General features: G+C 42.3%; 2 protein-coding genes and 1 long non-coding RNA gene across 21 annotated transcripts; 1 reads left to right on the top strand and 2 right to left on the bottom strand.

The window, feature by feature from the left end:
- Window positions 1-17,744: 17,744 nt before the first annotated feature.
- On the bottom strand, window positions 17,745-98,084 carry C11H2orf76 (chromosome 11 C2orf76 homolog). 16 transcript variants are annotated; one of them, XM_071072623.1, is made up of 8 exons: window positions 97,745-97,856; window positions 83,983-84,088; window positions 78,058-78,201; window positions 58,648-58,698; window positions 54,929-54,966; window positions 49,376-49,457; window positions 18,997-19,153; window positions 17,745-18,130 (listed from the first exon to the last, which is right to left on the bottom strand). In XM_071072623.1, the coding sequence occupies exons 3-8, from the start codon at window positions 78,188-78,190 to the stop codon at window positions 17,917-17,919; spliced, it is 675 nt and encodes a 224-aa protein (XP_070928724.1). In that variant the 5' UTR covers window positions 78,191-78,201; window positions 83,983-84,088; window positions 97,745-97,856; the 3' UTR covers window positions 17,745-17,916. The 16 variants fall into 16 exon arrangements, 15 of the variants coding, with proteins under 15 accessions (XP_070928724.1, XP_070928723.1, XP_070928725.1 ...); XM_071072622.1 differs by having other exon boundaries at window positions 97,687-97,834; XM_071072624.1 differs by lacking the exon at window positions 97,745-97,856 and adding an exon at window positions 84,190-85,756.
- Window positions 39,944-47,671, bottom strand: LOC139357070 (uncharacterized). Its single transcript, XR_011609682.1, has 3 exons — window positions 47,550-47,671; window positions 45,292-45,508; window positions 39,944-44,220 (listed from the first exon to the last, which is right to left on the bottom strand). It is a non-coding gene; the product is annotated as an uncharacterized lncRNA (long non-coding RNA).
- Window positions 98,083-103,715, top strand: LOC105492485 (diazepam binding inhibitor, acyl-CoA binding protein). 4 transcript variants are annotated; one of them, XM_071072631.1, is made up of 5 exons: window positions 98,264-98,392; window positions 98,736-98,821; window positions 99,374-99,491; window positions 101,905-101,967; window positions 103,415-103,715. In XM_071072631.1, exons 2-5 carry the CDS (start codon window positions 98,762-98,764, stop codon window positions 103,486-103,488), a joined length of 315 nt encoding a protein of 104 aa, XP_070928732.1. In that variant the 5' UTR covers window positions 98,264-98,392; window positions 98,736-98,761; the 3' UTR covers window positions 103,489-103,715. The 4 variants fall into 4 exon arrangements, with proteins under 4 accessions (XP_011757978.1, XP_011757979.1, XP_011757976.1 ...); XM_011759676.2 differs by lacking the exons at window positions 98,264-98,392; window positions 98,736-98,821 and adding an exon at window positions 98,083-98,238; XM_011759677.2 differs by lacking the exon at window positions 98,736-98,821 and having other exon boundaries at window positions 98,146-98,392.
- The last annotated feature ends 12,162 nt before the right edge of the window (window positions 103,716-115,877 follow it).

Genomic DNA, 115,877 nt, shown 5'->3' with positions numbered 1-115,877 from the left:
AGCTAAAAAGTTGGGTCTCTGAGATTTCAACTTGTAGATTTAAAAGCAAGTGCCGTATGTTAAGAGAAGAGCAGATCATGCTATTGTGACATTTGCAGAGATATACACACTTTTCGTATAGAAGAGGCTTGTGCTGTGGTGGGTTCGATGTATCCCTGCCCATCCCACCCCCACAACTCCCCTTTTGCTACTCCCCCAAGGCTCTTGCAGAGCTGGAGCTCTAAGGAGGAAGGAAAGCAACAGCTCTGCCCAGAGTCACCCCTGATGCCTGTGAGCAGGGGCCACATCTCTTCCCTCCACCTGGGGCAGCAGCAGGAGGACTGGGGAGGAGCAAAATCAGGCAGTCGGCCTGGAGTCTGTGCCTGGTCCTTTGCGGGGTGGTAGGAGGATGGGGGGATTGGGCTGAAGCTGCTGCACCTCATCCTGGCTGAGTGGGGGAGACATTTTCCCTAAAAGTCAGAAGTCACCACGGAGCCTGCAAATGGATCCTCCTGTGAGAGCGAAGTCGCCTCCTTGCCAGAGCCATTAGTGAACCTGGCTTGAGAACAAAGCGTCATTTCCTTCCCTCCTTTAAGCTGGTGATGAGCATCCTTTAAACCACTGTGCCTTCTCACCCGTTCCATCTGTAAATTTGAACATCTCCCAGGAAGGCCTAGAGTAGACCCTTTAGAAATCAGCCCAAGGGGCAGAGCGAGAGGACACACTAGGGACTGAAGCTCCCCGGGCGCCAGCGTTGAGCCCTTTCAGGGACCCTGCCTGGGCTGAAGGATTGTCTTCATTAAGTCGCTCCTGGGGAAACATATTGGGGACTCCAGATGTCCTCTGGCAGAGGACCCAGAAAACCACACTGGCTCCAACTTCCTCCTCATGGAGCATTACACTTCCAAACAGTGGGGAGCGACGTTTCCACCAAAGCTACACACCTAAAATGCTGCTGCCCCAAAGCACAAGAGGAGAGAGCACCGCCGGGGCCACAGGACGTCTGTCGTCCAGTCACACGCCATCCTCGCTGCTTCCTCCTGACTCTAGCTTACTTCCCCTGTGGAGAAACAGGTGTTCTTGGCTGAGCCCCCAACCCCCTGCAGAACCAGGGTGATCTGCCACCAAAAAAAGCATCTTTGAAGACAAAGGGGATGAGGTCTTGATGAGTCTCCTGGGCCTGAAGGCATCTTCTGATAGAAGGAAGACAGTAGGGCCGGTGAAGCTGCCCAGAGAGAGTGTCACAGATGAGGCTGCCCCTGCCCCCCAGGAAGGCTTCATGAGCTCATGTCTATGGAGCATATGAGGGTTCTTCAGTGAAAAGCAGGAGAAAAGCCCACCGCAAGGATAGCTCATTAGGCACATGACCGACGCAGGGAAGGCCATGCCTGGGAAGCTCTTCCTGCTGATGTTTTCCATCTGCCGTGCCAAGGCTGAGCGGCAGAAACTTGTCTCATAAACTGGCACTGATGGAGCATCAGCTGTGGCCCACAGAGAGCCTCGCTGAGAAGGGGGCAGGTAAAGCAGAGATTTTAGCATTGCCTTGGCATAACAAGGGCCCATCGATTCCCTACTACTGAGAGGCAGAGAGAGCATGGGCAATGGAGACCCACAATGATCCCCAACCCTGGTGGGTACTGGCTGCCTGCCCTGGGCCAGGGAATGGCTCCTTATACCAAAGATACTGGCACAGAGCAGAGCCCAGTGCACGTCCTCCCCTTCCCACCCACCTCTGGCTGAAGGTGCTCATCAAGAGGGAAGCGATTCTAAGGTGGGTGGCAGGAGGGAACAGGTGCCACCTGCTGGACAATCAGCACATGAAAGGCAGGCGGGCTGTGTACTGGGTCCTGACCGTGCGTCCACTGCTGTCTTCCCCACCTCACCAGGCTACTGGCAGCAGCAGCCCCTGAGAGCACATCGCTCCCTACAGCCTGGTAAATTCCATGTGCCTCTGGGTACAAAAGTGCCTCCACAACATGCTCTGGAAATCCCAAATGCCACAGTCGGAGGTTGGTATCTAAAATCTATGCCTTCAAAAGAGTCTGTGTAATTTTTTTTTAACCTGGTAGACGGTCTAAAAAGCAGTGCAGGCCGGGCGCTGTGGCTCATGCCTGTAATCCCAGCACTTTGGGAGGCCGAGGTGGGAGGATCATGAGGTCAGGAGATCGAGACCATCCTGGTCAACACGGTGAAACCCCGTCTCTACTAAAAATACAAAAATTAGCCGGGCGCGGTGGCGGGCGCCTGTAGTCCCAGCTACTCCGGAGGCTGAGGCAGGAGAATGGCGTGAACCCGGGAGGCGGAGCTTGCAGTGAGCCGAGATTGCGCCACTGCACTCCAGCCCGGGAGACAGAGCGAGACTCCGTCTCAGAAAAAAAATAAAATAAAATAAATAAATAAATAAATAAAAAGCAGTGCAAATAAACACCTAACCTTCTGCGAGCTTCAGGCTTTTATTTCTGCCATGTAGATCACATATCCGTTCATCCACTGACTCCAGAGGCCTTCGGCTTGGAGCCTGCTCTCAGGCAGGCAGTATGCAAGGACTTGGGACTGCCAAGGTGAACACAGTGATCTGTGCTAGAGCTGGCCAATGAGGAAGGGCAGATGTGCAGACCTAAGGGACTAAGGGACATGCCAGGGAGGAAATGGGCAAGATCCAGGTGACAGAGTGTTGGGTGGGGGCGTCGGGATGTGAAAGGAAGGCTTCCTGGAGTGGTCTGAAGTCTGAGGCCTTGAGTGCAGGTAAAAGCAGCAGAGCTTCTCGAATTAGAATGTGCCTGGGAGTCACCTAGGAATGTGGTTCAAATGCAGGTTCTGATTCATGGTCTGGGGTGAGGTCTGAGACTGTGCATTTCTAATAAGCTCCTGGGTGACCTGGATGGTGATGATCCTCGGACACTCCGAGCAACAAGAGCTTAGATGGCATTCTTTGCCTCTGCTGTGCTGTAGTCTGTGGCACACTAATCAGTGCACACACATCTCTGTCCCCTCAACCCTCCCCAGGAGCCTGCATTCCCCTGGCAGCCCTGGCAAGGTACACATCTGCACACTGCTATGACCCCTGCGTTCTCTTAAAGGCAAAGGGAGAAACACTCCATCCAGGAGCCACAGCCTCGTACTCTGTGCTTCGCAGGGGCTGCGGCACATTGGCCCTGGACCCATCAGGAAAACAAGAGGAGCTCTCTTCAGAGACCACCCGCCTATCATGCCGCCGAGCCTTCCTGCTGAAGCAACCAGACTGCCTTATGGTACTGTAGGGTGAGGAGACAAGAAACCCAGTGCAGAAACTGGTCTAGTGGCTAAAAATCATTGATCGGGAACAAGAACCAAAAGACGGCCCCGCCATTTTGAGTTCATGATAAGGATTTTCCAAAGAAAGAACCACGGCCAGGAAATACATTCAGGACCAACAGTTTTCAAGGTGAAAAGCATCTTGTGCTTGGAGGTTTACTTTTCTCCTCTGTGTCCTCCCATGCATAAAGCTGGGAGAGTTAACTTTACAAAGAAGTAATCAAATAGTTGAAAAATACCCACTACTAAGGTAGCCCATGTAAGATCTAAGGAACCACCAAAATCACTCATATCAGTTCAGGAGAGAAAGTTATCATTCAGCTGTTTGACACACTGAATCTTTCCCAAAAGCCATGAAGCTGGCTCTTGGAGTACAGAAGCTTTCTTGTGCTGGGCCACTTCCCTGGTCTCAACCAAGAGACAGTTGGCTACACTAGAGCAGAAATTCTCAGTCCCATCAAAGATCACTGACTTCCTCTAAGAAATACTTTGAAAATCTCTTTACTAATTGCTGAAATTAAATTCAGAAATAATATAACCTACCTAGGCATACAATTTTTAAAATCAATGTAAGGTCTAAACTGAAACATAAAGTAGAAGTAATTTATACTAAAACATACATATGTAACAGTAATCATGAATAATTATTATATTACTAGTCTTACAATAAATAAATTGCTTTTCAAATGCAGTGATACTCAACTAAACATTATTGACTTTCTTGTAGCTGACATTTTAAGATAAAGACTAAAGGTGTGTGTGTGTGTGTGTGTGTGTGTGTGTATTGTGTCCACTGTGAGTGTTTGAAATTGTGTTGAATGCTACGAAGAAATCACATAGGGTGAAGACCAACAAATGTCAACTAGATTTGGAAACATGGAAACCTAACGGTGAGAATTTCAGTGGAACGTTGAGGGTAAAAGCCCAATTGAGTATGAATAAGAAGGAAATGGAGACAGTAATTCTGGACAACTCTTCTGAGATTTGGCTGTAAAGCAGGGGAAAGAGAAAGGATTGGTAACGGGAGGGGTATAGGGGGTTGAAGGAGGACTGGTTATTTTTTTCCATGGTTCTGACCTGAACATGTTTTAAATGCTTCTGGGGAATAAACAAGGTGAAAAGGAATGATGGAAGATGAGAGAGAGAATGATAGAGAATCACAAAGTCCTGGAGGACATTGGGAAGAGATGGAGTGCAGAGTACAGGTGGCTTTGGAGGAGGAGGAGCTTGTCCTTTGCCACTAGGAGAGAAGGGGAAAAGAAATGGCTGAGTATTAAGGGGAGGGGCTAGTTGTGATGACACAGCCTGTGACAGTTCCCTTCTGATGTTGTCTGTTCTTTTTAAAAAAACAGTCTCTCCCTTCTGCTGAGAACAACAGGGGAGGAAGAAGGTTTAACTCTGAAGGTTGAAGATGGACAAAACCGTTGAAAATAATTGTTGGAGAAAATGAAAAGGGAGCGGACCAGAAAAACTGATAGGGTTTAAAAAACAAAAACAAAATTTGATTATAACCATTTTTTATCCAGAGTGAAATATACCAAATTGTGTTTCCTGGGAAGTGTGCAAAGTAGATTTTTGTTTAGTTAAATTCTGTTTTCCCTCACCAGTTTCTTTAATAATTCTAGGTAGTTTGTCTTAGTTGAGTGTCATCTCTAATAGTTACTCAAAAATGCCTTGGCTTCATTTTTGTTTTCTCTGTTCAGAAATGAACAGTCACAAATGGAACTTTGATGCACTAGGCAACCAAAAACCTCCACTGCCAATCCTCCCGTAAAGTGAATAATCAACACTCTTGCTTATTGAGTGTTGATTTCATTTATTGGGCCAGAAACCTAGCTTATTTGTATAATTCTCATATATGTAGAGTCTATTCTTAAAAATCTAATTTTAGCCAACATTTAAAAGTTCCGCAACTAGAGAAATCATTCAGACTTTTAACTTCCTGAAGGGTCTTTCTGCTTAAAATACAATTAGTTCCTAAACAAAAGACATACTTTTTAAGGCAATACTAAATTTGCAGGAAGTAGGGGAAATCATCAGGACAGAAAATAAATGGGAACACACACAAAAATCAAAAACAAACAAACAAAAAATAGCTCTCCTTGGCTCCTGGCAGAAGCAAATGCAAGTCCTTTCTGAAGAAAAGCAACCTCAGTTCAGATCAACCACATAAGAAGCTTAATATTTACATTAATAAACCATAGGTGAGAATCAGTGGAAACAAAACCTGAAGGACTTAGAAGAACAGAATTGTCAAATATAGGATAATGATATATTAAATATCTAAAGAATTAAAAAATAGAGTTGCAAAAAATAAATAAGCAATATTATACTACAAAGGCACAGGCATGGTGAAAAATGGAATTTTCAGAAATAAAAAATGATCAGAAAGAAACAATTTGGTGAGTTTAACAGCAGATTGGAGAAAATTATTGAATTTTAAAAGCTAAAACAATTACCCAGAATGCAAAAGAGAGACAAATGGATAGAAAATGTAAAAGAGTCATTAACAGAGATAAAGGTTAAAGTGAACAACTCTAACATACAAATAATTGGAGTTCCAAAAGGAAAGAATGGTGAAGAGGCAAATTTTAAAGAGATAAAGACCAAGGATTTTCTGAAACTAGTGAAATACTGGAATCCAAAAACGCTGAAAGTGTAATGTATACCACCAGGCAGGAAAGCAAATTTAAAAGTAAAGCTACGGTTAGCCACACTAAGCAGCTCTTAAAAGCAATCAGAGAAAAATTATAGATGACCTACAATTGTGGAATTAGACTTCTTAACAATATCAATGGAGATTAGAAAATAGTAGTCTAATATATTGAAAGTCCAGGGGGAAATGATTGCCAACTTAGAATTTTAAATCAAGCAAAACTGATTTTCAAGATTGAGTGCAAAATAAGAAAGTTTCAGATTACAGAAATTGAGAGCTTACCAACAGTTCTTTCCTGAAGAACTTCTAAAAATATACTTCAGATAGAAAGAAAATGATCCCAGAGGGGAATCTGAAAACAAGAAAAAAACAGTGAGCGAATAAGTGGTGACCCTCAAGGTAAATCTAAGCAAACCTTTTCTCTATAAAAGAATAATATCTATTTATGTGTTTTTTTAAAAGGACATACTAGGCCAGGCACAAAGGCTCATGCCTGTAATCCCAACACTTTGGGAGGCTGAGGCAGGTGGGATCACCTGAGGTCGGGAGTTTGAGACCAGCCTGACCAACATGGAGAAACCCGATCTCTACTAAAAATACAAAATTAGCTGGGCGTAGTGGCGCACACCTGTAATCCCAGCTATTCAGGAGGCTGAGGCAGGAGAATTGCTTCAACCTGGGAGGCGGAGGTTGTGGTGAGCCGAGATAGTGCCATTTCACTCCAGCCTGGGAAACAAGAGCAAAACTCCATCTCAGCAACAACAAAAGGGACATACTAACTGGCTAAAAACGATGATATGTAAATAAGGGATTGAGTTAAAATGTTCTGAGGCTCATATTTGTTTAGAGGTTGGGGCTGGGAAAGATATGGGCTAATTTAGATCTTGTTAAGTACATCAGGAAAAATGTCAAGGGTAACCACTAAAAAGCTAAAAGTATAATGCCAAAATCCTTAAGAAGGGAAAAAAAATTTAATTGGATTTTTGAAAAACAAGAAACAAGAAAAAGAGCATAAAGCAAGACACAGAAAACAAAAAGTAGATATTAGAAAAAATCCACATATATTCATAATTGTGAAACAGAATACCATGCACTGGTATCAATCTTTATGAGGGATACACCATACGCTGGTTACCAGGAGAGGACTCTAAACACCTTGCCAATTTTTGTAAAGATTCCTATATCTGGTGGGTGCCCAGGTCTGGCAGGAGTCTTTACACAAACTCAGCTTCTAAAGGTTTTGCACAAACCCAGCTGCCAGAGTCTCAGTCTGGTATGACAAAACACCTGCACAAGTCAGGCAAAGCCAACTTATTACTCACAGATCGGTAGCAAAGATAGACAGAAGCATAGAATCCATGGTGAGCTGGTCCCCCAGAACTCAAGCAAGCTGCCCAGGGCAGACAGACTCTCATCTGCACATGCCCAACTTCACACTACTGCTGAGGGACCCTGAAAGCAGTCCACTCTGGGTTTTATATCCTACAGGTACTTAAATCACTGAGCTTAAGCACTGCAGAGCATCTTGTTCTGAGAAGAACAAAGACAAAGCCCAGGCTGTTCTACATGGTTCTTCCTTCTCTCAGGATGTTACATTCTCGTACATTCTGCCCAAGAATTGTAAGAAGGAGCAGGGAGAGCTGAATCAGCCAAGGTCATTCAAGGACTTGTCCTCCTGCAATAATCACAATAAATACAAATGGATTAAACACTTCAGTTGAAAGATAGAGATGGTCAGAATGGATTTTAGTTATATTTGTAAGTGGCATACCTAAAGACTCAAGGTAAAGATATGGAAAAAAGTATGTTAGGCAAAAACAAACTAAATTAAAGTTGGAGTGGCTAGATTATTATCAAATAAAGCATGCTTTATGAGAAAAGACATTATTAGGAACAGAGAGAATTACTACATAATAATAAAGATTTACATGTTTTAGAATAATGTTCTTTAATAATATAGCCTCAAAATATGTAAAGCAAAAAAATAAAAAAGAAAGAAATGTGAATAAATCCCTCATTATACTAGATTATAACAAACAGAAAATTATATGCATGTGTGCACATGCATGTATGTGTATAACAACACAAGTTGGATATAATAAGAAATAGAAAAATTATATTTTTCTCAAGAAAACAAATTGAAGACATATTATACCATAAAGCAAATTTCAATAAATTTCAAATAATATCGGCATTCTCTCAGGTGAATACGAGAAAGTTAGAAATCAAGAACAAAATGCTATATATATGTGTGTATACACACATATATATCATATATATTTATATTTTAATAAAATATTTTTTATATTTTGTCACCGGGTCACTTTGTCACTCAGGCTGGAGTACAGTCACACGATGATCACTGCTCATTGCAGCCTCAAACTCCTGGGCTTAAGCAATCCTCCCACCCCAGCCTCCTGAGTAGCTGGGACTACAGGCACCACCGCTGTGCTCAGCTAATTTTTAATACTTATTTTTTAGAGATGAGATCTTGCTATGTTGCCCAGGCTAGTCTCAAACTCCTGACCTCAAGCAATCCTCCTGCCTTGGCCTTCCAAAATGCTGGGATTACAGGCATGAGCCATCATGCCTGGCCTAAAATGCTATATTTTAAATGTCTATACGTTTTAAAACTTTAAATATACATTTCTAAATAAGTCATTAATCAAAGAGGAAATTATACTGAAAATTCTTCAAAACTTTTAAATGTGAATGATTATTAAATATCTTCATATCAAATATTTAGAGATGCAGCAAAAATATTGCTTAGAAGGAAATCAATAACCTGGACAAAAATTAGTACAAAAAGAATCCAACCCACAGAAAGTAAAAGATAGATACACACAGAGAGATATACTGAAAGTAAGAGCAGAAATTAGTGAACTAGGAAACAAAAATATAATGGAGAGGATTGACAAAGCGAAAGGTTGGTTTTTGGATAAAACTCATCAAACAAATGAATCTCTGATAAAACTGATCCTGAAAAACGATAAGATGCTCAAATAATTTTAGGGATAAAAAGGAGAGAAAACTGCAGATGAAACAGAAATGTAAAAGATAATAAGAGAATATTATATGTGAGATTATGCAAATAAATCTGAAACTTGGAATGAAAAATACAACTTACCAAAACTGATTCAAGAAAACAAAAAGTGAGCATATAGGCCAGGTGCAGTGGCTGACGCCTGTAATCCCCAGCACTTTGGGAGGCCGAGGCAGGAGGATCACTTGAGCCAGGAATTTGAGACCAGCCTGGGCAACATAGCAAGACCCCATCTTTACAAAAAATAGAAAAAAAAAATTAGCCACGTGCTAATTTTTAAAAATTAGCACATGCCTGTAGTCTCAGCTACCCAGGAGGTTGAGGTGGGAGGATCACTTGAGCCCGGAAGGTGGAGGCTGCAGTGAGCCGTGACTCTACCACTGCACTCAGCCTGGATGACAGAGTGAGATCCTGTCACTCAAAAAAAGAAAAAAAAAAAGAAAGAAAAAAAGAAGTAGCTATGTATCTGTGGTGATGGGCATACAGTGTATAATGATGTAATACAGTCTAACTTAGCAGTAATTACATTAAATGTAAAAGGATTTAACTCTCCAAGAAAAGGCAGAGATTGGCAGAACAAAAAATTCTTTTAAATGACCCATCCAGGCACAGCGGCTTGTGCTTGTAGTCCCAGTTACTCAGGAGGCTGAAGTAGGAGGATTACTTGAGCCCATGAAGTTCAAGTCCAGCCTGGGCAACACAGTAAAACCTCACCTCTAGACAAAACTAAACAAAAACAAAAAACCCAAAGATTTGAAAGTAAGAGGATGAGCCAGGCGCAGTGGCTCACGCCCGCAATCCCAGCGCTTTGGGAGGCTGAGGTGGGAGGATCATGACGTCAGGAGATGGAGACCATCCTGGCTAACAGGGTGAAACCCCATCTCTACTAAAAATACAAAAAATTAGCCAGGCGTGGTGGCACACACCTGTAGTCCCAGCTACTCGGGAGGTTGAGGCAGAAGAATTGCTTGAACCAGGTAGGTGGAGGTTGCAGTGAGCCAAGATCATGCCATTGCACTCCAGCCTGGGCAACAAGAGCAAAACGCCATTTCAAAAAGAAAAAGAAAGTAAAAGGATGGAAAAAAGATAGGCAAACAGTAACCAAAAGAGAACTGGATGACTACATAATAAAGAACATTTTATAATAGTAAAAGTGTCAATCCATTAAGAGTTTATAAATTATAAACATATATGCAACTAACAATACAGCCTCAAAATATATGAAGTTAAAGCTGTCAGAATTGAAGGGAAAATAAACTATTCAACAATGATAGTTGGAGACTTCAATACTTCATTTTCAGTAATGGGCAGAACAACTAGACAAAAGATTACCAAAGAAATAGAAGATGTGAACAACACTGTACACAACTATACTTAACACACATCTATAGAACCCTCTACTCAACAACAGCAGAATATGCACTTTTATTTTTATTTTTTGAGATAGAGTCTTGCCCTGCTGCCCAGGCTGGCATCCAGTGGCACAATCATGGCTCACTGCAGCTTCTACCTCCTGGGCTTAAGTTATTCTCCCACCTCAGTCTCCCGAGTAGCTGGGACCACAGGTGTGCACCACCACACTCAGCTAATTATTAATTTTTGTAGAGACAGGGTCTTGTTATATTGCCCAGGGTCTTGCTAAGTTGCTAATTTTGTAGAGACAGGATCTTGCTATTTTGCCCAGGTTGGTCTTGAACTCCTGACTTCAAGTGATCCTCCTGCCTCGGCCTCCCAAAGTGCTAGATTACAGGCATGAGCCACCATACCTAGCAAAGAATATACATTCTTTTTTTTTTTTTTTAATACTTTTAAGTTCTAGGGTACATGTGCACAATGTGCAGGTTTGATACATAGGTATACATGTGCCATGTTGGTTTGTTGTACCCATCAACTTGTCATTTGCATTAGGTATTTCTCCTAATGCTATCCCTCCCCAAGCACCCTACCCCCAACAGGCCCCAGTGTGTGACATTCCCCGCCTTGTGGCCAAGTGATCTCATTGTTCAATTCCCACCTATGAGTGAGAACATGCGGTGTTTGGTTTTCTGTCCTTGTGATAGTTTGCTGAGAATGATGGTTTCCAGCTTCATCCATGTCCCTACAAAGGACATGAACTCATCCCTTTTTATGGCTGCATAGTATTCCATGGTGTATATGTGTCACATTTTCTTAATCCAGTCTATCATTGATGGACATGTGGGTTGGTTCCAAGTCTTTGCTATTGTGAACAGTGCTGCAATAAACATATGTGTGCATGTGTCTTTATGGTAGAATAATTTACAATCCTTTGGACATATACCCAGTAATGGGATTGCTGGGTCAAATGGTATTTCTAGTTCTAGATCCTTGAGGAAGAATACACATTCTTAAGTACATATGGAACATTCTCCAGGATAGACCATCTATTAGACCACAAAATAAGTCCCAATAAATTTTTAAAGATTAGAATTATAAAAAGTATGTTCTCCATAGAATAAAATTAGAAAACAATAACAAAAATTAATTTGAGAAATTCACAAATATGTGGAAATTAAAAAACACTCTTCTTAACCAAGAAGTCAAAGAACAAATAAGAGAAATTAGAAAAAAGTTTTGAGATGAAGGAAAAAAATAGCATACCAAAGTTTCTGGGGTACAGCTAAAGTGGTAGGTACTTGGAGGGAAATTTATAGCTGTAAATACCTTAAAAAGAAGAAAAATCTCCAATCAATTACTTAAACTTTCATCTTAAGAAACTAGAAAAGCAAGAGAAAACCAAACCTAAAGAAACCAGAAGGAAGGTAGCAACATAAATTGATACAGAAACTTGAGAAAACAATTCAGCATTATAATGTTGAACCTTTACATACCCTAACAGCCTGTAATTTCTCCCCAAAGTATATTTAGAAAAATTCTTATAGGTGGCAACAGTGGATGTATAAAAAACATTCAATATAGGCTGGGTACAGTGGCTCACGCCTATAATCCCAGCACTTTGGGAGGCCGAGGCTAGATCACCTGACGTCAGGAGTTCAAGACCAGCCTGACCAACATGGTGAAACCCCGTGTCTACCAAAAATACAAAAATTAGCCAGGCATCGTGGCGCACACTGGTGATCCCAGCTACTCGGGAGGCTGAGGCAGGTGAATCACTTGAACCCGGGAGGCAGAGGTTGCAGTGAGCCAAGATTGTGCCATTGCACTCCAGCCTGGGTGACAGAGCACGATTCCACCTCAAAAAGAAAAAATTCAATGTATATGAAAACAACATGAAGATTCTGAGAAGGTGGTAGCCTTGATGGTATAATTATTTAACATCTCCAAATCCCCCATAAAGATACACAAAGCAGCCAGGATTGCAAAACTAAAAACCCATGGACAATCCCTGTAACAAACAAACTAACACCAAATCCCTACAAACCCTAAAACACAAATGGGTGGAGACACAGCTACAAGATCTGCATGGTATTAGCAGCTTTGTTGGAGGACACAGAAGGAAGCAACAGAGCACCTGGTAGGCCTCAAAACTGTGGGGTCCTCATGAGGGGAAACAAGTCAGGTTGGCAGGAGCAGAGGAAGCAAAAAACAGAAAACAGATAAGCTGTAAGGGTTTTTATAAGGTCCAAAACACATTACCCTCCCGCACAAATAACTCACCACCTTCCTGTGCTCAACTGTGCCTTCCTGTGGCACAACTGTTGGCCAACTGTGCCAACCCTCAACTAATAAAATAACGCGATTTAGTTCACTGCAACCTTGGCGTCATCAGTACTGCACAAAACCCTCTTCAGCACATAGCACAAGCACCATCCTATAAAATCCCCAGGAAGCCTTCGTTTCCTTGCAATCAGTTCCTTTTCTAACCTGCCTGTTGCATCCTTGCAACATATTTGCCTACTTTCTCTAATAAATCTGCCTTTTTTTAACCTACAACTAACCATCTTGGCAAATTCTTCTCACAGCCCATGCTACTGGCCCAGATAGTCACTGATCACCTGCAACAAGAACTTTAAAATAATCAAGAAACAACTAGTGTAAAGCCCGCAGGCAGCTGGAGGACAGCACCTGACCCAGGGAGGTATTTGTATCTTTCAGTAAAAGCATGTGAGTTCCAAAGGTGAAGTCAGAAGAGGCTAGGGAAGACTGGGCCTAATAAACACTCCAAACTAACCAGCCCAAGCCTACATCCAGAACAGAAGCCCAGCTGGGAACAGACTCCAAATTGAGCACTTCAGGAAAATAGAGAAAAGCAAAAAAGAGAACCCAGACTACAGTAGGAGAGAATGGAATGGAAGTTCTCAGAAAGTGAGGGGCCCTATTTTTAAAATACTCAACAAAAACAACAGAAGAGAGTGCTCTACCATTGTGAAATGAGAAAAACCCTTAAAATTATGCCTCCTTTCAAAAAGTTCAGGAAATCTAATATTATGTAAACATAAGTAGCAGAAAAGGATTGAAGTCAAATCCCACACGGTTATTCAAAGAAAAAAAGAAAAAGTAGAATAACATCCCTGCAGACGATAAAAGCATGCCAGAGAAACACACAGGTGAAAACTACAGCCTAATATTTTGACATAAAAGCAAAGCAAAGGGAGGGGAAGGGAGGGGAGGGGAGGAAGGCACAGCTCATCTGTAGTATTCAGGAACGGGGAGCACAACTGCAAAGAAAAGAGGCGATTAGCACAAAAGCCAGGCTGGCGTTTACTCTTGGAGGAGGGGTGGGGCTTTGCATTTGGGAAAGTGAACCTGGCAGGCTTATGGGGTCAGAGTCAATTTCCTTTACATGGGGATGTTTAAAGGTGTTTATCTTGTAATTTCGTTAACCTCTCACTTTGTCTTATGCTATATATACATGTATGTGTATAATGGTGTTTTTTGTTTTTCATTTTGGTTTTGGTTTGTTTTTTGTATTTGTTTTTTTGTTTTTTTGTTTTTTTGTTTTTTGAGACGGAGTCTCGCTCTATCTCCCAGGCTAGAGTGCAATGGCGGGATCTCGGCTCACTGAACCTCCTAGGTTCAAGCGATTCTCCTGCCTCAGCCTTCCAAGTACCTGGGATTACAGGCACCCTCCACCATACCCGGATGATTTTTGTATTTTTAGTAGAGATGGGGTTTCACCATGTCAGCCAGACTGGTCTCAAACTCCTGACCTCAAGTGATCAGTCTGCCTTGGCCTCCCAGAATGGTAGGATTACAGGCGTGAGTCACCGTGCCTGGCCATAATGGTTTCTTTTTTAGCAACTAAATTTGTTTAAAAGAGTGTTCATCTCAGTATTGTTCATAATTGCCCCAAACTCCATTGACAGGAGTGCATGAATAAATTGTGCTATTCAGAGGATGATCTGTTATTCAGTAATCAAATAAATGACCTATTCCTCCAGTGAAACTTAGAAACATGATTATGGAGAGGGAAAAAAACAAGTATCAAAAACCTACAAGCTATATAATGCCATTTTTATAAGCCTAGAAACCAAGCAAAAATGAAACAGTATATTATTTAGGAATACATATGTATGTGATTTTTAAAACTATGTTTTAAGGAAGCAAGGCTGGCAAACATAAAATTTAGGATAGACTGTATACCACATAACATTTTTATAATGCTCAGAAATCGGCAAAAATTAAACAATATTGTTTAGGAATAAGTAGACATGTGATTTTTAAAACTATTCTTTTAAAAAGCAGGGGAATGATAAACCCAAAATTCAAGCTGGTTTTATTTCTAGGGAAGCAAGGAGGATGGAATAGGGGAGCTAGACCCAAGTTTTCTTCTTAGGTCATGTGGTGGGTTCACAGTATACTTTTGATTATCATGTTTCATGATTCACAAATGTGTTTTATATGAAGACTTCATCAGATCTGCACACTAAAAATACAAATTAAAAATTGAATTATCTCCTTCATCAGTCATTCGTTTGTTTATTCATTCAGTCATGCAACAAATAGGCATTGTGTACCCGCCCTATGCCAGGCCCTGTGCTAGGTCCTAGGATAGGGCAGTGACAGACCACAGCTGTCCTCTCAAAGTTCCAGCCACCCAGGACATTCTACGCCATTGGTGATGGGGCCGAGTGGGAAATGGGTTTTTAAAAATCTGCACTGCAGAGAGCACTATTTACAATAGCAAAGACTTGGAATCAACCCAAATGCCAATCAATGACAGACTGGATAAAGAAAATGTGGCACATATACACCATGGGATACTATGCAGCCATAAAAAAGAATGAGTCTATGTCCTTTGCAGGAACATGGACGAAGCTGGAAGCCATCATCCTCAGCAAACTAACACAGGAACAGAAAACCAAACATCACATGTTCCCACTCATAAGTGGGAGCTGAACAATGAGAATACGTAGACACAGGGAGGGGAGCATCACACACTGGGGCCTGTTGGGGGTTGGGAGCAAGGGGAGGGAGAGTATTAGGATGAATACCTAACGAGTGTGGGGCTTAAAACCTAGATGACGGGTTGATAGATGCGGCAAACCACCATGGCACATGTATATGTATAAACCTGCACATTCTACACACGTATCCCAGAACTTAAAGTAACAACAACAATAACAACAAAAAATCTGCAGAGAGTAAGTAAGAGCCAGGACGATCCATAATCAGGACCTTCCATTCCAGGATAACTAGGAAATACCTTGTTGGTATGACTTGAGGGAGGTAATTTTTAAATTAAGTTACTTAAGGCAGCCAACAGGAGACAGCAAAAACATCAGACAGGCACTCCAGGTCGGTGGTTCCCAATACTGCCAATGTTGTTCCCCAAAGACGTTATCTTTGTCTTAAACAATGTGATATGCACATGCATGCAAACATGCGCACACACACACGGGTTATTCGAAGTTTATTTCCTCCCTATGTTTCTGTGCTAGGATCTCCCTTCACTTATGTATTGATAGTGATGATAGACAGTGGTCGGACTTCGTTACTGTTTAGGGAAGTGTGGTTTGGTTTTTAATGTCCGTACTTAGTAAACTAAAGAGCTGCCAAATCCAAATCGATCTCTAAGATTTAGATTCTTCATTATGTAAACCCTGAAGTCTGAGAATCACGGTCCAGAGTCATGTTTGAACCTAGCACTTTCCTTTTTGAGTAGGATGACTGAGGTCACTTTTCTTTTTTTTTTTTTTTTTTTTTTTTTTGAGACGGAGTCTCACTGTTGTCACCCAGGCTGGAATGCAGTGGCACAATCTCGGCTCACTGCAACCTCCACTTCCCAGGTTCAAGCGATTCTCCTGCCACAGCCTCCTGAGTAGCTGGGATTATAGGTGCCCACCACCACGCCTGGCTGATTTTTGTATTTTTAGTAGAGACAGGGTTTCTCCATGTTGGCCAGGCTAGTCTCAAATTCCTGACCTCAGGTGATCTGCCTGCCTCGGCCTCCCAAAGTGCTAGGATTATAGGCTTGAGCCACTGCACCTGGCCTGAGGTCACTTTTCAATACTTGGTTAAGACCTTGCTTGGCCTCAGGAGTAGCCTTGCCTTGACTACCTGCCCAGCACCACCCCCATCCATAGGGCCTGGAGGAGTTCCTCAGCTAATCTCTGAGCAGAGTGGAAAACCCCCTATGGCTGTCACCAAGGTGAAAGGAAAGGATTGGTAGTTAATAGCAAAAGCAGCAGTATATGCATATGCATGTGTGTATTATTACAAATACATCTGTTCCGGCAAGATAGCTCTACTACAGAGTCAACCCACAGGAATGTTTAGCTGAGGCTCCAGAGGCCCTGTTGAGGAGTGTGCCGTGTCTGAGGTCAAGTAAGTGCTTAATCCACTGGCTCCTTCTTCCTCGTATCTGCCAGTGTGGCCAGCCGCTGCACCCATTTCCGTTCACCTCCACCATATCTGCCATTTCCACCCAGGCTTGGACCTCATTTCTTTATATCAATGTTTCCTTCAAATCTACTCACTTATTCTCCCTGAAAATGTTTGTTTGTTTGTTTGTTTGGAGACAGAGTCTTGCTCTGTCTTCCAAGCTGGAGTGCAGTGGTGTGATCTCAGCTCACTGCAACCTCCGCCTCCCGGGTTCAAGCGATTCTCCTGCCTCAGCCTCTGGAGTAGCTGGAATTACAGGCACCCACCACCACGCCCAGCTAACTTTTGTATTTTTAGTAGAGACAGGGTTTTGCCATGTTGGCCAGATTGATCTTGAACTCCTGGCCTCAGGTGATCCGCCCGCTTTGGCCTCCCAAAGTGCTAGGATTACAGGCGTGAGCCACGGCGCCCGGCCTGAACACATTACTTTTTAATATTCCCTATGGAGAGGCAGCATAGCACAGAGGTTGTAAACACAAAGTCCAGGCCCGTCATGGGGACTTAGGCCTGTAATCACAGGGATCTGGGAGGCAGGAGGATCGCTGGAGGCCGGGGGTTCAAGACCAGCTTGGGCAACATAGTGAGACCCCATCTCTACAAAAAAATCTTTTTAAATATTACTCAAGCTGGTAGTACACACCTGTAGTTCCAGCTTCTCAGGAGGCTGCGGTGAGAGGATCACTTGAGTCCAGGAGGTCAAGGCTGTCGTGAGCCATGACTGTACCATAGCACTCTGGCCTGGCTGACAGCAGGCCACTATCTCTAAAAAAAAAAAAAAAAACGGTTAAAAAAAGAACACAAAATCTGGAACCACACTGCCAGGGTTTCAGCACCACTTCTACTACTTCCTAACCTGATTTAACCTCCTCTTGCCTCAGTTTCCCCAGCTATAAAATGAAGGTGATTATAGTTCTTACCACATAGGTTTGTTACTAGGTTATGAGAAAAACAAGAGTTACCCTTTTAACATAATTTTATTTTTAACTTTAATTTTAGGTTCAGTGGTACATGTGAAAGTTTGTTACACAGGAAAGCTACTGTCATGGGGGTTTGTCGTACAGATTATTTCATCACCCAGGTATTAAGCCCAGTACCCAATAGTTATCTTTTCTGCTTCTCTCCCTCCTCCCAACTTCCACCCTCAGGTAGGCCTCGGTGTCCGTTGTTCCCCTCTTTGTGTCCATGTGTTCTTATCATTTAGCTCCCACTTATAACTGAGAATATGTGGTATTTGGTTTTCTGTTCCAAGAGTTTCTCTTAGCTGAGATGCGAGGATCACTTGAGCCAGGGTGGTCGAGGCTGCAGTGAACCGCAATCCTGCCACTGCACTCCAGCCTGGGGTGATAGAGGAGATCCTACCACAAAATAAAAAGAAGAGAGAGAGACAGAATGAGAGAGAAAAAACAGTTTCTCTTTTTAAGGTATTTAAAACAGATCTTCCACAGAGTAAGTGCTATATAAGCGTTTGCTAAATAAATATCTCTAACATGAATAGAAACACGTTATTACTGGCTGTAAGACCTTAAAGCAATTACAACCTCAAAATAAATAAAAACAAGACAATATAATTAAATTCTAGCTAGATTTTTTACCTGTTAAAATGCTTGGTGGAGACCCGCTCTCAAAAGAACAGAGAGAGGCAAGCAAGTGAAGACTTAAGGACCTGCCATCACCAAACTAAAACCTCTTCTTCTCTCAACCAGACCTGAAAGAAAACTGAAGTAACAGTAACTGTCTTCCTGCGCTACCCACCCTCAACCATCTCCAGGTCCACTAGGAGCATGTTGTACATGTTCTGGAAAGTTCTGGAAAGGCATTAAGATATAAAAAGTTAGTAGCCAGGTGTGGTGGTAGACACCTGCAATCCCAGCAACTTGGGAGGCTGAGGCAGGAGAATTGCTCGAACCCGGGAGGCGGAGGTTGCAGGGAGCTGAGATCATGCCATTGCACTCCAGCCTGGGAGACAGAGCCAGACTCCATCTCAAAGAAAAAAAATTTAAAAAGATACAAAAAGTTGGGAAAGTGAGAGGTGTCCCGAGTAGCCCATATACATGAAAAATGAAACCAGGCGATCCTGTGTGGATCTATATATCATAAATGCCCCTGGGCTGGAAGTGAAATATCTTATACCAACAGGTCGGCTCTGATGCAGGGAATCTGTTTTCACTTTGAATTGAAGCTCTGCTGTTCATGGCACTGCCAGGGTGGGACTGTTGCTCACCAAGCCTCCTTCCTGTCCTTGGTCTGGGGTGATTCCGCACTTCCCAGCAGGTGACTCCAGGTGACAGCCAACAGCCAGCTTGCTCCTGTTCTCTTTCGCAGGCAGAGCTGGCTCTTAATTTTCATGCATTTATTCTTTAGCCACTTGAGATGCCTGGCTGGAGGGACGGGGAAGAGATTTAGCATCTTGGTGCCTCCAGGCCTCCCATCCAGCATGGTCCAGGTTAACAAACACCTGTACAGCATCCGTCTCCGCTGGTCCTGACAGACAGGGTGAGCACCCCCGTGCATCCTCCCTCCTAAGAGGATTAAGAGGGGGTGTTTGGAAAACAGAGCTGCATCCCTGGAGGGAAGATGCCACACAGACATCAACACACAGTTCTGCATAATCAGTTCAACAGCAGAACAACAAAAAGGGGAAGAGAAGATTAAAAAATAATCCAAATGTCATAGTACTGAGGAGTGTGATGAAATGGGGAATCAGGTGGAAGCATTAAACCTAGAATCACCAACCACCCCCGCTTCACTCTTCAAAACTCAAGGCTTCGGCGGGAAACAACATGCTCATCCTTGGGAGGGCTCCTCTAAGTCCCGCCTGAAAGACGGATGTCCACTTCTGAGGCTCTGTCTCTGAGGATGGGTACGGGGAAGCTGTGGCAGTCCAGCCATCCTGCGGGGGTGTCATGAATAATTAGCTGGGCTCTTCACAGTGGAGCGCAGCCCTAGTCTCTCTCCCTCTTCCTTGGTGGGAAGGAAGCCCAGGTCCCTGAGAGACACTGGTGGCCATCTCCCTGGAGGCTTCGGGCTGGCCGTTGACAGTGGCACCAAGGTGTAGCTCGGGGCAGGGGTGCAGGCACTTAGCACTCGGCAAGCTCTGTGGGCCTCCTCCCTGCCTCCCATTCATTGTCATGAGCTTGGCAGGAGAAGCTTCCAGTCCGCCTCTCAGTGCTGCACCCCCTCTGCCCACACTCCTGGGCATCCAGCCCAGGGCCTGCCTTGGTGCCAGTTCTGCCCTTCCTGCCTCCTCCTTCCTGCTCTGCCTTCTCCCCCTCTCTCTTCCCCACATCCATTTCTATTTTACAATGGTTTTGGGGTTTTTTGTTTTTTGTTTTCTTGAGAGGGAATCTGGCCCTGTTGCCCAGGCTGGAGTGCAGTGGCATCATCTTGGCTCACTGCAACCTCCACCTCCTGAATTCAAGCAATTCTCCTGCCCCAGCCCCCCGAGTAGCTGAGATTACAGGCACGCGCCACCACACTCAGCTAATTTTTGTATTTTTAGTAGAGACGGGGTTCCACCATGTTGGCCAGCCTGGTCTTGAACTCCTGAGCTCAAATGATCCAACCGCCTCAGCCTCCCAAAGTGCTTGGATTGCAGGTGTGAGCCACTGTGCCTGGCCCTATTTTACAATGTTTAATGACCCAAACTTGAGGATTTTTCCACTTCTCTACACCATATAATCAAATCAAAAAATCAGATATTAGGCTGTGACAATGGGACTGAATCTTGGAAACTGGAAGGTCCAGTCTCAGGACATCCTGGAAAGTTCAGCACACAAGCAAGCCCCATGCAACTGTGTGATGAAACGGCCCCACACATCCAGGTGCACAGCCAAGGCGTCCCGTGCCACCTTCCTGGTAGAAACTGGCTTTTCAACTTTCTCACCCATGAAAGGAAAGCGGTTTCAGACATCAGGTTCACCCCTCTCCTAAGCCACATCCTTTTCTCATTTCCAGCTGAGGAGCTGAGCTTGAGACACTGAGGTTCCCAGCTGCCTCCATGATTCGCCAGCACTCAGCTTGTTTCACATCCTCCCAATCGTCACAGCCAGGAGAGCATGCCTCACTGACCACGAGGGAATGTCACATCCCGCCTGGCTGAGCCATGTCGCAGACAGGCTCCTGGCGAAGCACTTGGCCGACACCCCAGTATTCAATGCTGACACCCCACAAAGGCATAAGTAGCCTCATCTTGCAGATGATGAAAATAGGACTCAAACTAAATTGTGTACAGTTGTAGGGTTTATCGAGGGCAGAAAACTTCTCCATAGCAGGTCTCTGGCAACCCAGAGCCCCTCCCTGCACTCCTGTGTCCCTGTCGCTGCACCCATAGAACTCCCAAGAGGCCTCCATGGATCACTGGGCTGGTATAATTTTTATCTGGGTATATATATTACCAAATTACCTCCACCCCAAAAATACTGTTCCAGGTTTCCTGTTACTATATGGAAACACTGATGTACATCAGCCTGTGTTCATTTTGTATACTATCCGTATAGCGGGTGGGTTGTTTTGGGGGATTTTTTTGCAACCTAAAAGCTAAAATATTTTTCTTTTTTTTTTTTTTTTTTTTTGAGACGGAGTCTCGCTCTGCCGCCCAGGCTGGAGTGCAGTGGCCGGATCTCAGCTCACTGCAAGCTCCGCCTCCCGGGTTCACGCCATTCTCCTGCCTCAGCCTCCCGAGTAGTTGGGACTACAGGCGCCCGCCACCGCGCCCGGCTAGTTTTTTTTTTGTATTTTTTAGTAGAGACGGGGTTTCACCGTGTTAGCCAGGATGGTCTCGATCTCCTGACCTCGTGATCCGCCCGTCTCGGCCTCCCAAAGTGCTGGGATTACAGGCTTGAGCCACCGCGCCCGGCCAATATTTTTCATGTTTAAAACTGAAATCCATGTGCATGGACGGGACATTTTTAAAAATAAGTATTTCATGGGTATTTGCCAACAGAATCTTATGGTTGGTCATTTTGTAAATGATTTAACCCATCATTTCATGGGAATTAATTTAGATTTGAATATCCATAGGTAGCATAAGGTGAAAAACCTCTAAAATTTGAACCCATACTCTGGGATGGGAGACCTTAGGCAAATTAACCCCTCTGAGCTTCAGTTTTCTCATTTGTAAGAAGGGGATGTACTATCTGTGTTCCAGGATCGTGGAGATCAGAGGAGGTCATCTACCAAAAGGCCCCCACCATCCTCACAAAATATCATTACTCTCATCCTTTCATTCTTAGGTTGACTTAAATAGGGAATACAAATGTATTTACATATTCTTATTAAATTCTTCAAAACTGATAATTTATTCAAATCCAAATCATACAGAGATAATAAAAATATCTACTGTGCATAAAACCGTTAGAAAAGAATGACTCAATAACTATCACCTGACATTTTATTTCACATGATATAGTGCGATTGTCTCGGCACAAAGTGACCTTAACTGCTTCCAAATTCCTTCCTCATTTTTCCCGTAACAAATCATATGGTGAAGGAAGACCTTCATCAGGGTCATGCAACTTGGAGGAGCTTCTTGGGGGAAGGGCACAGGCATCTCTGGGCTGTGGAGGAAAGGCTCCGGAACTGGCTTTAATGGAGCTTTTTCTCAACAGGCTCTGTCCCGTCTCCCTTTGCATGTGTCAGGTCCTCAGTAGCTGGGACCCCATTTTCTCTGTCTATCGTATCCCACCCCCAACACCTGACCAACTCAAATCATCACATACATTTTTAAACAGGTAGTGGATATCCAACACTGTGTCAGGGCATGGAGAAAATGGAAAAGAAACCGAAATTGTGGTCCTGGTGCTGAGACACAGGTAATCTCATCAAGCAATTTGGGCAGAGGCTGAGTTACCTGGATATTATTGCTGGTATCTGGATTTCTTAATATAAGTTCCAGAAAGCCTGGTAACTTTTAGAAGAGTATATGGTATAGCAAGGAAAGTGAATCCGTTCATTCATACATAAATAACAGATGCATGCATTTATTAACTCCCAGTGTGTGCAGGCCGTGGAAATGTAACAGTAAGCCTGATCTTCAACCTCAGGGAGAGCCACATCTTTTGGGTAAGGTCAGTATATAAAAATGCAAGGCCGGCCAGGCGCGGTGGCTCACGCCTGTAATCCCAGCACTTTGGGAGGCCGAGGCAGGTGGATCACAAGGTCAAGAGATCAAGACCATCCTGGCCAACATGGTGAAACCCCATCTTTTCTAAAAATACAAAAATTAGCTGGGCATGTTGGTGGGCGCCTTTAGTTCCAGCTACTTGGGAGGCTGAGGCAGGAAAATAGCTGGAACCCGGGAGGCAGAGGTTGCAGTGAGCCGAGATCGCGCCACTGCACTCCAGCCTGGTGGCACAGCAGGACTCCATCTCAAAAAAAAAAAAAAAAAAGCAAGGCCACAGTGTGTGATCAGTGCCACAGAGGACTAGCCAGGACACAGCAGGATGAAAAGGAGAGCAGGGTCGAGTCTCCTGGCTGTGAAGTGCTGGGAAGGTGGGACGGAAAGGACCTTAGGGACAAGATGGTCCTTGGCTGTGCCTCCCAGGATGAATGCTAGTCTGGTGGAACATTCAGAGACCAGAGTGGGAAGTCTGAGGAAGGGGCAGCACGGTGTGCCCAGAGAGAACAGGGCAAGGGGATAGGGGAGAGCTGGGGGAGACAGGAGGGGGTGCCAAATTCCATAGCTGGAGGAGAAGCTGGAGATGTAGCCAGAGATCAAACCCAGGAAGCCCCGGTACACCATGCCAGAGTGTGCCCGCGATTCAGAAGGAAACAAGGACCCATCCGATGGTTCTGAACAGGGAGGGATACAGCAGTCAGACTTGCATTTTTAAAAGATCACTCTGGCAGCGGCATGAAGGATGGACTCTGTGGATGAGAGTCCGCAGGAAAGGACACCAGACGGGAGAGTGTCTCTGCGGTCAGGATGAGAAATGATGAGGCCCAGAGCAGGGCAGTGGCGGTGGGAAGGGAAGGGGAGGCCGTTCACATGAGATGCTCATTCCGGCAATTCTGAGCTGACTCCTGTTGAGGAGGTATCAGCAAGTAGTGAAAGGCAAAGAAGGGTATCACTTGCTCCAGCTAGGACTAGGAATTTCTTCCTAGTACCCCCAGTGAGCGTAAGGACCCTCCTTCACCTGTGAAGTCCCTCCTGATGGTTGGTTCTGGTAGGCTCCATCACTTAGGAGCTGGGAAACCTCGGGCAGGTCACTTTACCTCCAAGTGCCCCTTCCCCATTTGTAAGATGCAGATAACTAGTGCCTACCTCACAGGGGTCGCGAGCAATAGTGAGTAAATACCTGCAAAGTGCTTTAGTGAGGCCTAGCAGGGCAAGCACTTGAGAAATGTTGGCTGTTTTATGCCTGGCTCAGTCTCACTTCTGATGGCTTGTCCTGCAGAGCTTGCTAGACCTTGCTGGAAAAATACTTGAAATTCTGAAATACGGCTTTTGTCACATATGCAACATCTACACAATGGAAGTGACCACCAGCCAGAAACCAAGCAACTATCACACCTCAGTCCCCACCAGCTCACCCTCACATGTTCCCATGTACACACATGCACACCACCCAAGACGCTCTCCCACAATCCCATCACAACGGCCTCTGCCCTCAAGTGTACAACTCTGGAGGGTTATTTGAAAGGAGAGCTAATAACATGCTTTTTTAAATAAGACATCACATGTACATTTGTAAGATGGGAAGTCTCTGTTTCTGTTGAGAACAGCAAAGGAGAATATGGCTGGGAAGATCTGTGAAGGAGACGCGATGTTTGTTCAAAGACATCGAGGCTCTTTCTTGATCTCTTGAGTTTTTTTTTTTTTTTTCATGGAAGAAGTTTTTATCTGACACGAAGTTCTGGTTATGAAGGAAATCCCAGAAGACAACACACCTTCTCTCCTCACTCCTGAAGGAAGAGGTTAGATTTGGACACAACTGTGTGTGTTTTAAATAAAGTGGCGTTGTTCTTACTTAAATTCCAATTTCTTATAATATTAGAGTTGGTCTTCAGTTAGTTGTGTTGGGAGAGTGATTTGGACCATATACATTACCCTCATATATTCAAAAACGAAGGCCCAAATTCACCTATGGTGACAGACATCACAGCGGTGGTGGTGGTGACAGAGGGGCAGAGAGGGAACTGTAATGGCACAAAGGAGGTTTCGGGGGCGGTGGGCATGCTCTGCATCTTGACTTAGATGTGGGTCGTGCACTTGTCAAAACCGAAAGAGCTGCATGTCTAAGATCTTTGCATTTCGCCATCTGTAAATTATCGTTCAATTTTAAAAAAGAAAGGGAGAGAGCAAGCAAGCAGATTTCCAAAGTTAAACATGAGAGGTTGATCTATTCACTTACATCATCTCCTCTGAAAACCCCAATAAGATGGGAGTAAGGAGATAATACAAACATAAACCCATGAAGACAAAGAGACCCAGAGAGTAGACATTGAGGACGAGAGAGTTGATCCAAGTTTGGAAGGTGAGAAGTGGACGGAGGGGTGGAACTGTCAGAGCAGAGAAAGTTCCAACCCCAACACTGGCAGAAAGCACCATCCACCAGAAGCTGGACGCTCACCCTCAGAACCTGGGAGCTGCAGGCCTTGCTCGGGCCAGAGACTGGAGAGGAGGCACTCACCTGCTTAGGGTCAGCTCTTACCCTCTGAGGACAAGTCACCTCCCCAGAACCAGACACCTGGCAACGGTGAAACCCACAAGCTCCGTCCCCTCAGCCTTGGTGAGTCACTCCAGCCCCCCACCTCCTCTCCCTCCCTTATACCTCAAGCCTTCTAGCAAAATTTCCCTGACTCTCGAAGGCTTTCAGGGAAGACTGAAATAATCCATCTTCAAGCTGTTCTGCTTTCAAGTGTACAGGCAACCCTGGGCCAAGACACTGAAAAACCCAACACATTGGAAAGAGAGGAAGAGGGAATACAGAGAGAATTGCTGGCTCTAGAAACTACTCTGTCCCTTTGACCTGGAGCCCAAGGAAGGCCAGTTACCAGGACCTTTGCAGGCAAGTCCCAATGCACTTCTAGCCAATACAGGGGCCTTGACGCTGCAGAATGTGCACTAGGTCAGGGGGTCTCACACAGTCAGGTGTGGACGTACTGCACTCCGCCTCAAATCAGCCTTCTTAGAATTCTACTCTCCTGTGGTTTAGCTTTTGTGTTCCATCTTGCACTTAACCAAGTTTCCTTGACATCTTACTCTGGAAGCGTCTACCAGCTGTGGTGTCTGCATTAAAGCACAGGGCGGCCAGGTGCAGTGGCTCACGCCTGTAATCCCAGTACTTCGGGAGGCCGACACGGGCAGATCACGAGGTCAAGTGATTGAGACCCATCCTGGCTAACGTGGTGAAAACCCATCTCTACTAAAAATACAAAAATTATCCGGGCATGGTGGCATGCGCCTATAGTCCCAGCTACTCAGGAGGCTGAGGCAGGAGAATCGCTTGAACCCAGGAGGCGGAGGTTGCAGTGAGCCGAGATCGTGCCACTGCACTCCAGCCTGGCAACAGAGTGAGACTCCGTCTCAAAAAAAAAAAAAAAAAGTGCAGGGTGGCTTTGACAGGACTGGGGACTGGAATTAGACACCAAGGGGGTTCACAGAGCTATAAGGAGACCCTGCCACTTCAGACCTGGTCTCAGGCCCCACTCATAGCCTCAACTCAGCCCTCTGCCGGGAATAGTTCTCTGCTGTCAGCCACACCCAGCTAAGCCAGGAAGAGAGCCCACACAGGCACAGTTCTGCACCAGGGCAGACTGGCTTTTATTGTGTCTGCTGCCTTAAAGTGAGATTTCTTAATTTTTAAAATAACCTAGAAACAAATGGAGGGTTTTGTACACTACCCAAAGAGTTACTGGCATGGCCTAATCATGTGTGAGAACATTCAGTCTTCGGAAGGGAAGCGGGACATCCCTCTGCAAAGTAATTCCTGTGTCCCTGCCCCTGCCTGGGAGTCACTGTTTGACCCCAAAGCTCTGGGCACTGCTTCCAGGCTCACATAGCTAAAGGACAGCTTCCAAGCCCCTCCACCAAGCAGAAGAGAGTCTCCCTGCAATTGGTTTGGGAAGGAGTTTTTTAAGCACCTCACCTGGGCCAAACGGAGGAGGTTGCCTATCAATTGTTGTGCTAGGAAGCTTTTAACAAAGGAGCTATAGAAACCAGCTCAGCACCTTTCAACTTTCAACCCTCAGCTTTAAGGAATCCTCAACAAATAAACAGAGACATTTTCCAAAGCATTGACACATTATTGGTCTTCTTTTTAGAAATGGCCCATCATCAAATAGAGTGGTATAAAAGAAAAAGAAAGAAATAAGACTATAGAGGTAAAACTGACTAAAGTTAGGTATTGGCTTTGAAATAATTAAGCATTTACTTTTAAAATAAAATTGTAGGCTCGGAGAAGTGGCTCACGCCTGTAATCCCAGCACTTTGGGAGGCCAAGGCAGGTGGATCACCTGAGGTAAGGAGTTCGAGACCAACCTGGTCAACATGGTGAAACCCCGTCTCTACTAAAAACACAAAAATTAGCCGGGCATGGTGGCGGATGCCTGTAATCCCAGCTACTTGGGAGGTTGAGACAGGAGAATCGCTTGAACCTGGGAGGCGGAGGTTGTGGTGAGCTGAGATCGCGCCACTGCACTCCAGCCTGGGCGACAGAGTGAGACTCTGCCTCAAAAAAATAATAAAAATAAAAATAAACAAAATTTTAGGCGGTAGCAATTGCATGATTGCTTTTGAGCACTAGTACAACATGCCACCCCATGTACAAGCTGATGGTTTTGACTTTCAGCTATCAGACGCCAAGGCTGACTTACAGGGGAATAAACCTACTGCACACAGTCCTTAATAAATGACTGACACTGGCTCGGCTTCATCAGTTCCCAGGCCCAGACAGACTCTGCTGCCACCTGGTGGCTGAGGGTAGGCAAAGGCGGACAAGTGCAGGGCCACTCCACCTGACCTGCAGCCTGGACTTCTCTGGGTAAGGAGGATGTGCTAAAATGGCGGGAAAGGTGTCATATCAGAGGAGGAGCTGCTAGGCAAGACGTAAAGATAAACAGCTGCGCATTAATCGGCTGGTGCCTGGCAGGTATCTAGAATATTCAAACTACAAAACCGGCCTTTGCAAGATTTTTCTTCCCAGAGATTATATTTCCTTGGACAACCTGTGTATCCATTCATTCTACCAACCCACTCCACCCCATCCCACTTGAAGCAAGTCACAGCCAGAGAATACTGAAAGGGACGGCTTTATTCTTACAGAAAGGACGTTTAAATTGCCAGCTGTTGTTAATGAGCCCATTTGTCCTAATTGGGGAAAATTCCAACCGGAAGAAAGGGGACATGTCAAGGAAACATGTGACAGGTAATGTGCTCAGGGCTAGATGAATCCAAGGCCAAGACACCTCGGGAAATAAAATGGGAAGAGAAGGGTTCTTGGGAAATGAAAAATGGGTCCTTCCCTGGGTCCAAGAACACTGCTGGGCAGTGTGGCTGGAGCTGGCAGGTGGAGGGGGAGAACTGGCGGCAACCAGACACCCCTGCCTTGTAGGAAGAGGCCTGGCTCCACTGCCCAGTGCTCATAGGGGACAGCCTCCTATTCAGTGTCTAAATGTTCTCCCTGTGCGATGGGATTAATAGTATTTCTTTGTAAAATAGCAGTGTAACAGAACTTATTCCCCAAAACAGAATATGTTTAGGCAGCACCAAGCTAGCTCACCTTAACAAAGCCACAGAGAAATTCTGGAAGGTCAGTGTTATCATCCCCACTTAAGAGAGCCGGAAACTGAGATCTGGAGAGGCCGAGCAGCTCACCTAAGGTCACACCTCCAAGCTAGCGACAATGCCTTTGTTCTTCCAACCCCGGGCTGCCTATGTCAGAGCTGAGCTCTCTCTCTCCTCCCACTCATGCTTGCCTAAAGCAAACAGAAAGACCAATAATTCCAATATATGCAAAAGTGCACCATTTGCCTTTTCCAATTTGTATAATTTTAAATGTCACCACAAGTTCACTTCTAGGTCACTTTTAAAACAAGCAACTTTGCTTTAAGGCAAGTGGGGAAAAAAAATTCTGCCTTCATTTGTACAGTTGTACAATCCACTGTTCAGTTTTCTACTCAGTTTTCCAGGGAACAGTTCAAACAGAAACAAATGACAATCTAGGACACTTATCTTGCCTATTGTGACTAACCACCACAGCATTTGAGGTTTTTTGTCTTTTATTTCCAGCTGGTAAAAAAGCCCTCACAGGAGGCTCAGGACCGCCTCCGGGCATACGCGGAGCCACGCAGCAGCAAAGAACTGTCAGCCGCATGCAAATGCCAGTGCAGCAGTGACCGGAGTCAGATCCACAAAAACAAACTAACTTTCAACACAGGTTTTCATCTCATTTCCTCAACTGCATTTGAAACACATATGCACTCAGGACTGCTGACCAATTATTCCAGATCTCAGTCTATACCACTTTACACATCTAAATGACTAATTTCAACTAAAGAAACTCCTAGAGAGTGTATTCAATCTACACAGATCTATTAAAACATTGCTATGAGATGAGCTTCAACAATCTGTAAAGTTTTTCTTTAACATTCAAATACAATCTTAGGCCAGGCGCTGTGGCTCATGCCTGTAATCCCAGCACTTTGGGAGGTCAAGGCAGGCGGATCACCTGAACACAGGAGTTTGAGACCAGCCTGGCCAACATAGTGAAACTCCGCCTCTACTAAAAATACAAAAATTAGCTGGTCATGGTTGCACGCACCTGTAGTCCCAGGGCTGAGGCAGAAGAATCGCTTGAACCTGGGAGGCGGAGGTTACAGTGAGCCAAGATTGTGCCACTGAACTCCAGCCTGGACGACATAGTGAGAATCTGTCTCAAAACAAAACAAACAAAACAAAAAACAAATACAATTTTAAAGTCCTTCACTCATCCCAGAAACATCCATGCTGGCCTATGAAGTGCCAGCCACTGTTCTATACCCTGGAGACATTCTAATAGCAGAAGGCAGAACAGAAAAGGATTTTTTTTAAAGTAAAACAGTTAGACAAATGAGTTTTGCAAAGGCAAGCATTTGCTATTTTGTATAGGATAAGCAGAGAAGGCCTCTTTGATGGCATTTGAGCAGACATCTGACAGAAAGGGAGAAAACCATGCAAATAAATGTAGAAAAGTCATTGCAAGCAGAGGGAAGAGCAAGAGCAAAGGCCCTGGGGCATGTGTATGTTTACCAGCTGGCCCTGGGGCATGCATGTATTTGGTGTGCACCATGAAGAGGACCAAGGCCAAGGTTCTTTCTCTGAGTAAGGGTTTTGAGCTGAGGCATGACAGGATCTGACTCACGTTCTAGAAGAATCGCTGTGATGGCTAGGTAGAGCATTGCAGTGGGGCACAAATGAGAACAGGAAGAACTGTAGTGGGGTAGGAGTGACAGCAAGAAGGCCAGTTAGAAGGAAGGTGACTGCAATAGTCCAGGTAAGAATGGTGGTGCCTTGGACCCAGTGGTAGTAGTGAAAAAGGTGAGAGAAGCCTGGGCCCTGGATATACTCTGAACGTGGAGCAGACAGAACTGGCTGATGGCCTGGTTGTGGGGGTTAAAGAAAAAAGAGATATATCTCCAAGGTTTCTGGCCTGAACAAATGGAGGACTGGAGGTCATGTCCTTCAGTGGAGAAGACTGAGCATGGTCCAGCCTCAGGGAGAAGGCACACAGGGGCTCAGCTGGGGTGTGTTAGCATCTGAGGCATCTATCAGAGGACACCTATCAGCCACCTCACCAGGGATGGGGAGCACCCAGCGGGGACTCCGGCAGGGAGCTGCGCTGTGGACTGAGATCCAGAGTCTGCAACATTTAGTTGTTATTTAAAGCTGGGAGCACGCATGAGGTCATCTAGGGAGAAGATATAATTAGAGAAGTCAGAGGACTGAGCCCTGGGGCCTTCCACATTGTAAAGGTTAAGGGATGAGGCAGAACCGGCAAACGAGATGGGGAGGAGTGACCAGTGAAGCTAAGTGAAGCAAGTGTGGGCAAGACGGGTGTCGGTTGATTCTGTGTGTCCAAAGATGCTGAGAGGTGAAGCAATTCCAAGACAGAGAATCCTATTCCTGTGGCAACAGGAACCTTTGGTGACCCTGCAAGAGCTGTCTCAGCAGAGAGCTGGACGGAAGCCCTCATGGAGGAAAGAGGGTGTGGAGAACTCGGTTCAGGAATTTGGCTGTGAAGGGAAGATGGGGTGACTCTTGTGGTAGGGTTCGATGGGAGAGCTGTCCCTATGCTGGTGGGGTGCAGAACTTGATGGTGTTCCAGAGGGAGGACAACGCTGAAGTGTGCTCATTGGTGTTCCAGAGGAGGGGAGCTTGGGCACAAGGGAGGACAGACAGCACTACTCGCTCGCCTACCCACACAGGAAGGCAAGTGGGGGACATGGCCGGGGGCAGGAGCATGTTGTCTAGGATGGCCCGAAGTGAGGACAGCAGCTGGGAGTGAGAGGAGGGGTCTCAGGGTTGAGGGCCTAAAGGAACCCGGAGAGCGAGGGGAACTGCAGGGTAGCGTGAGGACCTGACTGCGGCTTAGCAGCCATGACCGACAGCGTTGCCAGTCAGCACTCACCCTCCACCCCACCACGTGCAGTGCAGCGGTTCGGGTGCGGGTGGAGAAGGTGGAGCATGGCAGGGTTAGGCCTGGGGCCTGAGGGGTCAGGGCAGCAAGGGTCTAGGCAGAGATTGATGAGAAGGTGCAGAGGATCTCAAGTCGGGGGTGGGACGGTGAGAAGACAGCAGGATCAATGAAGTGTAGTTCAGGTGGGATTGAAGAGCCTTGGAGGGGGCACCAGAGGCAGAGAAATGGAAAGACAGGAGAGAACGGTCAGAGAATGGGAGGTGGACATTGAGATAGCGTTGTGGACTAGGGTGCAGTTATTAATGACTACAGCAAAGGTGTGCCTCTAGGAGTAGGTGGCTGAGACAGAGACGACAAGAAGGTTGCAGTGAGTTATTCAATGACCTAAGAGGCCCTAGGGTACAGGAAGGCTAGTCTACATCTATCCTGAATTACGAGAGACAGCAGCGGTGAGCCAGGAACTATAATCATCAGGTAATAAGGGAGAGTGGCACAGGGCCTGCAGGTGTCTGCAACAAGGTTGGGGGATGGCAATAATGTGTAGTCCGATGGCATAAGGCTCAAGGTCACAGGACAGAGGGAGGGGGAAGGGGCACTGATCAGGAAATTAAATGAGGTTGTTGTGCTTTGCTAAACAGAATTAACACTGAGTGGATTGAAGATGACCGCTCCCGATCTTACCGCTCTCATTCCCCACCAAGTCACAGATGGAGGGGAAGAAGCCCTTGCCACCCTCCATCCTGGGGACTTGCCTTAGTCCTGTGAAGGAGTCACAGCCTTAAGAGTGCTCTGGTGACTGCTTTGATTGACCAGATTTGATAGATCACAAGAATACCATTATGGACGACAGTTTTTTCCCTATATATTGGATGTAATAGAAACGAAGTTAAAACCAAAAGCTTGAGTCTCTAAGGCCGCATCCCGAAAACAGTCTGCCCTTACTTATTTTGAAAGAGTCACGTGACTTCATCTGGGACCTGAAATGGATTTTCTCCATCTTAAAATCTCGCGGCCTACGAATGACGTTATTTACTGAACACTAAGCCGAAGTGGCAGCAGCACGGAATGGAGGAGGGTCACTGCTCCCTAAGAAACCACATCGTCGAGCAGCACAACACACATCCTGCATGTTTAAGTCATGACAACTATATGACCCTCTCGCTGACTAATGATCAAAAAATGAGCCTCCAAAGGCCATTATCAAAACTCTTATGCTCATATTCTAGCCCAAAATGCACATTTGGGGATGGGGAAAGTGGTCTCAGGTCTGATTCTTTGAATAAATATGTCTCCTTTGATGGAAAGAAATGACGAATACCGTGCCTTCCTCTTCCACTCCTATAAATGCTAGAAGTGCAGAGTGAAAGGTACAGAGTGGCCATGAGATACGTGCTGTGGATCCACGTGAGATATGGGTTCTTTCCAGGCCTGCAGACAGCAAGGCCCACTGTCTTGATGGTGCAGTTCAAAATATTAACCTCAGACCAATTAAGTCAATATTCCACTTCAATTACCTTTGCTACTCTGAGCAATCATGAGAGTTTCTGAAAGTAAAATACGGAGAAACTGCCCAGCACCAATAATCAGAGCCCTTCTCCCAACGCACATGCATGCATACATGTACACATGTGTACATGCACAGTAAGAAAAAGATGACAAGATTGCTGGACAACTTCTGTAGTGGGCAGAGGGGTCCAAGTACAGATCCTTGGACATTCAGGCCTTGGACACTTCAGACCTGGTCTCAGGCCCCACTCACAGCCCCAACTCAGCCCTCTGCTGGGAATAGTTCTCTGCTGTCAGCCACACCCAGCTAAGCCAGGAAGAGAGCCCACACAGGCACAGTTCTGCACCAGGGCAGACTGGTTTTTATTCTGTCTGCTGCCTTAAAGTGAGATTTCTTAATTTTTAAAATAACCTAGAAACAAATGGAGGGTTTTGTACACTACCCAAAGAGTTACCGGCATTGCCTCATCATGTGTGAGAACATTCAGTCTTCGGAAGAGAAGCGGGACATCCCCTCTGCAAAGTAACTCCTGTGTCCCTGCCCCTGCCTGGGAGTCACCCTTACAGGCTCACATATGCACAAGCTAAAGGACATGCATGCCCCAACATGCATTAGCAGAAATGGGGAAGCTCCTGCTCTTCACTCTTGTCCCCAGCAATCAGCAGCAGGTTTCCAAAGGGGCTCAGGCCAGGCCAGTTCTCTGGGTGTCCAAATAGGTAGGAACATCACCATCTCTCCTGCCTGTGTCTGGGACAAGCAGAAAAAGAAGGAAAAGAAAACCCATTGGCTATGGCAAAGAAGTTCCTCAAAGTCACATGAAACCTGGCCCAACCTGTGGGACCAGGGCCCATGTGTTCCTTTGGCAAAGGCAAGTTCTCTTCACCTGAGAAACAGAAAAATGCATGTTAAGGGGCATCAACAACGCAGATGGGGAACTGTCTCTTGGCCGTGGTTGACCACCTTTCTACCATGTTTCTCCAAGTGCCCAACTCCCTTTGTTTTCAAAGAGTGGCAGAAAGTAGGATTTGAAGCCAGAAGAGACCTGCTCTTTGACTTATCAGATTGTAGGCCTTGGGCAAGTGGCTTAATCTCTGAGGGTGAGGGTTCCTTGCTCTAAAATAAAGTTGTTGCTGCTGCACTCACTCTCACAATAAGCACCCGAAGACACGTAATGAGCGCTCACTTCCTGCTAGGCTCTGTCCGTAAGTGCCTTGTAGGCAATGTCCCGCTTGATCACAAAACTCTACAAAGTGGCCCTTATTATCTCCTCCATCTCACAGATGGGGAAACCAGGACTCCTCGGAGCTCTATCACAGTGTACTGTGTGGATTAAATGAGATAATATAAAATACATACAGTGTCTGGCACATAGCGGTGATTAAAAAAAAAAAGACTTCTCAACCGTATTTAAGAGAGTGATCACGCTTTGAAATGCACAAAATGACAAAGCTTTAAAATGCATACCTATATGTTTAAATAACATATGTGCAAAAAGAAAAAAATAAAGGTCTGAAGGTATGCTCACCAAGCTACGCAAAGGAGTGACTTTGCAAGAACAGGATTTTTACTTTAACCTTCAGAATTTTGTTGTTGTTGTTTGTTTTGAGACAAGGTCTGGCTCTATAGCCCAGGCTGGAGTGCAGTGGTGTGATCTCGGCTCACTGTAACCTCTGCCTCCTGGGTTAAAGTCTTCCTCCCTCCTCAGCCTCCTAGGTAGCTAGGGCTACAGGCATGCACTACCATGCCCAGCTAATTTTTGTCGAGATGGGGTTTCACCATGTTGCCCAGGCTGGACTCCAACTCATGAGCTCAAGTGATCACTGGCCTCAGCCTCCCAAAGTGCTGGGATTACAGGTGTAAGCCACCATGCTCAGACCAGAATTGGTTGTTTTAAAAAGCAAATGTGACTTAAAACACATGAAAAATATCAGAAACACTAAAAAAATATACATAGGACAAATAACCTAGATGGAAATATGTCAAAATGTTCATGGCAATTGCCTGATGAATTTTTTCGGCTTCTTTTGATTTCTATACAGGTTTTGGTTTGGTTTTTACTAATTCATTTTTTTTAATGAGACAGGGTCTCACTATGTTGCCCAGGCTGGTGTCAAACTCCTAGGCTCAAGCAATCCCCCCACCTCAGCCTACTGAGTAGCTGAGACTATAGGCGGACATCACACCTGGCTTGCTTTTAGTCATTCTTAATACAAACACACTCTCCTTATGAAATTGTGGCATACGCCTTTTGTAAGAAGGCCTTCTCTACCCCAAGGTCACAAATATAATCCATTTTTCCTTCTAATAAACTCATCATCTTGTTTTTCATGTTTGTTATTTAATCCATCTGAAATTTTTGTGAATGGTATGAAGTAGGGCCCTTGTTTTTTTAAATACCTGGCCATGTATAAATAATCTTTCTTTTCCTCATAATTACAAATACTACCTTTATTAGCTATTGTTTCCATGTAAATTTTATGTTTCTATATTCTATTGCATTCATCATTTTATCTAGTTCTGTATCATTACCAACTTGTTTTGATCACTGAATATATTTTGACATTTGGTAGGCAACCACCCATTCTTCTAGCCTACCTTTTGTTTTTCCAAGTTGATCTTGGCTATTCTTGCATATTTTTCTTCCAAATGAATTTAAAATCAATTTGTCAAGTTCCATGATAAATCCTTTGGGATTTTGATAGAGATTGCATTTACTTATGGATTAGGTAGGTATCTTCTATCTATAAACATGTAATCTATCTCTATTTAGGTCTTTTATACTCATCTAATAACACTATTTTATAGCTTTTATGGACAATACATTTTAGGTTCAGCACTGAAGTCTCTTACTTCAAAAAACTTAATTCTCTTGCAATCATATTGTCTACAAATGAATGTTTTGCCTACTACTTTCCAATATCTGAGAATCATTACTTTTCCCACAGTACTGGCTACAGTAAGACTTGCAGGAATATACTGAATAGTACTGGCAATAGTGTTCATTCTTGTCTAATTCATATTTTTTGTGCTGGAATGCAGTGGTGCAATCACAGCTCACTGTAGCCTTGACCTCCTGACCCAAGGGATCCTCCGACCTCCACCTCCCTAGTAACTGGAACTACAGGCGCAAGTTACCACACCTGGCTAATTTTTCGTTTTTGTTCTTTTGTAGAGATGGGGTTTCATCCTCTTGCCCAGGCTGGTCTCGAACTCCTGAGCTCAAGCAATCTGCCCGCCTCAGCCTCCCAAAGTGCTGAGATTACAGGCCTGAGCCACCGCACCCACCCGCAGCCTCTTATTCATATCTAACAGATTTGCTGAAACACTTCTGCATTAAGTAGGTTTCCTACGAGCAACCTTCATCAAGTTAAGGGTATTTCTTTCCCTTGCTAACTTGTATATATGCATGAGCAAGAATATCATCAAATGCCTTTTGGCACCTATTGAGATAAACATAATTTTTTTCTCCTTTATAGATTTTGAAAACTATATATTGAACCAATCTTCCATTCCTGGTAAAAGTCCTTTTTAGTCACAATGTATTTGTATTTATTGTAAATACAACAGAAATGTCTTTTCTCACATAGTTCTGGAGGCTACAAGTCTGAAATCCAGATGTCAGCAGGGCCCTGCTCGCTCTGCAGGCTTTAGGAAACAATCCGTCTTTGCCTCTTTCTGGTGGTTGCTGTCTATAGGTATATTTCTGATTTTTATTCCTTGTTTATAAGTGAAAATAGCCTATATGTACCTTTTATAAGAAAAACACACACCCAAAAAGGTACTATACATACATATTTTTACATTATCTACTTACAAATGCACAGGTAAAGATATGCTTAATTTTATATTTTAAAAAAGCCTGGTATGCAAATTGAATGTGTGCAAAGCAAACAAACGGAATATGTTTTAACCTCTACTTATTGAATTCCCTATTTGGGTTACTGCTACCATCATTAATCCAGCCACTCAACTCCAGCAAGAATCACTGAAGTCTCCATTCCTCCCTCCCCACACTATCCCCGTCCAGGCATTCACCAGGTCCCAAACATTCTAAGGTCATTCTACCTCAGGTCTCCACTGGGAGGCTGCAGTATGGAATGGGGGAAGTCAGAATTTTAAGACAGACTTGGTTCTAATTCCATTGCACATTACTGCATTCTCTCGAGCAAATAACTTTACCTCTCTGGGCCCCAGTGTCTTCATCTATAAATATACATGCTACCATTGAAGAACTGTGGTAAATGTCAAATGAGATAACATATGTAAATTAACTACCACATCACATTTGCCACGGAATGCATGATCAAATGGTAACACCAAGAACCTCCCCACTCCTCTTCTTCCCCTCTGTCCCTGCCCTGAGCCAGGCCTTCCAAACGTCACCTGCTCAATGATGTCTTCTAAGTCTTTCTGCCATCTGGACATTGCTGACAAAGCTCACTTGCTAAAATACAAATGGAATCAAACACCTGTTTAAATCATGCTACTGGCTCCCATCTACCTACTAGATACAGTTCCTACTCCTTAGCATGACTTGTAAGGCCTACCTCAACCTACCTTTCTGGCCTTATCTTCCTCTACTCTGTTCCATGTACTTTGCCCTCCTGTACAGATGCTCCTCAACTTACAATGGGGTTAGTCCCAATAAACTCATTGTTGGTTGAAAATATAAGTGAAAAATGCATTTAATACACCTAACCTACCAAACACTGCAGCTTAGCTTAATCTACCTTACATATGCTCAGAACATTTACATTAGACTACAGTTGGGCAAAATCATCTATCACAAAACCTATTTTATTGTAAAGTATTAAATATTTCATGTAATTTATTGAATACTGCACTGAAAGTGGAAAACATAATGGTTCTATGGGTACTCAGTGTACAGTTTCTACTGAATGCCTATTGCTTTTGTACCACTGTTAGGTCTAAACATCATTAAGTTGCACCACCTATAAAAGTCGGGGACACTAAAATTTGTGCTTTCTCCTGAAACCTCAAGCTCTTTCTTTGCCTTTGTGTATGCTACTCCCTCCTCCAGTAAGCCCTTCCCTTCTTTTCTTCTAAGCAAAAATTCCTATTCAATCTTCTAAGACACAGCTCAACTGGTACTTCTAAAAACAAAGAAACAAACAAACAAAACAAACCAACAAAAACCCCAGAACTAATTTCTGTCAACAACGCTCTGATGGCAGCTTTTTCTGCTATTCTTAAAATCGTTTGATTGTACTATGTCTTTCTCCATTTACTAAGGCAAAAACTGGGTCTTATTTTCTTCTTTATTAACTCCCCCAAAAGCTATGTCATCTGTGTATTCAACACTTTGCTCCTGAATGAAATAATGAGTAAAATAAATAGAATTTCTGTTTTAAAGAAGACCCTATTAACTTTTTCAATAAAGCAAAGCATCTTCTAATCATGTTAATCAGACTTTCAAAGTTTATTTTTAAAAAATAATAGGTTTTCTTAAGTTAGACGTGGTCATAATGAAACCAATTTGTCCTCCTGGCAACTCTGAGGACTCAGGGAGCAATGGCAGAGCTGGCTAAGTTCTCTAGGACTCAAGGAGCAATGGCAGAGCCAGCTAAGCTCTCCAGGACTCAGGGAGCAATGGCAGAGCCAGCTAAGTTCTCTAGGACTCAGGGAGCAATGGCAGAGCTAGCTAAGCTCTCCGAACTCAGGGAGCAATGGCAAGGCTGTCTAAGCCCTCCAGCACTCAGGGAGCAATGGCAGGGCCAGCTAAGCCCTCCAGGACTCAGGGAGCAATGGCAGAGCTAGCTAAGCTCTCCAGGAGTTCTGATTAAACGCAGGCTGACTGAAAGGCCTCTGAAATAGTAACTCCTCACGTGCTGGTGGTCAGCCATGATCAGCAACCACAAGTATTATATTATTTAGAAGGAATGTATCTTCCAGGACATAGACTTGTTCTCAATGAACAATTTTCTTCCAGAAGTGCAAGCATCCTGCTACTTCCTCTCTCTAAATAAATGAGTTTGGTTCTATGACAGTTTGCTCCTGAAGATGGAAAACACAGCTCAAGAAAGAAAAGAAAAAAAAAAATCAGCAACATTACTTGTATAGGCTGCGATACTTTAAAAAAAAAAAAAAGTAACCTTCCTACATCATAAAACCTCCCTAAAATATACACAATTCAGTTGCACATATGGTGGTATGTATCACACACCCTGAGCTAAAAGGTAGCCATGAGGGTCAAGAAATTCAGAATTTCTGGTAGCCACAGACAGTAACAGTTGCTCTAATTAGAAACTACAGAAAAAATATAAAATAAACAGTATGATCTTAGTCTTACAATCTTTTTAAGGAACTCAACATGCAAGTCACCAAAATAATTCCTAATTTTAGAAAATAAATGATAATTTAAGAATCAATATTCCACGATAATTTTTAGTAACAATTTATTTCCCTTTAAAAAAATCAAATGTTTTTCTCGTAATATATTATTTTACGACAACAAAGAAAAAGAAAGAGGGAAGGGCCGGGCGCGGTGGCTCAAGCCTGTAATCCCAGCACTTTGGGAGGCCGAGACGGGCGGATCACGAGGTCAGGAGATCGAGACCATCCTGGCTAACACGGTGAAACCCCGTCTCTACTAAAATACAAAAAAAATTAGCCGGGCGAGGTGGCGGGCGCCTGTACTCCCAGCTACTCGGGAGGCTGAGGCAGGAGAATGGCGTGAACCCGGGAGGCGGGGCTTGCAGTGAGCTGAGATCCGGCCACTGCACTCCAGCCTGGGCAACAGAGCTAGACTCCGTCTCAAAAAAAAAAAAAAAAAAAAAAAGAGGGAAGGAAAGAAAGACCTAAAGAGAAAGAAATCACCAGATTTTAGCTCAAAGAGTAGAGCCTGGGATTAATTTTTTAAGATTTGTTTGTCAATTTCACAAACTCAGCAGTGGAATAAAAAGCTTAATACAGGTATGCAAAAAGGAAGCCCTCGCGATGTTTTCACCAGGATGAAATGGGATTAGCTTTGTAGTTCTTATAATCTTCTTCACAGAAGAATGCAATTTCAGTTTCACTGGCTGAAAAAAAACACAAAATAGAAAACAAGATTTCAATGTAAATCTCAATTTTAAACAAGTATGGAAATCCATATGACTTTGATGCGGTATTTTAGAATAGCTTCAGATGCCTAAAGTGAAAAAGATGAGTTATTTGTTGGGTTGCACAATGAATTTTACCAAATCAACAGGAAGTTTCAGGTGAAGTTTTAAGAATTGAAAGCTCAAATGATTTAAAAGTAAAAAAAAAAAAAAAAAACCCAAAAATTAAAATCAAGAGTTAACGCAAGAATCTGGTTTTCAGGAAATCATAAAATTGCTCATTTGTAGTACTCTTTACAGTGCTAGGAAATAAAAAACCTTGATTTTTTTTTTTCTCAAATATGCTACTCAGGTACTGAAGGAAGGGGAGGGAAAACTCTTTTTCCCCCCTGAAATTAGCCTGTAGGTATAATAATTTAATACTTAGAGGATCAGTAGAATATTTTACAGATCACTTTACATTCTCCCTCATGACCCATCAAAATATGTGTCTGAAGAAGTTAATTTTTTGCCCTGCTTATGATTAATTCATGCGGCTTCAACAATATGCAAAGTGAAAGACACAAATTGGCTGCTACCTCAATACCTTCAAATACCTCTAATTATTCACAGGGGAGATGGCACCGCTAAAGGACCCATGAAGGTTCAGAGCAGTCACAATTCTTTCAACCTAGCAGGTCAAGGACTGCGTCTTCTAAAACAGTAAGTCAGCAACATTATTAATTCAGGCTAGAGACAAATCTGATGGAAAGCCTTCCAATTATTAAACATGCAATTCTTTAAGGTGTTGTGCCAACAAGTTCCACATTCGTTTTTTAAATTAAACCAGAAGTTAATACAGTCTGCTTGGCTTTTACAGAAAGAGCAAAAGGGCCTTCAGAATCTCCACAAGAAAACAGTCAAGATTATTCGTAATGAATACTGAGTACTCAATTAACATACTCTCTAAAAACAGACAAGTAAAACTCTCCAAGTCAAATAAATAGGATAATAAGAAAGGGTGCCAAGGATTACTACTGGTCTCTTAGTTTACAGCTCTCATCTCATCATTAGACTTTATCACAAAACAATGAAATTAATGAGATTAGCATGCCATTTCATTAAAAATGTTTTTGCTGTTTTCAAGAATATCAAATTTAACGTTTGTTAATCATAAGCTACCCGTGCTCATTACAGAAAATAAACAAGTGTCAAAAGAAGAAAATAAAGCCAGCCATAGTCACAGATCCTCATTCCAGTCCTTACTATATCTTCAAGATTAAATTTAATCTGAGGAGATGAAAATCAGATTGCAGCCTCGCGTGACAAGGAGCCTGTGGGGAATACAGCAGAGAGAAACTGGAGATCAATAAGGAGGGGCTGTGAAAAGACGCACCCTGTGCCAACAGTAAGTTAAGGTACAGTTAAATTTTACAAGAAAGTGGCATCTAAAAGAAGAGGTAAAAAGACTCCACACTTGGAATCAGTGGGAAAAAGAAAATCAAGAAAGGGAGCTTCAAAAACTTCAATATTCAAAGATATTTGGAAATCTATCCTTTATACAAAAAGCTCCTGGGGTTTCCTTTTTTGAAGGGAAGCATGCCCAGAGGTAGACTTATATAATTTGCAAGTGATTCTAATCAACCTTCTAATGGAAAATGAGCAAAAGACACCCTGTTCTTAATAATCACAGAGCAAGGTTTTATCTGTGATGTGCTGTTTACATACAGAACTTTACACAGTGCTTTGCCCACACAGCACTTTGCTCAATCCACACTAACTGTAATTACAGTTTTCACTTACTGCAGTTGACATTTATCTGAACCCCTTCTGAGAAACTAATATGTTGTGTGGCTCTTCAGCAATAGTAGGTTCAGAGAAGCTGATGGGAAGCAAGGACTAAGCAGTTCTGTTTTGACACATAGGTTCTCCTGGGTCCAGTTAACTTCAACATCAATCCATTATTTACATAGGGCATTTATGCTAGCTCTCATAATGTAGACTCCGAATGAGAATCTGCAGTGTAAAGATTTTATTTTCAGATGACTGTACTTTTTTTTCAGGAAATCTAGGTAAACAAATGGGTTAAACTATAATACTTCAGGTTCACTTAAAAATTTCTTCACCTGTAACAAACTGGAAAACACACAAATTAAAATTTACTCTGAACATTCAAAAGTAAAACATTAAATGGGTTTTAAATTTTAGTAATGTGGTCCTTAAGCAGAAGTAGAATATAATGTTTTCTTACATCTGTAAAACTCTGTGGAAAATGTTTGAGAGAATGATTTCAGGGACTTATACTGCAAATTCATTTGCCAATTTACGTGAAAACCAATTATAAATGATTTTTAAGGCCTCTACATAATTACTCTTTCCACCATTATCCCTTAAATTCCTGCTTCCCAAATACTATTTAAAATGGCTCCTTTAAAACTGGCTGGGGATGAACCCTCTGGAAGTCTACCTTGTGCTGGTCCCCCAGGGCACCTGATTTTAAATTAAATGTGCTGCAGGCGGCAGTGCAGTCAGGTGCAGAGTGCCTTGGCATGGGAATCTGAAATGAATGTGCAATCTAAAATCCAATAAATACACTGCCACTTCATCCCTTCGTCTTACTATCAAATGAAACAGAGAACCCTCCAAATACATTTGTAGGATCATTTTAATACTGATGTTCAAGTTTAATGAAATAAACACAAGCCAGGGCTTTCAAACTTTGGATATAAAATTAATAATTTTATAATGCTTCCAGACAGACATACACAACTTTAAAAGGAACATAATGATAATGACTTTAAATGAAAGAATATTAGATCAATTTTAAGTGTAAAATCCCAAGAAAAATTAAATGCAATGTATTTAAACTCTTCAACTAATTTATCTCAATAAACTCATCATCAACAAGGATTTATCCATATGTTCTGAGTCCCTAGCCTTGTGCTAGTCAGCACCAATGTAATATGAGGTGCAGCCCCTATTGTCTGGAAAAAGGAGCCTGAGACACACACACTGACTTTGTGGTACAGAAAATCCACGATCAGGAAGGCTGCCTTGTGACAATAACCACAGACTGGTGACCAAAAAAATACATGAAGGGTGAGGTGTGGCTTCTGTGGCAATCTGAGACCAAAAGGACGAAGTTTCCCCCTCTCTCCCACTTTAGGAGTATCACCTATCCTCCCAAATGTCACAAAATCCTCATCTACAAATCATTCAAAGCTGTGTTCGCAGCTGAGTTATATTTCTAAGTTTTCACCACCAACAGAGGTCCCAAGTGCTGTGCCTTTTATTTCGCGGCTTGCTTCAAATATTGTTTTGGATCTGCTGGTAGAGAAGATTTCAAACTACAGTTTGAAGAAAACAACTAGCCAAAAAAAAAAAAAAAATCTCAGTCTTTGCTAGACTGGGTACATGCCTGTAATTTCCACCATGGTGTGGGGAGGTAAAAAGGAAAGCACTCTACAGAGGTTCACTCTAAGTCTTGCTTCTGGAATCCCCCAGTTTCCCAAGTCCAACACCCACATTACCGAGTAACCAGACTATCACTGTTTCTATGTAAGAGTGAAAAACAGCCACCATAACATACTGTTGAAGGAAGAAAACACGCATGACCTAAAATATTGCTACCCAGAAGAAGAAAGGGAAGGGGACCCACACCTTAAGGACACACAAATCAAACATGATCCTGAAAGAAAAGGGGGAGCCATAGAATCCCACAATATTAGCTGTACAGACAAGATCACCCAAAGGGGCGAGGCGTGAACAACAGGGATCTGGTTGGGGGCAGATGACAGAAGTGACACGCAAAACGAAAACAAACCAGGAGGGAGTTTTGGAATTATTACAGGACCTGGCTTGCCGAGAATGCTTCCCTCAGATAAACACTTACGGTTTGGCCACTGTATCTTGTTTTAAAATGTTTCCAATGAAACACAACTGGCTTTGGAAGAGTTACCCAGTCACAATTTCTCTCTTAAACCAGACCAGATTCCAAAGACAACAGTAGTAGAATGTAGCAAAATGAAAAGAAAATAACACTTCCAAAAAAAAAAAAAAAAACCCTTACACGTAAATTTATTACTTAGGGGAATTAGTCCATAAAACTACAACTGCTGACAACAAGGTAAAAACAATCTTTAAATTATAAGTAACATTTCTAGGTAAAAGTCTCTTCTTGCTTCTACTGAGCAAATCTCTTTTAAGTACGTGTTTTCCGTACTGAGTCCACAAGCAAAAACTTCCACTGACGTCAGGTGTAGAATGTTCCATTGGGATCTGCACTGCAGAGAAAAAGCCAAAGGATGAACTAGAGAATTTCTCCGTGAGAAAAGAAATCTTCAAACATTTTTTTTCCCTAATTTCCCCACCTGCAGCCTTTCTTTTCTTTTCATGACTACTGCAGAAAAGTCCTAATGATAAATTTGTTACCCTGGCATTATTCCATGGCAACGGGCTGTGGCCGCAGAGTGACAGCTCTACAGCAAGATCAGGTGGTGAAAAGGGGGAGGCAGAGATGACTTCGAATTTTTCTCTTAAACCTCTTAAAAATCTCATCAAACATGGCACTGAGAGAGGGAAAATTCCCTAGAAAAATCACATATTTCAGGCCGGGCGCAGTGACTCACGCCTGTAATCCCAGCACTTTGGGAGGCCGAGGCGGGCAGATCACTTGAGGTCAGGAGTTCAAGACCAGCCTGGCCAACATGGCGAAACCCCATCCCTACTAAAAATGCAAAAATTAGACAGGCGTGGTGCATGCCTATAATCCCAGCTACTCAGAGGCTGAGGCAGAAGAATCACTTGAACCTGGGAGGCGGAGGTTGCAGTAAGCCGAGATCGCACCACTGCACTCTAGCCTGGGCGACAGAGTGAGGTCTGTCTTAAAAAAAAAAAAAAAAAAAAATCACATTTCAAGTATCATTTTCACAACTCAGTTCTCACTTAGAATTTTTTGTTGCTTTCCAGGTACCCTCATCTCCTTCCCCAGGTACAACCTCAGCTTGTCCCCAAGAGCACAGCAACACCACTCTAGATAACAAAGAGAAAATCGCTCCCTGCAGGGACCCAAATCGCCCTGAGGCAGGGTTGCCGGCTTGCTGGAGTTAGGAGGGACGTTTGGAGTCCTCATACCACCCTGAGCCCAGGGTTGCTGGCTTGCTGGAGTTAGGAGGGGGGTTTGGAGTCCTCATACCACCCTGAGCCCAGGGTTGCTGGCTTGCTGGAGTTAGGAGGGACCTTTGGAGTCCTCATACCACCCTGAAATGAGTGGAGAATCTGGGAAAAGAATCTGACTCTGATCCAGGACCAATAGCCTTAAAGTAAGAGGACAAAAAGAGGGATTTGCTTCTCACCTTTACAGATGGTTCATTACATAAGTCAGTTTGAAATTAATCACAAGACCAACAACTCAATATTGTAGTAAAGTCAAAACATTTGCCAATTGCCTCCTCCAGGACAGTTTCCAGACAAAGCAGTTGTTCTTGAGGGCCTTTTACACACATCACTCCCGATGCCTTCATTGTTTTACACAACCCTTATGACAACCTTCTAGAATAGGTTTCATTCTTCCTATTTTTACAGAAAACAAAATAGAGTTTCAGAGACGATAAGTGGCTTACAGAAGGCCAGAAAGCAAGCAAAATGCACAGCCTTCATTCTAACTGACTTTCCCCAACTTCATGGGTTTATACTTAAAAAAAAAAAAAGGTCCTTTAATTACAAAGGAGAATATCAATTACCGGCAATGCCACCACCTCAAGAAACCATTTCTATAATTTTGGCATATGATCTTTTCTCCATATACACATAAACAATAATCTTACATGTATATTTTAAACATTTTAAAACAATAATGGGGTCGGGCACAGTGGCTCACACCTGTAATCCCAGCACTCTGGGAGGCCAAGGCAGGTGGATCACCTGAGGTCAGGAGTTCGAGACCAGCCTGGCCAATATGGCGAAACCCTGTCTCTACTAAAAAAATACAAAAATTAGCTGGGCGTGGTGGTACACACCTGTAATCCCAGCTACTCAGGAAGCTGAGGCAGAAGAATTGCTCGAACCCAGGAGGTGGAGGCTGCAGTGAGTCAAGATTGTGCCACTGTACTCCAGCCTGGGTGACAGAGTGAGACTCTGATCTCAAAACAAAAACAAAAACAAAAACCCAAACCATAATGGTATCACACAGCATGTTCTATTTCTATTCAATAAATCAAGCTCTACATCAGTGCTTCACATACAAGGGAAGGTCAGGGCTAACCCCACCACCCCCTTGAAGACCTATCACAACGTCACAACTTGTCCCTGTTGGCTTAGAAACAAGTATCACTGAAATTCAAACTTGGGAAAGTCTTATTGGTCAAACTGACCCACAGAAAATTCAAGGTCATATTCATTCCTGACGGTGGTATAAGACTATCCATTTTTCCTACACCTTGAACTCCCTTGGACAATGCCACTTTTTTCATGTCTGCTAATCTTATAATAATTGCTGCTGTCCAAGGTCACCTAGACAGTAAAAGACAGAATCAGGATTTGGACCCAAGCACTCTGGCTCTAGACTCTAATTTTTATTTTTATAGAGATGAGGTCTCACTATGTTGTGCAGGCTAATCTAGAGCTCCTGGCCTCAAGCGATCCACTAGCCTGGCATCCCAAACTGCTAGGATTACAGGCATGAGCCATGGCACCCAGCCCCAGACTAGAGTCTTAACACGAGACTCTACTACATAAAACAGTATCTATGTACTCATTTCTAGTAAGTCCTCATTCTCTCCTAATGAGAAGGAGCTATTTTTTATATGTGAGTTATTTCTTCTATCAGTAGAATTTCTCTTTTTCATAGTAATTACAAGGGTTCTTTATAAAGTCAGGCTAATAACGTCTTCTTTTTTTCTTTTTTTCTTTTTTCTTTTTTATTTTTTTGAAACAGAGTCTCACTCTGTTGCCCAGACTAGAGTGCTGTGCTGGAGTGCAGTGGCATAATCTCAGCTCACTGCACCCTCTACCTTCCAGGTGCAAACCATTCTCCCGCCTCAGCCTCCCAAGTGGCTACGATTACAGGCGTGTGCCACCATGCCTGACTAATTTTTGTATTTTTAGTGAAGATGGGGTTTCACCACGTTGGCCAAGCTGGTCTCGAATTCCTGACCTCAAGTGATCCTCCCGCATTAGCCTCCCAAAATGCTGGGATTACAGGCATGAGTCACCATACCCGACCCCAGGCTAACAACTTTTTTATCTGTTGTATATGCTGCAAATATTTTTCAAAGTTTCTCCTTTAACTCTGTTTACGGTTTTTAGTTTTTACGTAGTCAAATCTATCACTTATCCCCCTTTATGACTTCTGTCTTTGAGCTCATGCTTGGAAAGCTCTTCTCCTTCCCAAGATTATGAAATTATTGAACTACACTTTCTTTTTTAAAAATTTTTTTACATTATAACATTTAACCCATCTAGAATTTATTTTATAATAAAAACAGAGATGAGATAAGAGTTTGAATTTTATTTTCCTGAATGCTTTGGCAATGGGCTTCACATAATTTTCTGGCTAAATCATTATTTCCTCACTTCTTTGAAATGTCAACTTTATCATCCTGTGAAATATTACCTTTTTTTTAGTTTTTGGATTTTCCAGTGTTTTCCATGGAGCTCTCTGTCAATACCCCCATCAATATCAGTCTGTAATATTCATTATGCTTCATGCTTTAACAACAAACAGGGCTACCTTCTAGGTGCTACATGCCCCAATCACAAAGGTGCCACCTGCTATGATAATATAATAGCATTTAAAGAAACAAATGCCAAATTTAAAATCATTCTTCAAAATAACAACCTTACATATTCATAACATGGAAAGACAACAATATTCTAGCAAATATTGTAGATGACAACACAGAAATCAAGTCTAAGGGCCGGGCGCGGTGGCTCAAGCCTGTAATCCCAGCACTTTGGGAGGCCGAGATGGGCGGATCACGAGGTCAGGAGATCGAGACCATCCTGGCTAACCCGGTGAAACCCCATCTCTACTAAAAAATACAAAAAACTAGCCGGGCGAGGTGGCAGGCGCCTGTAGTCCCAGCTACTCCGGAGGCTGAGGCAGGAGAATAGAGTAAACCCGGGAGGTGGAGCTTGCAGTGAGCCAAGATCCGGCCACTGCACTCCAGCCTGGGCGACAGTGCCAGACTCCCTCTCAAAAAAAAAAAAAAAAAAAAAAGAAATCAAGTCTAAGATTTCACAACATGCTATTTAAGATCCTGTTTAACTCAGATCTATGTCGGGAATTCATGCTAGTCACATGAATCAATCAGAAGTAAATTCCTGATATACGTGATTAAAGTAACTCAAATAATATTCATCCAAAAAAAAAAAAAAAATCCAGGCTCCCAATGTGCACCTTACTAACCGTGTTCCTTAACAAGTGCATATAAATAATTATGAACAATGTGAGGCTGAGGCAGGCGGATCGCCTGAGGTTAGAAATTCATGACCAGTCTGGCCAATATAGTGAAACCGTGTCTCTACTAAAAAAATACAAAAATTAGCCAAGCATGGTGGTGCGCACCTGTGGTACCAGCTACTCAGGAAGCTGAGGCAGGAGAATCGCTTGAACCCGGGAAATGGAGGTTGCAGTGAGCCGAGATCGCACCACTGCGCTCCAGCCTGGGCGACAGAGTGAGACTCTGTCTCAAAAAATAAATTAATTAATAAATAATTAAGAAGCATGGCTTGTGACACTGCATCAGTCACCAACCGCAGAGGTGTATCAGGGCCACACTGCCTTTAACCACTCAGACCTCCCTGACAATCTCCACTTCCCCTCCTGCCAGATCAGCTTTAGGTGTACATATACGTAGAATAACAGTGACATCTAATGGTCACAAAATATGTCACATAACATTTATTTAGAATAAAACCACATGCACATTCTAGGCTGGAAGGCCCAATCAGGTACTTTTCAGCTGCACACACCAGGCTCCTATTTTAAATTCCATGCCTCAGTGGGCCCTGAGTGATTCGGAAGACCATCAGAAACCACACTGCATGTGATACCAACAACAACGCATTGCATTACTCCTCATTAGTTCTTACTATGCCCATTTCTCTCCAACCATCGGCTCAAGTGACAATGATAAGAGTAAGGAGACATGGTACTGACAACTCGTCCCTTAAACGGCCCCTCAGGAGAATTCTGAGCATACCTTCTGAAAAGAGCCATTTGCATTCTGCATATTTAGAGAGCGGACACCTACTGCCCTCAGTCAAATCAGAATGCACATCATTCTCATCCTCCTCCTCTCAGCAGTTACCGGGCAGTGTCAGGGGGGCCAACGGCAGCATTTACTTTCCAGTGAGTTATCCAAATACCATCAGCCAGGCCTCAGCATAGGCCAGGAGAGGGTTCCCCCTCCAGCAACACAAGGCCCCCTTCCTCACCGATTCCAGCTGCTTTCAGAGTGCTGTCTTCTTTCAGCAGGAGTCTGTCGTCATCTTCCAAACTCAACACAAGTTCATTTGTCTAAAAAAAAAAAAAGAAAAAGAAAATCTGCATTTTATCAGTACTTACATGGGTGTGTTCCATGAGACTTCTCAAAGACACAGAGTTGTAACTTTGAGCACAGCAATAATCTAAGTAGATTCCACTCCCCTGGCCATAATGAAGGCAGTGAACAGAGGCACAGTGAGGTCCTGCCAAGTGCAGGCACCACGTAAAGCACTGGGGAGAGTCCTGTGGCGTGGCAATGAAGTCAGATCAGGATGCAAATCCAGACTCCACCAGCACTCAGCTGTGTGTGTGTTCTCAACAAGCTACACGACCTCTCTAGGACTCGATTTCCTCGTCGGTCGAAAAGGGGAGGAGAGGGCTCCTTCCCCATCACCTGTGGTAAGGGTGACAGGATGGAGCATATAAATCCTCAGCAGTGCCGGCCACAGGGTGAGCACTCTCTCTTAGCTGTCACTGTTCTGTTGCTGCATCATCATCATCTTCTCCTGCCATCCTAACCTGGTCAGCGACAGAGCAGAGCTTCCAGCTCTGGCCAGTCTGACTTCTGAGAGAAGCAAGTATACTTCCTTCTTTTGTTTTGTTTTTTGAGACAGGGTCTCACTCTGTCACCTAGGCTGGAGTGCAGTGGCATGATTATGGCTCACTACAGCCTCAGTCTCCAAGGCTCAAGCAATCCTCCCATCTCCAGCCTCCTGAGTAGCTGGGACTGCATACATGTGCCACCAAGCCTAATTTTTTTTTGTTTTTAGTAGAGACGGGGTCTCACTATATTGCCCAGGCTCATCTCGAACTCCTGAAGTCAAGTGATCCTCCCACCTTGGCCTCCCAAAATTCTGGGATTACAGGCATGAGCCACCACACCTGGCCACAAGTATACTTCAAATGGCCATAAGTCCACATATCTAAAAACCTTGCCCAAGCTAAAAAACATTTGGTTCCATGTCAGATTAATTGGAATATTTCTCTATGTGATTTGGGGTGGGGGTAAACAAGAGTGCTCTCCAGTGATATTTACAAATCCAGCGAGACTCCACAAATACAAGTGAAAAATTTAAAGTTGCTATCTGCCCCTAAATAGCACAAAGAGACGACCACTAGTGTCACACAGCACCACTTGTCAACCAGAACACACCTGTTTAGCAACATATTCTATTTCTAGAATACAGCTGAGACAGAGAGTCAACAGAAAGGCCTCTCAGCAGCCAAATCCGAAGCCCAAGCCACGCAGGGTTCATGGACCTCATTCACTGCAGAGCACAGGGGCTTAAACTCCAGAGCACACACATTAAAAGAAAAAATACTTTACTCAAAAAATCATTTTAGAATAGGTAATACAGTCTGTAATCCCAGCACTTTGGGAGGCCAAGGCAGGAGGACTGTTTGAGCCCAGGAGTTTGAGACCAGCCTGAGCAGGATGGCATAGACCCCATCTCTACAAAAAAAAAGTTTTACTTAATTAGCTGGGTGTGGTGGCACACATCTATAGTCCCAGATACTCAGGAGGCTGAAGATGGGAAGATATCTTGATCCTGGGAGGTAGAGGTTGCAGTGAGCTGTGTTCATGCCACTGCACTCCAGCCTGAGCAACAAAGTAAGACTCTGTTTCAAAAAAAAAAAAAAAAGGAATAATTTTTTTTTTTTATTCTTTGTATAATAACTCATTATACAAAGTTCTCCAAGCACATATGAATAGGAAGTGAAAAGTCAGTCTCCTCCCAATCCCCATCCACCAGCTATCTAGTTCTCCAGAGAGGACTGGGACCACTGAGAGGCCCTATTTCCCATACTCTCCCAACAGTGTGTTAGCAAACCCTTCTGATCCTTGCCAATCTGACAGGTGTGGATTAAGTATAGTCTTAATTTGTATTTTATTATGCTCAAAGTTCTGAATATTTTCTATGTTTTGATGGAGTTGTAGGCTAATTTATCCAATAGAGTTGTAGAGTCTAGAGTATCTTCATATGCTAAGGAAATTCAGCCTTTTCTGTAAGTTAGAAAAATTTCCCCCACTTTTTATTTGTTCCTTGCTTTTTCTCAGTGTTTTTGTTTGTTTGTTTTGTTTTTTTTACATAGAAGGTGTTAAATTAATTTTCTTGGAATAAATAAGTTAGTGAACGAAGTAAAATATATCAGTCTCATATTGTTTCTCAGTTTTCTGTCATATTTAGAAAGACCTTCTTCACTCCAAGATTTTTAAAATTCCACGTTCTCTTCAAATATTTTCATGAATTTCATTTTTTGACTTTTCATCATGGAGAATTTCAAATATACAATAAATACAGAATAGTGTAATAAACCCCCTGCCCTGTACCCAGGACCCAACTTGAACAAATTATCAAGTCATGTTCCATCTGTTTCATCTCTATCCTCATCTATGGGTTTAATTTTTTAATCCAAGGGGTATTTATTTTGGCATAAAGAAAAATACACAGATTCAACTTAGCTGCTTTTTAGATGTTTATGCAGTTATTCAAGTACTATTTATTGAATCCGCCATCTTTTCTTTACAAATCTGAAATGCCATATTTACCATACATTCAATTTCCACATTGCGGTCTATTTTTGAACTTTTAATTCTGTGCCCTTAAACTACCAGTTCATGTGATAGTGCCATACTGTTCTAATTACTACAGTTTTATAACATGTCTTATATGTTAGAGCTAATTACTCTCATTTCTCTTTTTCAGAGTTCTCCTGATTATTCGTATTTTTTACATACTAATTTTCAAATCAGCTTATTTAGTTTACATATAAACACAAGTATTGTGTGTTATTGGGGCAGCATTAAATATGTAAATTGAGAGAATTGATTTTGTGCTGTTGTATCTTCCTATCCAAAATATCCTAAGCATTTCTGTTTAAGTCTTATTTTGGAACTCTCATAGCAGGTTTTGTTTTGTTGTTAAGTTGAAGTACAATTTCACACTATAAAATGCACAGATCTTGAGAGGAGTTCACTTTAATGGGTCTGAAAAATTAATCCCAGAGCTTAGATTCATATTTTCAAGTGTGTGTGTGGTGAGGGGTGAGGAAGGACAGCAGCATTTTAAGTTTTCTTTTTAAAGACCCTGCACATTTCTTATAAAGTTTATTCCAGGATATGACTTCCACACATAAAATGGAAATTCAAGTTATTGCAATCTCTTTAATAGAAATTATTCTAACTTTATAAACAGACCACTGATTACATCCATAATACACACATACACACACATACGCACACACACACACACACACGAGGCTATGGTGGGAAGGTATCCGGTCAGTCTTTTTATTGTTGGAATGGGAAGAAATTTCTGAGGATATGTAGTAACTGCAATTAGGAAAGTCTCTAAGTCCAGAAAACTAGGGAAATGGGAAAAATGCCTTTTATGAATGAGTTCATTAAGACAACAGAATTATTTAGAAGTCTCTCCTTTTGGCTGATGAAGGAAATTAAAATTATAGCTGAGTTGGAACACTGACAGGCCAAGCCAGCAATGCCACAGGTCCCGCAGATGGGGAATAGAAAATGAAAGGACAACAATAACTTGGAAATGAGAAAAATGACTGTGAGCTGGATAAGGCACAAATGAGGACATGTGGATGAAGTTTCTTTGAAGTTTTAAAACTGTATCTGTGAAAATATATTGACCTCTTCCCTTAGAAAAGTTGAAGTAGAAACTTGCAGAACCATCCCCAGGGCATCTTAACTAGCATTGTTATGATTTGGATGAAAGTTTATAAAGCTAGATTCCAGAAGCACTCTAAGTGACTTAATTGTTTTGGAAATCCTCCCTTAAACAAATACATTGTTCAACTGTAAAGACAAGCCCTAATTTTATAACTAGAACCTGCCAGTGTGAAACGTATGTCTTAAATATAAGTAACAATTCTAAGATTGTTTTGTCTTCCAATGACAGGATAATTTCCAGATTTCTAAAAATGTTATAATACTGATAATTTGAACACGATGAACTATGTCTTCACTAAGATAAAGGAATAATTTACTACTTACTCCTTTTTGGAAACATGAGCATATGAAAAGCCAAACGATGTAAAACATGCAGCAATGAATGGAGAATGGGGACCCACTTTGCTTTACAACCTTTTCAAAGAGCATATTGTTTTAACTTTATTTTATATTTATATTTGTATTTTAAATATATTGTATATAATATATAAAAATATAAAATAGGACATTTCCTATTCTCTACATTTTAGGAATGAGCTTGAAAACATTTCTGTCCCCAAGGAGAGAAATTGGACGAAGTCCAAATACGGTGGCCCTATATTCTAGTACCAATCAAAGGGGCAGATTCCATATCACAGCCCCAGACACATGTGAGCATGACATTTTGAGGCATTTCACAATGGATATTGTAAAACTGGCATATACAATCATTGGTATGAAAAATAAAGTAACTAGAAGGAACCAACCCTACTAAACCCTTAACTTTTGCTCAGTGAAACTGATTTTGGACTTCTGACCTCCAGAATTGTGGGAGAATAAACGTGTGTTGTTTTAAGCCACAAAAAAATTTTTAAATAAATTTTAAAGCAGTTATCAATCAATGGTCAACAGACATACCCTCATGCCATTTTCTTGTGATCTGTGATACCCATTTATCTGAAAGGTGATTGAGTGTATGAAGTACAATTACGACAACAGAAGACAATGAAATAAAATGAATTCATAAGTACTTCATTCAAAAATTGTTACGGAAAAACTACTATGAGCCAGGCATTGTGCCAGGTATTGGGATATGACAAATAATATCTTGTTCTTGAGTAGTTTATATAATATAGTAAGATTACTGCTTTAAAGAGGACTCTATAGAAGGCCACTGAGATTAAAGGGGAAAAAAATCACTCTGTCTGTCTGATAATTCTTTGATTGTGGCTTCATAAAAATGTTACTCCAAAAAGGTAAAAAAACAGAAATATAAACACGCATCAAACCCATACATAAACAGCTCTCTTTGGGAAAGGCAAGACAACTTCAGTATTGCAGGCCGTGGCCTTGGTGGAGCTAAAAGGTGTGCTCCCAGAGCCACGGTTCTGTGCCTTCTCTTATACCCAGCAAGAATCAAATCAGAACAAGTGAATTATTTGTGTTTGCTTCTGGCCCTTTTGTTCTGGTACAGAATTAAGAAAATAAAAGACACTGGATTGCCAGATAATAAGCAGTTTCTTTTATCTGTAAACTGAATTTACTTTTCCAAGTTTTATGCTTATTTTATGCTAAATATGTGCCTGATAAACAAAATATGGTATACTTTTTTTTTAATTAACACTTTTTTAAAAAGGACCTACTACTAACAGGGAAATAGCTTATTTTTCTTCAATGAAAAAGCCAAGGCAGTAGAAAGGGTACCTATAAAATAAAAAGCGCTATTATAATGGGAAATATTTTAGATGTACAGGTATTCATTCACTTATTCACAAATTCAACCAACATTGATTACTTGCTATGTGCCAGATACTGTACCTGTGGAACATACCTTTGATTTATGCGCTTGATGAATAATCTTTAGTGTATCTGAAAGAAAAAAGCAAGTTATCTTTTTACACAGTTTATTCTAAACTTCTTTTCAAATTATTAAAATGATTGGAGGGTGGCTATGAAATTGAGAAATGTAAGTCCTTGTTTTATAACCAGACTCACTTAGAAATATACTATATAGTAAAAGAAAAATTACTTTTGTAGATCATTAAAATTTTATCTTTTAAAGCCTTGGTCTTTAGACACACAGCAGTGTGTGTCAGAACTTTATGTCAACTCAGCACATTTTCTCTTAGAATGGAAGACAAGCAAATCACATTACTGTATCTTGTTTTTTGGAGTCACTACAGACCAGGATTAGCAAATAATGTTGAAAAAAAAAAAAAAAGTCTTAAAATACACATTAGCAAAAGCAGTTCAAAAAAATCTACTCAGACGACATACAATGACAAGAGAGCAAATGATGACACAGGTGTTGCCACTCTCAGAATTCAAACACTGTATCTAGGACCACAGGTATTTGGAACAAAGGCTGCTAATGCCCCAAGAATATCAATATCTGCCTCTTGGTTTGCAAATACTGCACAGGCTCACACCATTTAATCTGCTCTATTCAAACCCAGCTTCACTCCTTAATTTGTTTATCTTGAAGTCAGGCTACACTGTGCATTTCCAGTAAGTAACTTCTCCACACTTGGGTAAAATTCTAATTCAGCAACAATCAGCCCTTAATTACATAATCTACGCAGCCATTCAACAGGTTGAAATTCAGAAAGTTTCCAATTCTTCACTCATTTTTATTTAACCATTTAATGAATGCATTATGATGACAATGTATTACTGAATAAACTCCCAACCTTACACTAAAACTCATTTGTATCAATCACGTTGTAACAAGGAATTCCAACAGTGGCAGGAAATGAAAGGATCTATTTTTAAAACAGATCTTATTTAACTATGTTCTAATAATACAGAATAAGGTGGCTATCGAGATAAGAACTAGCACTGTGAATTTGCCAATTATTTTAAATAGTCAACTTTCAGTTATCCATTGCAATTTTTTTTTTTTTTTTTGAGACAGAGTCTTGCTCTGTCACCCTGGCTAGAGTACAGCAGCACTACCTTGGCTCACTACAAGCTCCACCTCCCAAGTTCAAGCAACTCTCCCGCCTCAGCCTCCCAAGTAGCTGGGATTACAGGCACCCGCCACCACACCCGGCTAATTTTGTATTTTTAGTAAAGACAGGGTTTCACCATGTTGGCCAGGTCTCGAACTCCTGACCTCAGGTGATCCGCCCTCCTTGGCTTCCAAAGTGCTGGGATTACAGGCATGAGTCACTGCACCCGGCCTTGTAACTTTTTATACAAGGTCAACATAATCCTCAGACTATAACTCTGTATTCCTAAGAAATAAAAATAAATCTAACCTAAGTAAAATGTGCATATTAGGGATGTAAACAAACCGTAATTGCTAAAAATAAGCTTAAAATGTGTGTAAGAAAATAAACAAAGCTGACTTTCAGCTTATCTAGTATTCTGAATTACCTATCATGCTCTTTTTCTTACTGTAGGTATGTTCATTATTTGAGACAAGTGAGAGAAGCCAATAGTAATTTTTTAAATAACAGGAGCTCAAAGTCTGTTGCAATCAACCTGCAAAACTATAGTCTGACCTTACTAAATATTAATCCTGTTCTATATATTTTGCTAATGAGCCTTTCAACTAGAAATCCTGCTGCTCTAATAGGTTTGGCAAACACACAACTAAATGGCTACATATTTTAGCAGAAAAAGAAATGTTTTGAAGAGAAGTTTTTGCCAGATTTTTCTCTCCAACAGAAAGGGGTGTGACCTGAGGAGTGGGTAAGAAAGGAGAAATGACAAAGCAGCAAAGAGATATACTACTGTCCCTTTCTGTGTTGAATAAGTTACTTCCCTTGTTCTTGCTTCTTTCAAATCATCCTCATAATGATCACAAACACCACCTATGGGCATTGTTTTCTAAATACAAATTCCTTGAGGAAAGCAACCTCACAAAAATATCATCTTGTATTTGTGCAGCATCTCACTCAGCTTTACGAAACAGAGAGGGATGAGCAGCCCACACTGTATAACTACATTTTTGTGTGCCCTCATGCGTCATGTCTAGGCGATAGGGATTTAAGATAAGTAGCATGCGTGGTAAATCAATAATAGATGTGGATGCCAATTAAATGGGAGGAAGGCTCTAAGAAATCTCAGGCTCTTGGTGGCAGAGAGAACCAGCCCTTTGCCAAAGGGCAGGGAGACAGTAACAGGCAAAACTGAAATTTGACTCCACACTCTTTCCACTCCCTAATAACCAACAAAGTGCTCTGTCCCGCAGACTGTGAGGTGGCAATCTCAGACTGTGAGGTGGCAATCTCGGATGACAATGACAGGCGAAAATAACACTGCAGCCTTCCTTGTTCAACAGAAAGCAGAAGATTGTTAAAGAGCCAAGTTCAGACAAAGCCACTTGAAGTCTACGAAAACTCGAGTGGTTCTAGAATTTCTTCACAGATAAATGTATTCATTTTTTCTGCCAATTCATCTGAACAGTATAGAAATACTAGGACAGAAGGATATTAATAAGATAGAATAGCCTAAAAGGTACATTATCTACCACAATAATGCTTATTAGCAACTTGGATATTCTAACGCTTTCATTATCTAAAATTTCTTTCAAAAGAACTTCCATGGAACACAGCTTTGCACATAGACATATAGACACACACACACACACGCACACACACACCCACACACCATGAAAAAGGAAGCCATATGTAACTATTCTAATTTAAAATGGCATCTGTAAGTTGATTCAAGTTTAAGGCTATATTTCAAGACATTGTATTTTGAAAGCCTTGAAAGCCACAATTGAGAAGTTTCATATTTAATCATCCTTTTTATTCCTTTCTCTTATTCAATATTGAGTATGTAAATTCTTTAAGCCCAATAAATCAAAGTACTTTCCACTCAGTGCCTTCAACTTCTGCTTCACTACCCCTTATAACCTTACAATTAGTTTCTGGATATTAAAATGCATACACACGGTGAAGATTGTGATTTCAAAGGATTTTAGGTCATAAGTTGTTCTATCAAATGAGAACAGAATGAAAAGCCACTCCAAAAAAATAATCTAAGGTAATAAAAAATTTATACTTTAAAATGTCTGCACCAATTAACAGAAATATGTATTAGGTGCATGATATCTTTCAAGTGAAGTCTCAAATTCAAAGATTGGTGAGTGTCCCTCTGCTGAAGGTTAATAACTGTGCCATCTTTATAACAAATAATGAATGACATCTAGCTTCTTGCCTTATTACTCCATTTTTAAATCATCAATTGTAACATATAAAACTACGATATAACATGCTCAAATTACTGGCATTTAAAATGTTAAATCCCTTATTTTAATTCTTAGTCTTCAATCATTTTCCTTTTCTAATTATCTGGCAGAGAAACTCATTTTAAACATAGTTTTGCCAAACATGCTATTCTTTGCAAATATGTCACTTCCTTACTATTACAATTCATTTGCGCAACATACCAGCATTCCTATATTTCTAAATAAACTTCCAAATTGGTTTTTATTTACAGATAGTCAATTCATTTTTGAAAACAAAATATAAGTTTGTAACAAACTAATGCAAAATTGTATTAATATATAGTTTAAAAGAATAAAAAAATGGTTACCATATTTATAATTTCTGAATGGTGGTGGCAGGCTGGTCCTTAAAGGGACATCTACAAGAGAAAGATTATTTGTATTACACAATAAGCAAATAGACACTCATGGAATATGTACAGTCTTTTGGTTCTACTCTTCTCTATCTACAGACTAAGTTACTTTGAAAAAACTGATAGAACACAGAACGAACACATCACCGAAATCCAAGGGCCATCTATATTAGTTCATTTTCATACGGCTATAAAGAAATACCCAAGACTATGTAATCTATTTAAAAAAACGTTTAATGGACTGGGGAGGCCTCACAATCATGGCAGAAAGTGAAAGAGGAGCAAAGGCACATCTAACATGGCCAGGCAAGAGGGTCTGTGCATGGGAGCTGCCCTTTATAAAACCATCAATCTCATGACACTTATTCACTATCATAAGAACAGCGCGGGAAAAACCCACCCCCATGATTCAATTACCTCCCACCAGGTCCCTCCCCTGACAGGTGGGGATTATGGGAGCTACAATGCAAGACAAGATTTGGGTAGGGATACGGACAAAGCATATCACCATCTAAAATATTAGAGCTATTGACAAGATGTTGAGTTGTTACTATTTGAACTAAGACTTCAGTAACACTATTAAAAGAATTTTTAATTTCATTAAAGACAACAGTATCTATGTCTAGTTAAAATATATACTAATACACTTGTGTGAGACATATATATATAGCTGATGTTTGTTTAGCATATGAATCTGAGAACCCCTTATGGGTCTCTGACCATTAGTGGAAACCAATGACCTGGAACAATCTTACTACTCTTACCAAAATTCATATAACCAATAAATAACTCCTCTAACTCTGAAAAGACAACAAAACAAAACACAGTAAATATTCTTTTAAAAACATATTCCAAATGCCAGTACTAATTTTAATTAATAAGATCTGCTGGTACAACACCTAACAGAGAAATGTGTGTGTGTGTGTGTGTGTGTGTATAAAAATTATATATGCATATACTCCTTGACCTAGTCATTCCACTTCAGAATGAATGAGTGAATGAATGAATTTATTAATTGATTGAGACAGGGTCTCATTTTGTTGCCCAGACTGGAATGCAGTGGTGCAAACATGGCTCACTGCAGCCTTGACCTCCCAGATTCAAGTGATCCCCCTGCGTCAACCCCCCAGGTAGCTGGGATTACAAGTGCATGCCATCACGCCCAGCTATTTTTTGAATTTTTTTGTAGAGACGGGGTTTTGTCATGTTGTCCAGGCTGGTCTCAAACTCCTGAACCTAAGCAATCTGCCTGCCTTGGCCTCCCAAAGTGCTGGGATTACAGGCGTGAGCTACTGTGCCCTGCCAGAAATTTATTATCATAGAATTATAGTATGCACATGTGTGCGTGTAAAATGACATTCATAGAAGGGTATTAACTGCAGCATCGCTCACAGCAGAAAATGTTAGGAAAAGTCCAAATGTCCTTCAATTAGGTACTTGTTAAGTAAATCATAATATGCCCAAACAATGAAAAGTACTTTTCAACTGTTAAAAGAAAAAGAAGGAAGCTCTCTACTAACATGATAACATCTTCAAGTTATGTCAAGGCTAAAGAGATATGACAGAACGTTATTTTTAGGATGCTACCTTTTGAGTAAAAAGGGGATGAAATGAGAATTTATGGTTGGATTTGCTTGTACTTGCTGACTGGGGGTAGGGAGGGCAGGGGGTGGTGCACTGGTCAGACAGGGACCAGAAGGGGAAAGGAGACTTTTCACTATATTCCTTTTTACATTTTGATCTTAAAACCACATGAATGTGCTATCTACTAAAGAAAACTAAAAACAAACCAAAAAATCCACATATCTAAATGAGGAAATGTGAAGGTTTTTTGAGACAGGGTCTTGCTCTGTTGCCCAGGCTGGAGTGCAGGGGCGTGATTATGCTCACAGTAGCCTTGACCTTCTGGGCTCAAGCGATCCTCCCACCTCAGCCTCCCAAGTAGCTGGGACCACAGGCACTCAGCACCATGCCCATAGTCCCGGCATTTTTTTTTTTAAATAGAGATGGGTTTCACTAGGTTGTCCAGGCTGATCTAAAATTCCTGGGCTCAAGCAATCCTCCCACCTCACCCCCAAAGTGCTGGGATTACAGGCATGAGCACCTGGTCAGGAAATGTGGGGTTTTTAAAAATGCTTTTTCAAGGTCAAATACATATCAAATTAAAATAGAATTTATTCATTTATGTTACAAGCATTTAAAGCACCTACTACCAGGTATTCCAGGAACAGAGTGAAAGAGGAGCTGCCCACTCATGACAGCGTGTGCTCCAGTGGTGAATGCTGTTAACAAAAGTACATTTCCAGCCAGTGCTACGGTCCTAGGAGTGTGGTCCTCACCCAGCTACACGTCAGAATCACCCAGCCTGGCACGAGTGGATCCAACTCACAGTAGGCTGGTCCCAGGCAGAGATAGTTAAACACAAAACAAAACAAAACAAAAAAACCCTGAGATGATTCATAGTCAAATAAATTTACCCGGGGGCCAGACAGGTGACAACAGGTGAGTGAAGCAGGTCAAACAAGGAAGGGCAGTGGGATCTGAGAGCACGCGCCCATCAAAGGGGGCTCTGCCAGTCAGTGCTGACTGATCAGTGCGGTAGGAACATGAGCCTGGAGTGGCCACACTGAAAGATTTAAATGGCAGTGCTACAAGTCTAGGGTTTAGGTGAAATTTCTTGACTTTTAAAACACTATGGGCCAAAAGAAACCTCTCTGGAGGCGGGATTTGCCCTGCCAGACACCAATTTGAAACCCCTGGCTTAGGCTTACAAGAGTATACGCACTTCATTTTATTCTTCTTCTGTCTCAATCATTTGTGAATTATGGGCCAAAGAAGTATTCATTAAACATCAGAAAGGAGAATTAATTCCATTTAATGTATTGCCATTTTTATTTCCTGAATCAGACAATGAAACTCCCTGAAGAAAGCCGTGAGGTGAAGAACAGATGGCCCCATGAAGCTATTATCATTTAGAGATGTCTACGACTGAAGAAATCAAATCAGTCTTATGTTCAGTCCAGACTTCTGAGAGCAGAGACAACGACCAGGACACAGCATGCACCTATTCTCTTCCTGCCTTTAAATCTTAACTGAAGTGCCGCCTCCTCTGACAGCCTGCCTCAAGTGGGGGTCTTCTCTGATACTGTTACCTTCATAACAGGTTTTACACTTATAGTTTTGTCTTTTAACTTATTTTTGTCTCTATTTCCTATGAATTTATAAATTCCTCGAGATGACAACATGGGCTGTTCTCTCAAAACCTAAGACCATGTCCAGCCCATAGCAAATTAACACAAACTGGCTTCATGAGGGCAGGGACCACGGCCCGTTTTCTCCATTGTGTGGTCAGAACCTAAACTAGTGCCTGGTACACAGCATGTGCTCAAAAACATTCATGAAAGAACACATATAATTTAATGCCTACAATTGCCAGTGGAGAACACTGAGGTCTCAAGAAGTGCCTGGTCAGCCCAAGGTGTCAAGAGCTGAGACCAGAACCCAGCCCTCTCAACTCCCCTCCTGCAGCACTTAGAAGGGTGGGAACTAAAGCGGTTACCTTCCACAGTGGCAGAAAGACAGATTAGACATTAGACACACTCCGGTGAGGTAAGAGCTTCAGCAAAAATACACATAAAGATGCCTACAAAGGAACTAGAATAAAACAAACATGTTCCTTAAGGTAAAGGTCATTTTTAATCTTGCACTATTACAAATAAAGCTGGGAGCATTCACATGGAGGAAATTACTTTCATTCCTCACAGGCACATACTGTCATTCCACCTAGAAGTGGAATGGCTGGATCATACGCTAGGTGTATGTTTAGCTTTCTAAGAAACTACTGGCAGAGTGCAGGGGCTCACACCTGGAATCCCAGCACTTTGGAGGGCCAAGGTAGGAGGATCGCTTAAGCCCGGGAGTTCAAGACCAGCCTGGACAACACAGCGAGACCCTGTCTCTACAAAAATAAAAATTAAAAAAAGACACACCTGTAATCCAGCACTTTGGGAGGCTAAGGTGGGTGGGTCACCTGAGGTCAAGAGTTTGAGACCAGCCTGACCAACATGGTGAAACCCCATCTCTACTAGAAATACAAAAATTAGCCAGGCATGGTGGCACACGCCTGTAGTCCCAGATACTCAGGAGGCTGAGGCAGGAGAATCGCTTGAACCCAGGAGGCGGAGGTTGCAGTGAGCCGAGATCGCGCCATTGTTCTCCAGCCTGGGCAACAGAGCAAGACTCCGTCTCAAAAAAAAAAAAAGACATGGTAGTGTCTGTAGTCCCAGCTACTCTACTCAGGAGGCTGAAGCAGGAGAATCACTTGAACCCAGGAGTTAAGGCTGCAGTGAGCTATGATTGTACCACTGCACTCCAGCTTAGGGGAGACAAAGCAAGACTGTCTCCAAAAGAAAGGAAAGAAATGATAAATCATGTTCCAAAGTGGTAGTTCCTTTTAATATTGCCACTAGTGGTATATGAGAATTTCAGTTCTTCCACATCCTAGTCAAAACTTGCTACAGTTACTCCTTTAAATTTCAGTCATTCTTATGGATGTGTTGTGTAATCTCATTGTGGTTTTAATTTCCGTTTCACTAAAGACTAATGATGAGTATTAATGAATGTGCTTATCTGCCATATATATGTCTTCTTTAGTGAAGTGTCCGTTCAAATCTTTTGCCCACTTTTAATTGTGTTGTGTGTCTTATTATTGAGTTATAAGAGGTTTTGGTTTTAATTGTTATTATTCTAGATAATAGTTCCTTGTTGGATGTATGTTTTACAAATATTTTCTCCACATCTGTGGTTTGGTTTTTCATTTTTTTAGTATATTTTGAAAAGGAAAAGTTTTTAATTGTGCTAAAGCCCAACTGATTTTTTTCTTTTATAGTTTGTGCTTATTGTGCTGTATTTAAGAAACTTTTACCAAAATTAAAGTCTCTAAGGTTTGTTGCTGTTTTCTTCTAGACGTTTTATAGTTTTACCTTTTACATTTAGTTCTTGGCCAATTTTGAGTTATTTTTGTATACGGTAGGAGGTAAGCATTGAGGTTCATTTATCTGCATATGCCTATCAAATTGTCCTAATACCTTGTTTAGGAAAATTACATTCTCCTCAAAAATACCTTGAGCAAAAATCAATTTAACACATCTGTGTGTCTGTCTCTGGACTCCGCTTCCCATTAACGTACATGTTTATCTACACACCAATATCACATATGCAGTACTGATTACTAGAGTTTTATAGCAGTAAGTCATGAAATCAGTTAGTGCAATTTCTTCAACTTTTTTTCTTCTTTTTGTGAGTTAAGACCATTTGAGGTCTTCTGCCTTTCCTTATACATTTTAGAATAAGCTTGGTATTATCTGAAAGGAAGAAAAAAAAGCCTGCAGAAATTTTGATTGGAACTGGAATCAATACCACAGTTTGAGGACACATGGCATCTTAACAGTTTTGAGTTTTCTGAACCATGAACACAGTATACCTCTCCATTTACTTAGGGCTCTTTAAATTTCTCTCAGTGATAGTTAAAGTTTTTAGAGTAAAAGTCTTACACTTCTACCAAATGTATCCTAAGTTTTTCATTTTTTTGATGTTTTATCATTTTTTTCAGTTTCCCACTGTACATTGCTTATAACTATAAATACAATTAATTCTTGTATACTGATCTTATATCTTAGTATCTTATAACCTTGCTAAGCTCAGTTTGTAACATTTGTATAGATTTCACAGGATTTTCTGCATAGATAATCATATTGCCTGTGAATAATGACAGTCTCACATCCTCCTTTCAAACAGGGTCGCCTTTTACTTCATTTTCTTGCCTTAATGAACTGGCTAGAACTTCACTACAATGTTGAATAGCAGTGATGATGAACAGATGTCCCTGCTTCCTTATCTTAGAAGGAAAGCACTCGGTCTTTTACCGTTAAGTATAATGTTAGGCAACAGTTTTTCATAAATACCCTTCATCGGGTAGAGGAAGTTCCTTTTTATTCCTAGCTTGAAATAGTTTTTTAGCAGGAATGGATTTTGGATTCTGTCTTCAATTAAAACAATCTTATAGTTTTCTTTTCTTCACTATTAATATGACAAATTACACAGATTCTTTTTTTTTTTTTTTTTTTTTTTTTGGTGGAACCAGCATTGCATTCTTAGGATAAACCCTACATGGTCATTGATACAATCTGGATGTTTTGTCCCCTCCAAATCTCATGTTGACATGTAACCTCCAATGTTGGCGATGGGCCTAGTGAGAGGTGTTTTGGTCACAGGGGTAGATCCTTCACAAATGGGTTGGTGCTCTCCATGCTGTAATGGGTAAGTTCCTCCTCTATTCGTTCACATGAGATCCGGTTGTTAAAAAGAGCCTGACATCTTCTCCCTCTCTCTCTCTCTTGCTTCCTCTCTCATGTGACATGCTATGTGGCATGTTGACTTCCCTTTGCCTTCCCCCACGGTAGTAAGCTTCCTGAGGCCTTCACCAGAAGCACATGCCAGCACTAGGCTTTGTGTGTGGCTTGCAGAACCGAGAGTCATAATGTATTATCCTTTTTAATATTTTTGGATTTGATTTACTAAAGTTTGGGCAAGAATTTTTACATCTCCATTCATGACGGATATTGGCTGGTAGCTTTATTTTCTTCCAACAACTTTCTCTGGTTTGGTATCAGGGTAAGGATGACCTCAGAGAATGAGTTGAAAAATATTCCCCCCCTCCTTTTCTTTTTTCTTAAGAGACGGCATCTCACTATGTTGCTCAGGTTGTTCTCAAACTTCTGGCCTCAAGAGAACCTCCTGCCTCAGCCTCCTAAACAGCTGGGATTATAGGGAAGAACTATTGTGCCTGGCTCCCATCCTTCTTCTGGAAGAATCTCTGCAGAACTGAGATTATTTCTTCCTTAAAAATATGGTAGAATGTACCAGTGAAACCATCTGGGCCTGGAGTTTTCTTTGTGGAAGTGTTTTTTAACCATAATTCCTTTTAAAATACAGAGTTGTTCTGGCTGTTTCTTTTTTAGTCAGCTTTGATAGTTTGGGTCTTTCAAGCAATTTGTCTACTTTATCTAGGATAACGTATTTATTAGCATTAAATTGTTAAGAATATTCCCTTATTCTTTTCATATCTGTAGAAAGTCTGTAGTGATATGACAACTCTCACTCCTGATACTGGTAACTTGTATCTTCTCTATTTCCTGATCAGTCTGGCTAGAGCTTCCTCAATTTCATTGATCTCAAAGAACCAACTTTGACGACTGTTATTGATTTTCTCTATGGTTTTTCTATTTTCTGCTGCAATCATTATTATTTCTTTTATTCTGATTATTTTAGGTTTCATTTGCTTTTCTGTTTCTAGTTTCTTAACATAGAGACTGAAATCATTGATTTGAAACCTTTTTTAATATTTAGGTGTTTTAGTACTATAGACTTTCTTTTAAATACTATTTTTACACGCATCCCACAAAATTTGAAAAGTTGTATATTCATTTCCACTCAGTTCAAAATACCTTCCCTTTTGACCTCTGCTTTGACCCTTAGGCTGTTTAGAAGTGTGTTATTTGGTTTCCAAATATTTGGAGATTTTTCCAGAGATCTTTCTGTTACTGATTTTCTAATCTAATTTCATTATGGACAGAAAACAGACACTGTCTAATTTGAATCCTTTAAAATCTATTAAGATTTGTTTTATAGCATGAAGTCTGGACTATTCATAAACACTCCATGTGCATTTGAAAGAAATGTGTAAATTCCATTATTGCTGAAAGCAAGATTCTATAAACGTCAATTCAGTTAACTGGGTTGCTAGTGTTTTTCAGTTCTCCGGATCCTTACTGATTTTCTATTTGTTCCATTCATCTATTTCTTCCTGCAGTTCTATGAGTTTTTACTTCATTTATTTTGAAATTCAGTTGTTAGGTGCATTGTTACGTCCTCTCAATTGATGCGTTTATCATTATGAAGTGACAGTTTTATCCCTAGTAATATTTTGCTCTAAAATCTACTTCATCTGATACTAATATAATCCCTCCACCTTTCTTTGGATTCATATTAGCATGGTATAACTTTCTCATCCTTCTATTCTAACTTGAGTTTTATCTTTAAAATACATTGCTTGTAGGCAACATATAATTGGGACTTCCTATTACATGTCTGTCTTTTAACTGGGGTATTTAGACCACTTACTTTCAATGTGATTATTGATATGGTTAAAGTCTTGCTATTCCTTTAAATTTGTCCATTTGTTCTCTATTTCCTCTTTTACTCTCTTTTTTTGGATTGTCTATTTGACAATCTTTTACGATTCCATTTTATCTCTTTTGTTAGCTCATTAGCTGTAACCCTTAGATTGTGGGGTTGGGAGGCAGGAGGTGCTTTGAGGTTTACAGTAAACATCTTTATCAGTCAACCTCCAAATGATACTAGAGCACTTCGTAACAGCAAAAGATTTTTCCATTTCTCCTCTGCTGGCCTTCGTGCTACTGCTGTCATAAATTTCCCACAAAACCCACAATACGTTGTGGTTGTGTTTCTATAAATGGTCAAATATATTTTTTAAATTTTTTTAAAATAAGAAAAAATATTTTATATTTATTGTATTTACCATTTCCAGTACTATTTCTCTGTGTGCATCCAGATTTACGTCTGGTATCATTTTCCTTATGTCTGAAGAAGGCCTTCTAACATTTCTTACAGTGCAGATCTCCAGGTGATGAACTCTTTCAGCTTTGGTATGTCTGAAAACATCTTCATGTTGGCTTCATTCCTTAACTGCTTTAAAGAAGTTACTCCAGGCCGGGCGCGGTGGCTTACATCTGTAATCTCAGCACTTTGGGAGGCTGAGGCAGGTGGATCACTTGAGGTCAGGAGTTCGAGACCAGCCTGGCCAGCATGATGAAACCCCATCTCTACTAAAAATACGAAAAGAATTAGCTGGGCCTGGTGGCACATGCCTCTACTCAACTTGGGCAGCTGAGGCAGGAGAATCGCTTGAACCTGGGAGGCAGAGGTTGCAGTGAGTCGAGATCGTGCCACTGCACTTCAGCCTGGGCGACAGAGCAAGACTCCATCTCAAACAAAAAAAAAAGTTAATCCAGTATCTTCTTTCTGGCACGCATTGATTCTGATGAGAAGTCAGCTGTCAATTTCATCTTTGCTCCTTTTTATGTAATGTGTTCTTTTTTCTCTTGCTGCTTTTAAGATTTTTTTTCTTTATCACCAGTTAAGCAGTTAGACTATGGTATACATTGGTGTGGCTTTCTTCATGTTTCTTTTGGTTGGGATTTGTTGAACTGCTTGGAATTGTGAGTCTCTAGTTTTTATCATATTTGTAAAATTTTCAACCATTATTTCTTCAAATATATCGTCTGTCCCCCATCCCCCTCTCCTTCACCATCTCCAATTACACGTATATTTGGCTACCAGAAGTTGTCCCATGCCTCCCCACTTCTTTATTTTTTTCAGTCTTTTTCTGTGTTTCATCTTAGATTGTTTTATTGCTAAGTTTTCAAGTTGACTAACCTTTTCTCCTGCAGCATCTAATCTGCAGGCTAATCCTGTCCAGTGTATACCCATCTCAGACACTATTTTCAATTCAGGTATTTTTAAATATCTTCCATTGCTAACATGCTCAATCTTTCCTCTAGCTTCTTGAACAGTTGCAATATGGTTATAATTATCTCTGTCATCTTTGTTGACTAATTTTATCACCGGCAATATTTCTGGGTTGGTTTCCACTGATTTTTTTTTTTTCCTGCTCATTATGGATCATATATTTTGCTTCTTTGCATGCCTGGTAAGTTCTGATTTGATGCTAGACACTGTAAATTTTATCTTGTTGGGTGCTGGATATTCCTGTATTCCTGTAAGCTTTCTTGAGCTTTCTTCTGGGACACAGTTAAATTACTTGGAAACAATGTGATCCTTTCACGTTGTGCTTCTGAACTTTGTTAGGTGGGACCAGGGCAGAATTCAGTCTACAGCTAATTTTGCTCTACTACTGCAGCAACACCCTTCTGGATACTCTGCCCGACAGCCTGTGAATAACAAGGTTTCCGCTCCAGGTGGAATCAAATCTATTCCCAGCCCTGTAGGAGCTCCAAGCATTTCTCATTCTACTACTTTTAGGTGGTTCTTTCCCAGGCTTCCGGTGGTTTCTTTACTTGCTTGCACTGATCCATACACAACTGAAGACTCACACTCTGCATACCTTCAAAGTTCCTCTGCAAATCTTCAGAGCTCCCCATCTCTCTGTACAGCTCTCCATGTTCCTGTACTCTGCCCTGTGAACGCTCCAGGCTCCACTCCAGACTGCCAGCTCTGACTACAGCTCTCCATGTTCCTGTACTCTGCCCTGTGAACGCTCCAGGCTCCACTCCAGACTGCCAGCTCTGACTACAGCTCTCCATGTTCCTGTACTCTGCCCTGTGAACGCTCCAGGCTCCACTCCAGACTGCCAGCTCTGACTACAGCTCTCCATGTTCCTGTACTCTGCCCTGTGAACGCTCCAGGCTCCACTCCAGACTGCCAGCTCTGACTACAGCTCTCCATGTTCCTGTACTCTGCCCTGTGAACGCTCCAGGCTCCACTCCAGACTGCCAGCTCTGACTACAGCTCTCCATGTTCCTGTACTCTGCCCTGTGAACGCTCCAGGCTCCACTCCAGACTGCCAGCTCTGACTACAGCTCTCCATGTTCCTGTACTCTGCCCTGTGAACGCTCCAGGCTCCACTCCAGACTGCCAGCTCTGACTCCGAAACTCATGGAACCCACCAGCTTTGGCTGAATGCCCTCTCCCCGCCCTGTGGCCTGGAAAGTGGCACAATCATAGGGGTCACCTTGCCTGTTTCCCCGATCCCAGGGAAATTATTGTTTTATATATTATATACCGTTTTTTTAGTTGTTTAATATAGAAGAGCAAGCCTGGTCCCCTGGTCCCACTCCATCCTGGCTGAAAGCAAAAGTCTATGACATATCTATTATATTCTGAAAATTATTTCCCACTTTGCACTGAGTTATTCTTTCATTTTATGTTTTCCCACCTTTGAACTTAAGACTTCAGAATGTTGCAAAAACTAATTTAATATTTCATTAATAGAAAGGAAGGTCACGAGAAGGTAACCACTAACTTTTCTCACACAATTAAGTCTCCATAAAAAAAAAATCAGTGGAAAAATTTAGACAACTTAACAAATATACTACTGAAAATTAGGATGCCCCAGGGGAGTCTGAAATGTTAAAACACACATTTCAATACAAAAATCAATAAAGTCTGGAAAACCATTGAAATATCAATAGGCAATAAAATAATTCTTTGCCTCACAGTAAAGGCTCCAAAAATAGAAGTGGTATAATCTGTAACTTATTGGATGCTGGATCTACATTAGAAGACCTTTGAGAAAGCATAAACACCTAAAGGAAAAAAAAAAACTAAACCAATGACTAATCTATATGGACAAAGAATACCAAACACCTAATAATCAAAACTATGCACCAACATTCAAACCTGATAAGGTATCTTTATCAGACATGATGGTAAGATTCCAAGGTAAAGCTATATTAAGATGCTTTTTAATTATAAAATAATCTAAATTATAGAAAAGCACAGAGTAGAACAAAAAAATTCATTTAACCCACCAACCCGATTTTACAAATGTTAACATGTAGTCATATTACTATAGATCCTTTACTTTTTTTTAACTAAGTAGAACAATCTGGAAACAGTTGAAACCTCTCTATCTTTCCCCAGTCCCGCTGTTACTCACTTCCTAGAAGAAGCCACCTGCCATCCCTAGGTTAGCACACCCGCTCTGTTGTTATACTCTCATTCCAAAGATTAATAGCCGGAGATGATAAAAATAGTTTTGTTTTGTTTTGTCTGAGCAGGGTCTTTCTCTGTTGCCCAGGCTGGAGTGCAGTGGCACAATCATGGCTCACTGCAGCCTCAACCTCCCAGGCTGAAGCAATCCTCCCATCTCAGCCTCCCAAATAGCTCGGCTACAGGAAGGTACCACCAGGCCAGGCCAACATTTTTAAATTTTTAGTACAGATGAGGGTCTTGCTATGTTACTTAGACTGGTCTCAAACTCCTGCACTCAAGCCATCCTCCTGCTTTGGCCCCTCAAAGTGCTGGGATTATGGTGTGAGCCACCACGCCAGGCCATGTATTATTTTGTATATTAAAATTACAGAGTTAAGTACTTAAAGAATCTGTAGTACATCCTGTAGTAGAGTAGTAAAAACAAGAAAGCATTGCCTTAACAATATGTTGAAGGAACTGCCTCATGTGATAAGGCAATAATACGTTACGACTGTGCTGCAAATTATTGTATTCCTTTTGAAAAAAGAGAGGCTTCAAGGGAGTGTTTCTTTACAGAAGTGTGCCAGATAATACATGGAGAGAGAATCATAGAATTGGAAAAATCACAGTTTTTCAACCACCAATGATTCAGATAAGGATCATCAATAAATGCTAAAACCATTAGAAACAAGATACGTAAACGGTCTCAACGTTTATCACTCCGTAGACTACTTATAAATCTGAAAGACACTTTCACACCAGGAAAATCTGGTGGATGGCACCTTTAGCCAAAGGATTTAAATCTGTATCACCAATGAAGGGATAAACTGACATTCAGTGCTTCCTGATGTGATACAAGGAAGAATCACCTACATCAAGGCCAGCAAACTATTTTGGTAAAGGCCAGCGAGTCAGCATTTCAGGCTTTGTGGGCGAGTCTCCATCTCTGTGACAGTGTCTGTCCCAACTATTCAACTCTACCACTAAAGCACAAAAGTGGTACATATATGGTCCACAGATTGTAGTTTGTTAACCCCTGACCTACCTGGTAATCTTGCCAAAACTGCTTAACCTGAATCTAATAATGAGAAAACAATCTAGACAAATGCAAATTATGTAACATTCTATAAGACACTGGCCTAAGTTTTTCTTTAAAAATTAATATAATCAAAAACAAAAGAAGGTGGGGGACTGTTCCAGATTAATGGAGATTAGAAAGACATGACTTGTCACAAAAAGACATGAAGGACCCTTCAATGCATGTTCAATGCATGTTTCTTTTTTTTTTTTTTTTAATACAGATGGGGTCATACTGTGTTGTCTAGTCTGGTCTCAAACTCCCAGGCTCAAGTGATCCTCCTACCTCCACCTTCCAAAGTGTTGGGATTACAGGCATGAGCCACTGTGCCTGACCCCTTCAGTGTATATTTCTAAGTAAAAGAAGCCATTCTGAAAAGTCTACATACTGTATGATTCCAATTCAGTGACATTCTGGAAAATATACAGAGATAAGAAAAAAATCAGTAGTTGCCAAGGGTGCAGCATGGGGAGGGAGAGGATAAAGAAGTGAAGCACAGCGGATATTTTAGGCAGTGAAACTATTCTGTACGGCACTGTAACGGTGCTGTACGACATTACCCGTTTGTGAAAAACCCAAAGAACTTTGTAGCACAAAGAGTGAACCTCAATGTATGCAAAGTTAAAAAAAAAAAAAAAAAAAAAAAAGGTCGGGCGCAGCAACTCATACCTATAATCCTAGCACTTTGGGAGGCTGAGGCGGGCAGACTGCCTGAGTCCAGGAGTTTTGAGACCAGCCTGGGCTACATGGTAAAACCCCGTCTCTAGTAAAAATAAAACATAAAATAAAATAAATAAATAAAAATAAAAATTGGCCAGGCATGGCGGCATGCATCTGTAGTCCCAGTTGCTAGGAGGCTATGGTGGGAGAATCACCTGAGCCCAAGAGGTTGAGGCTGCAGCGAGCCGAGATGATGCCACTGCACTCCAGCCTGGGCAACTGGAGTGAGACCCTTTCTCAAAAAAAATTTTTTTTTAAATTATTTAAGAAGTCAGCGGATCCCAGGAAAGAATGCAGGTGGTGACAAGAGAATCTAATCTATCTGTACTACAAAAGCTACAACAACCTTACTGAAGGGAGTAGAAAAAAAAGTGCTGATCTAAATAACTCTGGCAATGAACAGATTTTGTAAGACTGCAGTGCTTATGGCGAAAGGACACAAAAGGACTGTATCTAACTGACATCAAGTGCTTCCCATGGGGATACACTGCTATACCTGTATGCTAGAATTAAACAATTAAATAAATGGATAGCAGATGGTGGGACCACGTTTCTCACTGTTGGTGTGGGAATTAACAGATAAGCAAGGAGAGGAAGCTAGAATGAACCATAGGGTAATGGATCAGAGATGGAAAGATCAGTAAGAATTCATGTTTAACATATTTACATATAGATCGTTACATATAAAAATATTTATACATATGTACATATGCAGAAGTTAATATAGACACCTATGTTTCTTTGCCTGATCAGCTGAGACAGTTTAAAATGACACTCCTTGGTCTTTAGATATCTACCATAGAAAAAAGAAAGAAAGAAATAACACTCTAGTAGCAATGAACACATCTACTACCTAGATCCTGGTTTCTAACACCATTTTCTACTAAAAAAGAACCGAGACTCTTTGGAAATAAAGCTGATTCTAGGAATAGGACATGTACAAGACAAGTCTGGAGCATCCGGTAGTAGCAGAAAGAAAAAGTACTGAACACGTGCACCCATGCACACTGAGGGCGTGTGTCAGAGGAGCACAGGAAGCAACTGAAAGAACTCCCAAAGCTAGCATAATCTGAGCAACAAAGTCAAGTCTGCCACACAGAACTCCAAAGGATTTTTGTACATATTTTATTCTAAAGGAAGGGGAGCATAACCCCCGAGTGTTTAACTGTGGATATGAATTCCTTCTGAAAAGTATAATTTGAAAAGGAAAGGAAGAAAAGAGTAACTTTACAGTAGAGCAACTTGACATGACTTCTGCCACTTAATCAAGGTCAACATCAATAATCCTAAATCATGTGGAAAGCGTACACCTCTGATACGATCCGATAAAATCACTCTGTGCCTCTGTGACCTTCCTCTCAAAAACCCATAAGCCCAGTCTAACCATGAGAAAAACATCAGACTGAACTGGAAGGTTGGACAGAGCTTCCACAGTGTTCTTTTTCATAGTTGGGATGACTTTACATTTGGAAACCAGATCTGAAGTATTAGTAAGAATCGAAATGCTTGCAAATTAAGAATAATTAAAATAATTTTATGTTATCTAGATAATTGGTTTGTCTAGTATTCTGAACCTAAAAAATACAGTCATCTATAGATGGTAATATATTATGATACCTCTATGATCATAATATCTGGTTAATATCCATTTCCCAGGCCCCGGGTGTGGTGGCTCATGCCTGTAATCCCAGCACTTGGGGAGGCTGGGGCAGATGGATCACTTGAGATCAGAAGTTTGAGACCAGTCTGCCAACATGGTGAAACCCCATCTCTACTAAAAATTCAAAATTAGCCAGGCATAGCAGCGCACACCTGTAATCCCAGCTACTCAGGAGGCTGAGGCAGGAGAATCGCTTCAACTTAGGAGGCAGAGGTTGTTAGCTGAGACCACACCACTGCACTCCAGTCTGGGCAACAGAGCGAGACTATGTCTCAAGAAAGAAGGAAAGAAAGAAAGGAAGAAAGGAAGGAAGAAAGAAAGTTCTCATACATCAGCAATAGGTTTATTATATTTATATGTAAATATATACATTTATATTTATTGTATTTACACGACTTAAGGTTTTGATGACCTGATGCTCTAGGGCCATGATTCTCAATGGAGAATGAATAAAATTTAACCAAAACTTTTTGGCTGAGGAGAAAATACAAAGAATGATGGCAGGTAACTAGGTTAACCTGTGGATGGCAAAACGTGACTACAAAAGAAAAGAACATTTAGAAAGCCTTGGGGAGGGAGGAGGATCGAAAAATAAAATTTAATTTAAAAAGAAAGGAAGGCAATAAAGTGTGTAAAATAACTCCAAGAGATCTTTCTTCACAATGACCATTTCTGTAACTGTACAAAATCCCCTATGCCACTGCCAAACAATCTCGCTAGCACTCAGCATTCAAAATACTAGAGCAAGATGAACTAAATTCAAAGACCTTTTTGACACAGAGTCCATCCACTTATTTCAGAGATCCCACTCAAGCAAGTGAGGCAGTAGAGAAGAATAAAGAAGCAATTTAGTGCAGTGTTTAGTAAGAGTACATGTTTGATAGTTAGTATGCCTGGGTTGATTTGCAGCTTTGCCTTTTACTACCCGTGCAACATCAGGAAAGTTTTATTCGTTTATTTATTTTTTTGAGGCATAGTCTTGCTCTGTGGCCCAGACTAGAGTGCAGTAGTGCAATCAAAGCTCACTGCAGCCTCAACTTCCTGGGCTCAAGTGATCTTCCCACCTCAGCCTCCTGAGTGCTGGCACTACAGATATATGCCCCCACGCCCAGCTAGTTTTTGTTTTGTTTTTTGTTTTGTTTTTGATTTTTGGAGAGACAGGGTCTTGCTATATTGCCCCGGCTGGCCTCAAGCTCCTGGGCCCAAGTGATCCTCCTGCCTTGGCCTCCCAAATTGCTGGGATTACAGACATGATCCACTGCAGGTGGCCAAGCAAGCTTCTTAAACCCTCTGTTCCTTAGTTTCTTCACCTGTAAAATGGTTCCAATTTTAGAGGGATGTTGTGAGGATGAAATGAGATACTCTAGGTAAAATTCTTAGTATAGTACCTGATACATAGTCATGTTTGCTATCATTATTATTATTACACATTTCAAAAATCCCTCACTATCAAACTATTTGATCTTTGTTATGTACACAATTCATAAAAGGCAAATATGTGGCCCATCAACCTTTCAGAGTTCCATAGTACCTCAAATCAAATGACAAAGGCTTGGACAGAGAGCCCACAACACAAAAGAGCCTGTACCCCAAAAGTTCACCTTTTAGTCAGTGGAACACATTTCCTTAAGTGCACAACTGAAACAAGCAGTGGCTGCTATTCCCACTGCAGATGAAAGGTGTGAGGAGGCGGGTCTGTGCCTCTCACTGTGACCAGTACCACTGCTCTGCCGGGGAAGGCATCGTGGTACCTGGGAAGAAAAGAACACCATGACCCTGGGAAACAGACATCTTCCCCTGCCACTGCAGCAGCTTGAAAACACACCTTATTCTCAAGGACTTCAAGAACCTAGTCTGCACTGTACAAAGAACATCACAGCACTTGCTATATCAACATTAAGAAACGCTGCAACCCATAAAACACATGAAGATTATAAATAAAAAAGTAGAGATTTGTTTCTATTCCAAACTCTGACTATGCTTTGGGTAACGACCTCTCAAAAGCACAACACTTTCTAATTGACACTGTCAGAGACCAGGAAGTGGCCCTCAAAATACGCCTCTTTAGCTAAGGATTTTTTTTTTAGCTAAGGGCAATTAAGCAGCAGCAGATGCAGGAAAGCTCTCAGCCCTCCCTCTGTTTGCCTAAAATCAGGACATACAATAGATTTACAAAGACAAAAAGTATCCCGCCCACCTCTCTACCAGGGAAAACAAAGGTTAACCACTGAAGACAACTTTAGACCCTTATCAGTCTGGAGATGGCACAACAGAATCCACATTAACGAGCTTTAGTAACTATCTATTGGTTATTCACCTTCCCACAAGTTGTCACCCTGAGAGATTCAGAGTTCATTTCCTTTGTCTTGTCACTTCTCTAAAATTTTACTCTTCTTTGTTGAGGATGCTACCTTATCTGGGGGAGTGAGGAGAATGAGAGAATGGGGAAGAGGAGAGAGGGGAATGAGGAGAGTGAGAGAGAACGGAGAAGAGGAGAGAGGGGAGGGAGTGAGGAGAATGAGAGAGAACGGAGAAGAGGAGAGAGGGGAGGGAGTGAGGAGAGTGAGAGAGAACGGGGAAGAGGAGAGAGGGGAGTGAGGAGAATGAGAGAGAACGGGGAAGAGGAGAGAGGGGAGGGAGTGAGGAGAATGAGAGAACGGGGAAGAGGAGAGAGGGGAGGGAGTGAGGAGAATGAGAGAACGGGGAAGAGGAGAGAGGGGAGTGAGGAGAATGAGAGAGAACGGGGAAGAGGAGAGAGGGGAGGGAGTGAGGAGAGTGAGAGAGAACGGGGAAGAGGAGAGAGGGGAGGGAGTGAGGAGAGTGAGAGAGAACGGGGAAGAGGAGAGAGGGGAGGGAGTGAGGAGAATTGTTTCAAGGTGAGCAGGTCTATGTGAACCTACCCCAGAAAGTCCGAGGAAGCTGAGAGGCTGAAGAAAGAGGCTGACACATTCAGTTTCTTAGAAAGACATATTGAATAGGAACTTACAAACAGAAGCCATGTCTGTGTCTCAGGCTTCGGCAGGACAAGACAATGGATCCACACACCATTATCCCCCAGACCCAGGGCTTATACCATAGGAAAGGGCGATCTGAAGGGATGTGCAGGGCAAGCAAAGCACAGTGACATCAAGGTTGTTCGACCTAAGGTCAGGATTTATAGTAAGTACCTGTTCTTACACAAGGAACAGCAGATAACCTGGAAATCTTAGAGGCATCTCGAAACTGGGGCTAATGAGAAGTCAATATGGCAGACCAGCATCCAAGATGGAGCTGCTCTGGCCTCCACAGGAATAAAACAAACATAACAAAATGTTCACACAGGGAATCTGTGTGAAGAGCATCCAGGAATTCTTTGTCCTGTTCCTGCAACTTGTCTATGACTCTGAAATCATGTCAAAGTAAAAAAAAATTACATTGGACATACAGCAATATTATTCGTCAAAACCAATGGAACTATACAAGAAATCTGCAGATTGCACCATATATAAATAACACTTCAATTAAAATAATAAAACCTTATTTTAGATGTTTTCTCAAAGGTCGATGATTAGAACACTTCAATAATTAAAAACAGAGAAGAGAAACCCATTGAGGACGTAACAGAATGAAGACTAACTTCATGCATACTTTTAGTTTGAAACAATAAACTAGCACCACCGTTTCTGTGTCTGTGACCACAATTATCAGCAGCTCTCATGACTTCCTGCTGTACGGCCCCCGCTCCCCTCCTGCCACGCTTCCCCATGTGACCACCCCACACCCCCTGGGCTCAGCTGGGTACCACAATCAGCTACACTGCACTCCCTTGCTAATCAACCTCCAAATACATAAGCCCATTAACAACAAACCTAGATATTGCCTTTTTTTAATTAAAAAAAAAAGCCAAAAATGACGGTCACAATCCCTCATGAGGACACAGACTATTCAGTGAGAATCCTTGAGGGAGGCCCTCTGCAGATACCAGGGCCCAGAATAGGGGCTCACCCAGCACCTGGCTTAGAACCCAGGTTAATCTTTCAAAGTACTTTAGGATTTGTTAAAGATTATTATTAATGTCATAGTCAGCTATTTTTAAAAAATACTAGTAAAACAAAATGGCTTTCACATCTCATACCTTGCTTTAGAAATATGATAAATTCCTTTACAGTTTGGTCCAAATTCACTCCATGATACACTATAGGTTTGAAATTGCGATGCTCAAAGGAACGGATGAGGCGAACTGTGATGGTCACTTCTTCAGGAGCCATGTGAGGGATTCCTGTGGCGAGAGACACGAGAACCGTCTGAATGAAGCCAGCTCACAGCTGTCTACCAGCGCCTGGCCTGCATCTCTATCATCAGCTCTCCGGCACCAGCCCCCTCTTCCATGCTGCATGATGACTGACAGAGTTCCCAAACAGAAGCCAGGTTCCAGAGTCCCCAGAAGGGTCAAGTGATTATGCCCACCTATCCACTGCAATTCTGGACGGCTCTGTCACAGACACAGATGTTCTGACCAGCAGAAAACTGACAGGGTACACAAGATGAACCAAAGTAACACAGGGGCGTGTGTATGTGTGGAAGCAGAGAAGCAGAATGGCCAAACACAAACACATGGCAAACACACGTCTATTGTGGGTACCCTACGTCAGTGGGCCCCTCAGCTGGCCCTGAGATGGAAGCACATTTATATTAGAATCAACTATCAACAGACAGCATTTCAATCTCATAAATGCTGCCAGATTTCAGGGCTGATTTAATTATATATGATGGTGTACCCGTCTTTCACATTACTAAAGCTCAGTATGTATATTTCATTCTAAAACTAAGTACTAGGCACATGTGCCAGGTCTTAATGTTATCTCATTTAATTCATTCAATTCTCTCACCAAACCATGAAGCATTTTGCCTCACGCTTTAGTGAGAGAATTAAGTGAGATAATATTTTAAAGATGAGAAGATTGACTTGGAGAGATTGCATCAACTGCCCCAAATCATAAAGCTGGCAAATAATGGAGTCAGGATTCAAGCATCAATTTAATTCCAAAGTCCATGCTTTCTAATACATGCACACACACACACACACACACACACACACACACACAAATTGGAAAACCACCCCAAATTATTTCCTCCAAAAAATTTCTGCACAGTTGCCAATGTTTTTTTCCATGCTTAAAAAATATTTTTGTTTTGAAGTATTTTAAGCAAACAGTTAAAAAAAAAAGAACCTGCTACACTATCCTGTCAAATCTTAACATTCTGATGCAACTGCATCAACTTTTAGGAAGAAAATACATCAGAAGTCCCGTGTACCCTCCCCAATTCCACCAGCATTTCCTGCCCTGGGACGACAGAGCAGTGACTCACACACACCATTCCAATACATAATTTTACACTCTAATTCGTATCATTTGAATCTACAGAAAATAGACTATTATGTGCAGCAATAACAACACTTTCTATATATATTTTTTAACTTTGTTTTGTTTTGTTTGAGACAGGGTCTCACTCTGTCACCCAGGCTGGTCTCCAACTCCTGAGCTCAAGTGATCCTCCTGCCTTAGCCTCTGAAAGTGCTGGGATTATAGGTGTGAGCCACCAAGCCCAGCAACACTTTCTGTTATATATCAACAATGCTTACATGCCAGATACTATTCTAAGTGCTTAGCACTCATTCTATCATCGACTGCCCACTCACCTCCAATCAGCCTGTGAGGTTGGTAAGATCATCTCATACAGAAAAAGTGAAACACAAATAGGCTGAAGTACTGTGCCCACAGATACACAGTATGGTTAACTTTAAAACATGGTGTATTATATGTAGCTTCCACAAGCCTTTCAGCATCGCTTTTCATTTATCTGTGTTGAAAGATGTAACTCTAACTCTCACATTCACTTTCTGAAGTATCAAAAACCCATTTGTTTTAAAGATACAAGCAGGGCGTAGTTCTATCTAGTAGTACCAGTACCTACTTTGTGCTACTTACAACTTTGCATGTAACTTTAAACCATAATATACAGTAAGAGTAAGTATTAGAAAAAAAAAATACCTGTAATACTGATAAATGTAAGGAAAGCTATACGACCTCACTAGTAGTCAGGGAAATTCAAAATAACAATGAGACATATCACTCGTCTAACTGATAAATTACAAAGTCTAACAATACCTCCTACTGGCAAAGGTAGAGAACAATGAAAACCTCATCGATGACAGCAGGCACTTAAAGGAGCAGTACTTTTGGAGACAATTAGGCAATCTTTAGTAAAACTGAAGATACACATACCTTTTGATCCTACAATTTCATTCATACATAGATACCCTAAGGAATCTCACATATATACACAAGGAGGAACCATAAAATATTAATAGCAGTGTCATTTTTTAACTGCCAAAACTGGAAACAACTGTCCATCAACGGCAGAACAGATAAGAAAAGGATGGGGTACTCATACGATGAAATATGACAAGCAATCGAAATGAATGGATTGGAACTACAAGCATCAACATGGATAAATCTCAAAAACACTACCATGAGTGGAAAAAAGCAAGTTGCAGAAGAATCAGAGCATTCCGTACTATCATTTATACAAAGTTCATAAACATAGTCTTTATTTTGTTTCATACGAGACAATTAGTCAGGCACGGTGGCTCACCCCTGTAATACCTGCACTTTGGGAGGCTGAGGCGGAAGGATGGTTTGAAGTCAGGAGTTCGAGACCATCCTGGCCAATATGGTGAAACCCAGCCTCTAATAAAAATACAAAAATTAGCCAGGCATGGTGGCGGGTGCCTGAAATCCCAGCTACTCAGGAGGCTGAGGCAGGCAGGAGAATCTCTTGAACCCGGGAGACGGAGGCTGCCGTGATCGGAGATCGTGCCACTGCACTCCAGCCTGGGTGCCAAAGCAAGACTCGGTCTCAAAAAAAAAGAAAAAAAGAAAAAAGAAAGGAGACAATCACCTGAGGTGTAGGAAGAATTATGTACTTGAGAAGTAATAAATTGGGGCTTCAATTATATTAGTAACATTTTATATCTTAAGCAGATGTTAGGTATATGGCTTTTTGTTTGTTTTGAGACAGAGTCTCACTCTGTCGCCAGGCTGGAGTGTGGTGGCGCCATCTTGGCTCATCACAACCTCCCTCTCCGGGGTTCAAGCAACTCTCCTGCCTCAGCCTCGTGAGCAGCTGGGACTACAGGTACACACCACCACGCCTGGCTAATTTTTATATTTTTAGTAGAGATGGGGTTTCACCATGTTGGCCAGGCTGGTCTCCAACTCCTGACCTCGGGTGATCCGCCTGGCTCGGCCGCCCAAAGTATATCATTCTTTATGCCTTTTACTACGTCTGGGATATTTTGTAACACACACAAGCAAGTCACATTAATTTGGCCTGGAAAATCTCTCTGAATCTTATAAGCATGTTTTGTGGTTAATTAGTTTAACAAATCTTTTCACAATTTCAATATTAGTTACTTCACTATTTCTTATTAAATCTGGCTTACAATGCTTCTCTGAAAATCTGATCCCAGAATCTATCACATAATAGCAGTTCTGCAAACATCTACAAAATTAAAATTTTAAATATACTGAAGTACTCAATAAGGAATAGCTCCTGAGAAAGAGATATATAGAAGCCTCTTGTATTTCAGAAGCAGTGTTGACAGGTTTGCTAAAGCTATGACCACATCTCCCTCTTCTCACCCCCCAAAACAACAAAAAAGCCCTCCCAAACACACATATATGCACACACCTACACACACACACACACACACACACACACAGGGAAGCCCTATAATGCAGCCCAGTGTCCCTAAGAGCTTAGAGTTGGACAGATTTAACTATTTAACTTAAAGATCAACTCTGCTTCTTAGCTGTGTTATAAAATAAGAAATCCTTGAAAAGCTGTTCCATGTTAGCCAGGCATAGTCCCAGCTACTCGGGAGGCTGAGGCAGGGAGGTGGAGGTTGCAGTGAGCTGAGATTGCACCACTGCACTCCAGCCTGGGCATCAGAGTGACACTCCGTCTCAAAAAACAAACAAACAAAAAAACAAGTTGTTCCATTAATTTAAGAAATTAACATACATTAAACACAATTCTTCGCACATCGGAGGATCTCAGTAAGTAGTAGCTGCTTTTATCATCATTATTCTATTTAGACTAAAATAGGTTTGGGTATAAAGACAGCTAAGCAGCAGATAAATATAAATTCCCGGATGTAATGAAGCGAAGGCTGCGCAGGCTGGCACTTGCATTCCTCATGAAACTGTTTTTCACAATTACAGGTTTGTTATTTTCACTTAATAAAAACCTGCCCATATGCTGTACTTAAATAGTTGAACTTTTCCATTTAAAACCCCAAAATCTGAGTTATATCTAATTTTGGGCAACTATTGTCATTTTTCTAAAAAATGTGCTTCAATTTATACTCAGTAACAAAACAGTATCAGAAGGACCATTATCTAATTTGCCGTAAGGACAGTGGGACGCAGGCTTGTCGGCCTAGAGAGGATGACATAATGAAGAGGCGGCTTAGAAGACTAATCTTACAGATAATAAAATCTGACATTTTTCCCAGAAGGTTTGGCCTGGTTTTTTTTAAAAAGTGAATGTGATCAATTTTAAAAAGCATTCCTCAAATGAAAAGGCAGAGAAGCCAATAAAAATAAACTTCGGGATAAATTAACAAAAAATATTCAAGGACATAAAAGATTTAAATAAATGAAATGATAGACAATGTCCTTAACTACAAAGGTTCAAAGTAGTAAAGAAATCAAGTCTCCCTAAATTGACCTATGCATTGAATAAAATCCCAATCAAAATAAAAAAGGGCTGTTTGGGAATCTTGACACAAATAATTCTAAAATCCATCTAGAAGAATCTGTGACCTTTGTCAGCAAAGTCATAAAACAACAAAAAAGAAAAGAGACCAGTGACACCAATTATTAAAACACATTATAAAGCAACCGTTATACAGGAAAAAGCTTGTTTGATTTTCATAATTTTACAAAATCCAATAACAACTATTTTAAATGCAAAATCAAGCCACAGTAACGTAAATTTTGATACTGGAACAGAAATAGATAGGCAAATCTGTGAAATCTAACAGAGAACTCAGATTTCAGGTTATAAAAAATTTAATATAAGATGAAAGTGGCATCTCAAATTAGTGGGGAAAAGATAGTTTCCTTAATAAATGGCATTGAGAAAACTAATAATGGATTTGGGGAAAAGTAATAATGGATTCTTATCTTACTCCTTATACAAAACCACCTCTCAATGAAACAAATATTTAACGGTAAAATCATAAAGAGGCACCAGAAGAAAATAGGTACATATTTTTATAATCTTAAGATAGGAAAAGCTCTAAGCAAAGACAACGCAGGAGTCATCAAGGAAAAGACTAACAGTTGTAACAACATAAAAATGTAAAAAGAGACCAATATCCTAATAGAAACAAGGATAAAGGTAATTAACAGGCAACTGGCTAAACTTAAGCCAATAATGTGAAAAGATCAGCTTTACTTCCAACTAAAGAACTGAAAGAGAAACAGATATCAATTCTGCCATAAGACTGGTATAATAAGAAAAATTAAAAACTAGCCAACCAGTGTTGGCAAGGATATGGAGAAACAAATATTTTTTATAAACTAGTGGCAAGAATATAAAATGAAACACCCTATCTGGAGGTGAGTGGGTAGTCTGTATCAAAATTTTAAATTTGTCTACCCTTTGACATGGCAATTTCTTTTCTAATAATTCACCCTGAGAAGATAATCATATCAATTATTTTATAAACCCATGAGTTCATAATGACACTTTTTAAAAAAGCTAGTCATTCTGGAGGCTAACAGGGCACTAATTTGTTTTTCTGAAAAGTGGCTTTCCAAGTGAGGGTTGGTGGAAATAAGAAATCAAACATTTTACCCTTCCTTTCTTGTACAGACAATATTTCAGTGTTACCAAATAGCTTATGAAAAAAAGCTTCTTCTTTATAGAAGAATTACAGCTAAAAAGTACTAAAAGAATAAAATTTTTAAAATCCCAATTTACATACCTTATCAGGATGGCTAAAATAAAACACAGCAAGAGCCCCAAATGTTGGTGAGGGTGGAGAAATTCACATACATTGCTGGTAGGAATGTAAAATGGTACTAGCCAGTCTGAAAAAGAATATGGCAATTTCTCACAAAACTAGGCATACCCATTGTATAACACAGTAATTGCATTCTTGGGCATTTATGCTAGAGAAACAAAAACTTACATTGACACAAAAACCTGTACATGAATGTGTACAGCATATCCATGTGTAATACCACAAAACTGGGAAACAATCCAAATGCCCTTTAACATATGAATGATCAGACAAACTGCAGTATATCCATATCATGAAATACTAGTCAGTAATAAAAAGAAATAAATTATTGATACAGGAAACAATCAGGGTGAATCTCAAGGGAATCAAACTGAATGGAAAAAGGCAGTCTCAAAAGGTTGCATACTGTATAATTCCATTTTTATGTCATTCCTGTGATGACAAAATTACAGAAATACCAAAATGAAGAATGCCTTAGGGTGTTGCTAGGGGTTGGGGAGGAGAGGGAAAGAGGTGTCTGTAGCTATTAAAGGGTAAAATGAGAGATCCTTGTGATGGAAATGTTTTGATTCTCGACTGTGGTGTTACCCATTTTTATCTACATGCGATGTAACTGCACAGAACTAAATGCATACACATGCAGGCATACACATATATACACACACGTGCATATAAAACTAGTGAAATCTAAATGAGGTCCATTGTTTGTACCAATGTCAATTTCCTGCCTGTAAAATCGGACTATACTCAAGCAAGATGTTGCCAATGGGGGAAAGCGGATGAAGGGGAAATGGGATCTCTGTATTATTTCCTACATCTACATGTGAATCTACAATTATCTCAAAATAAAAAGATTCTAAAAATTATCATTCTGAAAACCCTAATGAAATGAGTGTAGGTGATGATCATAAAGCGGTGTTAAAACCATCAGGTAAAAGACTGATGGGAAACTTTCGCATGGGTACATCGGGGGCTGACAACACCTGAGCTTACTAATCAATATTAATGAATGAATCAAGACTCCAGATCTCACTCCCAGTTTATCAGCTATGATAGTGTGTGTAAGAACATGTTAAATGACACCACAAGGAGGCCATCAGCCAAGTTCAGATGGTGGAAAATTGTACTGGAAAAATGACTTGATTTCTTCAACAAATGGCATGAGAAATAAAGAGAACAGAGGAAGGCTATATATTAAAAGAGACTTAAAAGAGATAATCTCAACCAATGCAACATTTAGTCTTTGTATGGATCCTAATTTGTATAATATTAGATGATATTAGGAATTAATGTTAATTCTGTGTATATCATATTATGGTTATGTTTTTAAGTCCTTATCTTAAAAGACTGAGGAATACACAGGTGAAATGGTGACCTGTATTTGCTTTCAAATACCCTAGCAGAGGAAAAACAATTATAGAAGCGTAGATTAAAAAAACATTAGTAGAGACCAAGCATGGTGGCCCATGCCTGTAATCCCAGCACTTAGGAGGCTGATGAGGCAGGAGGATCACTTAAGCACAGGAGTTCGAGACCAGCCTGGGCAACATATCGAGACCTCATCTCTACAAAAAATGTTTTTAATTAGCTGAGTGCAATGACACACATCTATAATCCTAGCTACTTGGGAGACTGAGGCAGAAGGATCACTTGAGCCAGAAGTTTGAGGCTGCAGTGAACTATGTACTGTGCTCCACACCACTACTCTCCAGCCTGGGCAACAGGGCAAGACTCTGTCTCAAAAAAAAAAAAAAAGTAATAAACCATTGTTAACTGTTGACGCTGGTTATATATGAAGCCTCATATACTTTTCCATTTGTAAATGCTTGACATTTTTCCTAATAAAAACTTTTGCAAGAAGATTGTAAGTGCACAAAAGTGTACATTCAAAGATTTTCTTTCACTGAAATGTTTCTAATAGTTAACAAAATTAGAATCCAATTAAATGTCCACCAGTAAAGATACGGTTAAGTAAATTATGCCATGCAATAAAATAAAATACCCTGCAGTCATTAAAGGGTGATATGGATATATGGATACCAACTTTGAAAGATGGCCATGACATACTAGTGAGTAAAAAAACAAGTTAGGCTGGGCGCGGTGGCTCACACCTTTAATCCCAGCACTTTGGGAGGCCAAGGCGGGTGGATCACCTGAGGTCAGGCGTTAGAGACCAGCCTGACCAACATGGTGAAACCCTGTCTCTACTAAAAATACAAAGTTAGCCAGGTGTGGTGGTGCACACCTCTAATCCCAGCTACTCGGGAGGCTGAGAAAGGAGACTCACTTAAACCCAGGAGGCAGAGGTTGCAGTGAGCCAAGATTGTGCCATTGTACTGCAGCCTGGACGACAAGAGTGAAATTCTGTCTTAAAAAAAAAAAAAGAAGTTAAAGGGCTGGGTGCTGTGGCTCACACTTGTAATGCCAGCACTTCGGCAGGCCAAAGCAGGCAGACTGTTTGAGTCCAGGAGTTCAAGAGACCAGCCTGGGCAACGCGGTGAAACCCCATCTCTACTAAAAATACAAAAATTAGCCCGTCATGGTGGCATAAGCCTGTAGTTGGGGGGCTGAGGTGGGAGGATCGTTTGAGCCTGGGAGGCGGAAGTTGCCATGAGCCAAGATTGCACCACCGCACTGCAGCCTGGGAGACAAAGCCAGACCCTGTCTCAAAAAAAAAAAAAAAAAAAAAATTAGAAAACTGCCTGCGTATACTATCACCGCATGTTTGTAATGTCAGTATGTTACATGTAAACATAAGCATGGAGAGATGTCCAGAAAAGCCTTTACCAAAACATTAACAGTGGCTATCTCTGAGGGCAGAAATCCAAGAGACTGTTACTTGTTTTATATACTTTTTAATATTGTTTGATGTTTTACCAATCATGTGTTTTTAAATTAAGCTATTTCCTGTATACTTATATTTGCACTTTTCTGATATATGTGTATGCATCAACAAAAAGTTATTTTAAAAACTCAGCTATTTCCATTTCTTTTTAAGAAGGAAGAGATAACAGAACAAAGCAAACAATACCAAACTTTCGAGAGTATTGGAAAGGAGGGAAGGGCTAGGAACTTAGTTATACTCCTGCTATGTACCAAGGAACACCAAATAAATCCAAACAGCATTCGGAGGCACCAGAAGCAGGTCACACGCCCAGAGGAGTCTGAACTTGTCCAGGATGGTACAAGCCCCTCGCTGCCTCTCCAGTGGTATACATCACCATCAAAACCTGCCTTTCAAATATCCCTGCAGCCACAATGACAGCTCAGTTTCCCACACCCACCAGGCTGTTGCCACGCCTCTACCACACCTCTCCAGCCCGGCTTCTCTCCAAAATCCCTCCGCCCCTCGCCCTCTTTGCTTTCCCACAGAGGCTCCTTCAAGACCCAGCTCAGGGGCTATCTTCTGCAGGACACCTTTGAGCTGGGCTCCTCCTCTCCCCCAGGCTGAGCCATAGGCCCCTCTGGATGCGGCAGTACCTATCACTCCCTATTGATGTCATCTGTTTTAGAGGTCTGGCCCACAAGCTCCTTAAGGGAAAGAATGCTGTGTGGTCCGTTTTTGTAGACCCAACAGCTTGTGTAGCATGAGACACCTCAGAAGCCCCATAAATGTTCTTTTTAAAATTGTTAATGTTGCGTAGAGCTAGGGTCTCACTGTGTTGTCCAGGTGGGTACTGAACTCCTGGGCTCAAGCAATCCTCCTGCATTAGCTTCCCAAAGCACAGGATTACAGGTGTGAGCCACCATGCCCACCCTCGATAAATGTTTGTAGAACTAATGAGCAGTTAAAGGGAGGAAACAAAACCTGATTTCTTCCATTTTCTAAGGACACACTAACATGGCAATCTTGCAGTAGAGACACAGGACCCAAGAAAATGTTTGAGATGTGGGAAAAAAGAAATCAAAATTAATATTAATTATATATTTATAAAATGTAACAGTTCAACAGCAACTTGATTCTATTCATAATTATACATGTTAGATTTAATGTAGGATATGGGTATATTGCAACATATAAGACCCAGGTGATGTTTTGAAAAGTAAGAGTGCCTAGAGCTTAGGAAGGTCTTTAAACCTCTCTGCCTAAAAAACCTGTAGTTCTAGCTAGTACCTTACCCAGCTAGTCTGGGGCAGTGAAGAAAAGTCCATACGCAAAGCAAAACGAAGCTCTTACAGACAAACAAAGCAAACACAAAACTTCCATAGGAACTGCCTTGCATGGAAGCCCCAGTTCCCTGGCCAGTAACCACTGCATCAGAGCAGCCCAGCACCCTCCCCTCTGCAGCTGCTTTTTTGGTCCAAGCTGCAAGGATGGTGAGGAGGGAAGTACAGCTTGGAAGCTTTGAGGCCCCATAGATGAGATGGGCCTTCAGCCTTCAGTCCTGCAGCCTGTGATGGAAATTCAGCAACCAGGGAAAGCCAGAACAAGCTAAATGCAATGCTCCTTAACTTGCCCAGTGGCTCCCCTTCCCAAGCTGGCTGGTCTCCCCAGGGCAGAGCTCTGAGCTGCAGAGTTATAAACTGGCAGGGGCAGGTTTCTGGGTGAAAAACTAGGCACCACACACGAAAGCTCAGAGCCAAGCATCCAGATAAGCACAAAACACTCACAAGATACTTGATTGTTGATGTTACACTGATCTCTGTCAGTTCAGAACCAACATCACTACAGTTGGTTCGGCTTGTTGGTAGCAGTTATGGTTTATAAAGTTGGCTATGAACACTGAATTAGCAAATCCTGAACCACTGCTCCCAGTGCAACTACAGGATTAGGATCTTGTGAGCCCGTCCTCACATTTTTGGCAAACGATCAATACATAATCTTGTTTCGTGCATGTTTCTGTTGAAAGAGACATTATGTGCTGCTGATTCATCAGCATTGAACTCCCAGCCAACAACACTCACAGCCTGCCTGAACAAAGCTTATCTAACACAGTATTTTCTCCATAAGGCACATCACAGCCTTCCTGCGCCTAGGAACACTTGACTGCATGTCTGCGCTATGCTTGGGGGACATTTTAAATAGCAGAATCACCAACAGAAAAGCATTAAAATGAAAAAAACATGGCACTACATAGTCCACAAACTGGTCACTTGTTTACAATACAGGAGCTGAAACAAGAAGGCAGAGCGCGACTGGGCACGGTGGCTCATGCCTGTAATACCAGCACTTCTGGGGGCCCAGGCGGGAGGATCACTTGAGCCCAGGAGTTTGAGATCAGCCTGGGCAACATAGCAAGACTCTGTCTCTACAAAAAAAAAGAAAAAAATAACAAAATTAGCTGGGTGTGGTAATGTGCACCTGTAATCCCAGCTACTCAGGAGGCTGAGGTAGGAGGATCACCTGAGTCTGGGAGGCAGAGGTTGCAGTGAGCCGAGACCGTGCCACTATACTCCAGCCTCAGCCTGGGCAACAGAGCGAGATCCTGTCTCAAAAAAATAAAAAATAAAAAAGGCAGAGCGTTGTCTTGTTTGACCTCAGCTGGGAACATACTGAGTGACTCAAAATTTTCACTGCTCTGCACATGTCCAAGAATGACTAAGAAAGTGCCATGAATATTGCTTTTGGGGTTACAAAAAAATGTTAACATGTACATGAATTTGCAAATACAGAATCTGAAAATAATTAGGATTGACTGTACTACCTAAAATAATTAGGATTGACTGTACTACCTCAAAAACCCAGTATATATGCCTTATGGTATTTGAAGAAAGCATCTTCTTGACCTTTTTGTCAGAGAATGGAATCCAAAATGAGCTATTGGAAGCTTTAAGGGTAGGCAAAGCATCTAGCACTAAGGCAGTTAACATGGAGAAGACCCTATAACCACTTGCACACTGGCTGACCTTCCTTCATGTCACACGCAGGTTTCCAAGAAATTATGACCAGAATTTTAACAGATTCCTAGAGAGAATCATTTTGAAAAACGAAAATATTTATAAAGCACATCTACTTCCTAAATTTAAGTACTGTAAAATCACACTTGTCATATATCAACTTTGCTTTAAAGTTTGTCTTATCCAAACAAAAAAGGTACAACTTTCAAAAAGGGAAGGTTCTAACCACTGTTCAATTAAATCTGACCTAAAGCTGCCTCCATAGGTAATGAACTGCACCCTATCTTACTATGTAAACAAGCTGCAACCTAACTTGTAAGTGTATTATTGTAGTAAGTAATGGAGCCTCAGCCAATCACAGCAGCCAAACTTTCAGCCAATACAGGCTGCAAACTGCCAAAACATGTCAAAATAAGGCAAAAGCCAAGCTGTAGCCAGTCAGACTATTTCGGTCTCTCACTTCTGTTTTCTGACCATAAATACTGCCTGCTGGGTATTTACAGACAGAAAATACTGTTGCTGGTTAGTGCTCTCTGAACCTTTACTAGTTCAGACGCTGCCTAATTCATGCATTCTTTACTTAAACGCTGCTAAATTGAATTGTCGAAAGTTTTCCTTTTAACACCAGATTCTTTCATTATAGACAGGTTATATACAGAAAGAGTATATTAGAGTGATTACATATATATACATATGTACGTATGTATATGTAATCATGCTAAATGCTTAATTCTCCTCAAGATTTAGGAACCAGTATCACAGGGCAGAGAGTCCATCACCTTCCTTTTAAAACAAATAAATCAATAAAAAGAATATATGAAACACAGTTGTTACTGTTCCTTTATGTGAGGAAACTGAATTGGCAAACGTGAGCAGGTATAAAAGGAGAAAGAGCAGGAAATTGCTAAGAAGAAAATCACTGAATATGCAAATGATTCTGAAACTGCCCTTAATGATTTTGGAGTAAATAATCCTTAAGTGCAATTAAATAGCATTTAAATATGTCATTTTATCAAAAAAAAAAAATGTTGTTTAAGGCCAAGGGTGATGTCGGGGAGCCTAAATTATTTTTATTACCCTTCTTAAAAAGACGGAACACCTACCATACTGTTAGTAGATGAATGATAAATGCTCACCATTTACAGAAAATTTAACCTTGGCAAATTAATAACTTTATATTAACTTCAGTTTAAGTTTGTAAGAATGACAAATTAAAATTAATTCGCACTTAGTACTATGACTAAAAGCAAAATGTTAATTGCATTTTAATCTACTCTGGCCTACTTCAAAAGCATAATTTTAACTCTTGGATGGAGAACAAAATTGTCTTCTAAAAACAGATCTCAGTAACAATGAAATATCAAGAGTTGGACATTATAATAAAAAGAAAAAAGGTAACAATAATTTTCTTTTTCTTTTTTTTTTTTTTTTTGAGAGTCTCGCTGGAGTCTTGCTCTGTCACTCAGGGTGGAGTGCAGTGACACGATCTCAGCTCACTGCAACCTCTGCCTCCCATGTTCAAGTGATTCTCCTGCTCAGCCTCCAGAGTAGCTGGGACTATGGGCACACGCTGCCATGCCCGGCTAATTTTTGTAGTTTTAGTAGAGATAGGGTTTCACCATGTTGAGCAGGCTAGTCTCGAACTCCTGATCTCAGGCGATCCACCTGCCTCAACCTCCCAAAGTGTTGGGATTATAGGCATGAGCTACCACGAGCAGCCCCAGGAATTTTCTTTTTAGGACAGACTGGAGAAGGGGTGAGAAAAGGATTGGGAGAGGCTGGTTGAAGGCACAGCCAAAATTAAATAGGAAGAATAAGTTCTGGCGTTCTATGGTTAACAGTACATTACAAAATAGCTAGAAGAGAGATTTTTAAATATCCTCACCACAAAAAGATAAATGCATGAGGCAATGGTCACACTAAATACCCTGAATTGCTCATTCTACAACATATATATGCACTGAAACATCAAACTGTGCTGCCCAAATATGTACAATTACGTGTCAATTAAAGAATCTGCTTTACATTTTTTCAAAAGCATATTTTTTTAAATATGAAACTCGGCATTTATAAACTACATTTAGGGCAGGGCACGGTGGCTCATGCTTGTAATCCCAGCACTTTGGGAGGCTGAGGCAGGCGGATCACTGATGGATCACTTGAGGTCAGGAGTTCAAGACCAGCCTGGCCAACATGGTGAAACTCCGTCTCTACTAAAAATACAGAAAAAAATTAGCCGGGCGTGGTGGCATGCTCCTGTAATCCCAGTTACTTGGGAGGTTGAGGCATGAGAATCACTTGAACCAGGAGGCAGAGGCTGCAGGGAGCCAAGATCGTGCCACTGCACTCCAGCCTGGGAGACGGTGTGAGGCTCCGTCTCAAAATATAAAAACAAACAAATGAACAAAAAAACCCCTACATTTATAAACTAGGACTATATGAGGGTTAAATAACATTTGAAAACTTCTTGGCATTTTTTTGTTTGTTTAGCTGCATAATACAAATGAAAGCACCATTATTCTAGAAGAGTTGATTAAATCATCTTTCACTGACAGAACTTTTGAGAAATATATTTTCGACAATTCATTTATAAATGATTTCAAAGTCTTTAACCTCAACCATTTTTTAGATAGGTTAAAAAAATAAACTCTTCCACCTCTAGGGGGTTAGGTAACACATTAGGTACAAGATGAATTTTAGCTAATCTGCTGACTGGCACATGCTTCTCCGTGCTGTAACTGCTTTACTACACAATGACATTAGCAGCTGACCTTCCCTGAGGAAGAACCATTATCAGTTCCAAATAAATATATCCTTGATTACTGTTCACACGTACAGTACACCACCCACTGACAAATCAACACCTACAGTTCCTCAGACCTGCCATTATGACCTTCAATCTGGAGCAAATGTACAAAACCATAATTTGTTTTCTCTGCTCAAGATATGCAAGACTCTCCATAAACCATTCTGGACAGGTGAGCTTTCCCAAGGGTTGGAGACTTAACCATCTGCAAAGAATATTTCATACACTTGCTTTCTTAAACAAGGTATACTGGGTATAAATTCTCTTTTTCTTGATCTGCAATCATCAGTGAGAATGTTAATCCCTGTATTGTGTGTTAGGAGACATTTCTCCATGGGTCTCTCACACTTCTGAGTGTCTTAGAAGTAGAGGCGCTGGCTGCTTTCATTCTTAACCATCTTTCAAGGATATGTATATAGCGAACAGCTTAGACAGACAGAGACAGTATCTCCCACCAGACTGTCCAGTACAATGAAGATCTCTCACTCCAGGGTAAGGCTGGGCAGGTTTGCCTGCAGCCCTTTATAAAGAATTTGATTTACCTACACCTGGGGTTTTACAGCTGTGACACAAATCCACTGCACACACAGTAGCAAATGAGCTACTCTGATTGCCCCTGTGGGACCTATAGGGAGAAGGAATGGAATCAACTCCTCCTCTCAGTGGTGGCATTAGATTCCCATAGGAGCGCGAACCCTATTGTGAACTGAGCATATGAGGGATCTACGTTGCACGTTCCTTGTGAGAATCTAATGCCTGATGATTTGAGGTGGGACAGTTTCAACCCAAAACCATCCCCCTACCACCCCATCCATGAAAAAAACTGTCTTCCATGAAACCGGTCCCTGGTGCCAAAAAGGTTGAGGACCGCTGCTGTACAACACCATCCACCCAACAGGATGTAATGGACATTTATGGAACGCCCCACTAATGACTGCAAAATGCACATTCTTTTCAAGTATCCACAAAATAGATGCCAAGACATCCATATTCTGCACCAAAGGAAAAAACCATGATGAGTTTAAAGAAGTGAAATTAAACAGTGTGTTCTCTGACCATAGTGGAATGAAATTGGAAATCAGAAACAGAAAGCTACCAGCAAAGTCTTCAAACACTTGGAAACTAAGGAACAGACTACTAAACAAGCCCTGGACCAAAGAGGAAGTCCCAAAGGAAACTAAGGCCAGGTTCGGTGGCTCACACCTGTAATCCCAGCACTTTGGGAGGTTGAGGTGGGCAGATCACTTCAGGTCAGGAGTTCGAGACCAGACTAGCCAACATGATGAAACACCATCTCTAGGCCGGGCGCGGTGGCTCAAGCCTGTAATCCCAGCACTTTGGGAGGCCGAGGCGGGTGGATCACGAGGTCAGGAGATCGAGACTATCCTGGCTAACATGGTGAAACCCCGTCTCTACTAAAAATACAAAAAAACTAGCCGGGCGTGGTGGCGGGCGCCTGTAGTCTCAGCTACTTGGGAGGCTGAGGCGGGAGAATGGCGTGAACCTGGGAGGCGGAGCTTGCAGTGAGCCGAGATCACGCCACTGCACTCCAGCCTGGGAGACACAGCGAGACTCCGTCTCAAAAAAAAAAAAAAGAAACCCCATCTCTACTAAAAATACAAAAATCAGCTGGGCTTGGTGGCAGGCACTGTAATCCAGCTACTCAGGAGGCTGAAACAGGAGAATCGCTTGAACCCAGGAGGCAGAGGTTGCAGTGAGCCGAGATCACTGTTCTCCCGCCTGGGTGACAGAGGGAGACTCCGTCTCAAAAAAAAAGAAACTAAAAATACACTGAACTGAATAAAAGTTGGACACAGTTAAAGCACTGTGAAGAGGAAAATGTATTGCACTAAATGCATATATTAAATGAGAAAAAGTCTCAAGTCAATAATCTAAGCTCCCACCTCAAGAACCTAGAAAATCAAGAGCAGAACAAACCCAAAGCAAGCATAAGGAAAGAAATAATTAGGAGCAGAAATCAACAAAATTGAAAACAGAAAACGGAAAATCCATGAGAAAAGAGCTGGTTCTTTGAAAAGATTTTTTAAACACTGAAAAATCTTAAGCAAGACCAGCTAGGAAAAAAAAGAAGGCACAAATAACCAATATCGGTAATGAAATGGAGGATATCATTATAGGCTCTGCACATATCAAAAGGATAATAAGGGAATACGAACTAATTACATACATACATTTCACAGCACAGACAAAATGGACCAATTTCTTTAAAAACTCAAACTACCAACACTCACCAGTATGAAATAAACAATATGAATAGCCCTATAACTATTAAGGAAATTAAATCCATAATTTAAGAACTCCCAAGAAAGAAATCTCCATAAGAACCTGATGGGGTTCCTGGAAAAAAGGAAGGAAGGAAGGGAGGAAGGAGAAAAGAAAAGAAATCTCCAGTCTTAGAAAGTTTCACTAGAGAACTCTACAAAACATTTAAAGAAGAATTAACATCAATTGTACACAACCTCTTTCAGAAAATGGAAAAGGAAGGAACATTTCCTAATTCATTTTATGAAGCTAGTTTTTCCACAATAATAAAGCCAGACAAAGCCATTACTAAAAAAAGACAACAGACCAATATCCCTTATGAATATAGACATGAAAATCCTTAGTAAGACATTAACAAATAGAATTTAGCAATACATAAAAATAATTATACACCATGACCAAGTAGTTTTTTCAAGAGAAGCAATGTTAGTTTAATATTTGAAAATCAATCAATGTAATCCACCAAATTAACAAGCTGAAGAAAAATCACACGATCACATCAAGTGATACAGAAAAGGCACCTGACAAACATCAATGGAGATTGAACACCCATTCACAATAAGGACTCTCAGAAAAACAAGAAAAGAGGGGAACATCTCAATTTGATAAAGAGCAACTACAAAAAACAAACCAAAAAAAACCAAAACTAGAGCTAACATTAGACTTCATGAGGAAAGACTAAATGCTTTTCCCCTAAGATCAGGAACAAGGAAAGACAGCCATTCTCACCATTCTTACTCAACCTGCTGCTGGAAGTTTTAGCCAGTGAAACAAGGCAAGAAAAGGAAATAAAAGGCAGAGAGTTGAGAAAGGAAGAAATAAAACTGTCCCTATATTTGCAGATGACATGATTATCTACACAGAAAATCCCAAGAATTCTCAAAAAAAAAAAAAAAATCTAGAATTAATGAATTTGGCAAAGTCACAGGATACAAAATAAACACACAAAACCAACTGTATTTCCAAATAGTAGCAAAGAACACATGGAATACAATATACAATACGAATACAAATACAAAATACAATAACATTTGCAATCACTCAAAAACAAGTATTTAGGTGTAAATCTAACAAAACATGCACAACAATATTGAAATTAGGTCAATTAATAACACTGCAATGGCCTCTAGGTTTTCAAGTGACAGGAAGCATTGTTAGTCTCTGATTTTAAATCAAAAGTTAGAAATGATTAAGCTTAGTGAGGAAGGCATGATAAAAGCCAAGATAGGTTGAATATTAGGCCCCTTGCACCAAACAGCCAAGTTGTGAATATAAAAATAAAAATATTAGCCAGGCATGGTGGTTGTACCCATAGTTCCAGCTACTCGGAAGGCTAAGGTGGGAGGATCGCTTGAGGCCTGCAGTTCAAGGCTGCAGAGAGCTGAGATTGTGCCACTGAACTACAGCCTGGGTAAAAGAGTGAGACCCTATCACACACAAAAAGAAAAAAAACAAAAAACTAAAAAACTAAATCAAAGCAACTGATCTTTGAGAAGTGATAATTGCATTATCAAAGTACCTAATCGTGACAATACCCTAACTTAAAACCTGCTGACTAGGGGATGTGTTTGACTGCAAATCTGGTCCACACAAGCAATCTGAGTTTCCATCAAGGAAGTTGTAAGCACCAAGTAGAGCAAAACCAAATCCAGGCCTCACATGGAAAAAGCAGCTCTGAATTGTGATTTTCGAAGAAACCTGCATTTCTTACACTTCAGTGTACTTTCCCCATATTTAACTCCAAGATTTTTGTTAATTTGTTTCGTTTTTCTTTCTCAAACAAAATTCTCAGACTGAAAACCCTAGATTTGTTCCCTATTGCATCTTCATTTCTTCCCAAACCGTCCATAAAACCTGACCTACACTAAGTTAGTAAGTTAAGTCTGAAAGTATCTACCTTCCCTGAGGAGGGGTGAGGTGTAGGCAGGGCAGAGAGATTTGTAGTCCAGCCCTCTTGCCACAAATTATGAATGAGAGAGGAAGGATTTTGCTTTTTTAACGATCTCCAGAGAATTTTCCATCATTTCCCTCTCGTCACCCAGCTCCTTTGTAACCACTTCCAGAGAAGTCTTCCTTTAGCTTCTTAAACATCGATCCTAAAACACTTCCAGACACCTGTGCTGCTCCTTTCTGTTCCCATGGAAAGTAGTCTCTGTAACAATCTCGCAAAGCCATTCCCCTCCGTCTCCTCATCCTCTTTTCAAATCCTTTTACGATTTCTCATCTCACTCAGCATGACAGTCAAAGTCCCTGTGAAGGCCAACTTCTACATCACTTAGCCAGCCTGCCACCTCCAAAACTCTCCAGCCTCATCTTTCTACTCTTCTCCTGGTTCCTTGTCCACGCCTTTACACTTGTTCTCTGCTTGGAATCCTCCCTCCCTTCCTTGAGGAACTTTCTCAAATGTCACCTTCCCTCAATACTCCCCCTCCTTCATTTAAAACTATAAACTTCCAACTCTCTAAGCCTCTAAAGAACTCTATATTTAACTTATTGTTAAATATGTGCTGAACACCTGGTCCTGTCCAAGTTTGTTAAATCAAGACAAATAAGACACTGTCCCTGCCTTTAAGGCCCCAGATGGAGAAATGCACCACAGACCTCAATGTGCAATACAGGACTGATACTAAGGCCACAGGCAAGTCAAAGAACGCGTGCCAAAAGTTCAGAGGAAGAGGCCTCGGCCTCGCTTCTGGCTTCTGGAGACCAGTCCAGCTTTCCACCATCACGCAGCTCACCAGGGACCATCTCCGGGGGTCTCCTCTAGACCCCAAGAGACGAGCGGGTCCCGCTCACCATTCCCAGGTCTGAGAGTTTACTTGTCCAGAGAAGCAACTTCCGGCCTCTGCAGGCCGGGCAAGAGATTTAAGGAAAGAAAAGAAATATATGGACCTCCGCTCTTCGGTCTCCGTCCCCTCCCCCTCCCCCGCGTGCCGTCCCCACAACGGTCCAGTACTGAACCCAACTCTCAACCTACTCCCATCCGCAAAACTAACCGCTCTACTTCCGTGGTCCCCACCTGCTCCCGGCGTCCCCTTCGGCTACTCCCAGCGCGTGCGCAAGCAGTCCCACGTGGGCTCGGGCGGGGCTGGCGCCGCGGCGGGGGCTGGGCACGCCCCTAGCACAGAGCTGGCTTCTGATTGGCTTTCCGGTGCTCGCCCGAGCGGGGTTGGGGCGAGTGAACCGCGCCTCTGAAAGCGCTTGCCAGTGCAGTCTGAGCGATCGTTTCCTGGTCCTCGCCGCCTCCGCAGTCTCCCTGGAGTTCTTGCAAGGCGGCCAGGATGTCTCAGGTACAGCGCGTGCACAGCCAGGCTGGGACGGTTCAGCGGGCTGGAGGCCTGTTGGTGGCTCACCCGGCAGCCAGAAACTCTCGGGCTCTTTCCTTCCGTGCCCCGCAGTTCCTCCTGGACCCATGCCCAGCCCTGATTCGTTGGACAGAGCTTTGTGAGCGGGATTTTCCGTTTGGGGATTTCTAACTCTGCTGCCCACCCCGCAACTGCCGGAAAGTTGCCCATGGGGTGGACTTCGCTGTGTAGCGGGAGAGGAGTGGGAGTCGAGGGTGCTCGATGGAAAGATGGGGGAAGGGGTTGCACGGATTGGAGGAGCGAGGAGACTCAGTCCCCATCCGGAAGCACAGGGCGGGACGTCGCGGCGGAGTGGGGAAGCGAGGAGGCCGTGGACGGGAGCTTGGAGGTCAGGGGAAGTACGGGGCCGGGTTCTCCGAGTGCGGGACGAGGAGAATCGCGGGCGGGGAGAGGTGACCCAGGGACCCCTCCCTTCCCTCCAGCGTAGACCCTTATCGGAGACCAAGCTATGTGGGGCGACCTCTGGCCCCTCCCGCCTGCCTCTGCCAATCCGGGCACTGGGACAGAGGTCAGTGTTGAATGCCCAGGCCCCAGGGGGAGGGAGGGGACCAACGGGCTCCGGCGCTGACACCGGGGCACTTATGCCCTGTCCCCTTTCAGAGGTTTCCAGCATGCTGTGCCGCCTCTGTCCCCAGGCCAGGGCTTAGCTGAAACCCCGGCCACTCCCTAGTGCCTGGCACGGTGGTGGCCAGGCAGTTGGCCGCGCTGCTTCTGCCTATTCTCCCGTGGGGTGGACACCCACTGCGGGCAAAGGCTTGGCCTGCCCTCTTCACTGCTGTATTTCCAGACCTGATGCCTGCGTTTGTGAGAGCGCTGGATACAGGGTTTTCGATTGAATGAGTGAACTGGAGGGGCTTCCCCTTCTTGTGTTGCTGAATCTTTCTAGCTGCCCTGTTGGGGCAGGGTGGGGCAGACACACTTCAGGGGCTGCATTGCCCGAAGGGTGCCACCTTTCCCACCTCTCCATCCCTGTAACTGGACTCTGTTCAGGCCACAGCAGGACTCCTACCCTCTCCCACCCAGAGGAGGCCCTCAGTCTTCTCCTCTCCCTTCCATTTAGGCTGAGTTTGAGAAAGCTGCAGAGGAGGTTAAGCGCCTTAAGACCAAGCCAGCCGATGATGAGATGCTGTTCATCTATGGCCGCTACAAACAAGCAACCGTGGGCGACATAAATACAGGTATGCGGAGCGGGGGTTGGGAGGGCCTCTTCTCATCAAAGCAGGCTCAGCAGCCCAGACTGGAAGTCCCTGGGAACTTCACTCTCAAACTGCCTGAGGCCCTACTCTTCAGTTGGGGTATGGTGATGGTTCCTGGGTTGGAAAAGACGGTGTTCCGGATTCTCAGTGTCTCCAGTAGTAGCAGAATTCAAATCCTGGCTTTAGAAGGTCTTTACTGGTTATCACCAGCAGCTCCTCTCCACTAGGGAAGAAGCAAAGGCTGCAGCTTGGAAAAGACTTGCTGTAGGCTCTCAGCTCAGTGGCATCATTGTTGAGCCGTTCAGCTTCTGCCCTAAATGGGCAGGATCAAAGGTGGAGCACTTGACAGCCTGGCCAAGCCTGATGTCAGGAGCAGAGAAGCACCTGGTTCCTTGGGCCAGGTCAGAGCATTTCGCTAACAAGTCTGTGCCTTCCTGATGACAACTTTTTCCCTGTCCGAAAATCTTGGTGCAGATTTTGAGGCTGTACTTTGGACTATCATGTTCTGTAATAACGTCTTTCCTACCTTGGGCAGGTTTCATTCTGTCCCTAAGTCCCTGAAACATGGGTGGATACTGAGGCAGCAGCACAGTGCATTCTGTGCAAGGACTCAGGGTTGTCATGGCAGCACAGACGGGAGGTCTCCCCTGCCCCTGTTGAGGAGGAAAGTGAGCATGGTCCCCATTTCCACAGTAGCTGGGGTGGAAGATGGAGCATGTGGGCTGGCTGTCAGCCAGCTAGAAGCAGGAAATGGCACCCAGAATGACAGATCGCAGGCAGTACCAAATCAAACCCTGGGGTTCACATGGAGCACTTAGTTGAGGAAGGTCTTGTGGCGAAGATGGGTTTTACAGTGAGTTCATAAACTCTGTCCTTCCAGGGAGGGGAAGGAAAGGTGAAGTGGAGGAGGCCAGAGGTGCTGAGATGCTTTTCTGACAGTGTTTTCACAGAGACTGGCCTGTGCTGGTACTAGAGTTACCGGTTTTCACATGAGTCTAGATAGACTGGCATGGGAATCTTTCACTTACTGATCAAAGAGGTATCATTGGCTCTCTAGGGCTGTACTATACAGCCCTATTACACGATTATAAAACATGACAGTCCAAACACAATAGTTTAGTACAATAGCCAGTAGCCACATATGACTCTATAAATTTTAACTGAGGCTGAGCGCAGTGACTCATGCCTGTAATCTCAGCACTTTGGGAGGCCGAGGCGGGTGGATCACGAGGTCAGGAGTTTGAGACTAACCTGGCCAACATAGTGAAACCCATCTCTACTAAAAATACAAAAATTAGCTGGGCATGGTGGCACGTGTCCGTAGTCCCAGATACTTGGGAGGCTGAGACAGGAGAATCGCTTGAATCTGGGGAGGTAGAGGTTGTGGTGAGCTGAAGACGCACCACTGCACTCCAGCCTGGTCAACAGAACGAGACTCTGTCTCAAAAAAAAAAAAAACTAAAAATAGTTAAATAAAATCAAGTTTAGTCTTCATTCACAGGAGCCACATTTCAGATGCCCAGTAGTCATTTCAGGTACTTGGTGTGGCAAGTGGCTCCTGAATTGGACATTGCAAATATACATGTACATTTCCATTTCCATCGCTTGGAGAGAGCTGTCGAGGAGTGCTATTCTAGGATCCTGATGATGACCGCAAGGGCAGTTTGTTTCAGCTGTCCCTGGGAACAGTTCCCTGAAAGCGCTTAGGAACATTTTCTCAGACACAGTGCTCCAGGCTACGGACGCTGTTCCCTTTGGCTTTGGGGCTGGGTGTGTTAGTGAAATAGGACAACAGGGAGATGGTGAGTATGTTTCCCAACTGCAGATGATAACAGGTCTATAAGCATAAAGTCATCATGTAACTTAAAGAAACCTTACCCTCGGTGAAAACGCCCACAGAGCAGCAAGAAATAGACTAACAATTTGGTAGAAAAATGGGGCTAGGATATAAACAGTTCATGGGAAAGGACACTTGATATCATTACTGATTAGGGAGAGAAATTGGGTAGCTAAGAGCAGGGGTGGGAGAGAAACTTTATAGTATTTTCCTCTGTCGCTTTTGAATTTTAAGCCATATGAATGGATGTTTTAAAAACAATTGTAATTAAAGTATAATTTTTTTAAAGGAGAAATTTTGGAGTCACTTAACTTGTAAGAAAAAGGTTATCTTTTCATAAGAATAGTGTTCTTCCTATTTGCTCTAGATTTTAAGTTTGGATTGGCGTATATCTGGTTTTCTTAGGGCAGAACCCACTCTACTAGACCTATTTAACCCCATGAGAGAGCCTAGAAGGAACAGGTGTAATAGAAGATGGCATTTATGGCAAGAAGGTTGATCAAGTTCTCCATTAGAATTCAAACCAGATCTAATGCCTTTTCTTTCCTTGTTTTTAAGAACGGCCCGGGATGTTGGACTTCACGGGCAAGGCCAAGTGGGATGCCTGGAATGAGCTGAAAGGTAATTGTTCTAATCAATTTCCTTCATTTGTGAAACCCAGTAATGAAAGAGTCTTCATTATGAAGTGTAAAGGAAGAGGAGAGGACACAAAGTCAATGGGGCACGTGTGGGAAACCAGCCTGAGCTGTGCCAGAATGGGAAAAAACTGGGCCACCTACTTTTTTTCCTAACACTGTTTATGCCTTTTCTAAAAGCACCATCTCTGAGCAGGAGTATCATTTAGAGAGGAGGGGCTGGGAATCAGGCCACTGAAAAATAGTTTTGGAAATAATGTAGTTGGCGTGGGCTTCGGATGTGTTCAGAATAAGGGGTGGTTTCCTGTCTGCAGCTCCCTCTCCCCTACAAGGCCAGGCGGTGACCTCCTAACCCCAGTGGCCCTCCCCAGTTCCCTTCTAGCCAGAAGGGTACATAAAAGAAGGGAATGAGCTAATGCATGGCCTGCCACTGGCATCATAGGCTCAGTGAATGGAGCCATTATATGCTAAGCACCAGCAGCCAAGAAGTATCCAAGCTCGTACTTAATCACGTGCCACCTGCAGCAGCAAGACCCAAGAGTTGGCACCAAAACTCCTGGCAGCATTGGCGTTCCTGCTGGCTAGTTTCTGAATAAGCCCTCTGTCTTTCTGCATATGAGCAATCCTTGAATTCAGAAAGGGTTACGATACAATAAACATACTCCCAGGATCTGCAAGTAACTGGGAAGGGAATGCCCGTCTGCCTGGCCGTTTTCATGGGACATTTCCATACCATCCTCAGGCCCTATACTCTCCAGTGCTTCACGACAAGCTCTGAGTTCCAGAGGGTCTCTCTCCTTCACCACAGAATCTAGGACACTGGGTGTCACTGTCTCTGAGGGATACCTTCCGTGTCCTTTCTACTGCAGCAAGAAGACAAAGATTTGCCTCATTCCCCTCCAAGAAGCAACCACTTTTGCTCAGAGTTCCTGAAACTTTTCTCATAGCCTCCCTCTGGGGAGAAGAAGGTGCCTGACTTTGCTTTTTCACTGCCAGCTTAACAGCTCTGGGAGATAGGAGCCCAACCCAGAGACACTGAAAAGGCCAAAGCCAATGTCAGCCACGAGAGTTAGCAGGAGCAGTAAAGTCACCACGGTGACAGTTTCTTGCCCGTCTGGAGGGTGGCGCCTCTCCCCCGAGGCTTACACTGGCCATTACCCCCGGGACAGGTGGGGGATGCAGATGTCCAGCAGATGGGCGACAGGTCTTGGCCAGCCCCACCAGGCTTTCTGAGTACGGTGGCTTATAGAGCATTCACTTCGGGCCAGGTTCCATGGATACTGTCTCCTCCAACATGTAATTAGTAGAATCTCAACTTTATAAGTGAGAAACTGAGCCTCGGAGAGTTACAGCAGAGCTGTCTGGGGCTCTGGAAGCTGCTTATTTCCTACCACGCTGCCTCCCTGACAAATAATCCTATCGATTCCTTACAGGGACTACCAAGGAAGATGCCATGAAAGCTTACATCGACAAAGTAGAAGAGCTAAAGAAAAAATACGGGATATGAGTGACTGGATTTGGTTACTAGGCCATGTGTTTCTCCTAAACTGAGACAATGCCTTGTTTTTTCTAATACCATGGATGGTGGGAATTCCGGAAAATAACCAGTTAGCCCAGCTACTCAAGGCTGCTCACCATACGGCTCTAACAGATTAGAGGCTAAAACGATTACTGACCTTCCTTGAGTAGTTTTTATCTGAGATCAATTAAAAGTGTATTTGTTACTTTAAATAACTTTAGTGATCTGAGTTCTTGAGATGACTTGCTCTGTCTGACCTCAGCCTTGCTTCCTTTCTCTAAAGACCTCTGGTAGTGCTTCAGCTGCGTACCTGGTAGGGTATGAGGCAGGCGGTCCTGCCCTGCACCCTGGCCCAGGGTGTGCTGGCCCTTTGTGGGGAGGAGGAGGATGGTAGAAGTGGCCTTTCTCACCTCCTTCCCAGTTCAGCCACACTGAGGAAGATGAGGCAGGCTGGCTGAGACCGCAGTCTGCAGGTACTTCTGTCGGGGATGTTCCTGCCCCAGGCCCTGTGCGAGGCAGGGTTTACAGTGTTTGAGGTTTGTCTGAGGCCCAGCTGGTCCCTTATTCCAGAGTGCACGAGCCAGGGTAGAAACCCTCATCAGGAATGGAGTGTGAACCTGACAGGAGGCGTTCCCCAAGTCCCAGGGGAAGCCACAGACAGCTGTCTAGGCAACAGTTAGTGGGCAAGGCGTGTGTCCTCTGCAGGCAGCAGGGAGAAGAATCCTGGGAGCTTGCAGAGGAGAAAGGCTGGAGCTTGACTCTGGAGGACGTAGGAGGTAGGTTGTTGAAAAGTAATATCGAAGAAAAGGAGACAGCTCTCTAGACCCTTCTTGCCAGATGTTCCCCTCCAGCTCTGGATTTACAATCCCACTACCCTTTGCGGTAGGGATCATACCTCAATATTGTGTAATGGGGATTACTGTGCCCATTATTTGAGTGAAGAAATGAAGGCTCAGGGGTGATTTAACTGGATCCAAGCCCAGGGCTTACTGGCCGGGAGGGCCCTGTTTGTCCCCCTCCACAACGTTCCCTCTCATGGCCCCTGGCTGCCACTTAGTCTGCATCTCTGCTGTGGCACAGCGAGTGACATCTGTCTCTGGGCTAGCGTAAGGTGCTGGTGTGAAATCTGTCCCTTGACTGTGCAGCTCATTCCGGAAGAGTGGCTTAGACAATGAGGTCCCACTTCCAAAGCTGGAGTGAGGTACAGATGACAGAGACTTTTAGGCACCTCAGGTGACTAGGTCATAGCCGGTTTGGGAGATGCCCTCCCCCCTCACTAGCAAGTACTTTACTGGTTTCTCAGAAAGTACTGTTTGTGCAGTTCTGAGAGCACCAGCAGCCTGGGGCTGCACCTGCTCCTGTGGCTCCCACAGGAGTCCTTGTACCACCCAGGGCTGGCTCACAGGGTGTCAGTTGGGGACAAATTATCGGGGGAACCTGCCCCCAATATTTCAACATACGTTCTATTTTCCATAAGTGTCGGCCAGCAGAGAAATAAAGAGAAAGAGTACAAAGAGAGGAATTTTAAGGCTGGGCCACCAGGGGTGACATCACATATCAGTAGGACCGTAATGCCCACCTGAGCCTCAAACCAGCAAGTTTTTTATTAAGAGTTTCAAAAGGGGAGGAGATGTAAAACAGATACAAAGATCATGTGCTTCAAAAGGCAAAAAGCAGAACTACTAATAAGGGCCTAACAAAGATCACATGCTTCTGAGGGAACAGGACAAAGGGAAAAAGCAGAACTACTGATAAGGGTCCAACAAAGATCACAAGGCAAAGGGCAAAAGCAGAACTACTGATAAGGGTCTATGTTCAGTGGTGCATGTATTGTCCTGATAAACATCTTAAACAACAGAAAACAGGGTTTGAGAGCAGAGAACCTGTCTGACCACAAATTTACCAGGACGGAGTTTTTCCCCACCCTACTAAGCCTGAGGGTACTACAGGAGACCAGGGTATATCTCAGTCCTTATCTCAACCGCATACAACAGACATTCCCAGAGCAGCGTTTATAGACCTCCCCCCTAGGAACACATTTCTTTCCCAGGGTATTAATATTAATATTCGTTGCTAGGAAAAGAATTTGGTGATGTCTTCCCTACTTGCACACCTGTTTATAGGTTCTCTGCAAGAAGAAAAATTTGGCTGTTTTTGCCCAACCCCGCAGGCAGTCAGACCTCATGGTTGTCTTCCCTTGTTTCCTAAAAATTGCTGTTATTCTGTTCTTTTTCAAGGTGCACAGATTTCATATTGTTCAAACACATATGTTTTACAATCAATTTGTACAGTTAACACAATTACCACAGTGGTCCTGAGGTGACGTACATCCTCAGCTTACAAAGATAACAGGATTAAGAGATTAAAGTAAAGACAGGCATAAGAAATTATAAAAGTATTATTTGGGAACTGATAAATGTCCATGAAATCTTCACAATTTATGTTCCTCTGCTGCGGCTCCAGCCAGTCCCTCTGTTCGGGGTCCCTGACTTCCTGCAACATCTCTCCCTTTCTTTTTATATAAATGTGCCATGGCGATGAAGTCTTGTTCATTCTCTTGGTTTTGACGCAGGATTCTTTGACTGGTCCAGCACACTAAAAACAAGCCAATTAAACAGAGAAACATGATTCCAAAATTTACTACAGTGGAGCCCCCAACAGACTTAATCCAAGTCGTGGGGTTTAGTCCAGAAAGACTTTCTGCCACCTGATGTAACGCCTCAGCTCCAGGCACAATGGATAAATGAGCTTGAGAGGCTTCAAAATTTGTTTCTTTGGGGGAGGGGGGAGGGATTGCATTGGGAGTTATACCTGATGTAAATGAGGAGTTGATGGGTGCTGACGAGTTGATGGCTGCAGCACACCAACATGGCACAAGTATACATATGTAACAAACCTGCACATTATGCACATGTACCCTAGAACTCAAAGTATAATAATAAAAAAAAAAAAAATGAAAAAAAAATTTGTTTCTTTAATTTAGTTATGTCCAATGGTAAATTATCTACCCTACCCAGAAGGTGTCCTTTGACCATTTCCCACAAATGATCAGTCTTGTTGTAGGAATATGGTATGATGAAGAAATCAGAAGTATTCCAATCACACTGCATTTGCATGCAATGTTCGAGACTCACTACCCGATCTCCAAGCAAAATAACAGACTGTCTTAAATCATTAATTTGATTAGCTAATTTTTGATCAATGCCCTGTTGAGAATTCCACATTTGGGTAGAATTGGCTTGTCAATCATTAACAAAATGAGCCGTTTGAATAGATTGGTGTAATGCCATTCCAGCAGTGGTGGCCAGTGCAGTAACCGTAATTAGGCCCATGATCACAGCGATTAAAGTGAAAACAAATCTCTTAGATCTTTTGAGAATTTGTTGTAACACTTCATCAATTAAATGTACTGAGGGGGAAGATTCCCAAGATCTGGGTAAAGTTACCAGTATCCAGATTCCTTCTTGAGCTCGAACCAACATTACACTTTTCCTGAAGTCAAAACGGGAGTTAACACAAGTATATAAATGACAATTAATGCACTGGACAGTTTGATTGTTCATCCAAATTTTGATATTTCCCACTAACAGCGTGTAAGGAGGCTTGACACAACTCTGTATAGGAATTGTCAGGCTGGAGGTAAACAAAGCAGAATGTTTGAATCTACGTTGATACTGAGGAAGAGGGGCGACAGTGGCAACACCTGATGTTCTCCGCCATAAAGAAGCAATCCAAGGTGCCTGGGGATGCTGAAGAGGTACAGGGGCATACCTGGGTCGAGAAGAATTATAATGCCAATTGAAGTCCCATAAAGGAGGGTCGGCATCAAAAAGAGGAAAAGGGTTCAAAGGGGATTTATCATGGGGTTCAGAATCGCGGATGCGAGGGGCAGTAGTGGGGATAACAGAAAAGTTTCCCCTTCCCATACTCGCAGTCTGTACATGGCAATAGCCAATTTCCAAAGTTCTGGGTGTTCTGGGCTCAGAATGGAGAATATCATACCCTTGTAAAGGGGGGTAATGCCCTTATCTTCCCATTTCAGAACGAGCTGAACCTCCTATGCAAAGTAAGATGAAGAGCCTCGTCCTCCCAATAAGAAATAAAATAAGTAGCCTCCAGGCATTCCCTTCCACCAGAGGAACAGTTGTTTTTTTAAATAGCCTTTTGGTGCCCAGTCTATTACTAAATCATATGAGTAATACTACTGCATGTGAGTTAACACAATCTTCCCGAATTAAAGTTTTAGATGGACCCTCAAAATTTTTAGGACATGGTTTTCCTACAGGTTTATACTGAAAGTATGGGGTATCTCCTATTACTCCCCTTTTTATTTGTATTAAAGGAGAAAGGGAGAGCTGGAGACTAAATGTCCCCATTCCCCTGTGGCTAATCTCTCTGGAAGATAAGCAGCCCAGACTTGAGTTTCTAGATAGATACAACATGTCTGAGGCACAGAGGAGGATATTTATAACCCATAGTAACATTAAATGCAGTGCCTTCTTCTGGTTGAGCGGGGCAACGGTCATCTGTAGCTCCAGGCGCACACTATCGTTAGTATAGATTTCCGCAGCAGCATCCATCCAGGTGAGAGGTCGAATAAGTGGAGGACCCCTCCGTTCAGGGTCCCTGACTTCACAACACAAATGAGATTGGCAGTGAGGGCATCACCAAGCGTCCCCTCGTCTGTGAGGGGCCCACAGCACCTCTGGTCCATCTTAGCTGGAATCTGGCTTTGGTGACACACTGACTTGTGAATCCTACTTCAGTCTCTCAGTGCTGAGTCATGTATCACCTTGAAGCCACAGTTCCTAGAATGGGTAGAATCTGCACCTCACAGTGCTGACAAGATGGGTCAGTGTTTAGCGCGGTGCCTACCCACCAGCAGCTGGTTTGCAGCCCAAAGGTCTCCCCGGCGGGCTGGCCTGGCCTGGCCGCACCGTGCTGCTCCTCACCTTAGCAGGGCTCCAGAAATTTAGGGGTCAACCACACAAGTAGGTGGGGGTTATCTGAGGATGTCCTCCCCAAACAAATAGTTCCGAGATTCACAAGTCTGGAAATCAGGACTGAGGATCAGGAGCCAGCCAGAAGGCAACATGGAAAGGCCACAGAATTTCAAGTGGCAAGGGCTTTCACTCAGTCACCCTCCAGATTAAATAGACATGGGGCAAGATGTGTCACCTCTGTAAGCCTCATATTCTTCATCAGTAAGCTGGGGCTGAACAGAAGGTCATGTGTCCATTGAAAGCCAGAGAAGGCGAAGGAGAAAGCCCCCGGGGCTGGCTGGCTTGATCAGAACCAGGCTTGGGCTGGGAAGTGGTGAGGGGGTAGTTGAAGTACCCACATAATTAAGGGTGCTTCACATTAAATTATAGGTATTTGAAGTTGAGGATGAGCCAAGAGACATCACCAGCGGGGGCGGCTTTTGCACGGTTGTGCCATTGGGGTCTGAGTCAGGGCAAGACAAGGCCTGTGCCCTTTGCAGTTCCCACGGAAGAGAAGTTCAGAACGTGTTTTCTCCTGTTTATTTTGTGGTCACAGTCAATCTCTCTTTCAAAAGGACTTGGGATAGCTAAGAATAAACCCCAAAATCAGGGCTGTCCTGTGCTAGACCCTAGAAATGAAGACTCATTCTTGCCTGAAAGCTATAAACCGCAGTGCAAAAGATGTGCCATGGGGGGCCCTCTCCTCCCCCTCCAAGCAGAGAACCCACCTCCTTCTTGGCAACAACCCGCTGCCTAAGATACAACTCAACCCTTGGAAGAGTAGGAATCATTGGTCCACAGGTTTTCTTATTGTATGGTTTTCAGTAAGTATCCTTGCTAAATAATGAATGAATGTAAGCCTAAACTGTAAATATTTTCTTTTTAACGTAGCTGTTGATAACCAAAATGAGTGACTGAGGCAGGCGTCCCCATCAATCGAGGTTTATTGAGCCAGCTTTGAGAGCGTGCCTGGGAAAACGCACAAGCCACATAGACAGATCTGTGGCTGGTTTTCTTTTTCCAAAGAGGCTCTCATGAGGTTTAGTTTTTATACAGTTTCCCTAAAGGTTTTTATACAGTTTCCCTAAAGGGGATGGGGCGGGGTGGCAGTGAGAGGAATGGTTACATACATGTGAGACCTCAGTCAGTGCCCACTAAGTCTACGTTTTACTAAAATAAGATTTGAAGAAAAAGAGAATAGAGGAAGCAGATGTCTCAGGGAGGGGTGAAGGAACAATTAATCTCATCTTTGTTCCGTACTTGGGAAGATAAGCTGATAATCTACATTATCAGTGTGGAGTCTTTGGAAAGGGCTGGTTTCTGTTTAGCTCTTAGGGAAGACAGCCTAATGGTGGTTAGCCAGGGACAGGCTGTAATGAGGTATGTCTGAACTCCCATCCCATCATGCTCAGGAACTCAGCTTCCACGGTTTCTCTGGGGTCCTCCTGGCCAAAATGGGGTCCGTTCATTCTGTTGGGGAGCTTGGATTTCAATATTGATGTGGCTTGGATGTGTGTTCCCTGCAAATCTCATGTTGAACTGTGAGTCCCAATATGGAAGGTGGGGCCTGGTGGGAGGTATTGGGTCGGGGCGGGGGGGTGTTGGGGGAGGGTGGGAGCTGGTAGACCCCCATGGATGGCTTTAAAAGTCTGGGACCTCCCACTCCTCACTCTCTTGCTCCTGCTCTCATATGTGACATGTTTGCTGCCTTCCATCATTGTAAGCTTCCTGAGGCCTCACCAGGCGCAGATGCCAGCCAGCACCATGCTTCCTGTACAGCCTACAGAACCATGAGTCAACTAAACTTATTTTTATTTGTAAATTACCCAGTCTCAGGTGTTTCTTTATAAAAACACTAAGCAGTGCCTAACACAATTATTTCTCGTTTCTCCCCTTTGGCTGGGATTTGCCAGAGGCAGCATAGATGGCCAAACTTTTATTTTGTCCCATATTATTGCCAGGATGGTGTGGCTGCCCGCCCCATGTCCATTCTGTCCCTTGGTGGAACTCCTATTGCCAAGGGACTTAGAGCCAAAAGACTTACAACCAATTAAATGTTCTAGGTCAGATGAGAATGGAGGTGGGCAGGCACTTAACAACCTTAGAACCTTTTAGAGCCAAAAAGCAAGGTTATAAAATGGGCTTATCTATAAGTTATATGAATTGAGCTACTGTAGTCTTGTTTTCAGTTAAATATGTAGCAACGTAAAACTATTTGAGCTAAGGAACTTAGAGACTTTTGTTGTGCCAAAATGTTTTTTTGGTTTTTTTTTGTTTTTTTTTTTTTTGCAGTCTCCTTAGAAATTTGTCCTAAGGTAGTCAATAAATTATGTCATATCTCTAGTTTCATAAACCCCATAACTGGGGACAATTATACCCAGAAGGCTTCATCACAGGTGTCTTGATGTTTGTGGCAATTCTCTTTTAAGCCTATGAGAAGCAGAAAATTCTTTATGGTTGGGATGGATTGAAAAGGGGCCACATAATGGCCCAGGAGGCAAAGTCCCTAAGCCGGCCAGCTGTTTGAGCATCTGTGTGCCCATCCTTGATTTGGAGTCTAAACCAATTCTATCCCTCAAAACCAACCCTTACAGTCTCGCATATCCACCTGCTAGATATCCACCTGCTAGATCGTCCCTGGGCCTAGAGGGAGGGTGCTTGAACAGTTTTAGCAGCAGGCATTGGTAATGAAAAACAGATCAAGCCTAGTGGGTATGAACCCCAAAAATCTGAGACAGATCTCAGTTAATTTAGAAAGTTTATTTTGCCAAGGTTGAGGATGCACACCCATGACACAGCCTCAGGCAGTCCTGACAAGATGTGTCCAGGGTGGTCGGGGCACAGCTTGGTTTTACATATTTTAGGGATACCTGAGACATCAATCAATATATGTAAGAAGTACATTGGTTCCATCCAGAAAGGTGGGTACAACTTGAAGCAGGGAGGGAGCTTCCACGTCACAGGTAGATGGGAGACAAATGGTTGCATTCTTTTGAGTTTCTGATAAGCCTTTCCAAAGGAGGCAATCAGATATGCATCTATCTCAGTGAACAGAGGGATGACTTTGAATAGAATGGGAAGCAGGTTTGCCTTGAGCAGTTCCTAGCTTGACTTTTCCCTTTAGCTTAGTAATTTGGGGGCCCCAAGATTTTCATTTCACATTTTCCCCCCTTTCTTTTTTAACATCTTTTGGAGAAAGCATTTGAAAAGAACATGAGTTTCTGGTCTCAGGTTGCATCTGATTTCTCATGGGGAGGGCAGTTTATTCCTAGATGGGTAGGTCCCAAAAGCTCATTAGTGGCTTTGTCCTATGAAGAGAAAATAGAAAGAGGAAGGGAGAAAAACAACAACAAACAAAAGAAAGATCCTGGAAAGTGGCTTATGTATGTAAATAGGTTGCTGTTATTTTCTTCTGAAGTTTCAGTTGTCCAGCTTCAGTTCACAGGGCTTTAAGAAAGCACAGCTTAGTTTTCAGTGATTTCAAATTAGAAAAAAAACATTGGGAAAGAAAGGAAAAGAAAGACGAAAAAAATTAAAAATATCATGTTGGAGACTTATAGCCAGGAAAAATTAGAATTCAGCCAAAACTGTAGAAAATAATAAAAATTGCAAAACTTTAGGCAAGACTAGAATCTAACAACAGGTGTACTATAGTTTTTGAAACATAATTTTTCTCTCGCCAGTTTTCCATTTTTACTAAAGACAAATCATGGTAGGGCCAATTTGCTTTATTATATTTGGCCAGATTATTTGTATAAAGTACATCAAGAATAATTATTTTTCACATAGGCTTTTTAAAATTTGCTTTGATGGAACTTTCTCTCAGATAAGACTTTTTAAAAGCCAAGCCCAGCCATAGATTTGTATCAACAAATACCTATGAGTTGGGTGAATTTCCTCTCCTCTTCAGGTCCCAGGATAAACCTGGGGCTCCTGGGCCTATCAGAAAGTGACATTCATTACTAACCACAGGTCAGAAACCCTTTAGAGGGACTGTGTAGACAAGGTATGAGGCCAGTTTCCCCAAGGGCTTTTATTGGCTCCATAAGTCAAAGTTGATTCCTTAAAGGAAAACATACCATTCCAGTCAAAGCCTTGGTAAAATAACCAGTTTCTCCAATTGTGTCCTGTTACAAATGAAAACAGATTCTTATTGCACTTATGCAAATAACTGTATTGCTGTAAGTTAAGAATACTCACGCCTGTAATCCCAGCACTTTGGGAGGCCGAGGCAGGCAGATGACAAGGTCAGGAAATCGAGACCATCCTGCCTAACACACGGTGAAACTCCGTCTCTACTAAAAATACAAAAAATTAGCCAGGCCTGGTGGCCAGCGCCTGTAGTCCCAGCTACTCGGGAGGCTGAGGCACGAGAACGGCATGAACCCGGGAGGCAGAGCTTGCAGTGAGCCAAGATAGCGCCACTGCACTCCAGCCTGGGAGACAGAGCAAGACTCCGTCTCAACAAAAAACAAAAACGAAAAAAGAATACTCACAAATAGTTTTCAAATTCTGGAGAGATCAGGTAGAGAGAAACATATGCTCTAAATTTTGTTCATAGGCGTGTACTAAATTGTTAAAAGCTGTCAATAGCTCAAAAGAAAAGTTTCAAGACTGAAACACAAAACAAAGGATCAGCAACGTTTTAAGCAAAAAGTCAAAAAGATTAGTTCAGTCCATGCAGTTAACTCCTGTTCTGTTTGATATTCATGAACGTTTTAGCTCTCCATGAGTCCTGAAGGGTTTTCCTCTATTCTGATGCCACAATCTCCAAAGTTATCAGAAACCTGCATTCGAGAGCACCTGTTAGAGTTTCATAGCTGATTATAAAACCACTTTCTAAAGAGGACCAAAACAAGACAACAATTATCCATGGATGAGAAAAAGTTTTAGGGCAGCCATAGTCAAAGACACAATTGACAAGGAAATTTGTTACCTCTGTCTCACACGATAATTCTAACTTTACAATTATGATTATTACTGATAATGTACACTAAATCACATAAGAATTATAGAAGTTTCCCGTAATTTTGGAGCACACACCAATAACATTTATACAAATACAGTCCAAAGAAAATCAAACACCATTTTGTATTTGACAATGCTTCCTGTATAATTTTTGTTCCAAATAAACCAAATTATGTCATTTTTGGAGTCACTTTAGATGCCTTTTTCTAAGGGAGGAGACTACCCCTCATACTGTCTTATTCCCAATTTCTGCCTCCAAAGAAAGAAGAAGTAAAAACTAAAAGGCAGAAATGAAATCCACAGGCAGACAGCCTGGTGCCATGCCCTGGGCCTGGTAGTTAAAGATCGTAACCTGACCTAACCGGTTATGTTAGCTATAGATTCCAGACATTGTATGGAAAAGCATTGTAAAAATCCCAGTCCTGTTCTGTTTCGTTCTGATTACCAGTGCATGCAGCCCCCAGTCACGTACCCCCTGCTTGCTCAATCAATTACGACCCTCTCACGCGGACTCCCTTAGAGTTGTGAGTCCTTAAAAGGGACAAGAATTGCTGACTCAGGGAGCTCAGCTCTTGAGACAGGAGTCTTGCCAATGCTCCCGGCTGAATAAACCCCTTCCTTCTTTAACTCAGTGTCTGAGGAGTTTTGTCTGTGGTTCATCCCGCTACAATTCCCCATAATTTGGAAGCTTCCTTTGGATATGATCAAGTTGGATAGAGTTAGTCAAACCCAATGGGAAAAAAGGCCGAAACAACAACAAAAACAGAAACAACAACAACAAAAAGTTAAGCAAAACAAACTATCTCACAACTTAGATGATTACTGAGCGCTCCTATGGTAAGGAGAAATTAAGATGAGCTGGTTGTTAACTTTAGCCAAGACAAAATCCCAAATCAGCTGCTTACTTAGGGATGGGTCTCATGCTGAAGTCTGCTCTCTCCTATCCTGAAAGCAGGGAGGATGGATGGAAACAGAAAGATAAAAGAATCTCGATTCCAGGTGGCTCTGAAGAAGTGTGAATTATCCCTGGACTGCTTACCTCAAAATTTATTTCTTTAAGAGAATAGATCCTGCGTGTTGAAACCACTTTTTTCAGGAGACCGTTACACACAGACAAATGTAATTCCTAGGTAATAAAGGTATTGTGATTAGTCAGGGCTTTGCCCATATTAGATAAGTATGGTAAAATCCTAGAGTATAGGACTCAGGCTTCTGGAACAGAAACAATTGCATTTATAGTTATGTGAGAGTCTCAAAAATTTGGTGCTCCAGAAGTAGAAAATGAAAAGGATACAAATTTAAGGGGCTCTTATGAGACGGAGTATCGCTCTGTCACCCAGGCTGGAGTGCAGTGGTGTGTGATCTGGGCACACTGCAACCTCCGCCTCCCGGGTTCAAGCAATTCTCCTGCCTCAGCCTCCTGAGTAGCTGGGATTACAGATGCATGCCACTACACCTAGCTAATTTTTGTATTTTAGTAGAGATGGGGATTCACCATGTTGGTCAGGCTGGTCTCTAACTCCTGACATCATGACCCACCCGCCTCAGCCTCCCAAAGTGCTGGGGTTACAGGCGTGAGCCACTGCACCTGGCCTAAAAGTTTCTTACATTTGGATTGTGAGCATGTATTCTGTATTTGTTACATTCCCTCTGCACTTTTCAATATTTTTAAAAATAGTGGGCATGGGATGTGGGGGGAAGAAAATCACTGTAGCACTCCTCCAGGCCAAGTGGGCATGAAGAGACATCCCTACAAAACTTCCTTACTGATGAGGGAAGTGGATTGGCTGAGCTCACTAGGGTAAATTAGATGATTGTTCCCAACGCCTTGCACCCTCCGTAAAGGATTATCTGTCTGTGCCCTTCACAGTGCCAACCTGAAGAGTGCCCACTAGAAGTGAACTGCTTGTCCCCACCCATTCACTCGAGCTTGGTCATAGGACTTGCTTTGGTCAATGGCATGTGATCAGACATGATGCAAGAAAGAGCTTTATATGAGCTTGTTTGACTTGGCTGGCTCTCTTGAACTTCTGCCATCTGCCATGAGAAGATGCCAAGGAGCCACTGTTGCCAGGTACATGAGAGACAAGCAAGGCCTACCTGAACCTAACCACAGCCTTGAGCAAGTCCAACTGATCCCAGATAAGCCTGGCAGAGCCACCATCAACTGAAGGCCTGTGAGCTAGAAATTAAGAAATAAATCTTTTAAGCCACTGAGTCTTAGGGGTTGTTGATCATGCAGCATTATTGCAGCAGATGTTTATAATGAACATCTGATGTTTTTGTCTGTCTGGCATCCTTCTCTCAGCCTACTAATAACAGTTCCTCTTTCTTTGGAGCAACTGCCAAAAGGTGCTTTGGGCAGACTGCCAACCACAGTGCCTCATCCCAGAAGTGGACGTATGTGGAGTCCATTCAAGATAGCAG

This window comes from Macaca nemestrina, chromosome 11 (assembly GCF_043159975.1).
Source record: "Macaca nemestrina isolate mMacNem1 chromosome 11, mMacNem.hap1, whole genome shotgun sequence".
In the NCBI taxonomy this organism is placed as follows: domain Eukaryota; kingdom Metazoa; phylum Chordata; class Mammalia; order Primates; family Cercopithecidae; genus Macaca; species Macaca nemestrina.
This window is presented reverse-complemented; position numbering and strand designations above follow the sequence as displayed.

What these genes read in the sequence shown, in the direction of transcription:
- LOC105492485 (XM_011759674.1), top strand. Translation starts at nt 98,462, where the DNA reads ATGGGGTGGACTTCGCTGTGTAGCGGGAGAGGAGTGGGAGTCGAGGGT. An exon ending in CCGTGGACGGGAGCTTGGAG is followed by an intron (nt 98,642 to 99,373) that starts GTCAGGGGAAGT and finishes CCTTCCATTTAG; the next exon opens with GCTGAGTTTGAGAAAGCTGC. An exon ending in CGTGGGCGACATAAATACAG is followed by an intron (nt 99,492 to 101,904) that starts GTATGCGGAGCG and finishes CTTGTTTTTAAG; the next exon opens with AACGGCCCGGGATGTTGGAC.
- C11H2orf76 (XM_071072619.1), bottom strand. An exon ending in TCTGAAAGCAGCTGGAATCG is followed by an intron (nt 19,154 to 49,375) that starts GTGAGGAAGGGG and finishes CCGTCCCTCCAG; the next exon opens with CCAGGCATCTCAAGTGGCTA. An exon ending in AAGGACAGGAAGGAGGCTTG is followed by an intron (nt 18,131 to 18,996) that starts GTGAGCAACAGT and finishes ATTTTGTGGTAG; the next exon opens with GATCTCCTCTATCACCCCAG.